General features: G+C 43.3%; 2 protein-coding genes across 10 annotated transcripts; both read right to left on the bottom strand.

Moving 5' to 3' along the window:
* Positions 1–28,785: 28,785 nt before the first annotated feature.
* Aplf (aprataxin and PNKP like factor) lies at positions 28,786–82,008 on the bottom strand. Of its 6 annotated transcripts, XM_059258118.1 has the most exons (11): positions 81,863–82,008; positions 81,680–81,751; positions 77,318–77,389; positions 67,563–67,735; positions 62,752–62,911; positions 62,321–62,450; positions 57,196–57,380; positions 48,802–49,154; positions 44,418–44,543; positions 39,896–39,942; positions 28,786–29,255 (listed from the first exon to the last, which is right to left on the bottom strand). In XM_059258118.1, the coding sequence occupies exons 4-11, from the start codon at positions 67,679–67,681 to the stop codon at positions 29,023–29,025; spliced, it is 1,353 nt and encodes a 450-aa protein (XP_059114101.1). In that variant the 5' UTR covers positions 67,682–67,735; positions 77,318–77,389; positions 81,680–81,751; positions 81,863–82,008; the 3' UTR covers positions 28,786–29,022. The 6 variants fall into 6 exon arrangements, with proteins under 6 accessions (XP_059114101.1, XP_059114096.1, XP_059114097.1 ...); XM_059258113.1 differs by having other exon boundaries at positions 81,680–82,008; XM_059258114.1 differs by having other exon boundaries at positions 62,752–62,893; positions 81,680–82,008.
* Positions 82,009–92,907: 10,899 nt separating this feature from the next.
* On the bottom strand, positions 92,908–141,447 carry Cfap92 (cilia and flagella associated protein 92 (putative)). Of its 4 annotated transcripts, none has more exons than XM_059258108.1 (16): positions 141,341–141,447; positions 140,479–140,768; positions 137,893–138,080; positions 137,009–137,213; positions 131,650–131,793; positions 130,537–130,609; positions 129,354–129,475; positions 125,624–125,776; positions 119,257–119,441; positions 115,409–116,313; positions 112,089–112,283; positions 106,929–107,226; positions 99,747–99,911; positions 98,695–98,901; positions 98,446–98,602; positions 92,908–94,868 (listed from the first exon to the last, which is right to left on the bottom strand). In XM_059258108.1, the coding sequence occupies exons 2-16, from the start codon at positions 140,744–140,746 to the stop codon at positions 94,639–94,641; spliced, it is 3,495 nt and encodes a 1,164-aa protein (XP_059114091.1). In that variant the 5' UTR covers positions 140,747–140,768; positions 141,341–141,447; the 3' UTR covers positions 92,908–94,638. The 4 variants fall into 4 exon arrangements, with proteins under 4 accessions (XP_059114091.1, XP_059114093.1, XP_059114092.1 ...); XM_059258110.1 differs by having other exon boundaries at positions 131,650–131,790; XM_059258109.1 differs by having other exon boundaries at positions 141,357–141,440.
* Positions 141,448–144,179: the final 2,732 nt, after the last annotated feature.

The raw sequence follows: 144,179 nt of genomic DNA, 5'->3' as shown, positions 1-144,179 counted from the left end.
AGTTTGGCAGCAGCCTTGTTACTACGGAAACAAGGTGTGGTCTTTAAGAGGTGTAGCCTGCTTATAAGAAGTTAGGTTCCTGGGGTTGTGCTTGGGGTAGATTTGGGATCCCATGCCTCTTCTCTCGCTTTGTTTCCTAGCTGTCATGAACGAGCAGCTTTGCTTGACCGAGAGCTGCCCCATGATCCTCTGCCCTCACCACAGGCCCAACACAGAAGAGCCGGCTGGGCTCTGGTTGAAACCTGAGACATAGTGAGCCATGGCAAACGTTTCTTTTTCAAGTCAATCAGTGACAGTGACAGAAAGCTGACTGATGTAGGGTGTTGTTGCTGGATGGGTGCAGAATCTTAATCTCACAAAATGAGTTCTGAAGGTGAGTGGCGGTAAATGGGGATGAGCAGTGAGGATTGCTGAACATCACTGACTGGTTAACTTAAACTGGTTCTAACGGTAAATGTGTGTGCTCCCACAATTTGAGTTTTTGAAGACATGGTCTCTCCTTGTATCCCTGGTGGTCCTGGAACTCAATATGTAGGCCAGGCTGACATCAAACTCAGAGATCTGCCTGCCCACCCCCTCAAGTGCTGAGATTAAAGATGTGTGTCACCAGACCTGGGCCTTTCTCTCTCTCTCTCTCTCTCTCTCTCTCTCTCTCTCTCTCTCTCTCTCTCTCCTATTTCCACATTTTAAAATCTTCATTTATTTATTTTATTTTTGTGTGTGTGTACATGAATATATATATTTTAGCATCTGTAAGCAGATGCCTACAGAGGCCAGAAGAGGATTTATGGGTGATTATGAACCACTGATGTGGGTGCTGGGAATTGAACCCAGGTCCACTGCAAAAGCAGCCAGTGCTCTTAACTGCCAGATTATCTCTCCAGTCCCAAATGATTCTCTCATTTTTGTTGTATTTTTTTTGTTGTGTGTGTGTGTGTGTGTGTGTGTGAGAGAGAGAGAGAGAGAGACAGAGACAGAGAGAAAGACAGAGACAGAGAGACAGAGACAGAGAGACAGGGAAACAGGGAGAGACAGAGACAGAGACAGAGACAGAGACAGAGACAGACTATGTAATCTTGCCTTAATGTCTGGCCTGAAACACCATATGTAGATCAGGCAGGTTTCAAACTCAGAGATTCCTCCTGCCTCTGCCTCCTGAGTGCTAGGATTAAAGGTGTGTGCCACCATGTCCTGCAATTTTTCCATACTTTTAAAACAGGGAGTGGAGGGAATGAATGAATTACTGATGTTTCTGTGACATCATATCTTGAAAACATCTCTGTGTGAAATCATTTGGTCACATAGCCTCACAAACACTGTATCATTCCACATGTGTGAGGAAGAGTGGAGGATCAGGAAGCATGATGGTGGAGAAGAGAGAATGATGATATTGTTGAGTGGGTTTAGACTTTCTGTTTGATAGGATGAAGGGTCCTGGAGATGAACAGTGACGGTGGTCGAACATTGTCAACTTATTTAACAACCCCCGCCCCCCACATCCAGTGCTGGCCAATGATTGGCCTCTCCTGTCTGCCCAGCCTGCTCTGTTTGTCTCCATCAGCTACCTCTTCTCTCCGCTGTCCCTGGCTCCAGGGCCCGGTCTGAGCTCCTCCTGTCTGGCAAATGTACTAAATCAGCTCCTTTTGTGCTTTCATCAGATTTGCGCTCAGCACAGCCTCGTCCAGAGCTGGCTCAGAGCTCATCCTGCCTCCTGTTCCAATTCTCTCTCCAGAACTCGAGCCAGAGAGGCTTGAGTGCCTCCCTAAGCCCACTCAGCAGGTTCTTTGGACTGCCCCCTCTTCGCTCCCTGAGCCTTGCTGGAGGGGGTGTGAAAGGAGATGCAGATGGACAGAAGCCCTGACATGCAAAGAATGGAAATGCTGTCATTAATCTCACTCCTTTACTCTCGTCCCAAACAAATTCTTCAAGGGACTCTTGGAAGGTGGAGAAACTATTCCTACATTTATTTGGAAAAATAAACAGAAAATAACAAGCAAAAAAAATTTTTAAAGAAGTGCCACAGAAAGAAAATTGTCTTGTTAATATCAGAATGTTATGGATGTTTAAGCAGCAGTGGGGTGACCATGATTTGAACACAGGGGCTCAGCACATACCTGTGTGTGAAGGCTGAAGTCCCACTACAGTCAACTTGGTGGGATACCTTTTTGCGTGGAACAGTGGAGGGGAAAGGAGAACGGCAGGGACGGAGTCCTCACACGGACTCTGCCTCTAACTCCAGTCCTCCTCGTTCAGCCCCGTGGTTAAAGAAGGACAGAGGATGCTGTTTGGGGGCCTCTAGTGCAGCATGGGGAAGAAAGTTCTCCCCTGGGAGAGATCTGCAGCCCGTGGCAGGACAGTGAGGGTCCTCACTCCTAAAGCTGTAAGACAGGACCTTCCCTCTGATGCTTAACATCTTGGGGGAATAGCATAGACAGCACCCCAAACATTTTTAGGAAGATGTGTGGACAGGTGGAGTGGACAGAAGCTAAGAGAAGTCTCTTAGCTTCAGTCTCAGATTCGAGAGGTTAATTGTCTGCACTAGTTAGCTGGAGGTAGCTGTGTCCCGGCGGGCTGGGGACATGACAGAGCTGGAGGCAGCTGCTGGGGACATGACAGAGCTGGAGGCAGCTGAGAACACCTCAGATCTGCAGCTGTGGCATCTGCACCTAGAAGGCAGCACTCCGAGGTGAGGTTTGGTGACCCACATTTACTGCCTTTATGTAGACAGGTCACACTTACACTTCCTCCTGAGAAGAAAAAGTGAAAGAAGTACTCATAAAGGATAATAAAATGACGGGAAAAACAGTATCTTTCCTAGGGCTATCATAAGGAAGTGTCACAAACAACAGAGATTTAATCTCTTAGTTCTGCAGGCTGAAGTCCCAAAGCAAGTCAGGGGTCTCAGTCACGCTCCCGGAGACCGGAGACGGAGCCCTCTCTGGCTTTCCTGTGGTGGCCGTTTCCTCGGTAACCTGTGGCTTGCTGTTGTCACCTGGCCTCCCAGCACCTGTTCTCTGGGTTGACAACGGTCCCGCTGGATCAAGACTCCTCTCCACCTCACTATCAGATCCCAAAGAAACCCAGGACAATGGCTGTGGTGACTATTAGCATAGCAACTCGGACAATGGCTCCCAGGCGCACCCAGAACCTGTGGCTCCTCTCAGTTCTTCTCACTCGCCCCCTCCCCTAAACCTCTCCAGCCTGTGGGCTCTGCTTCCCTTTCCCCAGCTTCCGATTCCTATATAACCCTGCCATTTTGGATGTACACCCTCTTGGCCCTGTCTCTTCAGACCCCTCTCTCTTGGTTTTCGTTCTCCCTGTCCCTCTCTCCCTCTCTCCCTTTTCCTCTCCCTCTCCCTCTCCCTCTCCTCTCTCTCTCCCTCTCTCCCTCTCTCCCTCTCTCCCTCTCTCCCTCTCTCCCTCTTCCTCTCCCTCTCCCTCTCTCCCTCTCTCCCTCTCTCCCTCTCTCCCTCTCTCCCTCTCCTCTCTCTCTCTCTCTCTCTCTCTGCCTCTCTCTTTGTTTCTCTCTCTCTGTCTCTGTCTCTCTCCTCTTCCTCCTCTCATGGCCCAGTTCAATCAACTGGCCGTGTCCAGTCCCCTACTTTCTCTCCCTGCTCTGGACTCTTCCAGATGCCTCTGGCAGCACTCTCCCTCATATCTGCAATAAAATCTTTCTCCTCAACCGTATCTTGGAACAGTCAGATTCTCATTTCATTCACTGATCATCTAGGCAAATGCTTGAGTTCTCAAGCTTCTGTTCACAAGTCCTGGCTTGGGATTTCAACAGATCCTCTGGGAGAGAACAACACAATTGAATGAAAAAATAAACAAAAAGGAAAGGAAAAGGAAAACAAGATTGCTCCTAGATATGGCGGAGGGGAAAGTTTATTGTAGACATGTGGGAGAGCATAGTCAGAGGCAGGGACGTCTGGGAGAGTCCAGAGTGGACATGTCCAGACTGAGCTGTACCGTGTGGAGAGGGGAGAGAGGGAAACCAGGTGCGCATCCAGGGGCCCAAAGGTACAAAGGCAGTGGGAACCAAAATGTCTGGATTATACAGGGAAGGGGTAGGGGAAGGAGTGTGCAATCCAGGAGGGCTCAGTAACAGGTAGGGACTGAGGGGTGATGGGAGAGCCTGTGGCCAGGTCCACTTCTATATAGGCATCTCTACCACTTGTCCAGTGTTTGAAACCTAACAGCAACTGTAGCAAGGGATACACATGGAAAGCGACTCCGCAGCTGTTGGATGCTGTATAGGACAGTGGCCGGATGGCAGAGTGAGTAAACGGAGTGGGGGTAGCGGCTACGGGGCCTTTGTGGTACAGGCCATGCCCCATTTCCAGATGGTAGCCACTGAGAGGAGGTCTTTGGCTTGTAACAGTTTATCCAGTTGTGCCCTTATGAAGGTGCACTTTTCTGAACATCCAGTGTATCTCAGTACAAAGGATATGATGCTGTAAAGCAGTGATTGACATGGGAAGCAGTCATGGTACAATACTAAATGGAAAACCTCAGGCTATAAAAGCACATTGCAATTTGTTTCTTCTGGGGAGAGGCTTACACACAGCCTACACCCACAGCAGGAGGTATCTGGGGGGCAGAGGCAAGCTGCCCACACTCAGGTCAAAGGAGAGAAACTACGGATGTTTTCCTTTCTGTTTTCTCCATCCTATGGTGTTTTAATGAACTCTTGTTCTTGTGCGGTAGCTTAAATTTCATAAATGAGTAAAGTAATAAAAAGACAATGGAGGAGAAAATGGCATTCCACTTCAGAGTGGCAAAGTATTTATTAAGCAATAACAACAAAGAGGTAATATCCCAAAGGAAAAATGGATAGATTTTTCCCCATTAAAATGTAAACACTTGCCGGGCAGTATGACACATGCCTTTAATTCCAGCACTCAGAGGCAGAGGCAGGTGGATTTCTGTGAGTTGGAGGCCAGTCTGGTCTACAAAGCAAGTTCCAGGACAGCCAGAGCTGTTACACAGAAAAACTCTGTCTCAAAAAAGCCAATCAATCAATCAATCAATAAACAGATAGATAGATGGATAAATAAATAAATAAATAAATAAATAAATAAATAAATAAATAAATAAATAAATAAATAAATTTTAAACACATGAAAAATATAGCAAACAAAGGGGCAAGATCCTTAGACTATGTAATGGTATTACATTTTAATAAAGGAAATACCAGCACCATAGAAGAAAAATAGGCAAATATCCCAAATAGGCAATTGGAAAAAAACCCAAATGTTTAATAATTAAAAAAATGCTTATCCTCATTGGTAACCAAAATTGTACCATTAAAAACAGCAAGAAGCCAGGCATGGTGGTGCCCATTTGTAATCCCGGGACTCTGAGACAGGAGGATTGCCACTAGTCTGAGACTAGCCTGAGTGACAGAATGAGTTCCAGGTCAGCCGAGGACACAGGGAAACTGCCTAAAAAATTATTAAAAAACCAAAACTGCCAATAAACATAAGCTACTTTTGTTTACAGCAGTTCTCAATGTGGAGGTCACAACCCCTTGGAGTGCCAGATATCCTTCATATCAGTTATTTATGTTATGATTCATAGCTTTAGCAAAATTACAGTTATGAAGTAGCATCAAAATAATTTAATGGTTGGGGGGGCACCACAGCATGAGGAACTGCATTAAAGGGTCACAGCATTGGGAAGGTTGAGAACCACTGGTCTAGATCATACAAGAACATGGACTAAAAATGAAAACTGAATTAGTAGTGTAACTGAAGAATCAGACGATCTAATCTGGAGGCATCTTAAACTTTCTCAGATTCTTCAGTCTGTGCTGAACGCTGCCCAGCCTGCTTTGCGACGCATCCAGGCTGCTCAGTGCGGCCCACACAGCCTTTCCCATCTCCTGGTTCTTGGTCTGTCTGACTTTTGTTGCAGCTGCTGCCAGTAGTAAACCAGCCAGAGGCATCAGGCCAGAAAGATGACATCATTCAAAGAGCTGGGGCGTGCCAGAGGTCCTTGAGGACCAACACAGATCTAGAGAAACGCACCAGGGAAGATGAACTGGAAGGACACTCAGGGGGATTCTTTTTTTTTTTTTTTTTTTCATGGAAAATAGTATTTTTTTTTTATTTTGCAATACAATTCAGTTCTACATATCAGGCATGGATTCCCTTGTTCTCCCCCCTCCCGCCCCCCTCACCTTCCCCCAGCCTACCCCCCATTCCCACCTCCTCCAGGGCAAAGCCTCCCCCGAGGACTGTGATCAACCTGGTAGACTCAGTCCAGGCAGGTCCAGTCTCCTCCTCCTAGGCCGAGCCAAGTGACCCTGCATAGGCCCCAGGTTTCAAACAGCCAACTCATGCAATGAGCACAGGACCTGGTCCCACTGCCTGGGTGCCTCCCAAACAGGTCAAGCCAATCAACTGTCTCACCCATTCAGAGGGCCTGATCCAGTTGGGGGCTCCTCAGCCATTGGTTCATAGTTCATGTGTTTCCATTCATTTGGCTATTTGTCCCTGTGCTTTATCCAACCTTGGTCTCAACAATTCTCGCACATATAAACCCTCCCATCACCAGAGTAGGTCAGTTTGGGCTGTCTCTCGACCATTGCCAGCAGTCTCTTGTGGGGGTATCTTTGTGGATTTCTGTGGGCCTCTCTAGCACTTTGCTTCTTCCTATTCTCATGTGGTCTTCATTTACCATGGTCTCCTATTCCTTGTTCTCCCTCTCTGTTGTTGATCCAGCTGGGATCTCCCGCTCCCCCAAGCTCTCTTTCCCTCGACCCTTGCCCTTCATTACCCCCACTCATGTCGGGGCTGTTCATGTAGATCTCTTCCATTTCTCCGTCACTGGGCGATCCCCGTGTCTTTCTTGGGGTCCTGTTTTCCAGGTAGCCTCCCTGGTGATGTGAGTAGCAGTCCAGTCATCCTTGTTCCACATCTAGTATCCTCCTATGAGTGAGTACATACCATGTTTGTCTTTCTGAGTCTGGGTTACCTCATTCAGGATGATTTTTTCTAGATCCTTCCATTTGCCTGCAAACCTCATGATGTCATTGTTTTTCTCTGCTGAGTAGTATTCCATTGTGTATATGTACCACATTTTGTTTATCCATTCTTCAGTTGAAGGGCATCTAGGTTGTTTCCATGTTCTGGCTATTACAAACAATGCTGATATGAACATAGCTGAACAAGTGCTCTTGTGGTATGATTGAGCATTTCTTGGGTATATGCCTAAGAGTGGTATAGCTGGATCTTGGGGGAGATTCATTCCCAATTTTCTAAGAAAGTGCCATATTGATTTTCAAAGTGGTTGTACAAGCTTGCATTCCCACCAGCAGTGGAAGAGAGTTCCCCTAGTTCCACATCCTCTCCAGCATAAGGTGTCTTCAGTGTTTTTGATCTTAGCCATTCTGACAGGCGTAAGGTGGTATCTCAGAGTTGCTTTGATTTGCATTTCCCTGATGGTTAGGGATGTTGAGCAATTCCTTAAATGTCTTTCAGCCATTTGAGTTTCCTCTGTTGAGAATTCTATGTTTAGTTCTATAGCCCATTTCTTAATTGGACTGTTGGGCATTTTGATGTCCAATTTCTTGAGTTCCTTATATATTCTGGATATCAGTCCTCTGTCAGATGTGGGGTTGGTGAAGACCTTTTCCCATTCTGTAGGCTGTCGCTTTGTCTTGTTGACTGTATCCTTTGCTTTACAAAAGCTTCATCAGGGGGATTCTTAAGGTGTGTAATTAATCTTCTGCATAGCTACCAAATGAGTTACAAAACTGGCTTAGATGTATATAATTTTCAAATTGCATGAATGAGTGTGTGTGTGTGTGTGTGTGTGTGTGCACAAGCGTATGTGTGTTGGTAGGACAAGTAGAGATATAAATGGGAAAGCCCCAGAAACACATTTTTAAAAACTTCTTAATGTTTTTTTTTCTAGTTCAAGGATAAGACAACATAGAAATAATTTTATCAATGACCAAAAGCCAAGGAAGTGCAAGAGATTTGACCCAATAAAACCCCATTCAATGTTAATTAGCAAGTAATTACAGCATAGTGGGAAAATGGAATGGCTAGAAATATCAACATGAAAGGACTAAATCTGTCTACAAAGCAGGTGAAAAATAAAAGCCCTGTTCATTAAAAAAAATGTTTGAAAAGAACCAAAGTTGCTAAAACGTCACATTGCAGAGTGACATGCCTGACTCGACCTTGTCACCAGTGTGCTTCCTGTGGATGACATCACTTGTCCATGCTCAACGTGGGTCCAGAGCTTCTGCTTACAGAGATGCACCTGCCTCTGCTTCCCAAGTACTGGGATTAAAGGTGTGCACCACCACACCTGGCAATTAATTAATTTAATTTTTTTTATGTCTACGGGTGTTTAGCCTTTGTAATTGTACATGTCTAAGGACATCAGACAAGAGCATGGGGTCACCTGGAACATGGTTGAAAGTCACAGTGTGGGTGCTAGAAACTGAACCCCAGTCCTCTACAAGAGTAGCAAGTGCTCTTAATCATTGGTCCATTTCTCCAGTCCTTGCTAGGCTTACTGAGTGTGTGGCTCAGGAGAAGCTGTACAACTCCCTTGGTATAAACCACATCCTCACAAACGCCAGCCACCTTTACCTTCTACCTGTGCTTAAAGTTGACCCACAGTTTCCACATTTCCCATCCTACTTTGCTTCCCAAAATTTCCACTGGCAATCATTCAAGTTCATTTGCAGCTACGAGAGTTTGGGCAGATTTCTCATTCTTTTCAAAAACTTACTGGGTGTGGCAGCCTGCCCTGTTGGCAAGCTTCAAGTACTTTCGACATCATCATGTGAGCTGTTTGTCCAGTCTTGATCTGTTCTGCAGCTTCAGGATTTGGGGATTAGGGAAGAGTAGTCATTGTGCTTCAAGTGCCTGGTGCTGTAGCCATCCTGGGGTCTGTGAATGGTGCTGTAGCCATCCTGGGGTCTGTGGATGGTGCTGTACCTATCCTGGAGTCTGTGGATGGTGCTGTACCTATCCTGGAGTCTGTGGATGGTGCTGTGGCCATCCTGGTGTCTGTGGATGGTGCTGTACCTATCCTGGTGTCTGTGGATGGTGCTGTAGCCATCCTGGTGTCTGTGGATGGTGCTGTAGTCATCCTGGCGTCTGTGGATGGTGCTGTCAGTGCTGGGGACCCTGCCCTGCAGGCCGCAGGAGGCCGTTACCTCCAATCATTTACTCTGCACATGCTGTAGTTGCCTCCTCTTTGGATCAGCATCAAGTAGCCAAACAAATCATTACTGTCAGAGCGGAGGTGGAGACCTGGGCTGCCTTCACAGCCACCTCCTGGCTAGATGTCTCAGCAACTGGAGGACCCCCTCCAGGATCTCTGCTCCCCAAGAAAGCTCATTCCTTCCATCACCACGGATGCTATTTAGACTGACTGCGGAGCTGACATGGAGGAGTGTCATGGATGGGGTACCGTCCATCTCAGTCACCAAGTCTGGCTTTCCAGATTTCTGTCAGTTCTAGGTCAGCCTGAATTTCCTGCACATCTTTTGGAGGCACTGTTGACCTTCTTCCTGTGCCCTGGAAGAGATGCTGCAAGCCTTGGCCATTTGCATCATTGCTTTCTAAAGTATGTGGGTCATTTTTTATTTAATTTTTTATACGATATATTTTGATCATATTCTTTCCCTTCCCTCAGCTCCTCTCAGATCTTCTCCACCTCCCTACCCATCTAACTTCATGTTTTTCTCTCTCTAAAATAATCCCAAAACAAAAACACACATTTTAATAAAGGAAATACTAGCATCATAAAAGAAAAATATCCCAAATAGGCAACCGGGAAAAACCCCAAATGTTAAATAATAAAATGATTATCCTCACCGGTAACCAAAACTGTGCCATTAAAACAGCAATAAATGTGATCAACCACATGAACAGACTGAAAGACAGAAACTACATAACCATATATATGAGCAGAAGTATAAAAGGCCTTTTACAAAATCCATGATAAAAAGTCCTTCATGATAAAAAGTCCTGGAGAGACTAGGGATATAAGGAACATACCTCAATATAATAAAGGTAATGTACAGCAAACCCACAGCCAACATCAGACTAAACAGACAGAAACTTGAATGAAGCAATTACTCTAAAACCAGGAACAAGACAAGGATGTCCACTCTCTTCATACCTATTCAATATGTAGGTCCTTCTTGATTGCCTGTGTTCTGGTTCTGGCTGCTTTAGGGCCTCTAGATAGGCTACATTTTTTTTCTTTTCTAATTTTTCCTGACTATTTCCTCTTGTCGTTCGTCTCTTCATTAATGAAAAGTTGCACTCAGTCTACCTATGCCCGACACGACAATGGTCTAGCTCCTCCATTCTTACCAGCACTCCCTCTGGCTCTTTACAAGACTGAACATCTTTGAAGCTCACAGTCACCCCAAAACCATTCATCTCAACTCAGTGTATCAACAAGTGCTTTCAAATGAGATGGAGAGTGCTCTTTGGCTCATGTCCTCTCTGGGTGATAGTGTGACTCTAGATTACGTTTAGAGTTGGTGACAGGAAATAAGCCACGCACACTAATTATAAAATTCTTAGGAAATAAGCCACGCACACTAATTATAAAATTCTTAGGATCTGCTTTTGATTTGCATGTGCCTGATGTGGTAAAGAAGCAGGAAATAAACTGGAAATAGATCTGGCTTTGGCTCTCCCACTAAATATTCACATGGCCTTGAAAATGTTATTTCATCTTTCTGGGTCTCAGTTTTCCCCCTCACTCAAAGAAATGAGTGTGAGCCTCTATGTGCCAGTGGCTGTATTAACCTCAGGTAAGGAACATGGCCCAACCTCTGTTGGCAGAGAAAAGAAAAAAAAAGTCGGGGAAGAAAAAAGGAACAAAGGCTAAAAAACATAGAAAAGGAAAGGAAGGGAGATTGGAAGAAACCAGTGAATACATTTTCATACATTTTAAAATAGAGCGGTGGTGGTGGTGGTGGGGGGGTGTCCCTCAAATGCTTCCTTGAGTCACAACGGCCCCTGCCAGGTGCTGCACGGCCAGACTTCATTGACTGTTCTGGTCCTCTTGTATAGTGCGCTGCCCTTGCTCTTTTGGCCCTGACCCCTGGTCTTCCCTTTCCTCCTGGATCATGTCAACCCCACGCCCCACTCAGAAGTCTTGGTACTTGTTGCCCACTGTGCTTGGGACGACCCCGTGTCCCCAGATGTCCTGGCTTTCATTTCATCCATACTTTTGCTCAAGTGTCTCCTCATAAAGAACATCTCTGTCTAAACAGCTCTCTGCCTCTGGATTCCTATCTTTATTTCTCTGCCTTCTCCTTTCTGAGCATTTATTTTCTCCTGAAATAATGTCTTTTCCTCCATTTGTTCTCAATGTTGTGAATGTAAATTCCATGGCAAAGATGTGTCTACAGCCACGGCTGCTAAGGCCAAGCCTGAAAGGAGGTCAGGTGAGTTTTCGGACCTAAGCTGCTGGCTACAGGGTTTGGAGACTCAACCCAAAGCAGTTTTGTGACTGTATACCGCCTCTGCTCTGCTAGGACTTGGTGTAGGAAGAGGTCTTGGGCAGAATATGAATCTTGATCCACATTCCTGTGCCTCCTTCTACTAGCTAAACTTCCAGTGCAGGAAGAGAACTTCGAGTCTGCCACAGGAAGCTGAGAATATAGGTTGGTGCATATTGAAGTCTTTGAAATTGTCCAGAGAAACCAAAGAATTAGAAACAAAATTCTGCTTTCCCGACACTAGAGAGCAAAACCTTCTAGAACCAGGAATTGCATACTCTACCTGGAAGGTCACATACAAGTAGGTGAATCTGTAAGGAACAGGTGCAGACAGACTCAGGGGACAGCTTACCCCTTCAGGTCTTCCTTCAGAGATGGAAAAGAGCTCAGTGTGAGCCTCTGCACTGGCTTCCTGGCCAGCCAGCCAGCAGTGGCCTTCAAGATGCTTCAAGCCGCTGAGAGAAGCTGATGATCTTCCATCAGAGTAGTAAGACATCTCCAAGCACATGAAGCTAGAAGACACAAAAATGCCACAAAAGCATTAGCATGTGTGCCACCAACAGGACTTATTTTAAAAGGGTTTCACCCAAAGTGCCATGACATGGGACCTTTTGGTGGTGGAGGGATTCAAGAAGTGAATCTCAGATCCTTTGGGCAGGTGCCCTATGGGATGAGGTACAGCTCTAACCATGACTTTAAATTACATTGAATAGCCAGTCTTCTAGACTAAACTGCTCTAATTCTCCAATTTTGTTTTGTTGTTGTTGTTGTTGTTGTTGTTTTTTGAGACAGGGTTTCTCTGTGTAGTTTTGGTGCCTGTCCTGGATCTTGCTCTGTAGACCAGGCTGGCCTTGAACTCACAGAGATCCGCCTGCCTCTGCCTCCCGAGTGCTGGGATTAAAGGCGTGCACCACCATAGCCCAGCTAATTCTCCATCTTTTGATGTGGGCAATCAACTGAAGCAGTAATTATTGATGTGTTGGCTCCATTTATAAAACAAATTTTTCTTAGAAGCATTTTATGTTGGTATTAGAATGTATATTTGTATTGTATTAGAATTAAATGATTCTAATGGAATGTCATTCAAACTGATTCCAACAAAGAGTTAACTTGGTTTTGGTCACTCTGTCATAGTAAAGCTTCTGGAAGTTGATTTTAACAAAGCAAAGCTTTTGGTATTATTGTAACTGTTATTAAAACGTAAGTAATAAGTTCAAAACTCAAGACAGTTACTTGCTTCATGGTTTCTATTATTAGTCAGATCTTAGGAATTTTTATGACTTTGAAAAGTATTTTTCAACTAATGTACCTTATAATTATATTAAAAGGTTAAGTGTCTCTAAATTTTGGCTTCACTTTGAACATAAACAATTTAAAATTTTCAGTTAATGCACTCAAAGCCTGTAAAAGATTACTTAAATTTTGTAGCTTTAAAATAATTGCAAGTTATTAAAAACAAAGGCCCTAAACAGAAACATTTATTTACCTATTGGAAAAAACTAAAGAAATGAAAAAAAAAAAAAAACAAACAAAACAGTTTTAACTCTAAAGGTACTTTGGAATATCTCTACTGTGAAAAGAATCTTTTTCTAAAATGTTGCAGAACAAACATCATACAACAAGTTTCCATTTTCACCATTTTTAAAAACACCATTTGGTGATGTGAGCCACTTTTGTGTTGTTTGGTAACTGACCTCCAGACTTTCTCCTCATGCAAAAGCGAAACTCTATAGTCGTTGTTAACCAATTTCCACTCCATGCATAGCCTCTGGCAACCACCATCTATTTCTCCATCTCTGTGAATTCGATTTCTACAGCCCCTTTGTGGAATTCTACACATATCTTTTTGTGAGTAGATTGTTTTGCTTAGCACAATGATGTAGCCTGTGTCCAAGCTTCCCTTTTGTTCACATTGAACAAGACTCCCTTGAATGCATGCACCCCACTGCCTTTCCAACCATCTGTTGATAGACATGCAGGTTGCCTCTATTTTTTGGTGATTTGAATAACGCTTTCTGTGAACATGAATTTGAGGTGCGCCTTTCAGTTATTCTGGCTGTGTACCAAAGCGGTGTTGTGAATCAAAGAGAAATCCTACGTTTAGTTCAGCCCAGTGGCTACACCATTTAGCTCCCATTGATGACAAAGGTTCCAGTTTTTCCACATCTTTCCCAACACTTATCAGTGTCTGTTTTGTTTTGTTTTTAATCTAACCTCCCCTCATATCATATCTTCAAAAATGCCATTGGAATTTTGATAGGGTTCCTTGTTGAATCTGTAGATCCTTTTGCAAGTCCTGACATCTGCGTAGTATTAGATCTTCCCCTGTCTTTTCATGAACTTTTGTTCTCTTTAATTTCATTCAGCATGTTTTACAGCTTTCATTACATATGCCACTTGCTTATGTATAAAAAAGTATTTTACTATTTTGGATACTATATTAAGTTGAATTATTTTCTTAGTTCCCTTCTCAGATTATTCTATCTTGATGAAGAGAAAATGAATTTTGTGTGTTTGTTTTATATCTTGCTACTCTGCTGAATTTGTTTATGGGTTAAAACAGGATGTGTGAATATGTCCCTATATTCATGTGAGTACATGTGTGTATATGTATGATTTTTGATGTTTTTACGTATGCTTTCAACAAATAGAATTGATGCTTCCTTTTTAAATTTTCTGCCTTTTCTCTATATTTTCTTGTCTGATTCCTCTGTCTGGAACTTTCAGTTGAACCCAAGTAATAAAAACAGGGCCTCTTGTCACAGTCCTCGTCTTTGACCATGACGTTAGCTGTCTGTTTTTCATATGGATTCTATATTATGTTCATGTGATTTCTTTGTGTTTTTCCTTTCATGATTTCTTTTTCATAAAAAGGCATAGACTTTTGTCAATTTTTTTTTCTGTCTGCATCTACATTGAGGACACTGAGATAAATGTTTTCTTGTTGTGTTGTCTGGCTTTGGTATCAAGAGGAGTTTACAAATGGGAGAACAGTGAGTCCAGGGCTTTTCTTAGAGTGGTGTCTTCGTGACTGGCTCCACCCACTTGTCAGTTTTATGTCTAGTCACAGTCTCAGTAGATTGTGTTTCTAGAAATTAACACATTCCTTTCTGGGTAGCCACTTTACATGAGCTTGTAACCCTTGGAAGTCCCCTAAAATCAGTTGCAGTGCCCCGTTTTCCTTTTGCTTTTAGTTACTTGGGTCTTCTCTAGTCCTCATAATCCAACTAATGTTTGAATGATTTTGTTGATACTTACAAAGAACAAAGTCTTGCCTTGTTAGCTCCACTGCTTTTCTGTTTTCACTTTGTCTTGTTCTAATCTTGATTATTTCCTGTTTCAGCTTTGGGTCCATCTTTTTCTGTCCTATACAATGTCAACTTCAGCATTTTACTTAATATCTTCCCTTTAGTGTATTAACATGCTGTAAGTTTCCTTCTTGCTGATGATTTTATCCCATGGCATGCGCTTCCTTCTCATCTTCTTAAGATAGTTTCTGATTTCCCTTGTAATTTCTTCTCTAGTCTCCTGGCTGTTTAAACGTACACTGCTTCATTTCCAATTCATGTTATCTTTCCAGTTTCTCGATGCTAGTAATGCCTAGTTTCAGTCCATCCTGACTGGGTATGACTTCAATCTTCTAAATTTGCTGAGAGTTGTTTGTGGCCCAACATATGTTCTGTTTGGGAGAACATTCCATGTGCACCTGAGGATAATGTGCATTTTACTCCTGTTGGGTGGATGCTCTTTAGATGTTTGTTAGCTATAACTGAACTTTGGTGTTGTTCATTTTCCCAGCTTGCTCATTGAGCGTCTATGAGGTTACTTATTGACTATGAAAGAGGAGGAATGAAAGTTTCCTTCCATTTTTGTACATCAGGCTAATTCTCCCTTAGATTTCACCAGCATTTGTTTTATACATTTAGAAAATCTGATGTAAGATACATATATGTTCATAATTATTTTATCTCCATGGTAAATTAATCTTTTAAGCATTTTATACTATCTGTGCTTGTCTTTTATAAGTCTTTAACTTAAAGTGTATTTTGTGTGGTACTTATATATATGCTTTTGATTTTTGTGGGATGTTTTTTCCTACCTACTCACTTTTGCTGTGTTGAAGCTCACACCTAGGCCCTGTCACAGGCTAGGCAAGTGTTCTGCCACTAAGCAATCTAGTCACTTTAATGTCCTTAGGTATAAAGTGAGTTTTGATGAGGGACTCCTTTTCTTGTTTTTATTAGTTCTTTGCAAGTTCCATATAGTGTATTTTAATCATATTCACTCCTCCCTCCCCATTTTTCCCAGCTCCCTTTCTCCTTCCCTACCCACCCAAATTTGTGTCTTTTTTTCCCTTAATCCATCAGCACAGTTTGTGCTAGGCATATATTCTTGGATGTGTGGCTTTTGCTGTACTATGAACTGCCAATGAGGTGACACACCCTTAAAGAAAACGTCTCCATCCTTTGCTCTCTGCAGCTATCCATCGCCAATCACTCCTTATCTGGGGTTGGGACTTTGCACTCACCTCCACTCTCCATGTAGAATTTTGTCAGTCTTGAGCTTGTGTGGGTCTTGTGTGCACTGTCTCAATCACTATGACTTCCTATGTACAACTGCCATGCTTTGGCTCTTACTATCTCTGTTCCGGGGCAGGAGCAGTGATACAGATGTCCCATTTAGGATTCAACATTCCACAGTCTATTATTCTCTGTGCCTTGACCAGTACTATGTCTCCGTGTTAATTGTTAACTACAATTAACTGCGAAAAAGAAGGTTCTCTAGTGAGGGTTGAAATATGCACTAATCTATGGGTATAATGATGTCACTAAGTGTCTGTTTAATATTATTCCTATGAAGCTGAATAGTAGTAGCAGTTTCTCCCCTAGGGCCTATGACCAGTCTATCTAAGGTTATTGGCTCTGATAATGGTGCCAGGTGTGGGTTTCATCTTGTGGAGCAGGCCTTAAATCCAATCAGAAAGTGGTTGGTTACTCCCAGGATGATCATGCCACTGGTGCACCGGTGAATATGTATTGCCAGGAAGGTCATTTTCAAAGCTCACAGGTTTTATACTTGGGTAAGATCGATGATCGCGTCATTCCTCCAGTAGTATGTGTAGCACCTTCTAACACTATGAAACCTAACCAGCAGGGATGAGGCTTCCAGGTCAGTACCAGCCTGATTTCTCCATGTTCTGCAACCCAAGCATTGTGCTGACTTCAGCAATACAGTCTTACTGTTGAGTTCTGGGTGGTGAGCAGTGGCATTAGCAATAGTCTTTAATATTTGGGTGTCTATGGACTTCACTTGCCAACAACTCCACAAGAGGTAACCCATTCCAGGCACTGGACTTTTTCTTTGATGTTCTACGGTGTCTAGTAGAGGCACTGTCACCTCATTATAGGGTAATTACATCTAAACTCTTTTTATATGTGGATGTCTTTTAGGAAGATTCTACAACAGTAGGTTTTTGTGTGACTTTTTCTGAAGTGTCTTTTATCCAAATAATATTATGAAATGTTATTAATCCCTTCCTGTGTTCCTCCTCTACCCTGCCTTCCCACCTCCCTCCACATTTAACACTTCCTGCTCCACTATTTCCTGTTAACCCTTCCTATCATTTCATTCTAACTCCCTTCTTCAAAATCCACCCAAACCTCTTCATTAATCTCCTGATCTTTATGGGTATTCCAAAGGGAATATACATATCTGAAGACTCAAAGCTAATCCCCACCAATGAGAGAAAGCATGTGATGTTCATTGTCTGGGTTGTCTCACTCCGAATGACTGTTTCCACCATGATCCACTTACCTGCAAACTGCATAATTTCATTTTTCTTAACAGCTGAATAATACTCTGTTGTGTAAATGTAGCACATTTCCATTACCCATTATCAGCTGATGGACATCCAGGCTGTTTCCATTCTAGGTACTGTAAATAGAGAGGGACACTTACTCACGATGGTCAGAGTGCAAACTGGTTCAGTCACTATGGAGACCAGTGTAGAGGCTCTTCAAAAAGCTAGAAACAAATCTACCACGTGATCCAGCTATAGCACCCTTGGGCATACACCCAAAGGACTCTATACCTCACTAAAGAGACACCTGTGCATCCACATTAATAGAGGACTTTAATCTTACTTATGTTTGATGTAATTGTAGATAGGGAAAATCATTGTTGCCTTTTGTTTTATTTTGTTTTCTTTATGTCTTGCAGTTTTTTGGTCCCTCCAAGAAGAATATTTGATGGAGTTTCTATTTATAATCACATCCAGTGCTGAAATTGGATGAGACTGAGTAGATCTATGATTTTTAAGGCATTTACAGTCCTTTGCTGAACATATATTTGATGAGTCTATTGTATAAAAATAGATGATAGAAAGATATTCTGAGTGGAGGCACAAGATCGTGGCTCTAAAAATATTTGGCTTGACATAGCTCCCTATCAATACACAACCAAACGTATTTGGGGACAGCTCTGTTTGGCAAAGTTTACTCTAAGTTCACTGGATGCTTCAGCATCTATGGCAGATATTTTGTCCACTAACAGCTTTGTGTTCTTCAGAGAAAAGTAAAATGATTTCAGGTTGATTTCCCATACAAGGCAACCATGAAGATGTAAACATAAGGCTATGTTTTTAAACATGTATTCTTCAGTAGAACACTGTGTCACCACATAAAAAACAGACATGGCTAAGAAAATGACTAAAGCACAAGAATCTGCACAAAGAATAAGTATTATACTAATGTTGAAACTCAGAATATGCAGTTTCGTAAATTGTGCGTATCTATATACTTAAGCTTTAATTTTTTATTTTGAAGAAAACACTTTGGCTACAATAATTTTACAGATTGTTAACAGAATATAATTTATTTGTTGGTTATTAAATACATATTTTCAAAGTTATTTGCTTCTACAGCATTAGGCTCACTGCACATAAGTCACATGCACACCTGCACTCTGAACACGGGCTCTTGAACCTCATGACTGCTTTTCCTGGGCTCTGTTCCCAGAGGAGGCTGCCACCCACAGACCGAGCTCACCATTGTCAGGAGAGGACTGAAGGGATGTCACAATACATGACAACCAGATAGAGAAAATGCCCCCAGCCAGTTTGGGAATAGCCAAACTAATCCTGATGTGGAAAGGAAATTTTCTCCCAGGCAATTTTCTATGAAGATTTTTAGAAAATATGTCAGAATGTGAAAGACCACACAGTAAGTGAAAGAAGGGTCATATAGATGCCTTTGTATCTACAAGTAAAAAGCTGAAGAATGGGTGTGTTCACCACAGCAGGTACCAAGCGTATGCTGGACACATGGTAGGTCCTCTGTCCTTGTCCTTGCAACAATTGATGCAAAGTGGCCTGGAGTCCACACCTCAGAGGGGATGGAGATCAGCTGCTGCACTACCCAATCTTCCCAGGAGAGGGCGTGGAGAGCACATATGGAAGCAGAAACACACACACACACACACACACACACACACAAAAAAAAAAAACAAAACAAAACAAAAAACCAAAGGTAAAGAATTTGTTCAACTCAACCAGCACAAAGAAAACTGTAACCAACTGGAGTGTTTCAAATAAATGGGCTTGGGAATCATTTGGGGGCAGTGGTTAGCTAGAGGCCTCCCTAACCAGAGACCAGCATCCCTGGCTCGGACCACGCCCCCCATCCCGGAACTCTGGAGTAGGATATAGATGGCACAGCTAATCAGATCACCCTACTACCAAGAGTGATGTACACATTATTCTCTCCACATTAAACACTCCATTTATGTCTGGCACTCAAAAATTTGTTTCTTGGTAAAGGTCAAGAAAAGCAAACAGTGCTTGAATTTGATTGAATTAGCTGTCCATCACTCACTGCCAGGAACAGAGGCAGGAAGACATTTGATGCAGGAAATCAGCTACAATTAGCATAATGGGGTCTCTATGTCTCTAATTTGAATTTCTCCTTTCAAAATACTTCATTTATAGCTGAAGAAATGATTGCCAAGTGGGCACCCATCTTGCCATTCTGTGGCAGCTTGCTCTTCTCGGGAGCAAATCTAGCAAACAAGATGCCAGTTCTGGATGACGGTGATTTCAGTGGGACCTTACAGCAAAGTCAAAGGACAAGATGAAAACCAGACCTCACAAACTTCATAAGTTTAGGCGCGCCATGCCGGCTGCTATGGAACACGTGAGGGAGCGGTCATGGTCACATGACTCCCTCCTTAGACTGTCACTGCTGCTATTTTTTCCCTTGTAACTGGCGCGTTCATTTCACACTAGTCTAACTTGTCTACTGTAAAGCAGGAATAGGCTCCACAAAGGGGAGTTACCCGCATGGGTCGATGGCAGCAGTAGCTGTGCGTGGTTCGCACGCTGTTTGTGCCATTTCTCTGTTTTCTCTGATTTTACTGAAATGAAGTCACTAGATTATTATAAAATGTCAATGTTCTTTCTTTAACTATTATGTTATAGTTTCCTTAGTAGTCTGTTGTATGATTCTGTAACAAATAGTCTTCTGTATTTTTCACAGTTTTTAGTTTATTCGTGTGTGCGTGCGTGTGTGTGCGCGTGTGTGTGCACGTGTGTGTGCGCGCGTGCGTGCGTGCGTGTGTGTGTGTGTGTGTGTGTGTGTGTGTGTGTGTCTGTGTGTATGTGTGTGTGTGTGCGCGCACGTGCGTGTGCGCGCTCATGTACATGCCATATGCAGCAGTCAGAGGACAACTTTCAGGAGTTGGTTCTCTTTCCACCATGTGGGGTTTAAGAATCAAACTCACGCTGTCAACTTGGCGGCATGTTTCTTTACCTGTTGAGCCGTGTCACCGACCCTCTTAGGTCGTTTTTGAAGATGCTTCATACAGGAGGTCATTAGAGGGACAGCCTGTGGCGCTGCTTCAGTCGAGGCGAAGCTGAGTGACGATGTCCTTACCGCTCTTGCCCGACACATCTTCGGTCACCACAATGAAACAGAAATACCTTCTGAGGCTACATCTGACTGAAAGCTACTGAGTTATAGAGGAAAGTCCAGGAATATGAGCCAGCCTTTAATAAATTTAATAAATCACTTACAGCATGATCAATCACATTTTCAACCGCTTTTAATATTTTCCCAGATACAGTGATAAATATAGAGAAGAAATTGACTTTTCCATACTAGCTTGAATTACATAAACATGATAAAACTTTGAAAGCAAAAACTAAGAGCTTTGAAACTTAGAAATGAAATAGCCAAGCACACACCTAACATCTACGAAGGACTGAGGTCTACTACTGTTCTCTTCCACGCCACAGGCGTACTTGAAAACACATTCCACCACCACGCATGCACGTTATTCAGTATCTCCCCTTGGAGTTGGTTTTTAACACCGAGTAATTTGGGCGTCACAGGTAGTTATGATGGAAATGTTTACAGTGTTCCCTGTGTTGCAGATAATCTATCCCTTAGCTAAAAGGGACCTAGGTTTTGTTGGCTATGAATAGGCTCTACACAGCACTGGGCTAAGCATTGTGTGAGAACAAAGACAGCCCTCACCATCAGGAAAACTAGACCATTGGTTACACAGGGAGTGTAAGCAACTATCAGTTCCCTTTGGGTCAGGCCCCTCAACTGGAACTCCTCAAAGGTCAGCAAATGCCCTCACTAATCCTTACTCTTCCTTCTTGATGTTAAAGAGTCACATTCCACACTCACGTATGATAATCAATGGCATGCCTCAAAACGAGAACCCAGCTGACTAGCACTCTGCAAATTTCTACCTTTGCACCCACTTCTAACTATCCCGCAGAACGATAATTCCCTGGGAAAGGCTACAGTTAGACACAGCAATCTGCTGGGGACATTTCAGGAAAGGAGTGACCTCTAGGCAGCCCCCAGCACCCTTTCCTTTCTCATTTCTGCCACTTATCCCTACCTTTCCTAGACCAGGAACAGACTCCCACTCTCAGCAGTCCAGGCTCACTGAGAAAAGATAAACACGATATCCTGGTAGCCACTGGGTTTTGGTTGCTAACAGGGCCACAAGGAGGCAGTCAGTGTGACACCAGACCTGACTCCTACAAGTGACAGGAATCCTTCTACAACAGCACTGTTTTACTCTGAACTGTCCCCCCAAAATTACCTGCCCCCTTAGTTATTCTGTAAGTGGTTACAATGAAACATCTTATTAAAACAACTTAGGAAGAAAGGATTTATTTTGGCTCCAGTTTTTAGGGTCAAGTCCATCCCAGCAGAGGAGCTGTGTCCATCCCAGCAGAGGACTCGTATCCATCCCAGCAGAGGAGTCATGTCCATCCCAGCATAGAAGTCACGGTGCAGGAGCCCGAGGCAGTTAGGTCACAGTGATTCACAGCCAGGGAGCAGAGAGCTGTAAATGTGCTTAGCTAGCTTTCTTTTTGTGCAGAGCAGATCTCCTGCCGAGGGAATGGTACCTCTCTTGTTCAGGGCAGGTCTTCCCACTTTAACCGCCCTTATCAAGATAATACCTTCAGAGTACGCTCAGAGGTCTGTCTCCTAGAGATTCTAGAGCCTGCCAAGTGGTCCATCAATGCTGACCATCCCAGGTTCATCCCTTGTCAACTTGATACCCCAAATTATCACTCTGAAGTCATAACTATTCACCCCTCTAAGAGGGAAGAATGGGCACAGCAAGGAATGGTGGTCACACCGAGTCAAGACTGAAACGCGGCAGGGAAAACAACAAATCCTGCAGCCCTGATGTAGCCGTAGGCGAGGGCTCAGGAAGCTGGGACTCCACTTGGTTTGGCTATGCACACATCCCTCCTCTAACAACCTAAACCCTCAGCTGCACATACTATGTGGACACAGCTTCTCTTATAGTGTGACCCATGTCCCCACTTAGGTCAGGCCGCAAACAATAACCTGGACCTTTGAGTAGTCTCAGATCTGACAGCATTTTCTGATTTGTGTTACTGCTTTTTTTTTTTTTCCTGGTTTTGGCCTCTGCCTCCCCAGTGCTGGGGTTAAAGGCACCACCACCGGACACTGCTTCTTTTTTGGATGGTTTTCTTGTGACTTTGTGCTCTGTGTGCTTTTATTTCAAGTTTTGAATATGGGGCCAAGAACCTGGAAACAGCTAGTCCAGACACCGACCACTGATAACAGCTCTATAGCTAACATCTGGGGTTTATATTGGAGTCGACCAAGATCCTGAGTCGCCTCACCAGCTCTGCTGCCTGTAGCACACACAGCATTTCTGTTGAGATGGCTCCACTGTGTGCGTGCAGCTTTCCTTGGTGAATAGCCTGGGTTCCGGCATTTCCAGCATCCTGGGCTGTCCACTACAACTTAAGCTCCACAGCTTTGTGTAGTGACCTCTCAGAGCCTCGTTGAAGGGACTCTGACCCTGCCACACATAGCCTGGCCTCAGCCACTCTCTGAAATCATGGAGCAAGACTTCATGAGGCCCTGACTTTGCATCTTTTGTGCCTGAAGACAAAGGAGGATTTAGTAGTAAATTAAGAATAGAGAGTTTAATTGAATAGCACAATGAAGAATGCACACTAGCGCCACTTAGATGATTCTGAGTTCTAACCTCAGCTGGAGATGTGGCCTTGTACCTGAGACCACAGCTGTCTCTATGTCTGTACTGAACCTGAGGAAACACTTGCCTGGACACTCGCTTTTGAGGATTTAAAAGACCTTTCACTGCACTCTCAGTTCAGGCTCTCTCTTTTCAACTAAATTTGCATCCTCACAGCTTAAGCCCCCCCCCCCCTTTGGAAGGGTCTTGCCCTGGGGACGTATTTGCTATTGTCCCATTGCTTAGCAGGATGCTTCTCTTTAATAGTTACAGCCTCTATTCTAACATGATCCGTGGCTTCAACTTTTAACTTTTTGCACTCTTTCCTCCTCAACATACTGTATTTTTTAAAAATATGTATTTCTCTTCCCTACTTTTTGCTTTTTTCCCCCTGTAGACTTGGAAAAGTACATTGAGAAGTAGCCATGCCACAGCCTTCAATGTTACTCAAGTTCTCAGGGTATGGGCAGAATGAAGCAAGATCCTTGCCCAAAATGTCACACAAAATGGCCCCTGATAGACTGGTTCCCCCTGAAGCCTCATGATCCTGGCTTCTGCATTTTTCTCTGTCTTCTGGTTTTCCAAACCCCTTCAGAATGACCCATTAAGTTCTGCCTAAAGCATTAAAGAACTATTCTAATCCAACGTTGGAAACACTTCCATATTTTCCCCACGAAGCAGTTCCAAAGGCATAAGAACCACATGGTCAGGTTAACCACAGCACTGTCCCCAGTTCTCAGCAGCAACACTCACTTGGCGACTTAAATCTGTCCAAAGCAGCTTTTGGAAGGAAAAGTTGGCTTCCGTTCACACTTCCACGGTGGGGCATGTCAAAGTTCTCTAAACTGAAACACTCCACCCTGGAGGTAATGTCACAGAAGACTCTAAAAATTCTAAAAGGAGACTTTTAAGACTTGGAAAGTGAACAAATCTGGTCTAAGGAAATTCTGGAATCTTCCCTGATTCAGAGGCCCCTCCTCCTCCAAGGTTATATAAGCAGTAAGAACTGCTGAAGAGACTCTTGGGCCAGTTGAGCTGCCTGCAGGTTGTGCTGTGTGCTCTGGGGTTCCAGCTTTCGTGGGCTGTCACCCATGCTGAGGTGTGCTTCTGAGGAGGCAGCTGCCTTTGTGTCGTCCAGATCCTGTAAGAAACCCCTCACCCACACTACGGTAAGCAACCCCAATAAACTCATGGTTCCAGGTTGGACTTCACTGGTGTCGCTACTTTGGTCCAGTGTGGATTCCCTATCGGGGGAGATGTTTGCTCACATTGCCCCAGGAACAGCATCGCACAGCACAGGGCTCAGTCTGTTAGGACAGAGAAGTCATGGCAGCAGGAAGCTGAGGTACTGAGCTATACTGCATCTTCAGTCAAGAAGCAGAAAGCGTCTGGGGTTTAGCGCGATTTTCCTTCTTCTGTTCTAGAACACTAGCCTAGGTGATGGTGCTGCCCACATTTAGGGGGAGTCTTCCTTCTTACCTCAGTTACTCTGATTAAGATAACCCTCACAGGCGTGCCTAGAGGCTGACCTCCTCGGTAATTCTAGATCCTGCCAAGTGGACCAAAAATATTATCCATCACATCCCGTTCTATTCTCCTCCCTATTCTATGCATCTTCCAAACTGAACGTCATAAGGCCTCGTTCCATGCTGGGTGCTGGAATGCTGTCACCCTGTATTTGATGGTTAACTGCAGCACATTTCTGTGCTGCCATCGCAGAGGACAGAGAAGGCTGGTTTTGTTTTTGTTTTTTAATGTATCTCTTCTTTTTAAAAAGTAATTTTTTTGGTTTTTTGAGACAAGGTTTCTCTGTGTAGCCCTGGCTGTACTAGAACTCACTCTGTAGACTAGGCTGGCCTGGAACTCACAGATATATGCCTGGCTCTGCCTCCTGAGTGCTGGGATTAAAGGCGTGCGCCACTGCCACCCTGCTAAAAGAAATAAATTCTCACATACGTGCCCTACATACTAACTACTCCTGTAGCCATTCCTCTCCACTGCTTGGAACTCCATTTTACCCTCCCTTTGAGTTATCTACTCGGAGAAACTCCAGCCTCAGTGCTGGAATCTGGCCCTGGGCCTAAGAGATTAGTTACTGCATTTTTACGTACAGCCTGGTTGAACAGCAGCAGTTCCCAGGCTGGCAGGAGACAGCGACTCACTCTGCACAGACATGAGTTTCGGTGGGTTTGGAACAAGCCCAGAGCTGACTTGTGCGGAGCCAAGTTCATACAACAGAAGGGAAGCCGCCGGTAGGAGAAGTGATGGGACAGCGGGGTTCACGGTCCTGTCTCCAGCCTGTGTCGCTGCAGGACGTCCCATTTCTGTCTATTTGGAAGTATCAAGGACATCCCTCGGGAAAGGCTCAGCCGGCCATGAAGTGTACCTCGTGCAGCCTTTGCTCTGCTTTCCTCCTTCAGAGTCAAACTTTCCTTTTCTTACAATATGTGCTTCATCTAAACCTCCTCTCCAACAGCTGCTGCTCCCCGCCGTACATAAATCTGTAACAAGCTAAGCACCTTGGCGCAGCACACGGCACACAGGGCTCTGAAGATCCTTGGTAAGGAACTTTTCCTTACCAAGTCCCTGTATGCTTTTGGAATTCAGGGGGAATATTGACCAAGTGCCTGCACGATCATATAAATTCTTAGACATTGTCTCAGTAAATAGCCAGACCATGGCGTAGAGTTAGTCAGATCCCCCATGTCAACTTTACCTCAGCAACAAACATGTACCCTGGCTAGGCTAGGGAATCCAGATTGCTAATTGCCAGAAGCTGTTTTATACAGAATGGAAAACAGCTAAGCCATGAGAGTGCCATCTCTTCCAGGTGGCATGGTTAATATTTAGACATAGTGATCAGCACCATCTTGAGATGTCAGCCACTATTTAAAAACAAGTACTGAATCTCTAAAGACTGTCAGGCAGGATCTGTGGCTCCTAATTAGACCTACCATGCAACTAAATATCTAAGTATCTAAATATCTAAGTATCTCCTGTCCATTAGCACTTATCTCTCAACACAGTTGAAAGAGGTAAATTTCTCCAACAGGTAATCAAGGATGCTTGATATATGTTTTGCTTAATCTCAGTTTTGGAACAAATAACTTGTCTTTTAAAGCCAAAGAGATGAGTTCCAAAGATAACCTTTCATTAAACTGGTATTAGTACAATTAGAGACTATTCTCTACTCCCTGCCTAAACACTGGGGTGAGGCTGTGGTGTGGGGTCAGAACCAGTCCAAGTTCTTCAATTTTGCATTTATCCAGCTTGCATCCTCCCAGCCATACTCGACAGATGAGCAACCTTCCATGTTTACTAATGACCTAGCGACATCAACACTGCGGCACAGTCCATGTCCCCAGACATCCAGGAGAAACCAGATCTTTCAGTGTCATTGTGGGGATGGATCACCACAGAATATCAGCAAATCTCCAGAAGGAGCAGTGCCTTCTGGGTAAAGATGCATAACTCAGTATGCTCACCCTTTCACCTCATTTCTCTCCACCCCCAGATCCCAACAATTCCCCACCCCACATTGCCTTACAAGGCTATGCTGAAAGTTCCTGGAATTTGGGGAATATGAGGAAAGTCCAGGCATCAGATGTGGGCCAGGGCATTCACTGTTTAACCTTTAACAAAAAATATGCCTGGAATCCATAAAATCTCCTAAAATTCTAGCAGTTAAACAGTTTTTGTTTTATGGTTTAGCAGAACCCCACAGGCAATGGCTGAGGGTTAGGGTTAGGGTTACTACTTAGCAAAACAGTTTGTTGATAGAAACGTCTCTGGGGTACCAGAAATAACAGTTCTCAGGGCCCCTGAGGGCTTCATGATTGCACGCTGTCTTTTTCACTCCCAGAATCAAATGTAATGCCTAGAAACATATATTTGTGGCACAAATGTTATTTTAAACCCATCTTAGATATTATTCAGGCAAAATACTAGTATGTACGCTGAATTTGACAGTCCACCTCTAGGACCCTCCCTATGGCCATCCTGATTTGGAGGATAGTACTACAGCAGTTATGTATGCACCCTATCATTTTTTGTTTATATGTAAATACATATGCACACAGTTGCTTTGCATATATTATGCTGGGCTCATTATTCACCTTAGAGCCATGAATTAGCACTATCATTTTTATACATAACTTATCCCCATTGAAGGATGTTTTAGGTCACTTCCTTTTTTTATTTCTTCAAGTTTTTGTTTGTTTTTTGAGACAGGATTTCTCTTTGTAACAGTCCTGGCTGTCCTGGAACTTGCTTTGTAGACCAGGCTGGCCTCGAACTCACACAGATCCGCCTGCCTCTGCCTCCCAAGTGCTAGGATTAAAGGCGTGCGCCACCACTGCCCGACAGTCGCTTCCTTTTGTACTATTTCATTGCTTGCGTGTTTTCCTTTCCTCTTTTAAAAAAAATTGTATTTATTTATATTTTATGCATGAGTGCTCTGCATGTATACTTGCACACCAGAAGAGGGATCAGATCTCATTACAGATGGCTGTAAGCCACCATGTGGTTGCTGGGAATTGAACCCAGGACCTGGAAGAGCAGCCAGTGCTCTTAATCGCTGAGTCATCTCTCCAGCCCCCCTTTCTTCTTAGTACAGATGGAGCCATATGTCTTGGTGTATTCATCTTTATAGTGAGGCTCAAATGTGTCTGTAGGGCAGTTTCCTAAAATGGGAAGAGCTGAGTCAAATATTTTGATATTAATAGCTATGGTTAAATTGACTTCTAGAAAGACCTGGCCAATTAGCACTTCTCACTGAAAATTGTAAGTGCATATATCTAAAAGGTTGGTGATCAAGAACTGTTTCTCTCATGTCTGCCCTTGGTGCTACTGGATCCCTTTGTTCCTCCTCCCTGTGTGGCCACACTGAATAAATCTCTTCCTGTTTTTTGTTGTAATTCTGTAATTGGCATAAGGGGACAGGTGCCGAAGCATGGCTTGTTGATGCTGCTGGAATCCAGGCTTCATCTAAAAACTCGTTACATGATGGAGTGCATGGATCCATTACCGGCACTGAAGTCCCTCCAATATGCAGCCTAGATCCTGCCAGGTCCGGGATCTCACTGCAGTGCTGGGTACTGGCCAGTCATCAGGACTTTCTATGCTCACAATGGGATCAGCTTCTAAGTTTTTCAGAGCTGTCTTCAGATGACTTAAAGAATCGTGAGGCCCCACATTCTCCCACATCTTAAGATTTCTAACAGGAAAGCTATTTTATGAATTAAGGTTTGGTAGACTTTACGTGCAAAGCTAGGGATTCAGTGAGCTAGGAGCTGACCTCTGAATACTTCCTAGGCCTCGATCTATTAAGATTTTAAAATATCTCAATAAGTAAATTTTAATAATTGTATTTTTCTAAAAGTCATTTTCATGTAGATCCACAAATTGAAGAAAAATTATACATACCCCTTTACAAAATGTCCATATTTTGCAGTGGTAACCCTTTCTACCTCTAATTCCTTTCTCTTGTGAAGAGTCGTCAACTTTATTGATCATTTCAAAGACTATTTTTTTGTTTTATTAATCAAGTCTATTGCTTTTTTTAGTCCTTCATCTTAAGATCTTCAGTCTGTCCTGTTTTTCCTGGTTTTATATGGATACTTCTGTCTGGTTTGGGGGTAAAACACCTAGTTTGTTTATTTTTCACATTTAAAACAAAATATTCACCAAGCATATATTTGTGTATCACACAATGTTGTAATTATTTCTAACTTCCAATTTCCATCTGATATTTTTCCCACAAAGATGATTTTATTCAGATTAAAATATCACATTTGTTAGTGTGGTGATTAATGTTACCAATTTAAGCAAATCTAGAATTCCCTTCTCCTTCCCTCCCTTCCATCTCCGGGCAGGGGACCCTGCCACATATAAGTGGAGAAAGTAAGATGAGCACTAACAAGCATCCATCACTTTCTGCCTCTTCAGTCACTGAGGATACAATGAGATCAGTTCCTGCTGCCTCAACTTCTCCACTATGAAGGATTGTGTGGATGTGAGCCAAAGCAAACCTTCATCTTCTTAAGTTCTTTTGTCCTTAGTATCTGATCACAGCAGCAGCAGATGAAGCTAAGATAGTTGGGTGTATTTTTCTTGTCCTCCAGGTGTTGGTTTCTGCAGGCCTTCCTCACAGACTCCACAGATCTGATTCTCCCCCACGTCTGAGTTCTCTGGCCATCGCTGGTAGTGTGAGAGGCTGAGCTCACACCTAACAGAGTTTAAAATGCAAGGTTAATACAGGATGCTGACGGAAGCCTTGAGTCTATAGTTTGATTTCAAAGAGTATTTGCTACTATACCTATCTTCATCTATCATGAAATGAATGTCTCCCAGGCTAACCCTAAGCTTTGGTATCATTTTCCTTTGAGATGTCTGGTCCTCACTGTGCGGGCTGGGCTGCTCACTGGTGACCCACAGAAGAGGCTCACACTGGCTGCCCTCCCACTTCAACAGCATCTTATCCTTGATGCCAGACTACACTGTGACGGTCTATTTGTTTGGCACCAGTACTGCTGTTCATCTGAGAAATTCTGACCCAGCAGGTCTGTGATGCAGCCCAGCACTTATCTTTTAAAAGATTTTCAGAAGGAATTGTATAATCAAGTTGAAAATCAGTTTCAATAAATGTAAATTAAGATATATACATAATAACAATTAAAGAAATAGAAGCCATGAATATGAGAGTGGGGGGGGCAATACAAAGAGTTACTGGGAGGGGAGAGAGAAAATCATTATATTAGGTGTTTTTCTGTTGCTGTGATAAAAACACCATGACTGTCTTAGTTAGGGTTTCTCTTCCTGTGAAGAGACACCATGACCACAGCAATTCTTATAAAGGAAAGCATTTAATTAGGACTGGCTTACAGTTTGAGGTTTAGTCCAATATCATCATGGAGAAAAGCATGGTGGCACACAGGCAGACATGGTGCAGGAGAAGGAGCTGAGAGTTCTACATCATGATCCACAGGTGGCAGAAGGAGACTGCCCCCTAGGCCTAGCTTGAGCATATGAGATCCCAAAGCCTGCCTCCACAGTGACATACTTTCTTCAACAAGGCCATACCTAATAGTGCCACTCCCTATGGACCAAGTATTCAAATACATGAGCCTATGGAGGCCATTCCTATTCAAACCGCCACAATGACCAAGGCCACTTATGGACAGAAGGGTTTATTTGGACTTATAGTCTAGAGGGATAAGAGTCCATCACCATGGGTAGAGAGCATGGGAGCAGGCAGGGCACTGAAGCAGCAGCTGAGAACTCACATCTATATCCACAGACAGGAGGCAGAAAGTACTCAGGGGATGACAGGAGGCTTTTGAAGCCTCAAAGCCCATCCCCAGGAACATATATCCTCCAACAAGACCACACCTTCTAATCCTTCCCAAACAGTTCCACCAACTAGGGACCAAGTGTAGCAGGAATCTTAAAAGTTCTTATTAATAAAAACAAACCTGGAGCCAGGTATTGGGGTGAATGCTGGAAGATCAGAGAAACAGAACAAGGCACAGCTTCCTCACCTCCACAGTTCCTCAGCTGATCCCGTTTCCTCAGACTGGAAGCCTCTGAATCCTCATCCAGAATGGATCTCAGCTGAACTGTGCTGCTCAAAGCCTAAAAGCTTAACCAGCCAAAAGCTTCTAGTTCCTGGTCCTCATGCCTTATATACCTTTCTGCTATCTGCCATCACTCCCTGGGATTAAAGGCCTGTGTTACCATGCCTGGCTGTTTCCAATGTGGCCTTGAACTCACAGAGATCCAGAGGGATTTCTGCCTCTGGAATGCTAGGATTAAAGGCATGTGCTACCACTGCCTATCCTCTATGTTTAATATTGTGGCTGTTCTATTCTCTGACCCCAGATAAGTTTATTAGGGTGCACAATATTTTGGGGAACACAATACCACCACAACCAAGTATTCAAACATATAAGTGGCCGGCGGTGGTGGCTCACACCTTTAATCCCAGCACTTGGGAGGCAGAGGCAGGCGGATCTTTGTGAGTTTGAGGCTAGCCTGAGTTACAGAGTAAGTTCCAAGACAGGCTCCAAAGCTACACAGAGGAACCCTGTCTCAAAAACAAACAAACACAAAAAACATATGAGGCTATGGGGGCCATTCTCATTCAAATGATCACAATTATGTAATTCTATTTTAATTTTAAAAGTTAAAATAATTACATTTAAATACTAACTACTGACAAATATTCACTCCTTGACAATCACATCTTTTAAAGTCTTCCTCTCCACCAGTCCCTGTGTTCTCATTATCATAATGCAACAAGACAAATGCCCTCTGCTTTCATTACCTCTGAGCTTCTCCAGTACTGGAATCAGTGCCATGTTTTTTCTCCACCACTGTACTCTAGAAACCCTGCAATCCTGCTTCTGTCCACATCGCACTCCTCTTTCTGACACGGCCCCGAATGTCTCAATAACTACAAGTCCACTCCACAAATAGCACACCACACACCATTATCTTCTGCATTCTACTCTTAAACACTAGCAGCAGTGGAGGAAATAGACAAAAACCTCTGTCCTGATGGAGCTTACATCCTAAAGGAGAAAAGAAAACCTAAATTACACACTGTGGAAAGAAATCATGTTACAGAAAAACTGAGTGTGAGGAGGGGATCAGGAGTGTCAGGTGGTGGATGCAGAGATACTGATACTGGGTGGCTCATGAGGGCATTAGGCATTTAGACTAATTCCTGAGAAAGTGAACAAGTATCCCAAGAAGCTTGTGCACACATCAAAAACAGCACCACTGTGTTCTCGCTGTACTGCTAGTGTAAGGCAAAGACAAGGTCTAGAACACAACTTAGCACTAATGAAGTAAGATAACATTTATTACGTAATTACATTAGGACGGCAAATGTTAACGTCAACTACCACAATTATTATCACTTCTTTCTCGTGTTTAGAGGCGGAACTGCACAGGTTGGGAGGACTAGCAGGAAGACCCCCTCCCCCATGAGACTCCTAACCAACAAGGAGAACACCATAAGGAAGGGCTGGATGCAGCTTGTGGGTGTGTCGTTCCCCTTCACTGTGCAAACTGAACTCTGCAGATTAATGGAAAGAAAGGTAGCATCCATTTGTTCTTAGCTTTGCATTACCATTCTATGCTCATAGTCGGTATGTTTCTGTTACAATGAATACTTGCAATCACTACCATCTTTAGAAAAAGCTCTTGTATAAAGAAAGCCATCTGGAACTAAGTGACAATGTATTAAATAATCAAGTATCCCCCATATTCTTGTCTCCAGCTTCCCAAGGTCCTAGAAAACCCTCCACCTCTCAAAAGATCAACTAAACACATTTGCTACAAAAATTAAACCTAAGTGAGACACACACAGGAAATAACTCTTACTATGATCAAGGCTGGGACACAGTTTAAATTCACTGAACACTGCATTGGACAGCATTTGTTCTAAACTGATGTTTAGGATAATCTTTTTTTCTTTCTTTTCTTTTGGTTTTTCAAGACAAGGTTTTTCTATGTAATAGCCCTAGCTGTCCCAAAACTCCCTCTGAAGACAAGGCTGGCCTTGAACTCAGAGATCCACCTGCCTTTGCCTCCTCAGTGCTGTGATTAAAGGCATGTACCACCATGGCCTGGCTAAGACAATTACTTTTTAAAAACAAGTTTTTAAGCTGGGTGTGATGATGCACGCGGAGGCAGAGGCAGGACCATCTCTGTGAGTTCAAGGCCAACCTGGTCTACATAATGAGTTCCAGGACAGCCAGGGTTACATAGAAAGATTGTCTCAAAATAGACAGACAGACAGGCAGGCAGGCAGGCAGCCAGCCAGCCAGCCAGATAGATAAGCAAGCAATGTTGCTTTTGAGCTGGGGATGCGGCTCAGCTGGTAGGGTATTTGCATAGGACCCAGGATTCAACTCCCAGCACTGCATAAATCAGGTGTGATGGTACATGTCTATAAACCCATGGTACGGAGACAAAAATAATGCTATATCCAAGGCCCTCAAGAGTAAAGAGATAACAGAAGGTGTGAGTGTTAATCTTGGTTGGTCAACTTGATTGGATCTAGGATTAGTTAAGCCATGTGTCTCTGGGCAGGTCTGTGAAGGTATCTCCCAGGATCTCCCCCCGGGGCCCCCCCCCCCAACCCTCAGGCAGCTGCCACCCAAAGGTACAGATCTAAGGCTATGGGGAAAGTAATGCGGCTTCTGTCACCCACCTTCACTCCCTGTTGTAGCATGTCAACCCACTTCTGCCTCTGCTGCAGCCATCCTTTATCAACACTCTGATCTCCATTCTTTGGCCTTCTAAAGTGCAACAAGGATCAGCAGCTCTCTGGAATCCTCTAGGCTACCAGCGCCGGGATGGGACTGCTGAGGACTTCAGCCAGCCTCGTGTACTGGGCAGCTTCTGGTCCTCTGCCTCTCCAGGGCAAAGGCAGCCATGTGGACTACCCAGCCCTCACCATGTCAGCCAATCTTATAAATCCCCCTACAGCATATTCCTATCAGTTGTGCTCTTCTAGAGAACCTAACGCAGAAGGGAAAAACACGTTTGCAAATAAATCAAAGTAACTAGTAAGAGTACAGAGAAATATTTATTTTGTCCTTCTTTAGTTTAAGCAAAATTTAACATTGTACAATTACATGGAGAGACTTACATATACTATGAAACCATACTCAACACCTTCTGTTCTTCTAAGACGCGCACTTTATTTCCTCTTAAAGCATGACACCGTGTTTCCAGCTCGCTGCTTCATGATTGATGCAGATTCCGCTTAGCTCTGTGTGCAGACTCCGCTCACAGTGAAAACTGAGCTCCTAGAAACTCTAAACTGCCTAAAATGAAGAGCTACTGAGAACTTGGTTCAAGGGCAGGAGTGAGGAGATGTACCTCACTTGGAGCAGGGGCTTCTTAGAGGCCAGAACCCTAACCATGGCAGGGAACTTTCCCCTCTCAGCCAAGCTAAGGAGACTCACTGAGAAAAAACTATGGCTAGAAGCTTTTCCGCAGCCTAAATGTAAAGCTACACAATGCAAGTGAAGTAATCAAGAAGGGGCATGATGTGAAAACAGCCGAAGTTGTGGGGTGTGCAGAAAGCATTTCCCTGCAAGGTGAACATCGCTTCCCTATGGGATAACAAGATCATTTCCATCATCGGTTGGTTCATAATTTCCCCAGGATCCAAAGGACAAAAGCATGAATGAATCACAAAGCCACGGATCCAAAGGACAAAAGCATGAATGAATCACAAAGCCACGGATCCAAAGGACAAAAGCATGAATGAAATCACAAGCCACATCTAATGAATTAGAAAAACACCAGACACTGCATGACTGTCATTTTGTTCAAGTCGAGCTTTAGGGGGGGGGGGGGAACGACTCCAAACAGCAGTGGAGGGAGGGCTATGCCTCCCACAGTTCTGCAGTTGCCTGGATAAGCTTGCATAGTACACTACAAAGGTCAAAGGTGTGTACAACCTATGGCTTTTATTGGCAGTATGTAAAGTATGTAAAAAATAGCAGTCCCTGCCTAACCTCGTGACCTGCTTCCACTGACAGGTGAAATAAATAGGCACAAACAGGCAATCACGTAAAGTCCACCTACTTCACTGATGGCTGGTGTTTCAAGTTTCAAGTGCAGAGAACTATTAAAAGAAGTAATGATTACTGAAGCGCCTACTCAGTTTCTGGATGTTTCCCATAAAGAAAAAGCAAATCTGAGTTTTATATTATTGTAGAAAAGTTACTTTTTCCTCTTCATAAACCTTTTTGCTTCTTTCAAAAGCTCTTCCACATCTTCCTTCTCCTCATCATCCTCTCCTGGTTGCCAGTCTGAATCCTCATCTGTCGGCTCATATCCTTCTTCCTCGTCCTCGTCGTCAGCAAAGCTGTCATTCGGGTCCTTCTCACTGGGCTGCCCAACATCATCACTATCTTCATCTAGAGCCACTCTGACTGAAAAGCAGAACATTGCAAACAACACATCAATCACTACTCAAGCTGGGATGAGGGATGTCTGTCATAAAATGTCTCCCTGCAGCAAGAATTAATTACTATATAGCCTACTACTTTAAGTTTTAGAACAGGTATTGAAGTGATTATTTGTTTCTTATTATTCTAACTCTCCACACTGCGAGATTCTGTGACTAGCCTGGCCTGTGAGAGTCAAAGCAACGGTCCCTAGTGAGACCATGCTGTCCAGACCTTCACCCCAGCTACGCTATGCCTTGCTGATAGGAATACTCTCCCATCGCCACTAAATCGGCCAAAGGTCAAGTGGTGGCACCATGTACCACTTGTGAGTAGATGTTTGGAAACTAAGAACCAACCAGGAAGCCTTTTCTCTGGAAACCTCGGTGACAGAGGGCAGTCCCCAAGCAGCAGGAGCTTAGGAAAGTCCTGTCAGGCCTGGATTCTCTCCAGACTATCCTAAGTCCCGTCTGCCTTTCCTCTGATCTTGGACCCCAAACTGCTGTAGGGGAAGGTTTCCTGACAGACTCCCCAACTTTGTGCTTACTCTTTCAGACTCTGAATGATCTCTTAAAGTAGGGACTAATTCTCTGATGAACTTTACTTCATCTAATGGAATTAAATATTTTTTTAAATCTATAAAGTAATTAAAGTATTTCAAAGATCCTCCGTAACTCTATAATCATTTTAAAGCCAAAATAGGAATCTTCACTATCTCTACAAATCAGTGGAACAATGTGAACTGTGAAAATGGACTGGCAGCTTGACTACCTGAAGATAGAAAGGAGAAATAAGCTGCCGTTTATTTTTACCAACTGATAGAAAACACTTCACTACCGTGATGGTGAAACACCTTTTAGAAAAAGCAATAAACTACAAGTTTGACTTCCCATTGTTCACCAGACCGTACTAGGATGCAGCCATGTCGGCCTCTAAGCCTGCAGGGAAATGTTGGCCTTCTGTAACTCTCTAATTACTCTAATTCTGCAGAGGAAGCCATAAGAATAACACAACATAGTAAGAACTGTAGGAATGGCAGAACAGTTCTGGGGCTGGGGACACAGCTCAGTGGCAGAGCTCCTGCCTGGCACAAACCACTGGGTGAGTTCCAAGGAGAACCACTCCAATGCTGCTACACATGCTTCATAGCAGATTGACAGCTCAATTCTTCAGGTTTTATCTTCCTCCTTCTTTCCCATGAATATTATTTCCTCTAGAAAAGGAAAATTTACTATATGCTATGATAATTTTTTTTTGTTTTTTGTTTTTTGAGACAGGGTTTCTCTGTGCAGTTTTGCACCTTTCCTGGAACTCACTTAGTAGCCCAGGCTGGCCTCGAACTCACAGAGATCCGCCTGGCTCTGCCTCCCGAGTGCTGGGATTAAAGGCGTGCGCCACCACCGCCTGGCCGATGATAATATTTTTAATAATGTTTCATTTTATAACCAAAGACTAGTTCTTTTTTTCTTTTTTTCTTTCTCTTCTTTTGGTTTCTCAAGACAGGGTCTCTCAACAGCCCTGGCTGTCCTGAAACTCACTTTGTAGACCAGGCTGGCCTCAAACTCAAAGAGGTGGGCCTGTCTCTGCCTCCTGAGTGCTGGGATTAAAGGCGTACATCACTACTGCCTGGATTAGTTTGTCTTTCTAACGTACCAAGACGGCAGTAGGTTTTCACACTTGTAAAGTCCTGTTGCGCTTTACCACACCACCACACCAGCTCTCTGACAGCCCACACTCCTTCATCCTCTCAGCCCTTGCATCTAAGCAGCAGCTTGAATCGCAGGTGAGCCCTGTTGCTCTTCTTGAATCACTTTCTTTCTAGATCTTTGGGTTCTGTTTCTTGGGGGAACGAGGGGACATATCAGTGTGTGCACACAACTACAGAAGTTCAGAAACTTTACAGCAGCTCTCAGTAATCACTCTGAGTTCTTGAAACAGCATCAGTTGCCTAGAAGGATGCATACCACATAGTGAGGGGCTTGAAAGAACAACTCCAAAAGTCAGATGTGAATGTTGGCGATAACTGCTTTGACATGCCATCAAAAGGTAGGGCAGCAGCAATATGACAAAATTTTCCTGGCACTGATTTCTCGTGCATTCACTATCTTGTGCCAAACCTCTAGCACTCTGAAAATATGTGGAAAGCTAGTAAGAAATCATGTTAGCTAGACACAGAAGAAACGTGGCCAACGGCAACAGAACAATACACAAGCAATGCAACCCCTTAGCCGCAACATGTAGAAAAACTCTGGACCCGGTGTTTCAGGAGGGTTACAACTGAGAAACTAAATCCCAGAGTCTAAGTGGTTGCTTTAATGCTGATACTATGCTATACTGTATTATCTTATGTGGTCAGGAGTGTCCACCTCAAATGCAATATGTTTAATTTTTTAAAAAGAAACAAAAATGGACCTAGTTCTTTCTCCTTACTTCTACTATGTGGAATGTCATCTCCATTCTCCTGATCACCTGCACTACCGTCCAAGGCCATGGCTGTTTCCTTTCCCTCATGCTGGCCTTCATTCCATGGCACATCAGTTGGCAAGTCCTATTGATTCTTTCAAGACCTCTTAGCTTTGTGGTACTTCTCATATCCCTGTGACCTTCCTCACACAGAAGACACATGACACATGAAAAAATGAGTGTGTGAAGAAATACATATATGAGCTTAGGAGCTGGGTAATGATAAACGTTAAACATTTGGGAGATGAGAAAAACAACTGTCAGAATTCTGTCTTAGATATCTCTGAATTAGGAACTCTTGAGACCCTAGCCTTTAACTTAACATTGAAAGTATTCAGGCTCACAAGTTTCAGAGGAGGAAAAGGTGTTCTGATTACATCAGCACACAGAGATTCCCAAGAGTTCAGAATTGCTCCCTTCTTACAGCTGTCCTAAGATCTCCAGGGGAGCTTGAAGCCAGTACACACACACACACACACACACACACACACACACACACACACACACACACACACATACACACACACACACACACGTCCTATGATAAAGTCTGATTTGTCACTGGGCACAGTAAGAGACTAATAGCAACAATAATGAAATGGAATAAATAAAACAACAGTAGTTAAAGCTTATGAGTTACTTATTTCGGGACTTTTCTATTTGCTGTCTTCAGACAAATACTGACTGCAAGTAACTGAAACAGTGGGCAGCAATACCCGGTTAAACAGCGGTCTAAATGTGCATGCTTCTGGGTTGCTAATAAGAAAAAGTAGCTGTCCAATACAAAAAAATTTCTTCAAACATTCACTGTTGAATGTTGTAATTATATTAATCTCAAAAAATATTTTAAGTTCATAGTTCTAAAGTATATTCTTCATTTAGAAAACACTTCCACAAAATCCCAACAAACTTTTCAAAGATTATTCAGACATTTTAAACTATGCTATATGATGCATATTGACAGCTTTTAGGTAAATAGTTCCTATTTCGATAAAGATATACAAATGTCTTTTTTTTAAAGATTTTATTTATTATGTATACAGTATCTCATTATAGATGGTTGTGAGCCACCATGTGGTTGCTGGGAATTGAACTCAGGACCTCTGAAAGACCAGCCAGTGCTCTCAACCTTTGAGCCATCTCTCCAGGCCCACAAATGTCTTTATATGGGACAATATATTGGCATAATCTGCCAATAAAATAGTTAAATAAATATCATTGCTGGAAAATCATTAAATCCAACCCAGTAAAGAGATTCTGTCATGCAATAGCCCCAGAGCCTGCTAGCCAAGACAAAGGGATCCATTTATGTCTAGAGTACTAACACACTTGAGTGGTCAACAAAGAGGTTCTCGGTGGGTTTCTCTCATTGCAAGTTATCTTCATGGTTTGGACACAAGCTGGTTTACACACGTAGATACACAGTCCTGACAGCATTTGCTTTACTCTCCCTCCTCATGGGCACAGACACTATCTGCTGACGTAGTCCTTCCGTTATATACACAACCGAAAGAAACTGAGGTTTATTGAAAGGAAAATTCTTTTTTTTTCTAGGAAAATTCTTAAAGAGCTCAAAACCAGGTAAAACAATGGTCAACTGGACAGCTACAAGTTTACACTCTAACAGGATGACCACAGTCCCAGTGGTACTGGAGAAGGTTCATGCTCTGGTTCAGAATAATAACCAGCTACTGTGATTGGCTCAAAGGGAAGATTTGGTCTAGGCTAGTTGAAGGAGGGAAATTCAGCCTTTCTTCTAAGAATCATGAATCAGAAGTTGTTTATTCTTTCCTCAGATGTCAGCACTGATTCTACTGTCCCACTTAATAAGGGTGTAAAAATTCCTCTAGTTGAGCGGAAGTACCTGGAGAAGGAACAGTGCATACGACAGAATGATGAAAGGAGATGAGGAACATGCTGACAGTCATCACCAGCCAACACAATAAGCACTGTGCAAGACCAGGCCAGCCCTTGGGCTTTTCTGTTACAGAAGTCAACACACTTTCATCACTGCTCACACCAGTTTCTATTTTGTTCTCACATACTCAAAAACAAAAGATGCCTAAAAGACACAGGAACATCATATACTGCTGGGCTATGACTGGGAAAAGCATTTGCTATATATAAACTTATAAGTTTCTCCTTTATTTGGACAGGAAATTGTTATGCTGCCCAAGCTGGCCTCAGACTTGAGGCAATCCTCCCGTCTCAGCCTCCCAAGTGTTGGGATTCCAGGTTATGAGCTATCATACTCAGCTTCTGAAAGTTCATTTAAAAAAAATCAACTAAAAACTCATTAAAAATAACCTAGGAGAAATAATTCAAATCAGCAACAATAGTTCACAAAAGCAACAATATTTTCTAAATAACTGGTTTAATGGGAGAATTACTCACAGGTTTCTTTTGAGTTTACCGAAGTACAGTTACTTACCTGGAAGTGCACTATGTCTGTATTCCATCTTGTGCTGGGGGTTCTTCCTGAAAAAGAAAAGGAGGCAAAAATAGAACAGGGTTCCCCAAATACTGAAAAGTGCTAGGACGGTAAAGTGCATGCTCAGTAACCCAGAAATAACGTTAGGGCCAAGCAGCACCTTATAAAAGGATCTGTCCCCTGCCCCTGCCCCTCGTTCCTGCCTTCCCACCCCTTCTCTGCCTCCATCATCATCTTCATCACCGCCTGACGACCAGGCACGTGCCGCTCTGCCCAGCAGTGTTCCCCTTCTCGATGCGGTAGTTACTGAGTGTGCATCCCCTGCCAGGCTTAGTACTTCTGAACTCGAGAAACGACAGCAGAGAGAAGGCAGACAACCTAATGAACTGGATTTAAGAGCTTCATAATAATCAGATGACTAAATCTTCCACTTATAAATTACAGCACCAATGTAAAAATGTTCTTTTTGATCAGCTAAAACCTGTGCACTTTGTTAAAATGTTCCACAATAAAATTTTATCTTTAAAGGACTATGATTTTCCTCTTCCGTGCCTCTGAAACTACTAGATAAAACAAATAACTTCTAATTATATGGAACCATCTCATATAAACAGTGGTTTCCTGGTTCTCAGCATTACTTAATATTTCATATCTGCTCCAAGTATTTTCCTTATTCCAGGCAACTGGAAGTCATTATAAAAACATAACTTCAAGTTAAGTAATAAGATTTAGAAAAATACAATGTCATTGCATGTAAATTGTAATAAGTTTTATTTGATTTTAGTTAATTTAGTTAAATTATAGCTAACTTGACTAGCATATCGAACAACACAAATTTCAAACGAACAAACAAATACGGTAGAGCGCCCTGCTCACTCAAGAGCAATTTAAAATTGATTTTTTTAAAAACTCCCTCCTGCCAGGTGGTGGTGGCACACACCTTTAATCCTAGCATGAATCCCAGCACTCGGGAGGCAAGCCAGGTGGATCTCTGTGAGTTCGAGGCCAGCCTGGTCCAGAGAGTGACACCAAAGCTACACAGAGAAACCCTGTCTCGAAACAACCCCCCCCCCCAAAAAAAAACCCTCCCTCCATAAAACATCTTCTACTGACCCTTGGGAAAAGTGACAGTTCTATCGATGGGAATGTCACTATTGAAAGGAGGGTGGGGATTAACACGAGGAACACTGATCAGAATCCCGGCCCAAGCACCCTCTCACAGGCTAAGTGTCAGTGTCCCCGTCTGAGGAAGGGCTAACAACAGAGCCACACTCGGTGGAGACTGCAGCTTCGTGGGTGGAGAGGCACTGTGAGCAACAGTTCCAGATCAGCCAGACTCCTTCCCAGGCCAGCCCCGGGCCAGGTGTCTGTGGTAGTCCTTGATGCAATATCTCTTTTTCACAACTTCTCCTGTGGGTGAGCATTCAACAGTGCAAGGGGGCAACTGTACAGCTAATTAGAGTCATAACTCAACAGGCTCGGGGGCTGGAAACGAGTCTACCTAAGACTGTGGGGTAATTAACCTAAACCTGACCTTCTGCTGGAACGGAAACTTTGAGCTTGAGAAAAACGAACAAGACAACTGACATGCGCCCCCAGAGCTGCAAACAGCAAAGCTTCGGCACCTTCCCTACTGAACACGCTGGAGCAGGTGACTGACTCGTAAACTCAGTTCTTGTCAGTGCTGAGCATCAGGGAAGAAGGAACAGAAAAAAGGCATGGACACCAAAGATCTTCCTCCATCTAGGAAAAAGATTACTGGGCAGCTCAGGAGTTTTGTTAGTTTTTATTTTAAAAATTCCAAACCTACAAAAATGAAAGAATAGGCTATTGACAAATGTTCCTTCATCTCCTCTCCCCTCCCTTCCCTTCCCCTTCTGTCCACTCCCTCCCTCCTTCCCTCCCTCCCTCCCTCTTTTCTTCACAGGCTCTGGGAATCAAACCCAGGGACTTGAGCATGCCAGACAAGTGCTCTAACCACTGAACTATAACCCCAGCTGGTAAGTATTATTTTCTACATGGATCACTTATTATTTTATCATTATCTGGGGTCATTTGAAACTTGAAGTGTTTTTTTTTTTTTTTTTCCTTTTTCCTGTGAACATGTTTGTTTCAGGTACCAAGGGGTCTTCCCCCCCTTAATAATAGTTGAGCAAGATCACTGAAAAGTCAAATATGGTCTTAGTTGTTTATTACTTGAGTGTCTTTCAAAGTTTGGTTTAGAAATGCCAAGTACCTAAACGCTGGGATTTAAAAACAAGTGAAGGAACTGAACCAAAAGCTTAGGCTGGCTGATGTGGCTGGCTGGATGGCTAAGGGTGAAGCGGACTGTAACTTTCAAAGGGAAGATGAAGATGCAGTGTCCTAAGATGGGGTGCAGTGGCCAGCACTGCGGCTCCACAATCACTCCTGCATCTGGTCCCTTCCCTCCATCTTCCCTTCCCTGGGTGTCTCTACTCGATGGCTCAATGGAAAACACTTCCATTTCATCTCCGACCTGGCTATCTTCACAGGGCTCTCTGCAGTTATAATTCGAACTCCTTCCCTGGTAGCTTGACCAGTGCCACAGGTCAACACCCAGTGGTTTGGCACTGACTTTTCTAGAGGGTTCCTGAACAGGACAGCACCCATGACTACAAAAGCCACAGATTCAAACAGGAACGTTCCAATGCCCGCCGCGCCCCCCCCCCCCCATCACTGGGACATGATCCACGACCCAGAAGACAGCTTCCCCAGCACCTGCACTGCTACATGGGCTCCAAGATCCACATCTGGTTAAATAAAATCCACTCAGCATTGAGTTCACTGTGACCCAAAGATAACATCATGCTGATGAGTGGGGGCCCACAGAGGCTCCCTAGTAAGGCCTTACTCCAGGTCAGAGAGTCTGAGCTTTCTTTGCCCAGCAGGGCTGCATAATGGGATGATTTGGCCAAGGGTGTGGTTACCAGGTGTTTTGAAGGTCTACACTTGTTGGTACTTGATACTTTGACCTTGAAAGGGGGAAGCTCCTCCCCTTGCTGATGTATAAAAAGCCCATCATGATTAAACTCGGGGCAGCTGGGTATTGACCCAGAGCCCTCCCGAAGCTATCCTGTGTCTCTGTCTTTCTCTTCATCTAGGCCTTTATTTCTATCTAATACTTCTTCATTCCTCACTCCTTCCTGCAAGAACCCTTCAACAGGTTGGAGCCGGCCTCTGACAACTGAAGAAATGAGAAAGGCTGCTCACTCTCAACTCTTACTCATTATAACGTATGAAATCTCAGAGCAATAAGGCAAAGAAATAAAAGGGATACAAACAAGGGAGGAAGAAGTCAAACTAGCCCCTTTGTTAGTGATATGGTCCTCTCTTTAAGAGACCCTACTACACCCCCACCAGAAGACTTACAGTGGAAAGTTCCAGCAAAGTAGCAGGGTATAAAATCAACATCAAAAGAGCAGCTTTCTACACACCAAAAGTGAACAAGCAGGAAAAGAAGTTGGGAAAATAACCCAGTCACAGCAGCTGTGAAAAGTACCTAAACCACCAATGTGGAAGAGACAGACAGCTCTCACTTAACCATTTTATGACTTTTCCAGTGAGGAAAAGTTTTTAAGACAAAAAATGCTAGCAGGATTAAAGAAAAAAGACAAACATACAAGTTAAGAGATTTAAAAATACTGAAGAATTTTTGTTACTGAGTTCAGTACTCAGTAACAAAAACAGAATAAAATCAGTGAGAACGTAGAAAATCTGAGTAACACCATAACACATGATCAAATCAACAGAGAAACCAGCTTGGAGCATTTGCAGAATAGAAACTTAAGTACCCTTGGTATGTTCAATAAAAACAGGCCATGTGCAACAACTTACAGTGGCCACTAGATTCAGTCAGTAATATGTACTCAAAGTTAGCTAAAAAAACAAAATGGCTGTCTGCATTAAAGCTCTTTAGGTTTGGGATTACTTTCTTTTGTAATCTGGTTAAATTTAAGTCTACTCACACATTAAACAAGTTTTCAAAATACCAAGAATCCTTTCTGTCAATGTAATATGCTTGCTGCTTGGTTGGGGAGACATTCTGGTAAAGAAAGATTGTGGTATGGAGAGGTCTACTCTGCCTGACAGAGGGGAGGGCGACAGTGTGGACATGCAGAGGGGAGGTTCTCATGCTCTTCAGCTGCCACTGAGTTCCGGGCATTGACAAGAGGGGTGGATTAGTGGGAGCTGAGGAATTAGACAGAAATAGAGATAACATCCCCAATAGACTTACATATCACATCTCAGAGTCTTCATAGAGTATGTATTGGGATGTCTTATAAATTAAGCTGATTGTATTTTAGACAGAAATACAGAAAAACTTCAGGTACTTGGAAGATTGATAACAATTTAGAATTATCTGAAAGAAAATCTGTGTTCCCCATAAATTTAATGAAAACTATGCTACAGGCTTAAGATGGAGAGCTGCTCCAGTCACCCGATTTCACATGGCGAGGAAGCATTTAGGGAGGAGTGCAGCCACATGGCTCAGTTCCCTTACCTGTAACAAGATGCCCCATAGGGACATTCAGGCCTGTCGCCAGTTACACCTTCATCTGTGACTTGTACATCTCCATAATCACTATCACCAGGGTGGCTGAAATGTTGAAAATGGAGAGGATTCTTCCTGTGAGAGTGATAAACATTCCATCAGAAGAAGAAAAAATAACAGGAAGTTACGGGTTTACAGTGGCTACAGAGTGAGACTAAGAATACCCGATTATTCCAGAAGGGAACCAAACACCTGTGTTGATGATATAAAGACTGAGGACATCCCCATGCCATGTTGTTGACCAACCTGACAGAGTTGTTGGAAAATGGTCCAGGAATAAAGCTGTGTGAACAGAATTCTGGGTGCTTGTGAGAGAACTCCAAGGAAACAAGACAAGAATCTTGTGACTTCAGTTTTGTCAAAACACAGAATTGTTCTTGGAATGTATTTTCATGCTCCTTCCAGGTATAGCAGATAGGAGTATGTTTACTTCAAATTACTCATTATTGCTTGCTGCTGTTATTTCAATTAAATGTTTAAACTATCCTTTATATGCCTATGTGGGAAAACATGTTCCCACGTGTGGCTTGTCCTTGTATAGCTTGAACTCATGAGAACTTTACTCATGTAACCTTTCTTAACCCTCAGAATATAAACTGTCTGCGACTCTGAATAAAGTTGGCTATTGCATGAGACTATAATCCACCTCATTTATTGGCTCTATTCTCCTATGTCCCACTGCCTCTAGAGCAGTGACATCTAATCATCAAAAGACTCCCAGATAAACAATCAATTTCTAGTGTGATATGACAAGTCATGTGTACAAAAACACAATTTGTAAACATTATATGGTTTATGTAGGTATACAACAAATATAAGCATCCATAGCCTTTGTAAATTTCTATATCCTAATGCTAAGATAAAAACATTACCAACATTCTAGATAGACCCATGTTTTCTTTCTAATCTTTAAACTCATTTGACTACACAAAGTATACTATCATGTCTTTTAAAAGCAGTTTTCAAACTCTTTGGTTCAGGCTTCTTTTCTACTCTTAAATTATTATTAGAGTTTGACAGCCATCTCTTTATGTGGTGGGTTTACCCTGGCAGAAATTTAAAGTGAAAAATCAGAAAAATACGTTTGTTTATTTATTTACAGTAACTGTAATATACCTTTTCACATATTACAAATAACATACTTTAATAGCTTTTTAAAAAATAATCTTTGCATTTATTTGTGTGTGTGTGTGTGTGTGTGTGTGTGTGTGTGTGTGTGTGTGTTTAAGCCATGGCACACATGTGGAGGTCAGAGAACAACTTGTGGGAGTTCATTCTCTCCTTGGACTACGTGTGTTTTAGGGATCCAACTCAGGTCATCAGGTTTGGTGGCAAGTGCCTCTTCCCATTGTCTTCATTAGATTTCTATTGCTGTGATAAAACACCATAACCAAAAGCAACTTGGGGAAAAAGGGTTTGTTTCCACTCACAACTGTTAGGTTACACTCCATCACTGAGGGAAGTCAGGACAGGAACCTGGAGGCAGAATCTGGATTGAAGGCCACAGAGGAATGCTGCTTACTGGTTTGCTCAGTCTGCTTCCTTTTACCACTCAAGACCTACCTAACACTGCCCACAATGTGCTGGGCCATCCCACATTAATTAATCAGGAAAATGTCCCACAGGCTTGCCTACAGTCCAACCTCATGGAGGCACTTTATTTTTTCCGACTGAGGTTCTCAGATGACTCTTGCTTGTGTCAAGTTGACAATATAGTAGTAGTAGTAGTAGTAGTAGTAGTGATCATCATCATCATCATCATCTATCCAGCACAGCCACTGAGCCACCTCACTGACCCTTATGTAACTTCATAGCTCCAATATAAAATTCATGGAGATATAATGCATGCTTAAGAAAAGGTATCTGGCTTTTCCTCCTTGCTTCTACATTTGATCAGTAACAACAGCAATGCTTTGTGGTCTCTAGGGAACTCTACTGCATGCTTGTGAGAATCACATTCTAAATATCTTACCATTAGCAGGAAAATGGATGGAAATGAAAATCATCATGTTAAGTGGAGAGAGAGAGAGAGAGAGAGAGAGAGAGAGAGAGAGAGAGAGAGAGAGAGATCGAGATCTTAAAGCAGAAGGGAAATAAAGATGGTAAGTTAATAGATGTAAGATGAAAGTGGAAAAGAGATTATTTAGGAAGGAAAGGGAATCAGCAAGTTTGGGGAAGTGGATAAAAGGAGCATGGAGAGCCAGACATGGTGACACATGTTTTTAATTCCAGCACTCGGGAGTCATAGGTAGGAGGATCTCTATGAGTTCAAGGCCAGCCTGGTCTACGTAGCAAGTTCCAAGACAACGAGAACTATACTATATATAGGGAGTCCCTGTCTCAAAAAACAAAAAAAGAACATAGAGGACATCAGAGGAGGATAAATTAAATTATAATAACAAATATGTGAAAATATTATAATAAAACCCATTACTTTGTATATTAACTTTTAAAAATTAAAACACAAAACAAAGAGGAATGCAAACTTAGAAACTATAGAGACTTGGGATATTATCCATTTGAGAGAAGGGAGAGGTTCAGGAGGCTGAAGAAAAGCTAGACTTTTGTAATGAGTTTATAGACATGTATGTGTGTAAGATATGTGGGTTTATCTCAAATTCAACATGCTATTCTTCCCCTTTCTTTACAAATATAAACATTTCAATAAAATTACTTCTTCCCCTTTGTTACAAATACAAATTTTTTGATTTAAACATTTTTCAGACATCCTTTATTTCAAAATTAATAAAGTTAGTTACTGTCTAAAGCTAAGAGTGATTAAAACTAACATGTTATTATAAAGTATAAGTGAATGAATTATTATTTGATAAAACATTTACTCCTTTTTTTTAAAGATTTATTTATTTACTTATTTATTTATTTATTTATTATGTATACAGTATTCTATCTGCACATATCCCTGCAGGCCAGAAGAGGGTACCAGGTCTCATTACAGATGGTTATGAGCCACCATGTGGTTGCTGGGAATTTAACTCAGGACCTTTGGAAGAGCAAGCAGTGCTCTTAACTTCTGAGCCATCTCTCTAGCCCACATTTACTCCTTTTAACAAAAGGAAATGACAGTGTTGAATATTGCTATTCATTGAATTGTGTCCCCTCAAAACTTCTATGTTGGAAGCACTAATCTCCAATATACCTAGGAGAGAGATAATTAAGGTTAAGTGAGGTCATAACGCTGGGGCCCTGACACAAAATGATTGGTGTCTTCCTCGGTGAGGAAGAGACACCAGGGAAATGACATACAGAGAAAAGGCACCGAGAAAACAACCACCTTCAGGGCAAGAAGAGAAGCCAGTCTGTGGTGTTTTGTTATGGCTGCATTTCTAATGTCCAGAATTGAGAGAAGGGAAATTCTGTTACCAAAGCAAGCCAGTTTGTGGTGTTTTGTTATGGCTGCATTTCTAATGTCCAGAATTGAGAGAAGGGAAATTCTGTTACTAAAGCAAGCCAGTCTGTGGTGTTTTGTTATGGCTGCCCTCACCAACTAACGTAGACACAAAACAGGGTCTTTCCAAATCCAAAGTAATAGATAGCTTTTGTTTTGCTGTAGATTTTTACATTGTGTTCTAGGCTTAAGGACATTCCACAGACAATATCATATATAAATTTAAAACTCAGGACTGTTGAAACTGAAAAATATAGCTACTTTAATGCTAAAATAACAATGTATTTTAAAGAGCAATAATAAGAGTGTGAAATGCACAGAATGTGTGGTGTACATTCTCTGTGCACATGGCATGAGGATGCACTTCACAGATACAGCTTGACAAGTGGGATGGCTAACAGTGGAAACAGACCGATAAACACAGGCTGTTATAAAACCAAGATTATAATTTAAATGGATGAAATATGAATTCATAAAAATTTCATTTTCTAATTTTCAAAGTAGAAAATTTTCTATTTTATAGAAAAATGTGAATATACATATAATACAATGCCTAAACACAATCTAAAATTATCTTAGTAGACAGGTATAATAACTTTCTGAAAGTATCTCTTTAAAATTAAGACATTAAATAAGCAGGTATTTAAGTCTGTGTGATTCAGTTTTTAAGTCTGGATTCCCCAGTACTCAGGTACTTGCATTAGTCAGCATGTCTACACATAAAACATTTAATTCCCCATTGCATCTTAAAAGCTTCTGGCAGGATTTACCAGAATGCACAGTGGGAAAGTGCAGCCCAGTAGAAATGCGGTAAAGCACCTAACCTTAGGGCAATGGTTTATTAGGCTCTTAACACAACAGCACAGGACTGCAAGGCAGCAGGTAGTGAAGCACTGGGCTGAAACGCCACCTGTGGGTCCATCTTACCTGTAGCAGTCAGCCCCATACATGCAGGACGCCCTCTGGACCTTGCTTCCTTCTGAACAGCCTAGAACTGAATCAGCCACTGTGTGCGAAGCATCGGGACTAGAGGGAGCAGAGCGGGATTCAGGACAGAACCCTTGCGATGTCTCGGGAGGTGACTTCCTTTGGACGCTTGAATGACTCTCAGGACGGCTCACTGTCTCCCCCTCTTCATCTGTTGTTGCTTGGCTGACGGTTTTATGTCTAGAGACCTCACCAAGCTCCTCTATTGGAACTGCGTTGTTCGGTTCACTCATCTTCACAGTATCTGTATCTGGATCACCTAATGTGATTGAAGACAATGATTCTGGAACTTCCTGTAAAAGAAATCCAGAAAAGGCATCATTTTAAAAAAGCAAACAACAAAAAAAGAAATATATAAATTAAAGTTTAAGAGGACAAAAATACAAGTTTCATGATATGAAAAGCTTAAAACTTCAAACTTCTTATTTTGAAGCTACTAAAGATACCATTTTCTGTTTTTAGTTTAGAAACTTTTAACAATTTGTAGACTTCACAATATCAATTTGTAGCTATAATGATAATCTATTTCATTGTTACATAATCTAACTCAAAAAGCTCTTAAATGTCACTGTCCAACAACACTGTCCTTGTAATTTCTTAAAAATGACTGCAATACTTAGTTAGTTCTCTCCAAATAAAGGTAGTTTTCATATGGCAGAATGACCTACTAGTTCATGTCTACACATAAATCTGCATGAGGGTATGCTATCACCAACGGAGAAAGCAAGCACCTTTCCTTTGAGAGTTCTGATTAAGTAAATGTCAGGTTAGCCAATTAAGCCCCAGAGAGCTGACTACTGCCATCTTGTTAAATGGATAAAATACACAGCTGCCCTCTGATACTGATCTTTTGTACCCTAGACTACTGCCACTCTAACCTCTCATCAAAGGGGCTTCTTTTCACAGAAAACTACAACTGGTCAGAGTGCAGAGAACAAGTGACTGTGGAGAGTCCTATCTTAAATGGGAGATCTACAACACAGTCCCTGCACCAAGGTGCAGGAACACGGTACCAAGGAGATATTCTAATCACCCCGGTATGCGTTTTTAATTTGTACTGGCCACCAGCATAAAAAGTAAGCCTCATCTCAAAAACCTCCTTTCTGTGGAGCAGAAATATTGCTCATTTAAACACAAGTGTTCTTGTTAACCAAGTCACAGATATGAGGAGCACACACCAGAAACACATCAATGTTCACCTCCATTTCTAAGGGCTCAGGGCCTGGCAGCTACCATCTGGTGAAAGCTGATTTTAGTACGAATAGATAGCTGATAATTCAAATTTCCTAACATATTATTCACATGACTTCTTTTGGACTAATTATTTAAATGTTTCAATATTTTTAAAAGAAACTGTAACTCTGAAACAGTATTCACACTGGCTAAACACGTTCTCCACAGGATGTGGGTCTATCATGGCTCTGCACAGCAGCAGATAACCTAGGAAAAGCAGGTGTTTGGCTATCTCCTATGACTTACACTTGGGTGGTGGCATTTAGGCTACATCCCTCTACACCATACACTCTACTTCCAACCTTCTCTGCCACACCCCAGTCCCATCCCCTTCCATTCAGGACCAATTGGCACAGGCCAACAGCTGGAATTCAGGGACAGGAAGTGAGAAGTCCTGACTACCGCCCACTTGACAGCTCCCCCATTTCCTTCACTCCTGTTCGGTGGTGGGTAAGTCAGTGAGTCTGGTAGTGAAACGAAGAGCCCAAACTTGTTAGATTATTATTCCTGTGGCATTTTTAGACTCTACAAGGCATTTTCCATGCTTAGGAAGGAAGGCTGTGATTCCTCAGAGGCACCACACTTCCCTAGGCCTTAAGAGTTCCTGGCCTTTCAGGTATCTGTGTACAAAGCCTGGAGGGGAAAGGGCAGACGATTCTCACGCCTTTCAACAAGCACCACAGGAAAGGGGTGATTCACACTTCCAAACAGGGGATCCTGACAGTACTGTTGTTCCAGCATCCAGCCACAGCAGATGTTTGAAGGGAAACAATCCCACTCAACTTCTTAGTCAGTTTCTTTCAGAACAAAGAGACATTGGAAAGTGATTAAAAAAAAAATTAAAATACATCTTTTCTATAATATATTGGAGAGCTGTTGACCTAACAGTGGCATGGCTAAGGGCTGCTTTTTTTGTTTGTTTGTTTGTTTGTTTTTTTGAGACAGGGTTTCTCTGTATAGCTTTGCGCCTCTCCTGGAACTCACTTGGTAGCCCAGGCTGGCCTCGAACTCACAGAGATCCGCCTGGCTCTGCCTCCCGAGTGCTGGGATTAAAGGCGTGCGCCACCACCGCCCGACCCAGGGCTGCTTTTAAAAGGAGTGTTGTGTTTGTTTGTTGGTTTCTGTATTTGTTGGGGGTGGTGCATGCATGCCCACATACGCACATGCAGAGGCCAGAGCAAGGTGCCAGATGCCTTTTCTCTTAGTCTTCACACTAGTGGCTCAAAACAGGAGCTCCTGAGCCCGAAGTCTGCCTTTCAGGCTAGGCCGGGCGGCCAGAGAACCCTCCAGATCTGCCTGTCTCTTCCCTCCAGTATTGGGGTCACAGGCACGTGAAGCTCTGCCTGGCTTTTCACGTGGGGACTGGAGATGTGGACTTCGGTTCTCATGCTTCCAGAGTAAATGTTCTTACCCACGGAGGCATCTCCCTGGCCCTCTAAGGATATTTTTAACTAAAGAACAGTATTATTCTATGATGGCATTTAATGTTTTAAGTAATCTCTCACACCACCCCCCATCAAAGATTTTGTAGCAGATGACGACTATTCCAGAGATCCACCATCAGTCAAAATGCAGAGAACAAGTGACAGAGGGGTGCCCAAACCAACTCCTATACGGAAGCCTCAGGGGAAGTCATGGAGGAGGGGGCGGAAAGCTTTTGAGAGCCAGAGGACCACAACACCTGCTGTAAGACAATGTCTTCTAGACATGACAGGGAGGCTGTACAGGGAAGGGGTGGAAATGATGTAAATACTTACTCAAGTATGAAACTCTCAAAAACTTTAAATTAAAAACAATTCTCATAGCCAAGCACAGTAGCACATTCCTGTCATCACAGTACTTGGGAGGTTGTAGCTGAAGGATCAAGTTATAAGCCAAGTTAAGTTACTTAGCAAAACCATGTCGGAAATAAATATAACATCTTTATGTGTGTGTGTGTGTGTGTGTGTGTGTGTGTGTGTGTGTGTGTATGTATTTGCCTGTATAAATCCAGATGAAGATTTTATAATGCTACAAAAGTCAATGCAACAATGAGACTGAAGGATGAGGCAAATGAAGTTTTCATTTTTAATAAACATGCTTCTAAAATCACAGGTATCAATATGTAAATTAGGGGGTTTCAAATAAGACAGACAGCTGGGCATGGTAGCACACCCCTTTAGCACTTGGGAGGCAGAGGCAGGCAAATCTCCTTGAATTCGAGGCCAGCCTGGTCTACACAGTAAGCTACAGGACAGCCAGGGTTATGTAGAGAGACCTGAGACAGCCCCCGACCCAAAAAAAACCAAATAAGAGACACAAAAGTTGGAAATCGTAATGCTCTTATGGAACTCCATGCAATATTAATATATAGTAGCCTTGGCATTCAAGAATTTAACATTCTTGGTTTCAATTATTTATAAATGATCCCAAAATCCATTACACGCAGTAATTTTTAAGTTTGCTGATACATAAATTTGAACTGTGCCAATTCCAAAGCTCATGAGCGACCTGGTGGGGTTGGATAAGGGAACAGGAAAAATGGAAGGTGAATCACCTACGGCAAGTAGGAGAATGAGAGCTTCAGTTTTACTAAGCATCCCCTGCTATTTGGTGGACTTGTGAAGGATTAAACATGGGAGGCTAGAGAGTTCTGATAACAGAAAGATCTCCTACAAAGTAAAAAAAGATGTGTTTGAGACTGGAGATCATGGGGCTAGTGGTCCTCTGAGGAAGAGCAGAATGCACTCTTAAGACTATTAAAATAGCTTATCAACTTGTCTAGTAAGCACTTCCCTGCCCCTCAGCCATCTGAAGTTTTAATGTATTTTAAGGGATAGGATAAAGAACTACCCTCTAACATAAATCCAGCAGGGTGGTTTGTTGTTTCCAAGATGCTCTTGGCAGGAATGCCTGTGCTGATAAGTTGCCTAAAAGTCCTGTATCAATTCCATTAACATTCCTGGAGAATAATGGAAAAATCCCAGCCTCATACTCAACCTCTGGCTGACAGTTCAAGCACTAGCTAAATACTGCTTCCTAGGAAGTCTATCCCCCGAAACTGAAAACACAACAACTGAAATTCCACCTGTGTGTTCTCTACCATCATTTCTCCCAATACCTTCACTATCCGTCCTTCCCAGGTGGAAACTTGGAACCTGCCTTTTACTCCCTCTCCTTCCCCAGACCCAGTGTTCAGACACTCAGCACTGAAGTTTTGCATCCTAGATGCTTTTCCAGTCCGATGGCTCACCATCCTTAAGTGGCTAAAGTCTCTGCACTTCTTAGTCGTGTCAATATGACCATCATTTCCCTCCCTTATCTCAGAGATCTTACTTTGTCGCTTCCAATCTCTCTCTAGAGAGCTAAAGGACCTCAATACTCAATACATTTCCAGTGCCTCCTCCTGTGCAGGTCCCCACTGCTGCTTCAATTTTAAATGAATGCCTGCCTTGCACCCAAATTTCCAAGGACAACAGTTGACTGACTGTCCCTTATTCAAAATGCTTAGGATTTCTGAGATTTTGGAGTCTAGAGTATTTGTAAAGATTTATGGTTGAGCATCAATATCTGAAATTATCCAAAATCCCAAGTGAGTTTAGAATCTTATCAGTATGCAAAAAGTTTCAGATTTTGAGGTATTTTATTTTTCACTTTTGGATTAGGGGTTCTCAAGATGTATTTGTTCTCCCTTGCTTTAGTACTTGTTCTGTCATCTACCTGGAACCTTGTAACTTTCCATGACCAAAAAGTGCAGTATAAATGACCAGTTCTAGTCACTGAAAGATCTGGGCCTTAAAGATCTGGTAGCTTTTAATTTTACCGTCTTAGAATCCTGCTGTTGGGTAAAGGGATTTAGTCTCAACTATCTAATGATAAGTGGAGGGAGGGAGGCCCGGTCAGCTTCCAGATATCCCATCAATCCTTGTAGAGGCATCACTCATGAGAGCAAAGTCGTTTAGCCTGAACCCACCACCACTAATACCAAAAATGTATCATAAAGAGGTGTCCAACTGAGCCCAACCAACTCATACAATTTGTAATAAATAATAAGTCATGTTGTGCTAAGTGATTAAGTGTTGGGCTTACTTTGATTACAGCAAGAGATAACTAATAATTTTATGATAGGATTTTGCAGAAGTTTTTTTGGCTGTGCTTCCTTCAGCTGCCTATGACAGTTCTAATTAGATTATGTAAAAGAAATACTATTGTCTTAATCTCTGTGCTACTGCAACAAAATATCACAGCCTAGGTCATTTATCAATGACAAAATGTATTTTCTCAGTTCTGAGTTTTGGGGAGGCCATGGTAAGTTGCCGGCATCTGATGTGGGATTTCCTACTCTGTCTTCATGGGGCAGAAGGGAAGAGAGGACAAACGTGTTCTGACATGACAGAGGCACAGCAGGATGTGCACTCGTGTCCTCTTGTGACACAAGGGCAAAAAGAGTCCACCAGCTCCTGTGGACTTCCTAGCAACTTGAGTCTACTCCTGAGTGAGTATGGAGCCAGTACTGAGCAAGCACCACTAACACTACTGCACAGGGAGAGTAAGCTTCAGTATAGGTTTTTAGAGGAGACAAAGCATCCAAAACACAGCAGAGATCTTTACATTGATTAATTCCAGAGCCCTCACTTTGGCCATAAGCTGGACAGACATACAACCTGTAAGGACTGCAGAAGACCTGTGAGGACTGACAAAATCCTGGACTTTAAAAGAACAATTAACTTCATGAAGAGAAGAGTGCTCATCACAAACTCACTCATAGTCTAATGTGCACAATAGGAAAACCCACTGTACACAAAAGCATCTACTTCGGCCATCAGCGCTTCCTAGCAGTGTGGCCTTGGGCTTCAGTCTCCTCCAGGTGCTGAAGGATGGATGGCGCATCAACAGTTTTCCTTGAGGGCATGTTCAAATCGCAGGAGTACACATAGGGCACTACTTAGACACAGGCCATAGACTAAATGAGTCAGAGCTCAGGAAAGGGGCAAGAAGGGATTTCTGCCCCTTCTCTCCACTTCCTTTTCCAGTCTTTCTTAAGAAAATGTCTACTCTAGAGTCCTGGACAATTGCTCTGAGGTCTTGTAAGGCATCTCCACACATCCGACTAGATGGACCAGCCAAGCTTTTGTTTTCTCTCATGGTGAGCTTGTCTCCCTGTTCTTCACTGTGCTATCCCATTGACTGGCTGCTCTCTGGGGATAAGATAAGACCGAGACAGAAACTGGGCAGACATGGAGGAGGAGCTTGGCCAGTCTGGCTTGGGTCTTCAGCGTCAGCCATGTTCTCCGGCTCAAATTCACTAGAGCCCGGCAGAGAGGTTGTGAGGGTTTGGGCCTCCTTTCTACTCAACAAAGAGAGGTAACACTCCCTCAGGACCCTCACAGGAAGAACACTTAGCCAAGTGGAGCTTGCAGTCCACCTGTATCTATTACACCCCCTTGATGGCATCAAAACCTCACAAACACCTTGACTAACTGGGATCTCCTCACTGCTTCTCTCCTACCTATTAGCTAAGAAGATATTTCTTAAAGTCTTTCTTATAATTATGAAACTTAGTCAGGATAAAGTATATTAAAACACATATATTAGGTTCTCTTTGGAACTAAATAATTTCTTGTAAAATAGGCAAAGTGAATTGATATGCTCACTGTTCAAAATATATGAAGGCTAAAAGTTTATATAAGACAAATTGCATTTTAATAATATTTAAAGGCAAATATATATGAGCCAGAATTCATCTTGTTTTGATTTATTACTTGACGCCATTAGTAAGCAAAGACACTGAGTCTTAGAGACTGGATCCACTTCTCTCGCTGGGACAGGTGCTAAGGGAGTCTGGTCTCTCCCTAGGGGAAGAGGTGGACGTGAAGGTATATTCTACCAGGACAGGACCAGCCTGGCCTCCTGAGACTAAGAGACCCACAGAGCTCAGCCAGTGGCCTACCCAGCCCTGAAACTGTCACCTTAAGCTACCACTGTCAAAGGAAGAAAAATGCCTGGACTTCCTGTTCTGGGGCCACCTCTATTGTTTCCTGCTACAATGCCTCAGTATGCACAAATCTTGTGCAAGCTCAGACTACACAGAATCTGGCTAGAGGGAGAAGGTGAGCATAATCTCCCCACTAACTGAGGAGCTCTTGGCATTTATAACTGCTGGGAGAGGGGTCAATTTTCTTCAAGGATGTGCCCCCTGGTAGATCAGCCACATATCCAGGCAGGCCTCACTCCTAAGACTAGTTGTGCAACATAAACTGGACTTGATGGGACTTGGGGGAGAAGAAAACTCAGGTAAGTAGGTAGGAGTAGAAGGATGGAAAGGGTGATTATGGGAGGAGCTGAGGAAACACATTATACAAAATTCCCAAAGAATAAATACAATTATTGATTTTTTTTAAGTCTGGCTTATGTTAATGAAATGTGCTACAATTTCCAAGTTTTTGTTTGTTTGTTTGTTTTTTTAAAAACTTCATGTAATAAACAGGCCTTATTTCTTTTTAAATATCCAACATCAAGGAATGTCAATTGGGTCAAACCATTCTAGAGGATTGGGACAAACTGAAGAGGAATGAAAGGTCTGCAATCACTCGAAGGCACAGCAGAGTGATCCTGTGGCTCTGTAAAGAATGATACATCATTTGTTCTCCTCACCATACTTACTCAGTGGTGACATTAAGTCCACACACAACAGCAACCAGGCGACCAGAACAAAGGCCAAACTAAGACCAGAGCCAAGAGGTCTCCACCTTTCTCTACTCTGAAATATTAGTCCACAATGCAAACTCTCCCTCTAGATTCAAAATTAGTTTCAATAAAGCTCTTCCAGACCGGCACCCACATGGCAGCTCACAACTGTCTGTAACTCCAGTTCCAGGGGATCTGCACCCTCTTAAAAAAAAAAAAAATACATAAGCGCGCGTGTGCGCGTGCGCGGGGGGGGGGGGGAGGGGGGGAGCTAGTTTTTATCTATATAAACACAAAAAAGGGGGTAGCTTAGTTTTTTTGATAAATTTAGCACATGATTCATTTCTATCACTTGGTCTTATCCAAAGGGCTAAAAGGACGAAATTCCTGTCTCAAATATCAGATAAAGAAAATAAACAACATATTTTTAATCACCTTGGATGAAACAACTGGTCCTTCTTGATCAGAACTTTTACATTTTTTCCCAGGATCCTGTTCTGCTGATATACTTTCTGAATTTCCTAGTGAAATTAATCGCTTTCTTCCATGCCATGTTCTGTTTACTGGAGTTTTATCTTTGCAGGTTCCTTCTTTTCCACTCCTCTGGATGACATCCTTATCTAACGTACACACAAGCACACACATACAAAGAACAAGAAGAAAATTACTTCCTGTATCTTCAAAGGTCAATACTCTATATGACTAAAAAGGATAAACTAGCAAGTGACTCACAGGCTGTGAGATGGCTCAGTGGGAAAGATAATTTGCTGTGCAAGCTTAAGGATCTGAGTGTGCATATTCAGCACCAACACAAGAAAAGAAAAGAAAAAAAAGTGGGGGTAGAGCTTGGTGGGCCTGTAACCCCAGTACTTTGTTGGAGGGAGCAGGGAGACAAAGACAAAGAACACTTGGGGTTGATGCCAGCCAGTGGAGCCAAACCCAGCGAGCTCCAGATTCAGTGAGAGACCCCGTCTTTAGGGACTATGGCCCAGAATGATAGAGCTGGACACCTGCAAATCCAAATGACATTTACAGTAATGTCCACTGGGAAATATTTATTTGCAATCTCAAACAGCATTAGGCAGCACAGTGGCTAAGAACGCCAACCCAGAGCGCACCAAGCTCAGACACAATGGATCCACTTTAACTGTTTTACTGTAACTCAGAGCTTTGTTTGCAACTGCAAAGTGGAAATCACAGAGTCACCAGAAGTAAATGAAGTAAGAGAGAACCTGACACATTAGTTACAATTTTTTAAATTATAGAAACAATTTTCTCTGAGAAAAGCTGACAGAGTAACCCAGATTTCAGATATATGTAAAAACTCCAAAAACCTAGGAACAAGAATGTCCTCTATAGACTTTGTAAATAAAGAAATCTCAGTAACAATGTATACTATATGCTATATATTATCCATATATTATCTACATATTATCCATATATTATAGTTGGTGAACCTAAGTCAGAATCCCATCTTGTCAACAAATTCATAATCATCTAATCAGAAAAGATGAAATAGCCTTTGTACCATAAGAGGAAAAAGCTCATGGCTAATTGTGTCTTCTATACTGCAGGGAGAGCTTCTTGAGGGCAAAGACTTTATGTGCCTTGCTTACTATTTCCCCCTTCGGGGAAGGCCTTCAGGACCTTAAAATGTACCTCTTATAAAACTAGTGCTCAATATTTTTGACTAAGTAAATTAGGAATATAACCAAAATTTGTCTAGGATGTAAGTATGTATACACTGTGTAGTCACTGTCGTTCTAAGACAGATTAGTAACCTTTTTTAAGAAAAAGACAGACTATAAAGCTCTGTAGAGGGCTATAGGGTGTCTACTACAGCTACTCAACTCTGCCTTCATAACAAAGAGTAGCCATTAGATATGGACAGATGAGCATAGCTGTACTCCAATACAGGTTTACTCCAAAATGGGCAGTGGCCAGATCTGGCCTATGGGCATCAGTCTCTTAGCCTTATTCTGAAGGACACCCAAAGGGCCTAAAGCAGTTTTAGGGAATAAATACTGATGGAACACTGGCTGTAGGGAGCAGAGGAAGCCCTGAGTGAACGAATATGTGTTGTTGACACGGGCACAGCCATGCTGAGAACTGCAATGTCTCAGCCCCATGGGAGTGGCAAGGCCTTCCACGAGAGTCTCAGTGTGGATGTTGACCATGTTTGAAGAAAACATCCATCACAGCTTTCTCCCCTGGATATTTATAGCCTGAAGATCACTCCTACAGAGACTGTTCTTACTGAGATTAATTAAGTCTGCCTCGTTGTTTAGGTATATGTAATGAACCTGCCTCCTGTTGAGCTGTATGCAATAAACCTGCCTCTTTGCTCTGTCTAACTACATACATACATATATATATATATATATATATATATATATATTCAACTACACATATACCTATACACACACACACACACACACACACACACACACACACACACACTAGGCATGCTGAACTTCTAGGTTGCTGCAGTTTTTCCATCAGAGAGCCTAGTCTACTCAATCCCAGATTTTTGTGTTTCTGTGTGTCCATGTGTTTATAGTTTCCTCATTTATCCTCACCATCCCAATCAGGTCCATCCCTGAGGCTGTGCAACATTCAACAACTGTCTATATTATCAATAGAACTACCCATTGCACCACAATAGGAGTAATATACAGCAGTCACCTTTTATCCCACCATTTTCCCTTGTTTCACTTACTGTCAATCATGTTGTAGTCCTTATATTCAAGCAACCATAATTTTATTTAAAATGTCTCCAAAGCACAGGGATAGTGACACTGGCAAATTTGCTACAAATGGAATGTTTGTAACATCTCAAAACCATTCGTGTGTGTGTGTGTGTGTGTGTGTGTGTGTGTGTGTGTGTGAGAGAGAGAGAGAGAGAGAGAGAGAGAGAGAGAGAGAGAGAGGTGATATATAGAGAAGATAGCTAACAGCAAGCCACAATGCTGACACCTTGATCTTGGATTTCTGGCCTCCAGAACTGTGAGAAAGTAAATGTCACTTAGGTCACCTAGGCTACAGTACTCTATTATAGTGGGCAGCACAAGGATAAACTCTCTCAGGAAACAGAGAAGAGTAACACTTCTCAATGCATTTTACCAGGCCAGCAATTACATTAAAACCCCTAAAATACTTCACACTAAAATAAGATTATTGCTCAACACCACTTAAAACAATCATTTTTAAATCCTTAACAAGGGCCGGGTGGTGGTGGCGCATGCCTTTAATTCTAGCACTCGGGAGGCAGAGCCAGGCGGATCTCTGTGAGTTCGAGGCCAGCCTGGGCTACCAAGTGAGTTTCAGAAAAGGCACAAAGCTACACAGAGAAACCCTGTCTTGAAAAACCAAAAAAAAAAAAAAAAAAAAAAAAAGAAAAAAAAATCCTTAACAAATAAAAGGGACATGAAAATCTGCTGAGGTAGAATTTGTTCAGCAAATGAGGCCCTAAGTTCATTTCCCAGAATCCAAAGACAACCAAAAGAGCCCAAGAGTCAAAGGGTTTATCAAGAATGCAAGGCTGATTTGATATTCAAAATTCTACAAGTACAGGCAAGGCATTTGATATCAAATCCTACTGATGTATAGGAGAGGCATTTGACATCAAATCCTACTGATGTACAGAAAAGGCACTTAACTTTTAACATTTGTTAAAACAAAAACTTTGAGAAAAAATCATAGACAGAAGAGAATTAGGATAAAACCAAACACGACCAGCAAAAAAAAAAAAAAAAGAAAAAAAGAAAAAAAGAAAAAAAAGTCAGTGAAATGATTCCCAGTGATATTCTGCTATACTCCTAGACTGGAACCTAGCATAACTGTCATCAGAGAGGCTTCATCCAGCAACTGATGGGAGCAGATGCAGAGACACACAGCCAAACATTAGGTGGAACTCAGGGAACCCTGAGGAAAAGAGGGAGGAAGGATTGTAGAAGCCAGAGGGATCAAGGACATCACAAGAACACCCACAGAATCAACTAACCTTGGCTCATAGGAGCTCACAGAGACTGAAATGACAATCAGGGAACCTGTATGGGGCTGACCTAGGCCCTCTGCATATATGTTATGGTTATATAGCTTGGTCTTCTCATCGGACTCCTACATTGGAGTGGAAACTGTCTCTGACTCTTTTGCCTAATGTTGAGACCCTTTTCCTCCTATACATTATCTCATCCAGCCTTAAGATGAGGAAAAGTGCCTAATCTTATCGCAACTTGATATACCATGTTTGGTTGATATCTCTGGGAGGCCTGCCCTTTTCTGAAAGGAAACAGGACTGGAACTGGGGTAGAAGGAAAGTCAGAGGGAGGGTCTGGGAGGAGAGGAGGGAAGAGGAACTTCAATAGGGATGTACTATATGGGAAAAAAATAGATAGATAGATAGATAGATAGATAGATAGATAGATAGATAGACAAATAAATAAATAGATGAATAAGAAACAATAGATGTCCAGCAGAAAGACATAAATCACTGAGGTGACATAAGCTCATGACATAAACTGGGCCAGGACAAGAGTCATGTGTTTTTGAATCTCGTAGCACACACACTGTGTGCCTGGTTACTTTATTTGATTATTTTTAAATATTTTGGTTGTGGTGTCCTTTCATCTCAGATATGACATGTGGTGGTATTGTGTTCCCCGAAATATTGTGCACCCTAATAAACTTATCTGGGGTCAGAGACAGAACAGCCACAATATTAAACATAGAGGATAGGCAGTTGTAGCACACGCCTTTAATCCCAGCACTTGGGAGGCAGAGCTAGGCAGAAATCCATGTGTTCAAGGATACAGCCAAGCATGGTGACTCACCCCTTTAATCTCAGAAAGCGAGCCTTTAATCCCAGGGAGTGATGGTAGAAGGCAGAAAGATATATACAGCGTGAGGACCAGGAACTAGAAGCATTTGGCCTGGTTAAGCATTTGGCCTGGTTAAGTATTCAGGCTTTTGAGCAGCAGTTCAGCTGAGACCCATTCTGGATGAGGACTCAGAGGCCTCCAGTCTGAGGAAACAAGACCAGCTGAGGATCCAGCGAGGTGAGGTAGCTGTGGCTTGTTCTGGTTCTCTGATCTTCCAGTTCACCCCAATACCTGGCTCAGGTTTGATTTTATTAATAAGAATTTTAAGAGTCCTGCTACAATGACACCAACGTGCTCACCTGAGAATATATATTAACAGTGCATCTAACAATAAAAGAGGAATATCACATGCTCAACAAGATATCAATAGATAGAATGCTGTCTGACAAGTACCATAAAGTAATAGTTTATGTTCTGAATTATATTCCATGCACATCTAAAAGTAAATCTTAGGTTAATGGGCATAGCAGCGCAACTGTAACCTCAGCACTCAGGAGACTGAGGCAGGGGCATAACAAGTTTAAGAACATGTCTCAAAATAAATAAATAGACAGAACATAATTTAAAGTCCCAGGCTAACCCATACTGTGTGTGACCACCACTCGATACCTATTTGCTCAGAAAACCTTTAAATTGTCTTTAATGTTTCCTTAAAAACATCAGCAAAGACAAAAACCTACCTCCACCCGTAACAGGTGCTGAAAGGTTTTGATCACTTAAATTTTCTAACATCCAAGCTGGGAGGATTCTTTTCCTCTGGGCAGGGTGTGGCTGGTGCCCACTGCCATCTCCACGTGTACCTGAAGAGGACTAAAAGAACATCCATAAACTAATTCCTAAAGGTGACATGCACCCTTAGTGAAGTTGTAAAATGATTTACTTTGAGGAAAATTACCGTTAGCAGAGCTACCCACAACTGTAGACCCAGTCAGTTCAATTCTTGACAAGAAATTCATTATCTATTGGTTTGTGTCAGCCTAGTGTGACACTCTCTACAGACTTAGAAACAACAGAAGCAGGTCAGTGCCACAGGCGTTATAACACGCATGACGTCCGTTGTCTATTTGGGAAGCATAGAGCACGTTAGGAAGGTGCCTCTGCGGTTTCTCACCGGAGTCTCGATGGCAGCACACTCGGTTAGCTCAGGGCTTCCTTGCGGCCGGGAAGCACCGGCTGTCTCATCGGGCAGCTTAATCACAGGGGACTTGTGCATTTCACTCAACACATCATCTTCATCAAGTATTTGACTGTTCCTGGAAAATACAACAGAACTCTGTTTTCTGTCATTTGGTGGCAACCTTGAGGCTGCTCAGTTCTACGCTTCTGAGGACTTCTCACTGGGGTACTGAGCTCCTTCAGTCAAACTTTAAAAAACTAAAAACAGTTTATACTACAGTAAAATGTTTTATCTCCAGCCACATATATTATCACAGCATATATTAGTCTTAAAAGTCATGGGCTGGGGCCAGAGAGATGGATCAGTGGTTAAGAGCACTTGCTGTGGACTTAGGTTTAGGTCCCAGTATCCATATGACAGCTCACAACCATCTGTTACTCCAGGTCCAATGCCCTCTTTTGGCCTCTGTGGCCAGAGGCACATATATGGTGCACTTACACACATACATCCAGGCAAACACTCATACACATAAAATGAAAACAAATACACCTTTAAAACTGAAGATAAGAGATTTCAGAAATGTGTAGCTGAAGAGTCTGATTTGTAGTTTTGAAATGTCGTTTAGTAGCGATAAAATAAGGAATGATCTCTTTCAAAGGCAGACTTGAATTTCAATGGCAGGAATCATAATAAATGGCAGGAACTATATTCCAAGATTATTCCATATTTGCTTACTACTCAAAAGCTAATGGACATTTGACTTGTTTCTCAACTTTGACTATTACAAATGATGTTACTGTGGGATTCCAAGTATAAGTTTTTGTGTGAACACATGTTTTCAATTTGGGGGCATAAACCTAGGAGGGGGAGTGCCAGGACACACAGCTGTTTATATATATATTTGGTTTTTCAAGACAGAGCTTCTCTGTGTAGCTTTGCGCCTTTCCTGGAACTCACTCTGTAGACCAGGTTGGCCTGGAACTCAACAGAGATCCACCTGCTTCTGCCTCCTGAGTGCTGGAATTAAAGGTGTGTGCCACCACCGCCTAAAAACTTATCAGAATATGGACATTCCAAGGAGAATGTATTGTTTCACAACACCACATCATATATGAAAGTTCTGGTTTCTCCATATGCTAACATCAACATTTACTAATGTCTTTGGTTATAGCTGCCTAGTAGCTTAGTGAGCATTTTTTTCAAATTGTTAAAACTTTCTCATTATAGATTTGACTTAAGTTTCCCAATGACTAATGATGCTATCTTTTCATTTTATTGTTAGGAAATATTTATTCTCATCAGTTGCACATGTTAAAACTGGGTTGGCCTTGTATTTTTGAGTTATAACTGCTTATATATTCTAGATGTAAATACGTTATAGATATATGATTTACAAAGTTTTGTCATTCACTTGTCCTTTTTGTTTCTTGACTGTGCTCTTATAAGCACACATATTTTCAAATGGGATAAAATCCAGTTTATCTAATGCTCCTGTCTTCGCTGTTGCTTTGATGTTAGACTTGTGAAGCCATACCTGAAGCAGGGTGGTAAAGATTCATACCTATGCTCTCTCTCTTTATATTTAGGTCTCTGATCCATTTTGATTGTTATATGATATAAGGTAAAAGTCTACCTTCATTTTTTTCATGTGGCTATCAGCTGTTCCAGTACTGTCTGGACAACTGACTTCACCCTGTTTAATTGGTGCTCCTGTCAGAAGTAAAGACTGTAAATGTAAGTCTGGACCCTCAACTCCCTGAGCTATGTCTGTTTTTATGCCAAGACCACACTATCTTGATAACTGTGTTTTGCAGCTGGTTTTGAAATTGGGAAATGTTGAGTTCTTCAGTAGCATTCTTATATTTAAGATTGTTTGGGCAATTAAGTTTCCTTAAGAGTTCAAAATATATTCTAAGCTATGTTCAAATATGTTACTTATTTTTATATCTTTAATATAAAATATGCTACTAATAAAAATGAGCTGATTTAAAAACAATTACAAATGAAATTTTTTCCTTTCATTTTTCTTTTATTAAAAATAGATTTTTTCATACAATATAGTCTGATTATGGTTCTCCTCCCCTAACCACTTCCCAAGATCTTCCAAGCTCCTCTCCCATCCAAATCCATACCCTTTCTGTAATTACAAATCAATTTCAAAGTTATTTGTTCCCACATTATAATGAGATTTTCATCAACATTTTATTGCTTTGTTCCGAATTAGTGCTTGAAACTAGCAGCTGTTTACATGGAATCTGAGTGTTAAGAACTTTAATAGTTTAGAAAAAATAAGTTAGCATGACAAAAATTCACTGTACTTTCCTTAAAACTATCTTTAAGAAAATCTCCCCAGGGAATAAAATTATGTTACTTCCTTATCAACAATGAAGTTTAGCTATGAAAACAAAATCCTGCTCCCTCACAGTATCACTCAATCTGATATCCAAGGAGCCAACATACACTCTGTACCCCAATACTGGGGATGCATCAGGAATGCAAAATTAACCCTGCTCCCATGTGAAGTGTGAATTATTTAATTATTTAAATACAAAACCAGGTATATTTTTTTTCTCATTTGGATTTCTCTATGGCTTCTCAAAAGAAAAGTGTGAGCTTTGGTATTTCTAGCAGAATAATTTCAGACATAAGTAAAAACAAGAGTCAAAAATGAAAACTTATAGGTGATGTGTAGCCACATGCTCCTAAAAAGTAGGCTGTGAATGATACTATAAAATCTTAACAGGCTGTAAGAAGTATGTAAACAAATGCAAAATGAGAACTAACCAGGGGTTTTGTTTTCTTTTTTTAACTGCTATTTTGTTATTTGGGTTCAAAACTTAAATATCCTATCAGTTGGAAGAAAAAAATTACCAGGGTAAAAGACTTCTAACAACTGCAACAAAGTACTACACAGAGAGGATCCTTTTTAGTCTTGTTTAAACTCTATAAGAGTTAAACGTGTAGCAATAAGACAGCATACCCTGTCTCCCTACCTACAAATATGAATACTATGTATACTACCCCAACGAGAGTACTTTGTCGAATTTGCTCCAATTAAAAACAATCAAAGCCCTCTCTGTACACAACCTCAAATTTGTTCCTCTCCCCTCCATTCCATCCCCAAAAGCTTGAGTATGATGTCTTTATGACTTCATTATATGAATGCATCCATCATTTGATAGAAATAGCATACACTTTATATACTTTAAATTTTTTCCTTCAATATCATACTACTGAGTTTTAATGAGGATCTCTCTCTCTCCCTCTCTCTCTCCCTCTCTCTCTCTCTCTCTCTCTCTCTCTCTCTCTCTCTCTCTCTCTCTCTCCTTCCACCTCCCTCCCTCTTTCTTTCCATTCTATGACTACTCCAGGTTGACTTCACCATCCTCCAGGTATTTTTGCAGTGAGTGCTAAGGCAGGTATTCTGGTACAGTAGTGGGTATTCTGTAAGAGCATCATTCTGGAAATAGCTTGCTCAAGTCTAGAACCTGGACCTGTTATATAACCCTAGGCAAGTCTCAAACCTTCTCTGTCTTTCTTGAACTGCAACAGAGATATTAGTAGTGTGAATCCCTCACACTCACTGTTATGAAGATTTCAGTGTTCAAATACATGAAGCTTATTGCCATACTTAACAGTGGCTACTCTCAGGAGTTGTGTTTGGCAGTTGCTTTTACTTCCTTTCCCTTTGTCCACTATTCTACATTCTATACAAACACCTAGATGACTACCTGCTAAAGAACCTTTCTTTAAAACCCAGACCATCTGACAACATCAGATAACACCAGAAAACATACATCCCTCCTTATCCTGTGTCTGGAACATCACTTAACACAGAGCATGTGAACTGCCGGGTGGGTAACCTACAGAAAAGTAATATGCTTATCTAAAGGTATTAGCCCTAGGAATTGCTAGTTTCCAGTTAGAAAGAAAAAAAAAAAGACAAAGAAAAAGCCCATGGCTAATGGTAAAGATGCTGCCTTAAGACCTTGTCCAGCAAATGGTCTTCCCATCACTGCCTATGCACCTCCTCTCTATCTCTATATAAGCCCTTCCCTGTACTTAGGTCCCCAGGATGGTTTCTGGGGAGAAGAAAGCTCCTTCCACTTTTTAGGGTGACGGCTCTTGCGTGCACTCTTGTCTACCACGTACTGGCTTTTCAATGTGAGCAGATGAACACAGGACTGACAACAACAATCTTAAATTTTGATGTGGTAGACAAAGCAAAATTGAGGTAGTTCTAAAGTGCATGAGAACCTCAATGATATCAAGAAATGTCTAACATATACGTCAATATTAGTTCTATATAACTAATCTAATCAGGTCTACAGGTCTAGTGTTTGAACTCTGTCATTTAGAGCCAGAAAAAAGCCCAGCCATTGCCTGGCAACTGGCTCAGAAACTAGTTTGCGAATTTTAACTTTATACCAGATTCTGTGCATTCATCCTACTACCTCATTTCTTCAGTCCCCCTACTCTGTACTTTATGATATTATTATAAGATAAGGCAGTGATATAAGTCAGAATACCTGAAAATTTTTAATAAAGGTAAAAATTCAAGGAAACATGTAGTTAGTTTTGTTTGGTGGAAACATTAGGAATAAAAAGGTAAAGGATAGCACACATTGGAGCATACCATGAAGCATCCATTTCCAAAGCCAAATGTTTTCCAGAAACACAAATTATGTGGCTACTGCAGCCAAATATGACTCAAACCTAGAACGATTTTCACTGAAGCATTTGTGGGGGTAGGGGACTCAGACACAAATGCCATTACTCACTCTAAGTTCACCAGGCAAGCTTACCTTAAAGTACACTCCATTTCCACCTCAGCTTGTGGAGAGAAAACACGGAAAGAGTACTTGTTGAGTAACAAGGAAAAGCTATCCCCAGGATTCAACCAGCACCACACGTGTGTCTTCATTGGCAAGAGCTGGCTCTCCTCAGAGGACTGATGGAAACATGGATTTGTATGGATCTATTCAATAAAAGAATACAGTGGTACAGCAGGATTGAGAAACTACAACTAATATGAAATGATCCAGAATTTTGGTATCAAAACAATTAAGTATAAAATTACACTTGAAAGTTTAGTAAGCCTGGCACCTAGTAACATAATCATTCATACATGAAAAAGGGTTCTACCTTCCGTTCCTGAAGGAATCCAAGATAACAAGCAAAATCAGCAATTGATGTGTTAAATAAGCTACTCAATGGATAAGAAAGATGAAAAAATAATTCTCAGTATGAGAAGGGTCTCCAATGTTTTTCCAAAATGCACTCGTCCTCTGGCAAAAGCACTTCTTTGCTATTATTTATTTTCTCCTAATAATTTCTGATACAATTTAAAAATGAAAAACCATGAGGCAGGATATGGTGATCAAATATCTCATGCATTACTGCCTTCTTTCTAGCTGTCTTGAAGAATAATTTTACTTTTAAATAACTCCTTCCATGAATATCATTTAGATTGAAATCACAAGTAATTAACATATATCAAAGACAAAACTATTAGTGCATTAATTATTTTAGATTATATTTTTCCACTGACTGCCTCCATATTAGCAGAGATAATTAGTTTCCTCAAAAGGAATTTTTAAAATACCTACTGAAAGGCACTTCAAAATTTGCAAATATGAGCTGGTCAGCAGTCTTAGCAGGTAAGGGTGCCTGCCTGCCACCACACTTGAGGACATAACTCAATCCCCAGGAACCAAATGGAGAAAGGAGAGAACCAACTTCAGCAAGTTGTTCTCTGCTCTCTACACACATGCCTCCACCAAACACAAAATGTAATAAAAAAAAATCTTAAATGCAATCAAGGTAAAACTGGCTATTTCTGTAAGTCAAATAGGCAATTTTTTATTTTACTATTAGGTTTTGAAATAAAGAAGCCTTACTGCATGATAACATAATCTACCGTAATGCAAACAAATCAATAGATTCTGAACAACTCTCCCTGTGACCTCTTCCTCTACTACATTATGCTAAATTACTTTTTCCTAGAGAAATCAACCATTTCCCTAGCATACCAACTTAATCACTCAGCTTTTTTTTTTTTTTTTTTTTTTTTTTTTGGTTTTTCAAGACAGGGTTTCTCTGTGTAGCTTTGCGCCTTTTCCTGGAACTCACTTGGTAGCCCAGGCTGGCCTCGAACTCAGAGATCCGCCTGGCTCTGCCTCCCAAGTGCTGGGATTAAAGGCGTGCGCCACCACCGCCCGGCTCACTCAGCATTTTTTATTGATCAGCCATTTATGTGTGTGTGTGTGTGTGTGTGTGTGTGTGTGTGTGTGTGTGTGTGTGTGTATTTGTACATATACATATGACTGTCTGAGATGGAGACTATCATTATTTATGCAATAACATATCCCAAGGAATTAGGAAAGCTTGGTTTAAAACATCATATCCTCAGGCAGTTATTAAATCTACTCACAAAAAAATTAATGAATTAGTGAATTAATGGTCCTTGGTAATCTTTTTCTTAAGTTATTTAGACAGTGGACTCCAGAGTAAACGTGATACTCCAAGGACGTATACTGATCAATCCTTAAGTTAAGCCTAAATACATATTATTTACTGTTAACATATATATGAAATTATATACAATCAAAGTTTCTAACAAAATTTTTTATTGATTCTTTGGGAATTTTACATCATGCACCCCAATCCCACTTATTTCCCAGTTCTTTCATATCTGCCCTCTGCCCTTGTAACCTTCCCACCAAAAGAAAATAAAAATAAAATAAAATAAAATAAAAAACATCTCACCAACCCCTCTGGGCACAACCTGCTCCTCTGAGGACAGCCTTCTCTCACTCCCTCCCATCACAGCTGTCACGTCTCCAGTTCCACTGGACATGTACCATTCTTTCTGTCTTTCCCCTCCCCATCACATATGCATTAGTCGTAGTGGCACTGGAAGCTGCAATGTGTCATGCAGTATACCTTTTCGCCCAAACAGCTTTACTTGCAAATGTTCATTGTAATGAGTCATTGGTCTGGTTCAAGGCCTCTGGCTTCTGCTACGTCGTCAATACTGGACCCTTGCTGGAAGCCACAGAAATATGAAGTAGGAATTCAGCTGACTATGGCAAAAGCTAATACCTGGAAGAAGCCAAGGGCCTTCCAGGGGATAAAGCCAGGGCTTAAGGAGACTTGGTGATATTGGCTTTTGAGTATTAGCTGTTTCCTGCTATGAATTTCTCATGTGCTATTGTAGCTTTTCCATTCCTAGAACAGTGTGTTTGATCATCCATTGGGCACAATTAAAGTATTTGGACACATCTCCCAACTGTGCTAAAGCAGCAACACAGCCACACCCCCAGTTTTAGGCCTTTCTGTAACTTTCGTCATTAGCAACATCCAGCCAGGACCTTCTCTGGACGAAAGTATCTTATCTGAGATACTCCCCAGACTTTCTAAGAACAGATGTAAGCATCCAGACTATCTGTTTGAGAAGGCCTGGCAGATGTGCTAATTAAGCTTATTAACCTTCCCCTTTCCAAAGTCTTGTCTCTAGTTTTAGATCTACCTTTAACAATTAACTTAGAACTAAAGGGTTTCTACTTACAGGTATATCAAGCTGTGACACAGGTTACCTAGCTACATTTTCCCCACCCTGCTAGAAAACAGCAGCAGCCGAGACAGCTTGGACAGTAAGAGGCCAAAGGAAAAAAGAAGGCAGTTTTATTTTCACCCATGATTTAGTGACTTATAGATCCTTAACATTTTAACTAACTACTTCTAAGAACATAGTTTGAGCACATAAAATCCCCTTTGCTTAGATATTAACGGAATTTAGCCCTTAGTTGATTAATTTCCCCATTAGTCACTTCCCTTTTGGGTTGCAGATGATGGCTGGCAGCTACTGTTCTTTTGTGTGGATCTTATTGCCCCTCCTTTTGATCCTGAGGGAATTCAAGTCTGGTGACCTTGCCTTAGCCAGAACATTGCTATTGCACAGGTATATAACTGTAACCTCAGAGACTTGAGGAGAACTAGGTTGGAGGACTAGAAGAGAGAACTAGAAGAATGAGATGGAAGATGAGGAAGAGCCAGGTAGGGAAGAACAAAATGAGGAAGAACTAGATGAGAAAGAAGAAGATGGGAAAGGAGCTAAGAAGGGAAAGAACTAGATGGATGAGAACCTAGATGGAGTGGAACAAGATGAAGGAATTAAGATAGCACTTAGAGGGAACGTAAGAAAAATGTAGAGAGAAATCAGGCAAGAAAGGAGCTAAATAAGAGAACAGAATAGGGTCGGGCGGTGGTGGCGCACGCCTTTAATCCCAGTACTCGAGAGGCAGAGCCAGGCGGATCTCTGTGAGTTCGAGGCCAGCCTGGGCTACCAAGTGAGTTCCAGGAAAGGCGCAAAGCTACACAGAGAAACTCTGTCTCGAAAAAAAAAAAAAGAGAGAGAACAGAATAGAAGCTGTGTAGAGAGAGAACTGGCTTAGAAGAATAAAGTGAATGGACAGTGGCACAGATGTCATAGGAGTAACCAACCACTTTTTAAAATTGGACTTAAGGCCCAATCCATGAGATGAACCCCATACCTGACACTGCTAAAGTAGACAAGAACCTAAGACTAAACAGATCATGGGCCTAGGTGAAAACCTACCACTATTATTCTGCTAAAGCAGTGGTTCTCAACTTGTGGGTTGTGACCCCTTTGGGGGTTGCCTAAGAGATATCCTACATACCAGATATTTAAATTATGATTCATAACAGTAGCAAAATTACAGTTATAAAGTAGCAACAAAATAATTTTATGACTGGGGGTCACCACAACATGAGGAACTATATTAAAGAGTTGCAGCATTAGGAAGGTTGAGTATCATCGTGCTAAAGAAACATAACAATAAAATGACTCCTAATGACATATTGCTATAGCCATAGAGTGGAGCATCACTCAACCCTCATTGGAGAAACTTCTTTGAAGTAGACAGAAATTAACAAAGAGATCCACAGCTGGACAATATGGAAAAAGTGGGAGACTTTGGACACTCAGCCCTAAATGGATGTCTCTATCAACCCCCTACCCTCATGGCTTTATGCAGAAGAGGAGTGGAAAAGATTCTAAGAGCCACAGGCATCTCCTGCCCCTGAATCTAAGGTTGTTCATAATCTAAAATTTTATTCAACTAAATCACTAAAACTCCTTAAGGTAAATCAGCAGTTTTAACACAAAAAAAAATTTTTAAAGAAAAACTCAATAGTTAAAAATTATGAATCATAAATAATAAAATAGAGAAAAATTACTCCATAGAGTTAAAAGATCTGATTCTAATTCCCATTCAAAAAGTTGCTAACTATATAAGATCATGCCTTTTCTAGAACCTTGACACTGTAAGTTGTTAAATACAATAACATATTTCCAAAAGCAATACCAAGAAAAGAGTAAAAATATATTTTCCAGATTAACATTCCTCCAATCTCAGAAACAAACTATAAAATAAAGAATGCTTCTGAGAAAAATATTGAAAGGTATTATCAAGAACAGTCACTGACCATTCAGGTTGTATATAATCAGGACACAACAGCTATTGATTTTTCAAAAGGTACCAACAGCCCTACCTTTAAAATGGTTAACTGACAAACCTGTCTGGGTGGAAAGATGGCCTTTGACATCAGAAAAATTATAGGTATAAGAACAGCTGGTACAGATGAAGCTAAATGCTCCACATATTGAAGAATCGATCAGTCCTTGAAATTCTCATATATATATATATATATATATATATATATATATATATGTATGTATGTATGTCATTAAAAAGAAATATGGAAAATGGAGAATGGTAACAGATTTGATAGCTATTAACAAGGTGATCCAGCCAATGGGTTCTTTATAATCTGGAATTCCCTTGTCTTCTTTATTACCTAAATTAGGTCTATTATAGTGACTGATTTCAATAACTGCTTCTTTTTACTATACCTTTACAAGAACAGGATAGAGAAAAATTTGCCTACACAGTGCCTACTTATAATAATTCTCAGCCTGTTAAAAGATATCAGTGAAAAATTCGACCACAAGAGATGTTAAACAGCCCCACCTTGTGTCAATATTTTGTACAACAGACTTTAGAAATAATTAAAAACAATTTCCTCAACCTATAATTTAACATTATATGGATGATATCTTATTGGCTGATTCAGATACATATACTTTAGGAAAAGTGTTTGATGAAGTAAAGAGAACTTTGCCTTGTTGGGGATAACAAATTGCTTCTGAAGAAATACAAAGAGGGGATTCTATTAATTACTTAGGATATAAGATAGGTTTACAGAAAATTCAACCACAGAAAGTACAAATCAGGAGAGAATAATTATGAACTCTTAATGATTTTCAAAAATTGCTGGAAGATATTAACTGGCTACAGCCCACAATTGGATAAATAACTCAAAAACTAAGTAACTTATTTCAAACCTTACAAGATGATAAAGGACCTAAACAGTCCAAGAAAACTATCAACTAAGAATGAGAAAGAATTGGCTTTGGTAGAAAAGAAATTACAGGATGCACATGTGGGTTGTTTGGATCCAGAGCTTGATTGTATTCTGATTATTTTACCTTCTATGCATTCTCCCACAGGAATTCTTATGCAGAGAGAAGATAATATATTAGAATGGATATTTTTAGTACACAGAGTAAAAAATTAAAGACCTATGTAGAAAGGGTTTCAGAATTGATTCTGAGAGGAAAATTGAGACTCCATCAATTAACAGGATTATACCAGATAGAATTGTGGTACCTTTTTACTAATGCTCAAATTTCCTCATTATGAAGACTGGCAAAGAGTTTAAAGTAATTTGGGGGGAAAGATTAGCAACAAATATCCCAAAAGCAAGAAACTTCAGTTTGTAAAGAGAACTAATTGGATTCTTCCTTACATTGTATGAGGAACACCAATTTCTGGAGCCCTTACATTTAATACTAATGCAAATAAATCAGGAAAGGTAGGTTATAAGTCAGGAAAAATAAGTAAAGTGGCTCAATGCCCTTATGATTCTGTTCAAATGTCAGAACTATATACTATTCTCATGGTATTATTAGACTTTTCCAGAACCTCTTAACATAGCTACTGACTCAATATGTAAAAAGAATTGTTTTACATATTGAAACCACTGAATTTATTCCAGATGATTCACAATTAACTTTGTTATTTGCAAACTACAACAAGTAATTGGAAATAGAAATGATTCCTTGTATATAACAAATATCATCTCCTATAGGGGTCTACCAGGCCCTCCAGCACAAGTAATGATTAAATTGATCAGCTACTGGTAGGAAATGTGCTAGAAGTCTCAGAATTTCGTAAGAAAAACCATGTTAATAGCAAAGGTTTGAAGAAATATTTTTCTATCACTTGGCAATAAGCCAAGGAAATTATAAGAAAATGTCCTAGTTGTTCTTTGTGTAACCAGACTCCATTACCAAACCCAAAAGGTACTCAAAGAAATGAAATTTGGCAAATGGATGTGGTTCATTTTGCAGAGTTTGGAAAATTAAAGTATGTATACTATACCACAGATACATATTCAGGGTTTCAATGGGCAACTGCTTTGAGTTCTGAAAAGGCTGATTCTATAGTTACACCTCAGAAAAGAAACTTATAAAAGAGATGTAAAATTTATAAGGTTGAGAGACATAAAAGTTTAAGTTGTTTATCTAAGAAAATGTTTCAAGGTCTAAAAAGGTATTTTTAGGATGATAATACAAGTTATGATAGAAAGTGGTTTAGGTATAAAACTTTGGACTCATCAAGATAGGATAGATAATAATTTCTCCAAATTTGCCAAATATGAATGGATTGGAAATTGTAAATGTAATTCTTATCTGATAATTGTTTTTATAGTATATAGTTTTACTATGTTAAAGTTAAAACCTTCCTTTTTTATTTAGACAAAAAGAGGGAAATTTAGGTGAAGCATTTACCTAAATTGTTCTATTATTAATAAAAACTCAGGAATCAGATATTGGGGTACAAACCTGATAGATCAAGAAAGCAGCCACAGAACCTCTAGCTGACCCTCTCCACCTTCCCAAATCAAAAGGGCCATGAATCTCTTCAAGCTTCTCCCTGTCTCTTCCTGTGCCTCTCTATCTGGGCCCTCAAAAATCTCTATGGCTAATTCCAGTCAGCTAATTGTGGACTCTGCCTCTTGATTCAAGGTTTAACCTTATTAACAGTCTCAGAGTGTCACAGTGCAATCAAATATCCCATAACATACATATGTTGTAAAAATCATATTGGTTTATTTCTCTGCACATGATATTATCAGTAGGATTTGAATATTAACAATACAATCTAGAAAAGTCTAAGAGTTAATTTAAAAAAAAAGAAATCTAATCAAGACAACTCAAAGGATCTACCAATCCAAAACTAAAGTATAGTGTGTATTCCTCCTGTCATGTCCCTGGATTACAGGATAATGGATCAAAACCTTGCAGAATGTTGAGTGTTGTCACATAGCTTTCACTTGGGACCAGATATGTCATCATCCACCCTTCCTTTTCTGAATGAAGTAAGTCTAAACAACATTCTGCAGAAACAGGAACCAAAATACCCCTGACTCCATCCCTAAAGGTGCTTCAGTAACAACAAACTTCTTTATTTCATTAGTTCATTAGAAGGGTATTAGAAACTGGGCACTGAAAAACAAGTACTTTTATAAAAACCCGCAATATACCCACTTCCAGAAATTCCATATTATACTTCTCATCACAACACTGACTCATGCATTCAATTGTACTAAGAACCTGATCCAGTTTGGCATTACAGTAAATACCAGAGACACAAAGTTAGTCCAACTCCCCATAGTCAGTGAGCTTAAGTGATCTCAACTAAGGAAAATAAGAAAGTGAAGATCCAGAGATGCACTACTGCTGAGCTCCAGGGGTGCTGACTATGACACTGACACATTGTCAAGGCACTCAGCACAACATGAGAACAGCATACAAAGTTTTAAAATGTTATTTATTCAGGGTTGAGATAGGGTAAATTCAGTTCTACTTAAAAGTTTCCCCAGTACTTAATTTAAAAGGCTATCACTGCAACAACAGTTCAAGTAATGACTTATACAATAGACAGTAATACAGAAATCACAGGGCTAGGGTATAGCTCAGAAGTAGAGCACAAGCAAGGATGGGGGTAAAAATATAAATTGGCTTAAATGTCATAAATCAGTGGATTTAGTTCCATAATATTTATTTCACCACAAATAAAATACTCCAAAGTGAATCCTCATACACACAACCCATTCTCATATACAAAGGAATTTGCAACTGAAAGAGAATAGTTACATAATCGTCTCGGGATCACCCCTGCAAAACACTGATGCTCAGGCTATAGAGCAAAGGATTAAAAGTCCAGCCTACAGAAAATGCTTTAAGTGAAAATTATCTACAAAACAATGAAATAGAATACATTCTACAATTTACGAATATTCACTTCTATACAAAGAACCATAGAAAAGTGTTGATAAAAATCCTCTAACACTGAAGTGAATTTACTTACTACCTCATCTGTTCCCATAAAACCACACATTACATAGTTACAGGCATTCTTTGGTTTGGGGGTGAGGAACACTGCATGTGTCCCTTGGAGGCAGGAGGAGGATCTCAGGTATCCTATCACTTTCTTCTCTATTCTCTTGAGACAGAGTCTCTCACTGAACCTAGAACTCACCATTATTTAGCTAGGCCAGCTGGCCAGCAAGCTGCAGGTACACTGTCTCAGCTCCCTTTACCACTATGGTTACAGACACACATGCTTAGTTAGGGTTTCTACTGCTGTGAGGAGACATGCCATTCAGATATCTCTAGCTTCTCTCTGTCTGAGAGGAAGTGTAAGCTTGGAGTTTCCTCCACTATCTATCAGCTGACGGTTTGCTTCATCTTTTATTTTAGTGTCCTCATCTATGACAAGTGATCTTGCAGTGAACCCTTATAAAGGAAAGCATTTAATTGGGGTTGGCTTACAGGTTCAGAGGGTTAGTCCATTATCATCATGGCAGGGAGCATGATGGTGTGCAGGCAGACATGGTGCTTGAGAAAGAGTTGCTACATGTTGATATGTAGGCAACAGAAAGTAGACTGAGACACTGGATAGTATCTTGAGCATATATGAGAGCTCAAAGCCTGCTTCTACAGTAACAAGGGCACATCTCCTAATAATGCCACTCCCTTTAGGGGACTTTTTCTTTCAAACTACCACACATAGCTTTTCACATGTGCACTAGGGATGAGGGCTCAGGTTCTCACAGAGGAAGTATTCTTCCTTACCCATGTTAAAGGTATTTTGGGGAATTACTTGGCTAATCTAGTAATGAACAAAATTACAATTTACACACAGCAATCATTTTCCATTAAATCTAACCATTCAAATTCAGCTCTGTACTATGAGAAATACAGTTTACTATTTAGAAATTTACCTTGCAAGTATGAGACAAGTTCTGATATAAATTCCCTATTTCCAAACCTTAGAATAAACAGGTATCTCTAATCAGATGGTAGAAGGGCAAGAGGCAAAGGGTTAAAATGAATCAATATACTCACTGGTTTGATTCGAAGCTGACTACCCACCACCTCTAGAATGGCATGTCTTCTGGATACTCTTTTGTCTGTTATCTACAAGGGGAAAACATGTCAAATTTAGCTACCTCCTTAAAAGATAAACAAAACCCTTGGCAACAGCTATGAAATTAGTAGCTAGACATTAAATATATTATTAACTACATGTCAAACAACTGCCCTCATTTAACAGATAACAGAACAATGAAGAGAAGAGGGGACTTACCAAAGTCATGAAAGAGTAAATGACTACCTGGGATCTATATATCCCCAAACATCCTAATTCCTACAATGAAACCTAGAGAGGATTCCTTCCCGTAAAATCTACCAAGTAAGAAAATATTCAGGATGTACTGGTTAGGGAACATTTCAAATATAAAAATTCAGCTTGTCCTAAACGTTAAGTGGTAAATGTGAAGGGTGTGACCACAAGGTTAGATAGACGCAGATCCTACAACCTCATTCGTATTCTGGGACCGCGTGTGGCAGTTTAAAAAAAAAAAAGAAGAAGGCAGTGGCATGAGGGAAACAGCCCAAGTCAAACATTACGGTGAAGGAAAGATCAACATCTATGTCTTCAATATAATTACTTCCTGCTTTGAGTCAGCAATGGTCAATTTACACTCACAACTATTTACCCACACCAAAGTTCAAAACTGCTTCTGTTTTAAATGCTGAAATAATCATCCTTCCCACCTCACTGTAAACATAATAGTTGAGAATAACTTTTTTATCCCTGGCTGATACATGATAAAAACATCTTAAGCAACAACTATATGACATTATGACGATATGACCAGTCTAATGATTAGTTTACTTACTATCAAACACATGAAGTCTAGCATTATATACAGCAGGACCAACATTATCTCTCAAAGCATGCTATAGCAATGTATAGATAAAATTAAAACCCATTAAGGCTGCAAAAACATTGAAACTGTCACCAATCAGTGTTCATTTTTCAAAATCATGTAGCACTTCCACAATTAATGACTCTAAACGTACAGGGCCACAATAACGTGAGGACCACAAAAAGTAATTAGTTCAAAAAACCAGTTAATTTAAAACATAATAATTTCTAGGAAAAATATCTTCAAAGCCTCATTTAAAATATGGCTATTTCAAAGAAGTAAGTATCCTAACTTAAAAAAAAAAAAATCAAAGTTTAGAGACTCCGTCATTGTTTTGTGACGTGTCCCTGAGTGGGCAGAATCAGCCACAGTTACTAATGACTCACCTTATTGTTCAATAAGCTACATGCTGAGCTACATACTGGGACTTACCATAAAGCTACTGCAGCTATTATTCACTTTACAAATCCGGATACTGAAAGCCCAGAGGATTGAGATAACTTAGGTAGTCACTCACAGACTACGTAGTGTTCAAAATCCTTACTCTTACTAATAAAAACAAATGATACAGAAAACATTTACATATGACTATACCTAAATAAAACCATTCAGAAGCAATAACAGAAATACAAATTACTCTGCGGCTCAGAGTACGAAGTTCCTATTTTTATTTTGAGTATCGAGATCTCATTGTTACTTCACCACAAATAGATTCTCTGTCAGAGGAATGTTGTGATAAAACCACAATATACAAAGAAGGTTCCTCTAATAGTCTACCTTAGTTTTCTTTCCTTTTTATACTATCCAATCCCAATCTTTTAACAGACTTTAACACTAGGAAGAAAAGGATATTTTGAATAATACAAAAGTATAGTGTGACCTCTAGTGGGTACTCGGTTTATTTCATCACAAACATCTCTTGACCAAAAAAAAAAAAAAAAGTGTTTTTGTTGGGTACAGGGCTGCATGTCCATAACCCCAGCTCTTGGGAGTGAGGAAGTAAAACTGCAAGTTCAAGAGCAGCTTGGGCTATGTAGTGAGAGGGACCCTGTCTTTAAAAACAAATACATTTGAAATAATCTAAATTCTAACATACCAACACATCCTCCAAGAAGACAAAGAGAGCAAGAGCTAGAACAAACCATATCAGTGACTAAAGTACAACCAGGGAACAGAGATTACAAAACACTTCAGCTAGGGGCTGGAGAGATGGCTCAGTGGTTAAGAGCACTGACTGCTCTTCTAGAGGTCCTGAGTTCAATTCCCAGCATCCACATGGTGGCTCACAACCATCTGTAATGAGATCCGGTGCCCTCTTCTGGTGTGCAGACATACATATGGACAGAACACTTTATACATAATAAATAAATCAAAAGAAATGCTTTTTTTAAAAAAAAAAAGAACAAAACACTGCAGCTAACATGCTCGAGAAAGACAGAAACAGCAATCTGACAGTCTATGTGGGAGCAGGAAAGGCATGTGGTAACGGGAAAGAAGGGAGGAAGAAAACAGAAAAGCGGGTCAGTGAGAATACAGAAAACAGCACTTAGGTGGGAGATGACGGCAGTCCATCTTTCCAGAAGAAAAGGAATCCAAAAAAGATGCTTAAAGAGGAAAGTCTAACTTCTGACCAGATAAACTGGCTGCTGAGTCTCTAGCCTTTGCTATTGCTAAAAACCGGCCATCAGGAAGGCTCATCTCTTATTAGCAGGGCTAAGAAACCATGGCAGAATCTATAACCCTGTTTTTGTAAAACAGAGGCCCAAATCCATAGTAGTCTGCACTGGCGGCAGGATTTCTTGCCCCTCTGAAGCAAGCTACAGCAGGTTAGTCTCCGACATCTGACTACCAAAGGAAGTAGTACATGCTGCACTGCGGGTTTAGCCTCAACCAAAAGAAGCACGTTCCCAGGAAACTCTTCCCAACCTGTGTGCTGCCCAACAAACTAAGGCAAACTACACAGTGTTATGTAAAGATGTACACAATCACCGTGGGGAAGAGGTAGGCAGCATGTGAACTTCCGCTTCGTCCATACTGTGCCATGCATACCTGTTTCTTCTCTCACACACACCCCTAGAGCCAGCATACAAAGGGCAACCTCAAGCACCACTTTTCCTATTCCCAAAACAGCCTTAAAGCTACGACTGACAGTTCCACACGGACGCTGGAAACTAGCCAGCTGACTACACTCTTATACCCTGGTATGAGCTGACCCAGGTCTGCTCCACTAACCCAAGACAAAACACCTACAGGGTGGGGACCCTGTATGCCTCACTCATCTTTGTGTGCCTACAGTGCTATAGTCAGCGAACGGTGTGCACAAAGTGGACACTATAGGAGATATGGCACTGGGGGCCAGGGGGGAATGATGGTTACAGATATAATTAGGGAAATAGATATAAACATAGCCAACCAAAAAGATCATAAACTTACTTAAAACACTGAGGATTTTTTTTGTGATGTGATTTTTAAGGTTTTATTTTTTATTATATATGTCAAGATACGCATGTGTGTGGAGTGCCAGGAGAGGCAGAATTACAGGTGGTTGTGAACGGCCCAACACAGGTGCTGGGAACTGAACTCAGTCCTCTGCAAGAAGCCACAGGTTCTTAACAGCTAACCCTTCTCTCCAGCCCCTTTTGATATTCTTACTCGACTGCCAGGATCTCTAGAGTGGCCTTTGTAAATGGTATGTCTTGTGGCAATGCCAAATGGTGGGATACTACCGAATACAATTTCATAGTGTAATCTGCAAATGTTCTGGTTCCTAATCTTCCCAAAGAGGAGAAAGAATATATAGCTTAGTGGCCATTTGTATATGTATCATCTTTTAATGACCAGTTTATAGCTCAACTTTCTCATCTGAACGAGGCTAATAAAAAGCACCTGACTTTAAAGTTTTGAAAGGATTAAATTAGACCATCTCTTTAGACCAATGACTGGCTCACTACCCAGACTACTTAAGGGTTAATTACTGATATTACTGAAAGGACTACTACTATTATGGTAAGATCCACCAGCCCTGCAGACGAGGCCAGGGGATAAAAGAAATTAGCCTAGGGGAGTTGACTGGGTTAAGCAACCTTTTCTGTTAACGGGCCACACAGTACCGTAAATATTGTAAGTTTTGCTGGTCAATACGCAATACATTAACCCTTAGAGTAACTAAACTACTAGCCCTTAAAAGCTAATAGGGTTTTTGTTTATTTGGGTCTGTTTACAATTTACATCTTATAGCCGAACTTAGTTAGCTCAACCTGGATTTGACCCTAGTTTGTCAGCTGGAGAGGATGATAATGATGTTAACACATTCAGTACTTTTTACAGATACCAAAAAGAAATGTCTGTGCGTTGACTAACGTTGAAAACGTACTGCCCTCAAACTAAAATCTTGACAAGCGGAGCCAAGCCGTGGCGTTCCCCAGGACAGGAGACAGCGCCTCAGCCCGGGAGCACACTCCGGCTGCCCGAGCCCGGGAGCACCTCCCACACTTACTCCCAGCAGAGGCCCGCGGCCTATCACCGTCTGCCCCGGCCCCACGGGCACCCGGGGACCGCCATCCAGAGGCTGCAGAAAGAAGTCCAAAGACATGGAGATGAGAGCAGGTTTCTTCGCCAGGAGACGCCTCGCAGCTACCACCATGAGACACACGGGGCATGTCCCGGAGGGGTGTGAGACCTGAGCCTCCTTTACTAGTGAGCGAGCCTCCTCCCTTTCCGGAATCACCACGCCACGCAAGCCAGTGACTCAAGCAGGGTCTCCCCGTCAGCTCAACGCCAAACGACTACTTAAAAGCTGGAGCTCACACAGCACTTCCTTCCACAGAACTCGTGGAACGCTGGGACTTGTAGTCCTTGACCCCTCCCTTCCGCTCCTTTCTGGAGGGCAGGCCTCATAGAAAAACTACCAATCCCAGAAGGCAATATGCGCATCTCTGCGCCTGTGCAGATTCGAGTTGCGGGGGTGGGCGGAACCCGCTACAGTAGTCCTGTTGTCAAGGTTCGTGGAGAGTTTTTACCTGAGGGTTTAAACAGCCACAGCGCTGGCCTGGTGGCCCTGTGACCTCCCTTCAGGAGGACGTTCTTTTCCTTTCTGTAAGGAGGAGGCTTGGGCTAGAATAAGGCCTCAGTGGCAGGAGTGTCTTCTCTACCCCAAAGAGGATGCCTGGACTTAGATTTTTAGGGTTCAGCCTCAGGAGGGTTTTTTTCTTTGCTGTGCAGGAGTCCCATGCTCAGTCAGGGACCTGCCGCCAGTGGGCCTTCTCTTCTTTACGGCAGAAGCCTGGCTTAGGCGCTTGGCCCGCGGAGCCGGAGAATCTTCCTTCTCTATAGAGGAGGCCTGTTCTCTCGCTGGGAATCTGTAGAGGCACCAAAAAGAAATAGGGGAGACCTGTGGGAAGCGAATATACCGGGGGTGGGGTGTGGGGGGAGTGGGGGAGGATGTTTCCTATGGAGAAGCCATGTGCTAAGCTCAGGGCTCCCAGCTAGAGGGGACTTTCTTTTTGGAGGAAGCCTGGCCCAGAGTTTGGCATTGCCCTGTTCCGATCTTTTCCTTTCTTGTGGCTGAGTCCAGACTCGGCAAGGCTTTCCCTTCCGTATTCCGGCCTGCACTACAGGCAGGACTCTGCAACAGAGTTGGAATCGGAATGCCTAATGCATCCCTAAGGCAACAAGATCTTCTCTTCCCCAAGAGGCCGCCTCATAACCAGCCTGGTAGGGATGAAGATATTCTAAAGAGACACTGTGTCCTATCAGAACAATGGGTCCTAAGAGACTGGAATTTCCCCCAGTAAGCTCATGCTGTGTGAAAAAAAAAAGCCTAAAGCCTGGCCTAGCCAGAGGAGAGAGTTTTCCCCCAAAGAAGATTTCACACAGCCCCATCAACTTGTCAGAACACGGTGCTGGAGCAAGGGCAGCACCCCCAGTAACAGGCAGGGCCACACCCTAGCTCAGATATTCATGACTCCAGCCCTCTATTTAAACCTTGTTTAGGAGGCTGAAGATGGACTTGAGGGTCACTGGAGCTCTTTGTCCCTCCTCCTAATCAAAATTCCAATGAAATTTTTTCACAGAACTAAGAAAAACAATTTAAACATTAATACGGAGACACAAAAGACCCACAAATGTCCAAAGCAATCCTAAAGGAAAAAAAGAAATGGTGGTGTTATCACAATATCTGATTTCAAATTATGCAGCAGAGCTATAGTAATGAGAGCAGTGTGGTATTGGCACAAAAGGTACACACATAGCGTGGTGGGGGTGGAATAGAGGATCCAGCCGTAATCCTACACATCTAGAGCAAACCTGATCTTTGGTCTCTAAATCAAATGGTGCCTGGAAATCTAATTTACCTACACATAAAAGAGTGACACTAGATCTTTATCTCCCACTTGCACAAAAAAAAATCACCATCTGATTGGCCCCTGGGCATGTCTGTGGGACATTTTCTTGATTAATGATTGATTGGCAAGGCCAACCTCACTGATTTGGTGCCACCCCTGGCCGGGTGGTCATGGGTTGTAGAAGAAAATGGGCTGCATCAGGTGTGATGGAATTTCCCGGCACTTGGGAGGCAGAAGCAGGTGGATCTTTGTGAGTTTGGAGCCACTCTGCTCTATATAATGAATTCCAGGACAGCCAGAGCCGCATAGTGAGACCCTGTCTCAGAATCAACTGGAAAAAGAATGGAAGAAAGGCTTCGCACACAAGCCAGTGAGTGGTTCTCCACGCTCTCCGCTCCAGTTCCTGCCTCCAGCTTCCCGCCTCGAGTTCTTGCCCTGACGTGCCTTCATGATTGTGAGGTGTGAGGTATCCACCAGAGAAGACCACTCAGGCATGGGTTCAAGCCAATAGAAAGTCTTTTAGCCAGCCGGTGACTACATTGGTGTTCGGGACCCAAGTGCAGTCCCAAGCCTTTCTCGGGTGATTTTTTTTAAGCACAAAATCACACCCTGGGTTGACAGACCTCAGTTAGCCTGAATCAGAACTATGGAAGCCCCAAAACCAAGTTTACCATTTAAGGACTTTCCCAGACCTATGGACATGGATGGGTTAGGTCTTTGTTCTTGCATTGGCAGGTGGTGCTGCCTATGTCCTGGGTTCCAAGGCCTGAATGGCACTTCCATCACGGCATCAGTTGTACTAAGGTCTAGGGGCCTGTTACATCACAGCATGTTACAACGGCAAGCTGACGTAAACCCTTTCCCGCCCAAGTTTCATTTGGTTATGGTGTTTTATCACAGCAATAGAAGCCTAGACCAGAACAGGAACTGGCACTAGGTTTGTGGGATATTGCAGTAACAGACCTGACTATGTTGTTTTTGAGACTTTGGGCTTTCGGGCTGAAAAGGAACTGAATGCTTAGAGCTTACTGGGCTGTTCTGTGGGAGCCTGGGAGATAATGCTGAGAGCAGTGAAGCTGATGGAGGCCTGGTTTGTTTGGCTTCAGAGGAACCAAAGACTATCATGGCAGTTTATGTGATATTATGTGTCAGGAATCTGTAGTTTATGGTCAGCTGGAGCTAAAACTCAGCTGTGATGAACAGGAGACCAGCAGCACTAAAGGGATGCCCTTGCTCTGCTGGGACAGTCTACACCGGTTAGCCGGAGCTGAGATATTAGTCGTAAGAAGAGACCAGCATCACTGAGGTGAAATCTGGAAGTATTTCCTCAGGGTCAGCACACAGAAACTGTGGTCTGGAGGGGACCAAGGCTGCTCCTCATGCTGGCAGCCGAACTAGGTAATGTGGTACCTGTCTTGAAGGCATTAAGGTGTCATGGAGAGTAGCTGAGGCTTGGGCCCAGGAGAGACCACTGGTGAAAAGTTAGGGTTGGGGTTACACACACACACACACACACACACACACACACACACACACACACACAGTACCAATTTCCACAAGAGTACTGCAAATTGTCACTCTTCTTACTTACTCCCGAAAGATTCATAATCCTAATACCAATGGTTCCATTAAGACTCTGAAGTTAGGGTTGTAGAGATGGCTCAGGGGTTAAGAGCACTGGCTGGTCTTCCAGAGGCCCTGAGTTCAATTCCCAACAACCGATGGTGGCTCACAACCATCTATAATGGGATTTGCTGCCCTCTTCTGGTATGCAGGCAGAATACTGTATACATAATAAATAACAAATCTTTAGAAAAAATAAAAGACTCTGAAGTTAACTAGAATGACAGTTAATACTCCTTACCCCTTGGTATCAGCTGATGCAAGTCTGTCCACCAGTCCAAGAGAAAGAACATTCTTACACTGTGAGCTATGCTACATATCATATTTATCTTTGTATACCACAGAGCTAGCATCTGTAAAACATTGTATGTAAGTGGACACTACACAGGAGATGTTGAATGGGGATGGGACAATCACAGATGTACTTTGGAAGAAATAAATACACTGTATAATAAAATCTGAAAATCTTCAAACTTCTTTTTACATATAATTTATTTAATCTTATTTTATGTGCATTGGTGTTTTGCCTGCATGTAAGCCTATGTGAGTGTGTTGGATACCTTGAACTAGAGTTACAGGCAGTTGTGAGCCACCATGTGGGTGCTAGGAATTGAACCTGGGTCCTCTGGAAGAAAAGTCAGAATTCTTAACCACTGAGCCATTTCTCCAGCCCAATCTTCAAACTTCTAATCTTCCCCAAGAGAGTAGAGAATATATACTTTAACAGCTGCAGATATATGGGCTATATGGGGTAGTGGTGGTGGTATTGATTTGAGACAGTGTCTATGTAGTCCTGGCTTTCCTGGAACTCACTATGTAGACCAGGCTGGCCTCAAATTCACAGAGATCTGCCTGCCTCTGCCTCCTGAGTGCTAGGATTAAAGGTGTGCACCACCATGCCCAGCATTTTTATTTTTTAATAGCCAGTTTGTGGTCCAGTCGTTTTCATCTGATTTATAACATTTATAACATGGAAGGACACTGATGCCATGGGATACACTTAGCCTGTCCAAAACCTTTTTGAGTCTTTTTATCCAAACCCAACATGGAGCCCATCTTTGTCAAGTTATATAAGTGGCAGACAATTTGGGTGAGTCAGGATATGAAAATCTACCAGTTACCCAGGAGGCCCAAGAATACCTAGGGTAGTTTTACAGGAACAAGTTGTAAAATTTTTCAAAATGACTTTGTTAGGTATCATACAGCTGAGCCTGCCCCATGCACCTTGTGTGGATGGTCCCAACCCCCCCTTCAGGTTCACTTTGTGTGGATGGTCCCCACCCCCATTCCTTTAGATTCACTTTGCATAGATTGGTTACTCATCCCCTTCAGGTTCACCTTGTGTGGACTGGTCCTCAACCCCATTTCTTTAGATTTACCTGTTTGTTTTTAGATGCCTTTCTAAATCTGTAAAACTCTCTGGGGTTAGCTTGATGTAATCTAGCTAATGAAACCTTCCTATAGACCTTTAAAAAGCAGGGCCCTTGGTCACCATCCCATTACAAAAAGCAGTACCACAAAGAGAACGTTGAGAAAGAACTCTGAAGGCCCACTCTTGTCTGTTTCAAGTAAATGCAAATTGGTCTTGGGATCTAGCATCCAAGAGAATATTTAAAAAAAAAAAATGTATTAGCAAGGTGGAGGACAGCATGGAAAGACCCTAATCCTGACCCAGTTGTTCAGTCAACACAACAATGTTGAACACATAAGTGGGAGAAACTATTTAGCTTCATAACCCACTGTCATTCTCTAGGGGCCATCTGGCCTTTGCACTGGTTATACTGGGCTTTTGAAATGGTATGGAATCTAAAAAAACAAAGAGGCACACTTAAAGAGGAAGGGACATGAATCTATACAAGGTGCCTCCAGAAAAGATTGTCACATAACACTAACTCTAACCCTAGCCATAAGCATTGAGCCTATCACCATCCAGTTCCATTGAGACCACTTACCTGTGTATTCCATGTGAGCTGAAGCTGCAGAGTCCAGTGAACACAACTGTGAAGGTCACCAGTGTACAAGGCCATCACTGCAAGATGGCTGTGACAGTCTTCTGACGTGAAGAAATGAAAACCCTTACCTTTTCTGATTCCTCAGCACTTTATGCAATTGTCACAGCTGAAGGTGGTCTTAATGTTTGATACTCCCCACCTTACTGGGGATAGGAAACTTTCAGGTTCCCATTTCTGCCACCCACAAATGACTGCCCTCACAGTTTGCAACATCAGGTGAAACTCCCCAGTGGTGGTATGCAGGAAGTATCTTAGTGATGCATCCACTCCTAGGATGTTCTCCCTGAAATGATAAGTGGCGCTGGTTACTGGCGCTGGTTACCTCGTGGAAAGGTCACAGTCACGACAGAACCCAGTATCAGTTTCAGAGCTTTATTAGGAGGAAGAAGAGTAGGGGGAAACAAAAGAACCAGGCCTGGGAAGGAGCATGTGCAGAGAGAGGGAAAGATGGTGGTGGTGGTGGTAGGGAAACAGAACACAGAGAGAGGGGGTGGGGTCTGTGTCCGGCTTTTTAAGAGTTCCCGGTGAACATGCACAGGTGGGCTTACGGAGCTACACCATGCATGTGCTGATTGCAGGACCACACCATGCACATAGTCGCCAGCGTACACTGATGACATAAGATGCCAGACCCTTTGCTTAACTCCTGAACTGCATATGTGCAGTCATGCAGCTGGAGCGCAGCAGAATCCTAACACTCCCAAAGTAGAGAAACATACACCCTATACTGTTTGGTGGGATAACTGATCACTCCTAGGATCTGCTGAAAGCTAATCGTTTGGGGGATTTTACGCTTGGCATGTTAAAATTTGAAGAATCATTCTTAGTTTATGGGCCCACATCAAACCACATTTAATTGTGTCCTAGTTTGCCAACCTTACCAGGTTGAAAAGGAGATAACATAGCCAGGGCATGTAAAGAAGTGTGAATTAACCAAAGGTGATGGAAAATGTGTTGTCTCAAACTTGAAAATCCTGACAGGCAGGACTGGCTTGTCAGGGAGTCAGGAAGGCTGTAAGCATGGGTCAGCACACATTTCTAGTAGTGGCCTTGCAGCCAGTTACCACCTCCTGGGTGTCAGGCACAGTGGGGTCCCACACAGGTGCTGCTACTTGAATCGCACATGACAAAAGGACTGAGCATCATGGCCAGGAGATGCACCACCGCTGCCACCTGCAGATTCCCAGGGCAGGTCCATGCAAGGGCAAACAAGCACCAAGTCTCTTCTTTGGTCACCTCTGTCCAGGCTTTTGCCACAGATTGCACAGATTCCATTCCAGCCAGCACTTACACTGGAACATCCCTCTTCAGTCTGAAGCCATCTCCCACCCTGTACCTTCCCAGCACCAACCCAATGCAAAGAGCTCTGAACCTTTGTAGTCCACAGAACTCATGTGCAAGTGAAAAAAAAACAAAAAACAAAAAACAAAAAACAAAAAACAAAAAACACTACCAATCCCAGAATGCATGTGTGCTCACTGAGCTTGTTCAAATTACAGCCTGGCTGCCAGCAAGAGCTTCAGAACTTGAAGGACTGAAGAAAGAAGTCTTGGCTCTGAGCTGCATGATGACTACACCCTGAAGCTGGAGGGTTTTCATTTCCTCACATCAGAGGACTGCCACAAGCCATCCTGCAGTGATAGCCTTGCACACTGGTGACCTTCACAGTTGTGTGGCCTGGATGGAACTGGATGGGGATAGGGTCAGTGTTTATGGCTAGGGTTAGAGTTAGGGTTATGTGACAACCTTTTCTGGAGGCACCTTGTATAGGTTCATGTCCCATCCTCTTTAAGTGTTCCTCTATGTTTCCTAAAAATGCAAAACACTCAGAGGTTGGCAATATGTCTTCTATTCTCTTGAAGTACTCATGGATGGGATAATTGTCCACTCTTAGGACAAACTTGGTCCTTGGTCTTAGTTAGGATTCTATTTCTGTGAAGAGACATCATGACCACAGCAACTATCATAAAGAAAAACATTTAATTGGGGCTGGCTTACAGTTCAGAGGTTTAGTCCATTGTCATCATGACAGGAAGCATGGTGGCATGCAGGCAGACATGGTGCTGGAGAAGGAGCCAAGAGTTCTACATCTGGATTGGCAGGCAGCAGGGAGAGAGAATGAGCCACTGGCCTGCCTTGAGCATCTGGAACCTCAAAGCACACCCCTTCTGACACAGTTCCCCCAACAAGGCCTCACCTCCAATAATGCCACTCCCTATGAGTCCATGGGGGCCATTTTCATTCAAACCACCACAGTCCTTCTTACTTACACTGTTTTATTCCTATATTCACCCACTGGTGTACATTGTCCCTGGTGCTTTTAGGGGTTAGCTATGAATTAGGGTACCCTCAGCTCCAGTTTACACCAAAGTTATAAGAGAACAAAAATATAATGTATTTCTCACACTGATAGTATAACAGTGAGTCTGTATCAGGCCTCTGATAACTATGTATAAGCCCTAACTCACAGGCAAACTTGGCCACCCTATCAGAGGAGCAATCGGTTGGTTCCTACCCCGGAACAGCTCCTTCCTCCATAGCAGTGGGTGCATTGGTGATTATGTGAACCTTCCTGTCCTTTGAGTTCTTCGATCATTTAGTGAACTGCTGGCCAGTCATTAAAGCCTTATAAAGACTCATTAACCTGGTAAGTTTTCCCCATGAACTCCAGCTCAACACAAATCTTACTATGTTTGTTCTCAAGTAACTCAGAATTCATTGTCTGTTATCCCATTCTCTCATTTCTACCTATTGGTTTAGTCCATTAACAAGAAATCAAGTTACACACCCATTAGATAATCCAGGGCTCCCAAAGACTCCCCTGCACTGTAAAGACCACCTCCCACCAAAAACATCTATAAAGCCATTGTGGTGACTTTGTAATGAGGTCCTGGATGAATCTACTTCTCTTATAAGTGTACTATGAGGACAGTTCTATCCAGTCTGGAGAGCTAGGAAAATGGTTAAGAATGAGGTTTAGGTGGGAGTTTATAGGGTTTGGGGTTTAGAGTTAGAGCTAGAGGGTTGGGACAGGGATAAGGCTTGCATTTGATGTAAAAGGGTTAGGGTAAGACAGGGTTAGAAGATTAAGGCTTTAAGGTTAGGGTGATGGGCTAATGTTAGGATTAGGGTTAGGATTTAGGGCTTAAGAATTAGAGTTAACCTGGACAGTGGTGATGCACACCTTTAATCCCAACACTCAGGAAGCAGAGGCAGGTTCAAGGCCAGCCTGGTCTACAGAGCGAATTCCAGGACAGCCGGCACTAAACAGAGAAACCTTGTGTGGGTGGAGGGATGATTTAGAGTTACAGGGTTAGGGTTAGAGGTTTAAGAGTTAGGGAGTTAGGGTTATGGTTAGGATTTGGGCAGTTATGGTTAGTTAGGGTGTCAAAGAAGTAGTGTTGTGGTTTGAAAGAAAATGACTCCCAAAAGGAGTGGCACCATTAGGAGGTGTGGCTTTGTTGGAGTAGGAATGGCCCTGTTGGAAAAAGTGTATCACTGGAGGTGGGCTTTGATAACTCATATTTGCTCAAGCCACACCCAGTGGTTCAGACCACTTCCTGTTGCCTTTGGATCAAGATGTAGAATTCTCATCTATTTCTTCAGCAATATGGTGATATATTGTGTACCCTAATAAAATTTTTCTGAAGATCAGAGGACAGAACAAGCCACTAGAATAAATGTAGATGCTGGGCAGTTGTGGCACACACCTTTAATCCTAGCACTTGGGAGGCAGAGATCTGTCTGGATCTCTGTGAGTTCAAAGCCACCCTGGACTACATGAGATTGACTCAGTCTAGGAGAGAAACAGAGCCAGGCAGACCTCTGCCTCCCAAGTGCTAGGATTAAAGGTGTGTGCCACCACTCCTTGGCATCTATGTTTAATCTAATGGCTTGTTCTGTCCTCTGATCATCAGGCAAATTTTATTAGAGTACACAAAAAATCACCACACCAGCACCATATCTTCCTGCATTCCACCTTACTCTCAGTGGCTATGCTCCCCACCATGATGATAATGGACTAAACCTCGGAAACTGTAAGCCACCACCTCAGTTAAATGTTTGCCTTTATAAGAGTTGCCATGGTCATGGTGTCTCTTCACAGTGATAGAAACCCTAAGACAAGTAGGGTTAGAATTAGCTATACCACACATACACAAAAACAAAAACAAAAAACAAGGAATTGGCTCTAGATGCTATTACTGTGGTATACAAAGATGAATGCGGCATACATCCTCATATTGTAAGAATGTCCATGAAGTGGTGGGACAGACTTGTTAGCTAATACCAAGGAGTAAGGAGTATTGACTGTCAATCTAACTAACTTCTCAAGTCTTGATGGACTTGACAGTTGGATGCAGTACAGTAGTTTTGTGGAAATTGGTTCTACAGGGAGGTGTGTGTGTGTGTGTGTGTGTGTGTGTGTGTGTGTGTGTGTGTATACTTATGCAACTCCAACACTAATCTTAACCCTAACCCTTCACTAACACTCTCCTGAGCCAAACTTCAGCTTCTCTGCATGACCCCTTTACTCCTGGGGTCTCCACTGCAGCTGAGGCTACACTTTCCCTGGTGGCATCATCTGGCCATTCACAGTACCAAGTCTCAGCTGCTACTATGACCCCTCCATGACTTCTAAACCAGTACTACCTGGGTAATTCTTACACATCACCAACATCAGCTAACAGCTTGAGAGGCAGCCTTGGTCCCTCTGGACTACAGCTTCTGTGTGCTGACCCTGAGGAAATACTCCCAGAAGACTTCACCTCAGTGATGCTGGTTTCTTCTTATTCACTGCTAATATCTCAGCTCCAGCTAACCAGTATAGATTGTCCCAGCAAAGTAAAGGCTTCTCTTTAGTGCTGCTGGTCTCTTGTCAATCACATCTGATTTTTAGCTCCAACTGACTGTAAACTACAGGTTCTTAATACATAATATCACATAAACTACCACGATAGTCTTTGCTTCCCTGTGAAACTTAACAAGCCAGACCTCCATCATCTGCACTGCTCTCAGAAATATCTTCCAGTTCTCACAGAACAACCCAGTATGATCTAAGCATCCAACACTTTTTCCAGTCCAAAGTTCTAAAGTCCTGCACAGTTCTCCCCCAAAATTAACATTGTTAGGCTATCACGGCAGCATCCCACAAACCTGGCACCAATTTCTGTTCTTTTGGTATGATGAAACACCATGGCCAAAATTAACTTGGGCAGGAAAGGGTTTACCTCAGCTTGCATTTGTAGTCCATACAAAGGGAAGTCAGGACAAGAACTCCAGATAGGAACATGAAGGCAGGAACTGATGCAGAAGCTATGAAAGAATGCTGCTTTCTGGCTTATTCTTCATAGCTTGCAAGCCTGCTTCTTCATACAGCCAATGACCATTGCCCACAGTGACACCACTCAAAGTGGGTGGGGCCCTCTCACATAAATCATTAATCAAAAAAAAAATGCCCTCACAGACTTGCCTATGAGCCAGTCTGATGGACGCATTTTCGCCATTGAAATTCCCTCTTCCTAGATGATCCTAACTTTAAGTTGACAAAAAAAAAAAATCTAACTAGGGCACTAACCCTAACCCCTAATCCCTCTTTCTTACCCCTGACCCTGTCCATAATTCAGACCTTAGCCCTTAACCTTAACACTTGCCCTAACCCTAACTGGCATTTTGGTAACCCAGACTGCACACAATGGTTAGCACGAGGTCAAAATGGAGTTAGGAAACTTTTCTGGGCTTGTCAGTCTGTCCTTCTTGTGGACTGGCTCATTTATTAGAACAGGGTAAGAACAGGGACACAAAAAGTGAATGAGGCAGTTAGGAAAAGAACCAGACTGTAGAAGGGCTTGAATGACACAGGACTTTTGGAAACCATAGGAGGTTTTGTGCATGAAAATGACTTGGTTTAGGGCACTCCTATTGGGAGCAGGGACTAGAAACAGGATGGGCTGATTCATGGAGTTGTCATGGAGTATGCAGCAGTCAGACTCTTCAACAGGGAGAAGGTTGAGCTGCACAGCTACTATAGAATGACAGACGTCCTCATGCTCTTGATTTGTCCCAAGGCTGTTTCCCCAGTGGAAGGCCTCATCGGCTGCTTTTTGTCCCAGATATGCCTCATGTATTCCATATGGCTGGTTGTTCCCTGATAGGCCGAGAGAACCATGCTATACACAAGCAACCCACATGCGCAGCCACAGGAAAGACAGAGCTCCATGCTGCCAGGCCTTAAGTCACAGCACTGTGGACATCCTGCAGTGAGCTTAAAGGAGGCAAAGTGACCACAGAAACCACTGCCTGGAGGCTTTGGGACTTGCTCGGCTGAATTACAGACCTGGGAGTAGAGGCAGTCTTGTTTGTATACTTCAGTCTTGGGGTGAGTAGGCACAGCACATGTGCCTCCCACATTTGGATTCCCTTCTGGTATTTCTACTCCAGAGGGATATAACCAGCCCCCAGGCTTTTCTAGGGTCAGTGGGAGAGCATTTCAATGTGCTACTCCATCTCTGCCCTGTCTACCTGGGGCCACCAGCTGTGTCAAGTGAGTCAAGTAGGGTGTGCTGGGAGAGGTACTAAGTAACTGTTTTTTGCCCTGTAAGGACAATGCGGGCAAGCTGGAACTGAAGGTGTATTAATTTTGCCAAACTGTTGAGAAGGTGATATTCCAGTTTGGAAGATAAGTAGGGCTTGCCTGCCTGCCTGGGACACACCACCCACAGCACCTACAAACCAACAGCCATGGGGTTATTTTGTGCCTAGTGTCCACCTTTGCAGCCATGTCTAGAATAGAAACTTTGATCACCGTGAGCTGGGGCTGTTGGCCTATGTACCTGCATGGGAGCCCTGCAAGTTGAGGCTTCTATAGACTTCTCCTGGGCACCTTCCTGGTAGAGGAAAGCTCCCTATAATAAAGAGGAGTCACCCCAAGGGCTGGATGCAGGGGGCTGCTCTATGGGGCTCTTGTTGCTGAAGGTGGCATTGAGCTCGCTGAGTGTTGGCCTTAAATTATAGACAATTTCTGGGTCTTGGTCTTGCTTTGACAACTGCCACATAAAGAAGGGGGAACACAAGGCAACTGACACCAGACTCCCATAACACCAAGAGAAAGGAGCCATTGGTCCCAAGTTGCTGAAGAGCAAAGGGCGACTGAAAGAGCAAAGGAGTAGTTCTAGAAGGGCCGTGGGCAGTAGCAGGTGTCCACTCTGAGCATTTGCTCCAGATCACTGTGTTGAAGTGGGTGACCAACATTCTTATCCACCTATAAGGCATGAAGACCATGCTATCACATGCCAGCTGCTCCATCCACTCTGGGCTCTGGAATCATGCTCACTAGGTGAGCTCCACGTGCCCCCATATTTAAAAATAAATAAAACAAAAACAAAAACAGGCCAGACACACTGAACAGCCTGCTCTTGGAACCAGAGTGCATTTGCAACAGGGTCGGGATGACTGGGCTAAGCCCCTGCATCATCCAAATGTCAATGAAGCCAGCGGCTGGGAAAGGAGGAACTTCGGTGATGTGGTCCCACTGAAGATTCACCAGAAGTAGGATCTACATGAGACGAGGTCCCTAGTATCAGTTGCTGGTCATTGAGAGACAGTAAGTCTTCATGCACAGAGAGACTGTCCTGGGAACTAGGTACATTTGTTGTGACTTGACTCTGTCTGTGCCGTTCAGAAGACTGGATGCTTGCCTTCTTTCTCCTACCTGAGAGAAGACAGGTGGGTGAGTGATGGGCCCGTGAATCATCCTAACCCATTGCTTGCCTGTGTGTTCCTCACCCTGCCCAGGAAGCAATGCAATCTCTAGCACCTACTGTGTAGCTGGCTCTTTACATATCAACCCAGAGTAGCCAGCAGGCATCCAACCTCACAGAGAAGGAAATGTCTCACAGATGTTAAACAACTTGTTCCTCGAGACAAATGAAGCTGTGTCAGGGTATTGTGTGCCTTTGGAGGTCATGGTCAGAGCTCTCAATGGTCATCCTTTCTGATCTCAGCTCTGCTGTTGCTGTTGGGCAGTGTACCCAGATGGAAGACTGCGTCCAGAATCTCTTTACTGTGTACCAGCTGGACAAGCGTAAGTGAGGTGGAGGGTAGAGGGCTCAAGTCTAGGCACTGTTTGTGGAGGCTGTTTCAGACCTGCTCCCAGAGCTTGTTGCCAGGGGAACAGTTGTGCTCACAACAGCAGGGCCAAGCAGCTCAAGTTCATCTCTATAGACCAGTGCTTCTCAACCTTCCTAATGCCTCAACCTTTTCACAGTTCGTGTTGTGGTGACCCACCCCCCAATTATAAAATTATTTTGTTGCTACTTCATTAACTGTAATTTTGCTACTGTTATGAACCGTAAATATCTGTGTTTTCCAATGGTTTGGGGGGGGGGGGTTGTGCCCCAAATGTTGAGAACTACTGCTATAGATGGAAGCCTCTTCTGTAGGCCCAGGTGAAGTCTACCCAGGGGAAGTCATTAAGGTAGAAGATGGGCCTTTTATCATCTTCATTAACCCCTGGACTCCAGGTAATACGAGCCTGCTGCTTTCTGCAGAAGGTCCAGGTCTTGTCCAGGGGGAGTATGGGACTTTTGTGACCACAGCTCTATCTGAAATGTTCTTCCTCTTCCATAGCCCCAGCCGTATTTTGTAACATGTATCCAGGGTCTGCCTGACCTAATGGCCTGCATTGCTCAGCTCTATTGTCAGTAATAATGGGGAGGGTACCAGGCCTGACTGAGAAGAGACACACACAATTTACTGCCACGCTGGAATCCAGATAAGGTACAACATGGCCTGTAGGACTCTGACATGCCACAGATGATAACAAAATAGTTCTCCCTCCAGGATCCAATTACTCATTGGGGTTTTCCCCTTCTTCTTTCATAAGATCTTGGGGTTTTGAGGAGAGTTCACTTGGAGGCAGCTTCCTGGGATGAGTCCGGAGACTGTTGAAAACACCTTCCTTCAGTCCATGTGTATGATTACAGTACAGAAAGATCACCCCTGCTTCTTTCCTTGCAGAAAAAAGTGTCCTAGACAGTCCTTTAGACAAGAGAACGTGAGGAAGGATGGTGTCCCCGTACCCTGTTCCGGGGCATGGCAGCACTGGCCTCTTCACAAAACAGAGAACTCAGCCAGGCACTGGCCAATGTCTATAATCCCAGCACTTGAGATGTAGAGGCATGAGAAGCAGATGTACAAAGTCAGCCTCAGTTGTATAGCAAGTTCAAGTCCAGCCTAGGCTACCTGAAACCCTGACTAAAAAAAAAATAAAATGGAAAACTTGGAGCCGGTCAGTAGACTGTCTACAACTATCCTGCTGTCATTTCTAAGGCTCACAGGGAATTGAGGTGGGGGCAGCCATTTCTACTAGATTACAAAAATCAGAAATAACTGTGAAGCTATGTGCATAATACTCATTGAAATAAAAAAACTAAATGCACTTACAACATATGTCAGAACCACTAATCAACAAAAGAATATAAAAGATCGAACTTTGTGTCCCTTTAGACTTTATGTTCTAGACCTGCAACTCCTCTGAACCAGCTTTTCATACATGACCCTGAGAACCCCTCTGTTGATCACTTCTAGGCCCCTTTGTTCTCACTATGTGAGATGAGGTCCTAGAATCAAGGGGTGGTACCCTCCCTACAGCCCCAATGCTCACAACAGCAGCTCTTGTCTGTGGTGCTTCCCAGTCATGGGAAAATGGCGCCACCTTGGACTGTGGCCATGTGTACCTATTCTCACATAAGGCTTTTCATTTCTCCTCAAGGATTGGCCTCCCTGGTTGCAGAAGACAAGATGTATCTAGGTGTCACTGGCATGATCTTCTTCAGGCTCTTCTCTAATGCTATTCAGGTCACTCAGGGTCCTGGCATACTTTGTCTGCCAGATTTCAAGCTTCTGCCTGGTTTCAGGGCTCTAGGGAGTAAAGGAGATGAGACTCTATTTCTCTACTTAGCTTGGAATCTTGAAACAGACATATCGGAGGTTGGCACTGTGAGAGCTTGGCTGGCCTGAGCATCCTGCCAGGGCTGTGACTTGGAAAATAACTTCCCAACGATCAGTTAGTTGGCTAGAAATTAATGAAGGGGGAACTTTGTACATGTGGAAAGTACATACCTTTATAGTACCAGGGATAAGAAGCTACCTGGAAAAATACTCTCCCTGAGGGAAGCTTGGGAAGAGACCCCTGTGGGATATGTGGGCTTGTATGGGCTATTGCACCAGGCTGTCTACTCATTCATCTGGATTTCAGAGGCCTAGCCATTAGTATGGTCCTCCTCTGTAGATTCAAGTTTTTCTTGAGCTTGATGGGAGTGCATAAGCCCTAACCTGAACCTCTTGTCTTCGAAGGCAAACAGGCCAGGGAAGTTCATCTGGACAGGCCAGCAGTGGAGTCCAGGGGTGAGCCTCACATTCTGGGCTGCATAGCTCACTCCCCTGGAGCCTTGTCTATAGCACCACTGACTGTGAACCTGAGGCAACCACACACAGGTTCTCTCCAGTCTCAGAAGGGCAAGGGCTTGCCTGGGAGTGCAGGAGCAGCATCTCCACTTGTGGAGAAAGCAGCAATCGGCCAAGTTGTCAGCACTTCCTGTTTTGTGGGACTGCTCCCATGCAGCCAGCTGCCCTCAGCCAGGGGGCAAGAACCTCTTGTTTATTGAATCTAGCTTTCTGTGAATTTTTTCTGCCAAACCTCACTGCTAGATAAATAATTTGTGTGCTCTTCCTAAACAAAGTTTCTGCTTCTTTTAACCAACAAACACACGTTAATCTTCATAAACAGATTGTGAAGGGAAAGAAAAGAGGACTTGGGGAGACTGGTTAAGCAAGACCTATGCCTCTGATACTACTCATCTCCCCCAGGTAATTCGAGCAGCATCTACAGCTAAAACGGAGTTAGAAGTTCCCTATGAGGTCCCAGGTCTCTGCCCTGAGACTGCCAATGGTGGTCCAGAGGCCAGTCCTAGGTAACATTACTGAAGCTCCAAAAGCCCCTAATTACCTTCCAATCACCCATTTTATAGCCAAGAAACCAGGCCCAGAGCAAAGAGACTTGTCCAAAAGCATGCAACCAGCACCCACCCGCAGACCCAGAGCCCAGATATCCTGAGTTCCAGCCCTACATCTAACTCTTTCTACCAGACCCATCCTGAACCCTGCTTTCCTAACCCAGAAAGTATGACTGAATGCAAAACCAGCAGATGGTGCTAAAAATGCCAAGAGGGCCAGAGCTCCCTCTGCAGCAGTACCAGGAGGTTCGACTCAGAGAGGTACTATCTTACCAGCTGCAGGCTTTGGAGCTGGAAGAGGGGCCACCTGAAGGTAAAGTGGTGGCTTCTTATACAGATCAAAGTCCTGGTGTCGCTGGCTCCAGCTCCACCTATCCCGATCCAACACAGGCTTCAGCACGTTAGCAAACAGTGCACTTTCCTGCCATTCCTAAATAATAAGGGGAGCCTGTGAGTGGGGTGGGAAGCCATCCCTAAGAACCCCACCTCTCCCCACATGAGGCCCTGCTTCTCCATGAAGACCTCATTTGTCTCTTTGATTGATGAAAGTCTCAGATCCTGCTGGCAGCTTCCAGTGGCGCTCTGAAGACCCCACACTTGGAACCCACCAGGTGTGAGCCAGGCCTGGCGGGACTTCTTCTGGGCTTTCTTCTCTTCTTCCTTTGGGTCCTGAGGATCCACCATAGCTGAGAGGTAGTTCTGTGAATATGTGAATCGCTTCATTGGCTCCTAGAAGTGAGGAGACAAACATCTGCTAAGAACAGTATTGGATAAGGCTGGGTAGCCATCAAGCTTCCAAGCAGGTATCAGAAACATCTGGGGACATAATGACACAGGGTCTTGACACTATAATGCACTCACATTAACTAAACTCTAAGGCAGCCCTATGAGGGTCACATCATTGTCTCTGTCCTTGGACAGAGAAATCCATTTTCTATGTGTAATGAGTGCTAAAAGCCTAAACCAAGGATTTTCTTATGGCTAACAGTTATCTCCATAGAAACACAGAAGAACAGCTTCTGCACTGTTTTCAATCATATGTATCTGAACATGTGCTGAGCACCTCTGGCTCTCTAGAGCATGGTGAACTCACACTCTTCTCCCATCACCTGATCCTTTGTCCTCTGTTCCTAGATGATTGATGTCAACCAAAGCCCCTGATTACCTTTGGTCAGAGAAAGAAAAGCTCATATGTATGGTGGTTTGAGTGGCCCCCATAGACTCATGTATTTGAATACTTAGTCATCAGGGAGTGGAACTGTTTGAGAAGAAATAGGAGGTGTGGCCTTGTTGGAGGAGGTGTGCCACTGGGAGGTGGACTTGGAGGTTTCAAAAGCCCATACCAGGCTCAATGTCTCTTTCTCTCTGCCTGTTGCTGCCTGTGGGTCAGGATGTAAAGCTCTCAGTTACTGCTCTAACACCATGCCTATCTCTTCCTTCCATGATGATCATGGACTAACTCTCACCCCCAATTAAATGCTTTGTTTTATAAGAGTTGCCTTGATCACAGTATCTCTTCACAGCAATACAACGGTCACCAAGAGAACGTGTTAGTCAGCTTCCTTGTCACTCACTTTGGCCATCTCTTTAAACATCTCCTTCTTAGCAAGCTCTGTGGAATTCAGGCTCTGGATACTGTAGTTGTGGACACCTTTGTTCTCAGGAATAGCAATTCTAATTGTCTTCACCGTTGACTTTGGAGGCTTTTTGGTGAACTGGTAGGCTTCTGTGATATTTTTCTGAAGAGAGAGATGGCAACTGTTACCCATACCAGGTCCTTCCTTGTGTGCAGTAGATGTTCTCTGGCACAGAGCCATGGTGCCGAAACTGATTAAAAATTCTCGAGCACCAATGGAGTTTATAATCACACAGCCATGACAAAAGGCCATCTAATCCAACATGTCAGGACCCAAAGTGGAATTCAGAGGAGTAAAATCTTGAGACTTCCCAAGGATGCTAACTACATCACATACTGAGCCACTATTCTTCCATCCACCTAGTAGTAAAGAATAAAAATGTACAGTTCAAATGGTCAGAAGTGTGAGACACTTTCATGGTGTGGATAGGGGACTATGTCCTCAGGCAGCAGGGATGGACATCATCAGCCATGGCTGACTTTCAGTGCTATGATACATGAGGTATGGCAGGGGCCAGGGGGTCCTCCAGCAGGCCTGGTAAGGAAGTGAGGACTGTTCCCTCCTCAGAAAGGCTGCTGAAGAAATAAGATGACTTTATTTGTGGGCTTCCTAGGGAATTAAAAGCAAAGTAACTTGAACATGGTGTACACACCTGTGAAGTCAGCACTTGAATGGCCAAGGCAGGAGGATCATGAGTTTGAGACCAGCCTCAGCTGCATAAAGAGACCCTATCTAAAACAAAAATAAAACAAGGTCTGGGTGTGTAGCTCAGTGGTAGAGTCATTGCCTAGTCTGTGCAAGGCCCTGGGTTCAATCACCAGGAACTGAAGCATGATCCTAATTAGTCTTGTCAATAAAAACAGGAGTCAGATATCAGGGTAAAAGCAGAGAGATCAGAGAAGCAGGGCAGCAGCCACTAGAGACTTCTTACCTCTAAAAATTCTCTGACCAAAAAGGGCCAAGATCCTGTCTCTGCCTCCTTTATCCCTTCCTCTCTCTGCCCAGCCTCATCACTTCCTGTCTCCTGTCTGTACAGACCTACCTCCACCTTCTGATCTCCAGGCAAGCTTTATTTGTCAGAACACAAACAAAATATCACACAAGAAACTCCAAGAGAAAAAATGAAAAAGAGACAGAAAGAAACAGATGAGATTGGCTGAGCAATGGAAATAAAAGATAAAACAGAGAATAACGTGGTTGGGACCTGAGAGGGACAATGAAGAAAAGGCACCAGCCCACATTGTCACTTTGCCCTTTATTTGCCTACCGAATTTGCAAAAACAACTATCTTCTGCTTAAAAAAAAATTAAGGTCCAGATGATTACCTAAATATAAACTGATGGTTTGGCTAGAGTCCCGAGGAGGATCACAAAGCTATCAGAAGGTTTGCAACTGTTTTACACACACACACACACACACACACACACACACACACACACACACACACGGAAAGCAACCATTTCTGTGTTCCTCAATTTCCTGTTCCTTTCGGCCCTGAGCTGGAGGGTCACGGCCCTGGCAGGCAGATCCTCCTGTACTATTTCCATTACATTAAAGTCAAAGCTCTGGCCCAAAGAGCCACTTGGTGAAAGAAATCAAGCCGTGGTCACCAGGTGGTCTGGGTATCTGGTATTCTCTGAGACCTGAGAAGGAATCTGACTCACAGTCAAAGTAGCCTGAGAAACACATGAGGTAAGAGAAGAAGACACACACTGAACATCTAGAGGTGAAAATTGGGAGGCAACACACAAAAAAAAAATCTTAAAAGAAGCAAGTAAAGATATGAAAATATATGAAACAGAAACAAACATAAAGAAAAGTACTGAGTATAAAAATATTTGAAATAAAAATTGAGTGCATGAAATACATTACAGGAGTAATAATGCTTCCGAATGGATGTACTGGGAAATCAGCTTGTGATGTACTTCCTGCAAGCATCCCTGAATACAAGAAATACATGAAAAAATTGGAGTAGAGAGTGAGGAGACAGAAGCAGCCACACTGAAACAGCAGGGTTTCCAACTGAGGGGAGAAGTAACACATCTTGAGGAAATAATGAACATCAGAAAGACCATAGAGATCCCACACCATTCTTAGTGAAAGTAAAGAAAACAAAGACGTCTTATAGCCACTTCCTCAGAACTGAAGCATCCCCCAGTGAAGGAGACTCAAGAAAGTTACTAGATTCAAAAGACCTGGCCCTAACTACGTAAGCAGTGATAATTGTAGAGAGAAAAGGCTGGTGTTGTGGTTTGAATAGAAATGGCCCCCATAGACTCAGGGAGTGGCACATTATGAGGTATGGCCTTGTTGGAATAGGTGTGGCCTTGCTGGAGGAAGTGTGTCTCAGTTTACTTCCTGATGCGTGCAGATCAAGATATGGAACACTCAGCTCCTTCTCTAGCACAATGTCTGCCTGCACACTGCTATGTTTCCCACGAAGAGGATAACGGACTGAGCCTCTGAAACTGTAAGCCAGTCCCACTTAAATGTTTTCCTTATAAGAGTTGCTGTGGTCATGGTGTCTCTTCACAGCAATAGAAGCCCTAACTAAGAGAGCTGGTTGGCCAAGTGGCCCAAAAGCAGTGCAGGGAGCTGCAGGAAGGCAACTTTCTGTGAGTCCTCACTCATGCTTGGGTGATCTCTCATTAACGCAGCCATCACCCATGCCCTGTAAGTAACACCAGCAAACCCATTGGTCCATCACGTTATACTTATAGAATCGTTTCTTTGACCTGCCATTGGTGCCTTATCCACATTAATAAATGTTTATGGTTTCCCTTGGAAAAGTCGAAGTAAATGTTTTAAACATTCAGAGGGAAACAGTGGGCTACCTGCAAAAGAAGCCATGTCATACTGACATCACATTCCACAGCAGAAGTACTGTGAATAGAATATATCTAAACACTTCAGTCTAGCCAGGGGGTGGTGGCGCGTGCATTTAGGTTCCAGCACTGAGGAGGCAGAGGCAGGCAGATCTCTAAGTTTGAGGGCAGACTGGTCTACAGAGAGAGTTCCGGGGCAGCCAGGGCTACACAGAGAAACCCTGTCTCGAAAAACCAGCGTAAAAAGAAAAAAACAAAAAAACAAACCCTCAGGCTAGAATATCAGATCCAGGTAAAGGGTGCATTCAGTTGTGAGAGCACAAAAATCCAGGGAAATTATCCCCCCAAAATCTAGAGACAAAGGAATTAGTACCTTTTAATATTAAACACACACAAATAAAATAATATCAATAACAGTGGAGCAGAGCTAGCTGCCCATACCTCAGTTCCCTGTGAATCTTAGAAATGACAGCATGAATCTCAGTTTCCACTCTGGTACCTTCTAAACAACTGGTGCAATAAATAACAAATCAAGAAGATAAAAATAGACCTAAATTCATATATACTAAAAAAATTTAAGTCCAAAGAGACACCTAACAAAAAATAAACTCATGATCATAAATGATTTTTGTCAGGACTTCTCTTAGTAACTGACTGAAAAATCAGATTTCAAAGATTGACTGGGAGCATGGCTCAGCAGGAGAGCAATTGCCAAGCATGTATGCTGCCCTGAATTCAGTCTCTAGCACTGAAAAAAACAACAATAATGCCAGGCATGATGGTGCACGCCTTTAATCCCAGCAGTCAGGAGGCGGAGTTAGGTGGATCTCTGAGTTCGAGGCCAGCCTGGTCTACAGAATGAGTTTCAGGACAGCCAAGGCCACCCAGAGAAAACCTGTCTTGAAAAACCAAAAATAAACATAAAAAATAATTAGGTAACTCTGTCTTGAGATGCTTTTATCCACACTTAGATATATCTTGCTCTTTTCTGGGTGCTTACTAATACCCCTACTAAATCTGTGTTAAAAATCCATTTTAATAAACTATGACTCTGCTTTTGAAAAAAAATCACTAGGATTAGGGAACAAATTACCAAGTTGACATATCAGATACATGCACAGCAGTTGACAAGGACACGCGATGTTTTCACAAACATTGGAACATGTCCCAAAGCCAAGAGACTGAGCGGGGAAGCAAGTCTCAACAGTGGAAATGACACAAAATATACTCACTGATATCAATGAAATTCAGGTAGAACCCAATAGCCAGAATGTACAGAGAAACGGAAATTACAAAACTATTTTGAGAGGCTGGAGAGATGGCTCAGAGGTCAAGAGCACTTGTTGCTCCTCCAGAGGACCTGGCTTTGATTCCCAGTACCCACACAACTATCTGTACTCCAGTTCCAGGGGATCCAGTGCCCTCTTCTGGCCTCCTCAGGCACCAGGTCACAGTGCACATACACACATGTAGGCAAAACACACATACACGTGAACTAAAACTAACTTATGTTCAGGGCTGGAAAGATGGCTCATCCATCAGGAGCTCTTGCTGCTCTTCCAGAGCACCTGAGTCTGGTTTTAGTATCCAGCTTCCTGGAACTCCACCATCAAGAGACCCGATGCCCTCTTCTTGCCTCCACAAGCACCCATACCCACACATGGCATTCTCTCTCCCCCCTCCTCTGTGTCTCTGTCTCTGTCTCTGTCTCTGTCTCTCTCTCTCTCTCTCTCTCTCTCTCTCTCTCTCTCTCTCACACACACACACACACACACACACACACAAATAAATAAAATAATAACAATACATTTTGTAAACCAGTAAAGCAGAGCTGGCAAGATAGCTCAATGGATAAAGTAACTTACTGCCAAGCCTAATGCCCTGAGTTGAATCCCTGGAACCCACATGGCGGAAGGAGAAAATCAGCTTCAAAAAGCTGTCCTCTGACTTTGATACAAGTGCTATGCAAAGTGCATTCCCATGCAGGCACGCACACACACACACACACACACACACACACTCACACACACACACACACACACACACACAAATGCACGCATGCACACATGCACAATAGATAGATAGATAGATAGATAGATAGATAGATAGATAGATAGATAGACAGATAGATGCAAAAAAAAATTCATGAAGAGTGCTTGGTGTTCACTTTTTTTAACCAAATTACATAAAGATGATTTCATGATATATCAATCTTCTAAACTTCCACTTAAGTTAAACCCAAATATTATAAAAATACAATCAGAAATCAAAGAAATATATAATATGGAAACCCCAGAAAGCAAATTGCTGGCTTTTTTGAAGAGACTAATAATAGTATAGATGCAACTTCAATGATGATCCCAACCACCATAAACAGACCGGATCCAATGGCAACTTGGTCAGACTGATTTGATAGTACAAATCACTGGGGGTAACTATAGGCTAAGAACACTCATTATCCATGGCGGGAGGAGGGGGGCAGGAGTGGACTTAGATCCCACCCTCATAGAGTAATAAGCCCCAGGTGAGTGTGGTGGCTCAACCTGTAATCTCAACATTCAATAGACAGAGGCAGGAGTATTGCCCAAAAGTTCAAGACCAGCCTGAACTAAACAGTAAGTGTCAAGTCAGCCAGGACTGTATAGAAAGACTCTGTCTCAAAGGAAAAGAAGTTCTAGATCAATTTAAGTTAAAATATGGTGTTTGAATCAGGATCGTGGATGCAGTTCAATGGCAGAGCACTTGCCTATCATATACAAGACCCTAGGACACCCCAACTTCAAAATAAATAAACAAACATCTCAAAGGAGAAAATAGATTATGATCTTGGAGTAGGAAAAGATTTCTGAAATAAAGCAAAAACAATATGAAAAAAAATACTAAATTTAAAGTAGCTTCTGCTAAAGATGCCATTGAAAGGAAGAAAAAGAGCCAAATGTGGTAGTACAGGCCTCTAATCCCAGCATTTGGGAGGCAGAGGCAGGTGACTTTTTATGAGTTAGGAGCCAGCCTGGTCTACATAGTGAGCTCTAGGCCAGCCAGGGCTACATAGTTAACCCTGTCTCAAAAAATAATATTAAATTCAAAATTTAAAAAGTAATGCTACTAGCTAGGCAGTGGTGGCACATGCCTTTAATCCCATCACTCAGAAGGCAGAGGCAGTCAGATCTCTGTGAGTTCAAGGCCAGCCTGGTCTACAGAGTAAGTTACAAGACATCCAAGGCTACACTGAGAAACCGTGTCTTGAACCCCACCCCCTAGAAAAAAATTAATGCTACTGGGTTGTTTTTAAGGATTTCAAAACAAAATGTTGCTTAAATAGGGGCAAAATAATCAAGAAATGTATGAAGAAATATTAGGCTTCATCAATAAATAGTGCAAATTAAAACCTCTTTGAAAAATTGCTAAACATCAGAAATTAAACATCCCAAAGTCCAACTTGTAGCACATAGCATGAATGTACAAAATGGAATGTACAAAATGTACAAGATAAGGATGCCTATATTGACATAATCATTTGGGAAAATAATATATGATATAGGCAATAGAACTAGCATTCAGCAACTCTAATCCTAAGTATTATATCCTAGAAAGCAACGGCATAAACTTAGCAGATCATGTATTGGCATAGAGTTATAATACCTTTAAGTTGCAGAAGATAAGAAATGATACAAATGACCACCAGTGAGTACGATGAGTATCAATACAGCACAGAAGAGGGGAACTTGGGGGCCAGAAGTGGAGCATGGAGGCAGGGGGTGGGGAGGGCTTCACCTAGAGATCATGAGCAGACAGATGCAAGTCATACTTTACATGTTTGTATTTCCAAGACTCTGGGACTGGCTTGGAGTGAGGCACTGCCCTTGGCCATCTAGGCCACTGATCTTCCACCACCTCACCAGCTTCTCCATCTTCTACTGTCTCCTCTCCACGTTTTCCCCTACATGCCAGCTTACTTTCTGTGCTGCTTAGACAACTTATGATACCCATGCCTTTTAAGCGAGATGTTACACCTGTAACAGTTCTCCTAAAACAAACACTACGACTGTGGGAAGTGCCCTGTGCCTAAGCTCACTCCTTCTCATGTTTAAGAAGAACAGCCAAGGTGAGTGGGACTGAACCAAATGCTCTGGCATAATTCAGCCCTGCCTCTCATACTGCTGGCCTGTCCCCCAGTGTCTTGAACCAGAAGAGCAAGCATAGGCCAGAGGCATCTGGTCTGTATCTCTTACTGGGTACCAGAAGCCCCAAGGAATCTGAGAGCCTCAGCATTGAGGGGAGAAAGAAGGTTCACCTGAACAAGGCTATCCCTATAGCCTTGGTTCTTCAGCAGCATGTTGTTCCGCCACTGCAGATACTTCTCCTGGTGGGTCTGGATGTCCCCTGGGAGGGTAGATGCCTGACGTTGGACGTTCTCTTCATTGGGAGTGGGCTGGGGTAATGCGGCCAATGGCTTTCCTTCTGTGAGTTCTTCCTGGGAAACGGGTATCCCAAACTCTTGGCTCAGGTCTTTAACCATGGAGGAGGAAGGCAGCAGGTCTCTCATAATCACTTCCTTGAGTCTGGTGCTGTTGTGGCAGATGTCATGGATCCTGAAATGAAGAACGACCAGCCATTCAGCCTCACCTGCATAATCATCCACATTTCACAGCAGAGATGGGAGTTCGGGTTGGCCAGGGGTGCGGGTCAGAGCTGGCTTAATTAGCTAAGTTGGTCTCCTGACATGTGCACCTTTCTCCTTTCCTCCAAGCCTACTAAATTTAGGGGCTCCCCACTGTATGCACTGAGTGTTTTTCTGTGACTGTGGCTTTATCCATGGTCTTCATCAGTCCCACACCCCACTAGGGAGCCATCCCAATGTGCTAGTTAGCCCTCGCTCTGCAGGTGGATCTCAGGGTCCTTCTGCACCAGAGAGGAAGATGCCCTCACAGCTCACTCCTGCACAGAGCTGAGACCTGAGTAGCAGTACTACCTCTCCAGGCCCAGGACTTCCTGTTGGTAGCAGTGGGCTGTAGCAGGAATCTTAAAAGTTCTTATTAATAAAATCAAACCTGAGGCCAGTTATTGGGGTGAATGCTGGAAGATCAGAGAGACAGAACAAGCCACAGCTAACCTCACCTGGCCAACTTCTCAGCTGATCTTGTTTCCCCAGACTGGAAGACTCTGTGTCCGAATGGCTCTCAGCTGAACTGTGCTGCTCAAAACCTAAAAGCTTAACCAGCCAAATGCTTCTAGTTTCTGGTCCTCATGCCTTATATACCTTTCTGCTTTCTACCACCACTCCCTGGGATTAAAGGCTCGCTTTCTGGGATTAAAGGCATGAGTCACCATGCTTGGCTGTATCCTTGAACAGATGGATTTCTGCCTCTGGAATGCTAGGAGTAAAGGCCTGTGCTACCACTGCCAATCCTCTATGTTTAATATTGTGGCTGTTCTGTCTCTGACCCCAGATAAGTTTATTAGGGTGCACAATATTTTGGGGAACATAATACCACCATAGTGGGCCACACCTATGTTGCCCTGCAGTGGACCTAGGATCCACACTGACACTGTCTGGGAACTTCTGTGTGCTACTCCATGCCCCCACTGTTTCCCAAGTCTGAAATGAGGTCTGTGCCAGAATCTGTGGACCTGTCTCTTACTTAGCCTTTCTGGATCTCAGCTTCCTCAACCATCAGAAACAAAGCAGAGACACAGTCACTGTGGATGCAGCACCGCATTGGTCACTTTTCTTGTTGCTGTTGTCAAATGCTTAATAAGAAGCAACTTAAAAGCAGAGGATTCGGTTTGGCTTTAAGTTTGAGGGGATATAGTCCTTTATAGCTGAGAAGGCATGGATAGTAGGAGTGTAAGGTAGCTGGTCACGCTGCATTCCAGGCAGGACACAGAAGGAAATGAACGTTGGCATAAGCCTTCTCTCTCTCTCTTTTTTTATCCAGTCCACAACCCCAGCCCATGGGGTGGTACCACCCACATTCAGGGCAAGCCTTCCTTGCTCAGTTAATCATTTTGGAAGGACTATCATGAACACACTGAAAGATGTTTCCCTGAGGATTCTAAACACCACTATGATGGAGGAATGTCTTTCTGTACGCTGTGAATATGTGTTGCTCTGACTGGTTGATAAATAAAGCTGTTTGGCCTATGGCAAGGCAGCTTAGAGGCAGGCAGGAAATTCAAAAGGAGGAGACTCCCTCCTGCCATCCAGGGAGCAGCATGTAATGGTACACAGGTAAAGACACGGAACACGTGGCAACATATAGATGAACAGAAATGGGCTGAGTTTAAGTGTAAGAGCTAGTCAGTAGTAAGCCTGAGCTAACGGCCGAGCAGTTTTAATGAATATAAGCCTCTGTGTGTTTACTTAGGTCTGAGCAGTTGCAGACTGGGCAGGACACAGGAAAACTTCAGCTACACCACTACATTGACAATCAAAAGTAACTGTCACAAGTCTAACCCTTGTAAACTTGACTGCTAAACACATCACTTAGAAATTATAACATTCTACTCCTTGATCCTAAAGTCTTATTTTTTATCTCATAATCTAAAATGCATCTAGTTCACCTCTGAAAGTCTCCATAGTGTTTAACAGTCCTAGAATTATTCAAAAGTCCAAAATCCAAAGCCTTTTCTGAGACATTAGGCAATCTCTTAACTGTGAGCTCCTTAAAAATAAAAAACAAGTCACATGAGTCAAATATATAATGACCCAGAATAACATTCCCATCCGGACCAGACCAAAGCAAGTCCAAACCCAGTAGGACAAACATCAAATCCTGAGGCTCCATTTCTAGCATCTGAAACTTAGGACAGAATTATCTGAGCTCCAAGCCCTCTAGCTCGGCCTCCAGCAGCACATTAGAGATCATGGACGGATTCCATCAGAGCTCCAGTCCTCCAGCTCAGCCTCCAGCAGCACTCCAGCACATTAGAGTTCTTGGACAGACTCCACTGTGCACTGATAGTTCTCCTTAGCTGATATCCTGTGGTCTTGACATCTCCAACATCCCAAGATCTCCACCGAAACTCAGCCCTTACTATCACAGCTTCATGCAGTGGCCTTTTAGGATCCCCCTGCAGGAACTCCAACCCTGCCACTATTGTCTGGCCTTGCTGGCCTTCATCAATCTTAGCACAAGCCTCCATGACTCCATTACTCTTGCATCTTTAGTGCCTGCCAATCCAGTTCCATGTGGAAAATGCTGCCAAGTTCTACTGTCAGTTCAAGATGTAGCCAGCTTGGACCACTTGGACCACAATGGCATCGGCCTCTATTTGCTGCCTCTGGTGGGCAACACTACCCTGAATAGCCCTTCAGTGGTGTTCTCAGATTAGGCCTTCTTTCGAACGGCTTTACATTTCCACAAGACGGACCTTCTGCAGGTTGAGTCCAGCCCTTTGGTGCCTTTCCTATTGAGCACAGGGTTTCTCTGTAATGGAGCTAACCTTTAATAGTTACAGATGCTTTCTCAGCCACCCTGCCTGCTGCTTCCTTCCCAGACCAAACAGCACATTTTCATCTTTCTGCCCGACTTGTTGCTCTCTCTCAGTGTTGACCCAAATCAGAACAGAAAGCAGTAACTACCGCACAGCCTGGATGCTATCCTATCCTGGGTTGTCAAACAAAGTAGCCCATCCCTCTTTTTATTCAACCTTACCAGAATACAGCCAGATTCTTGCCTAAGTATAATATGAATGACCTCTAGGACATTAGAGTGCTTGTTTCTGTCTGGAACCTTACCAGCCAGACCTCGAGCATCGACATTTCTCTCAGCTTTCTGGACTTCTAAATTTCTACCAGACTGGCTCATTAATCTGCTTATGGCATTCTATGGTTCTCTGGCCCCCAGCTCCAAGCCCTTCCACGTTCTTCTCTTGAACCAGTTACAAGGACATGTGAACCACGGGTTCGTGTTTATCACAGCAACTCACTTCTTAGTATGGATTTTCTGTGTTAGTTACTTTCCTCATTGCTGTGATCAGCTCCTGACAAGACTTAAGGGAGGAACTGTTCATTTGGCTTACACTTTGAGGGGATACAGTCCACCATGGTGAGGAAACTGGCCACATCATGCCCACAGTCAGGAAGCAGAGAGTAAGAAACGTTGGTACGTTTCTCCTCTCTATCCAGTCTGAGCCCCCAGCCCATGAGGTGGTACAGGCCTCATGTGTCTCCCAAATCAGTTAACCTATCTGGAAAACACCTTAATAGACACACCCAGAGGTGTGTTTCCACAGTGATTCTAAAGTCCATCAAGTTGATAATTAACATCAACCATCATATGGCAAACACCTTTAATCCTAGCACTTGGAAGGCGGAGACAAGTGGATCTCTGTGAGTTCAAGGCCAGCCTGTTCTACAAAGTGAGTTCCAGGATGACAGCCAGGACCACACAGAGAGACCATGTCTCAAAACAATTAACCATCACAAGCATCTAATACAAAAAGTATTTTGTGAACAGTGGTTCCCTCCAATATAGTCCCCAATTATATTGCATCACTTACCAAAATGGACAGTCTAGGCTTTGCAGCTAACACCCAAATACTAGAGCATCACAGACCCTTCCCTGACTGTAGGAAGAAGGTGAAAGCCTTCTCTGCCCTGAATTCTAGTTTCATTGCTCTTCCTCCTGAACTTGTACTCCCTTAACCCCTTTTTCCCCTTCTTCTGCTTCACTAATTCAACAGCACTAGCTGAGGTCAGATCTCCCATGCTTAGGAGAGGCTGTCAGGGTAAGGGCCAGTGGCTCTTCAAGTCAATCTGTACTACCTCCCCTGATGCTCTACTGCTCTCCTGGGCCCCAAGGGATGCACAAGGACTGCCTGCCCAGCACCCCTGCATCACTGGACTGCCCGCCCAGCACCCCTGCATCGCTGGACTGCCCACACAGCACCCCTGCATCACTTGTTCCACATGCCCAGTTCCTTTTGAACTGGGATCTCACCAGGTTCCAGCACCTGTCAGTCAAAGTTGGTCTGCAGAGGGATGGTGAAACCCTCAGGACACCTGGAACAAAAGCAAAGCTGACAGGCAGGGAGGGCGTAGCAAAGGGGACATTTAATGCAAGAGCTGGCTCTTTGGCAACAGGCTTTCTCAGCAATAGAGAGGGAGTGTGGGACGGGGCTCAGGGCAGAAGCAAAGGGAAGCGCTGGGTCAAAGGAAAGGCTCCAGCCGATGTTGCAGTCCATATCCCCAGTTCTCACTGGAAATTATGCTTTGACCAGCTGCTCCCTCCTCAGATTCTTCCAGAATGTTCCCAGGGGAGCAGACAGAGCAGAGTTGCTCAGTCTAGTGGTCAGTCCTCTTCCCGCTAACATGCTTTGATATATCTCAAGAGAATCTGCATCTGTTTCTCCTGGAGCCTGGAAAATTCAGGGCGTTCTTGTCTGCTGTCCCTATGGCCCACCTGGCCTCCAGATAGTGGGATGCCCCTCCTGTCCCATCCACACTCACCTGACCAGTGCCTGAAAAGCCATGCGTGGCACAGCCCCACGAACATAGAGCGCTGGGTACCGCAGGAGCAGCGACACAGGCCTGAACAAATGTACATGGTACAGAATGGTCTCCAGGTCAGCATACAGGCGATTGCGGAAGAGCAACCTGGAGTCATAGAGCACCTTGCATGGTACTTGATTAGAGGTAGTAACCCTAGGAAGAAGGAGGATCAGCATTGCCCATGGGTCCTGGGAACACTTGATGCCTTTGCTCTGACTAACAGGTGTTTTCTCTTATTCTTATTTGTTTAAAAGCAACAAATAGAATGTAATGGTAGTAAACACACTTGGTAGACCCAGCCTGGGACCGTGAGAGCAGTGGTGGCTGAGGCCGGCTGCCCACATTCCTGCTCCTGTGTCTTCTCCCTGATCTTGGTACTCCAGCCGTAGCAACCTGGCAGAGTTCCTAAATACAGACCACCCTGTGAGCGCCCTGGGTGCTGCTCCTACTCCTTGAAACCTGGTGTGATCTGTGCCCAACCTCCTGTCCCCCAGGGACCTCCCCTTGGTCACTATAGCTCCTCCTTTGTGAAGTGTTTGGGTCATTTGCCAAGCTTTCCACATAGATGTTTTTATTGCTGTCATACTGATTCATAGGACTTCCGTTTACAGTTTCTCTTGGCAGCCCAGCATGGCTTCATCATGATCCTTTCCCACATCTCCTTCCTGAGTGCTGGGACCACAGGCCACATGCACACTATGCTCAACATGGGACTTTTTTATGCAGTCAGGATTGTTAACTTTGTTCCATACACTGTAAATATTTTCAGTTTGTTGCTTTTATTTTAAAAAATTTATGTTTCGTTGAACAAAAATTACTCCTTTTAGTGTAGCAAAAAAAGTATCATTCTCTCTATTCTTTGTACCTTATTGAAAAAATTTTTCTCTAGTCTGATGTCATGAGTGTGTTTTCTTAGTTGTCATTTAAATTTTCAAAAGTAGATTTAACAAAAATATGAGCGTGGTGGTTCACATCTGCAACCCCAGAACTCAGAAAGTTGAGGAAGGGAACTCATGCAGACTTGAAAACAGCCTAAGCTACTGAGTTTCAGGACAGCCCGGGTTCAAAGGGAAACTTTTTCTCTCAAAAAAAAAATTTTTTTTAAAGATCAGATCATTATAGTCTAGCTAGCTGTGCTTAATCAATCACAGAAAAAGAGTACTACAGATCCCATCCAGCACACCTGGAAACAAAAGCATACGGCCTGAAAAGGGGGAGAAGTCACCCCTCTTAACATGATAGCCTATGCAGAAAATACCACAGAATGTACCAGAATAAAGATGAACAACTCTTTCATTCAATATGTTGACTTATGAGCTTATGCAAATCAGTTGTGCTTCTGTAAATGATCAAAGAATATTTGGCACCTGAAATTTAGTGTAGAATTTTCAAAATAACAAAAGTATAGGATGAACAAATTCGTGGTTGCTGGGAACTAAGGACAGTTATAGAGGGTACGCTTGATTACTGTAGCAACAGGAGGAAATTCTCTGAGGTGGTAAATAATTCTGTGCCTTGATTATAGTGGCTGCATAACTCACATGTGACAGACTTCGTGTGCAGCATGCTCACACGGCACTGTCAGAAACCTGTGTTAGCTATCCTATCAGAGCAAAGTTTGTAAGGGAGGCAGATGGCCCCTTGGTCATATTTTTTAGTGTCTTGTTAATATATAATTACCTCAAAATGAAAAGTTTAAAACCTACATAGAGGGGTCAGAGAGCTGACTCAGTGGTTAAGAGTGCTTATTGATCTTGCAGAGGGCCTGAGTTTGGGTCTCAGCATCCACATGGTGACTCTTAACCACCTGGAACTCCAGTTCTAAGGGATCCAGCACCCTCTTCTGTCTTCCATGGGCACTGCACACACAGGGTGCACAGACATGCATGCAGGTAAAACACTCATACACATAAAATGAAATAAAATAAATTTAATCAAAATATTAAGTCATTTTTTAAAAAAGCTATATAGTTTTTTTTCTTGTTTGTTTTTGTTTTTGCTTTTCAAGACAGAGTCTCTCTGTGTAGCCTTGGCTGTTCTGGAACTCGATCTGTAGACCAGGCTGGCCTCAAACTCACAGAGATGCACCTGCCTCTGCCTCCCAAGTGCTGGAATTAAAGGCATGCACCACCACTGACCAGCTTAGATTTTCTTTTTAAATAGCTGAGTTTGTTTTTATGAGTGGCTTGAAAGGAACTTACTTTCCTTTTTCTATGGAGAAAAAAAATTGTCCAAACACCATTTATTGAAAAATATCCTTTTCTACTATTTTTCTCCTATAGATACCTGTTTGTGCTTATCTGCTTTTTTTTTCCTTTTTGAAATAGAGTCTTACTCTATTTTATATTACATGTCTTACTGCAGATCATACTACAGTCCACATTTTGATGATCAGTTGAAGGACATTTGATTTCTATTTTTTGACTATTATATACTTACTATACATTCATTTACAGACTTTGATGTGGATATAAGTTTTTGGTTGTCTTAGGTATACATCTAAAGAGAAGCAGAGAAGCCATGTGTTTCTCTGGTGTCTCTCAGCTTGTCAGCACATCAGGACAAGCCCCACAGTGGTAAGGTCACCTCTTGGGTAGACAGAAACAACTTCTGGCCTCTTGATGTTAGTACATGAGGTCTGGGGTCATGAAATCTGCCCTCAATAGGAATTGAGAATCCTATTCCTCAAGCAAGTAAAACCCAGCACACAAGGAACCCTCTCCAAGTGCCATGTTCTAAATCACCCCAATTTTTGTTTCATTTAAAAATGTTTATGCATTGCCAAGTGGTGGTGGCATACACCTTTAATCCCAGCACTTGGGAGACAGAGGCAGGCAGATCTCTGTGAATCTGAGGCCAGCCTGGTCTACAGAGTAAGTTCCAGGACAGCTAGAGCTGTTACACAAAGAAACCCTGTCTTGAAAAAGAAAAATAAAAAAAAAGTTTATGTATTATTGTGTGTACATCATGGCATGGCATATGCATGGAGATCAGAGAACAACTTCATAGAGTTAGTTCTTTCCTTTCGCCCGCATGTGGGTTCTGTGTTTAACTCAGGGCACTAGGATTACACAGAAAATACCTATATCTACTGAGCCAGTCCTAAATTTCCTTACTAGCCCAATCCTAAATTTCCCCTTTCCACTAACACAGCTAGGTCTGCCTGTTGTCGGTATCTAGAGGACACTGAATTTGACCTTGGCTTTGAAACACCTACTCCATTTGCCCTGTATCCAGAATGCCATGGCTTTACTTTAAAGGTTTCAGAATCGGCCTACCTGCTCTGGTAACTGTCCCACAGCCGCCTCAAGCCGTGTTCTGCCAAGCCTTCTAGAATAAAAAGATGGATCTTTCCGTCCAGCAGATGGAAGCCAGTGAGCACATCTAGGTTCTGTCGCTCTTGGATCCTCACACGCACCCTGAAGGCCGACAGGATCTGCTGGATGTCCTGGGCAGGATAACTGTCCAGGTCCAGGGCTTTGGCATTGATCATGGTGATGTCCTGCAGCAGGTCCTGTAGGAGGACCAGCTTCTTGGTGTTGAACACAAAAATGATGCGGCCGAACTGGGCACCCATGAGGTCAAGCTCAGGAGCTGTGAACCAAGCACTCAGGGGCACTGCGATGTCCACTCGGAGCTTGAGTAGAGAGTTGGCCTCCAGGTAGTTGCCCGTGGGTATTGAGCTGTGCTGGAGGACATCTGTGGGGGCCCGGAACCCTACAGACTTTTTGTTCCTCCTATCCTGGTTCCGGCTGGCAGACTTTGGCTCACAGTTATGGATGGGGACAACCACGTTCAAGAACTTATGACCAAGGAGGAGGTCAGCAAAGCTGACCCGGGCAATCCCATAAGGGTCCCATGTCTTGTTCTGGGATTCAAAGGGGTTATTCTCTGTGTCTTTGGGAGAGATGAAAGCTTGGAGATTGAAGTACGAATCCACGGGGTCCTCTCCAAACAGGGCAGGCTTCCGGGAGTAATCCTCTGACTTTCGGTCCCTGTCATGGACTTCAACCACCATAGGGGGCCCTTCCAGGTATTCCCTCAGGTCACTGGGGTGCATGGCCCCAAGGAAGATGACATTGATATCCTGGAAAAATACATGAGTCCCATGGGGCTCCCTCTTGGTCTCATGAACTGGAGTATTGTGGAACTTGTATCTGCAGTACACAGGGGTGCACAGCTTCTACAAGAAAGCAGGGGAACAACAAATTACACTCTACCTGTGTGCACAGCCTCTCCAAGAGAGCAGGGACAGCAGGTCACACTCCTCCAGTGTGCACAGCCTCTCCAAGAGAGCAGGGGAACAACAAGTTACACTCCACCTGTGTGCACAGCCTCTCCAAGAGAGCAGGGACAGCAGGTCACCCTCCACCTGTGTGCAGGTAAATTGGAATTTTCAGCTTGACTCTATCCAAAAACATTTTATAATAAAACAATGAAAAGTGTTCTCCAAGGACTCAGACAAGACCCAGTATCTTATAATATGGCATTCCAAAATGTCTACGACACGATCCAGAATCACATGACACACGAAAAGCCAGGAAAGAGAATATCAGCAGGTGCTAACTCTAAGATGACTCAGAGGTTGGAAATGTGAGGGTCTAAAGTGTGCTGTTGTGACCATATTACAAGAAGTAACAGGGGACTCTATTCAGAGTGTCTGCCAAGGTCACAAGTCTTGGCAGAAAGTACAACGAAGAACCAGCAGACACCAAACAAGAGATTAAAATCTCACTGGATAGTCCTGAAAACAAAATGGAGACAACAAAGGAAAAAGAGGTGAACTTAAAGAGAGAGCATAGACCTACAAAAGACTAACAAGGAAAAGGAAAGAATTCTGTGAGACAATTGCAGTAATGCACTATTTGTACCATCAGAGTCCCAGGAAGAGAGAGCAGAAAGGACATACAAAAGCTATCAAAAGGAGTAATACTTGGAAATTGCTTCACTTTGGAAAAGACGTAATCTCAAGGCTCAAGACACTCAGTTCATCCAATCAGGCTTAACCCCAAAAGCTCACATCCAGACACATCCTCACTGAACTGTTCTGTTTAGTTCTATTTTCAAAAAAGCAGGGGTGGGGGTGGGGGTGGGCAAGAACATCTTAAAAGCAACCAGGAAGTGATGACCTGTCACACCAGGAGAAGAGCAGTCACGGAGGCAAGAAGAGAGGTACAATGCTAAAAGAAGACCTCATCAATCTAGAATACCAAACCAGTGAAGATGCGTGCCAGGGATGAAGTGAAACGGATACTTGTTCACTGAGAAGAAAACTAAGATCCTTTGTTTCTAGCGACCATGCTTTAAAATACGGCTAGTGTAGCTTCCGCTTGTAAGACATTCTAGCAAATGCAAACGAAAGATGAAGGATCAGCCTGCCTTTTCTGGGAACTCAGTGGAGAGTACAAAGCAGTACGAACAAGGGTTAGCCATGTCAGCCGGCACAGAGAGACCTGTGGTTTCAATGCCATCCTTCTGGGAAAAGGGTTTTTTTTTTAACTTAATCCGGCAACTTCTTATATACTTACATTTCAAAAGAAATGTATAATGTATGTGGATTTATCTTTTAGAAAAATGCAATGTATCTATGTGAATACACTCACACTAAGATACATCATGTGTTAGTTAATTTTCCATTGCTGTGACAAACTCATGATGTTTATCGTGAGAAGGGATGATTGGCGATTACAGTTCCAGAGGGAGGGACAGGGGCCCAGCATCGTCATGACAGGGAAGCTTGACATCAGGCAGGCCTGGTGGTTGAAGCAGCACACTGGTAACTCACATTGAAACCACAAACAGGAAGCAAAAAGGGTGAACCGGGAATGGCAATGGAGTCTTCAGACTCTCGAAGCCCACCCCCGTGATGTATTTCTTCCAACAAGCTTCTTCCACATCTCCTAAACCTCCTCGAGTAGACCACCAGCTGAGAACCAAGCATTCAACTTCCTGAGACTGTGGGAGACATTCATTCAAATCACCACACATCATAGCTTCAGAAGGCGAAAAAGAAAAAAAGATCCTGCAGTCTTTGAGGAAATGCCTTCAAAACGCTGAAGCATTGATTTTTAACCAATGAGTCTAAACCCAACTGTGTTGGCTAGATGTTTCTACTTTGGTTAGTTTGGTTTGGTTTCTTTTGGGTTTTATCAATTTGTCACAAACTGGAGTCATCAGAGGAGTTGGAATATCAGTTGAGGACATTTCTCTATCAGATTGGCCTGTAAGCAAGACTGTAGGGCATTTTCTTGATTAATGATTGATGTGTGAGGACCCAACCTAAGCCTACTATGGGTGGTCCTATGTTATACAAGAAAGCAGGCTGAGACATCCTGGTCTACATAGGGTTCCAGGACAGTCAGAGCTACACAGAGAGACCCTGTCTCAAAACATAATAAAAGAAAAGAAAAAAAATAAAGATATCAGGCTGAGCAAGCCATGGAGAGCAAGTCAGTAAGCAGTGTTCCTCTGTGGCCTCTGCTTCAGTTCCTGCCTCTAGATTCCTGTTTGAGCTCCTTCCCAGGTTTCCCTTAATGATGGACTCTAACTTTTAAGATATAATGAACCCTTCCCTCCACAAATTGATTTACTCAGTGTTTTACCATGGCATTAGAAAGCAAACTAAGACACCAAGCCAGTTTCCCAAGTATGAGAATATGGAATATGAAGATATTTTTAGAACGTGAAATAATGTGGTGGTGGGATACATACTAAAGAATGTGTTTCAGCCAAACCAAAGAGCAAATAGAAGAAGAGGAAAACACTCCTAGAAACCATGATCTAGAGAAGAAAGAGGGAACTCCTTGGATATACAGTAGCACTGAGCCTGGAGGGTTTACAACAGCAAGTATACAGCTGGGTCCTGCTGCTGTGACAGGGAAGCCCACACATTTCTGAACAGGCCAGTGATCTCCATTTGTAGCACACTTAGCAGTGAAAAGTCTCAGGTTGGGTGGCTCCAACTCTCAGGAACCTCATCTTTTTATGTCTCTCTACAGAATCCTAAATGGTAAGCCATGGGTGATGTTTCTTGGATTGAGCACCTGAAAGATTAGATGACACACAGTAGCCACCTGAGTGGGATAAGGAGGTGCTCTTAATGAGAAAAGCGGGCATTCATTCTTACCTCCAGGTCATGAATGGATAAAGGCTGGATCGGAAGGCAAGAGGCACACCTGATCTTTATGGTCAAGGGGTTCAAGTCTTGTTTTTGCTCTTCCGTCATGATAGGAACTTCGGTTTTTAAAGTCAAAAAGCAATCTAAAATGTCAGCAGACTTCTCACTGCCACGGCTGATGACCGTTTGCCAGCCTAGAAGAAAACATACACAGCATTAGCCCCCTTAACCCACGGCCAGAAGCAGGTTCTCATCAGAAATGTGACAAGAGCTGATGATAAATTTATAACCACAAGGGGTGCTAGCATCTTTGGTATAGGAAGGTACTCTGCGGCTACCAAAAGAGAAATGCAAATACCAAGGCAGTTACAAAACCTTGGATTTACCATGGCGTCCTGCCTGCAAGGTATGCTAGAGCAATGGCGGTACAAAGCTTGTGGGAGTCACCAACAATATCTGATTTAAGGCCCACTCCATGAGATGGAACCTATACTCAATGCTACTTGGGTGGCTAAGAACCTGAGACTAGATAGCCCAGGGCTAGAATAAAACTAAATACTACTGTTCTGGCACGACTGCTAGAAGACATAACATTCCATTGATCTGGAAGCTCAGGCACCACCCTCACACTCTCACCAAAGCCACTTTGGGCTTCTAATAGCCTGAAGCCTACAGGCTAAGAAAGGAATAACAGTGTTAGGAAGTGTACTGATCCAGATTACCAAAGGGGAAATTGGATTGCTTCTCCACAAAGGAGGTAAGAAAGATTATGCCTGGAGTGCAGGAGATCTTTTAGGGCTACCATGTCCTGGGATTAAAGTCAATGGGTAACTACAACAACCTAATCTAGGCAGAATGAAAGGGGTACAGACCATTTAGGAATGAAGGTATGGGCCACTCATCCAAGAAAGCAACTAAGACCTGCTGAGGTGTTCGCTGAGAATGGAGGAAATACAGAATGGGTAGTAGAGGAAGGTAGTTATAAACACCAACTGGGGTCACATGACCAGTGGCAGAAAAGAGGATTATAATTGGCATGAATGTTTGTTGTATCTTGTTAATAATGTGTCTGTACAAATATTTGTGTTTTCTTTCCTCAATTATTTTTATCATGCAATGTAATATCAATTAAGGTGGTATCAGTGGTTACCATATTTAAGTTTGAGATACTAAAAGAATGTCCCTCAAGGGGCATTGCCACCTTTTCTAAATTTATAATGTGTTTTCAGTTGTACATGGGATAGTTATATCCTGTTAGGCAAAATTATGACCTGGTTAAATATATAATGCATTTGTAGTTATATATCTGATAGTTACTGTTGTGGATATTGCTCTGTATAAATAAACACTGATTGGCCGGTAGCCAGACAGGAAGTATAGGCGGGACTAACAGAGAGGAGAATTGAGAAAACAGGAAGGCAGAGAAGGAGACGGGCTGGAGCCGCCGCCAGGACAAGCAAAATGTAAGGTACCAGTAAGCCACAAGTCATGTGGCAAAGTATAGATTAATAGAAATGAGCTAAATATAAGAGTAAGAGCTAGACAATGATAGGCCTGAGCTAATGGCCAAGCAGTTTAAATAATGTAAGAGTCTGTGTGTTTATTTTATAAGTGGGCTCTGGGACTGGCGGGACTTGGTGGAAGCTGGAGAGAAATTCTCCAGCTACAAATGGCATCCAACGTGGGGCAAGAGTTTCTACCTAAAACCTGAGTAAAAAGATTCTAAAACAGAGCTAAAAACATTTCCTAGTTGTCTCTTTCAAGTTAGCTACAGCGTGCATGTTTGAGCTACTATCTATGGCAGGGTCCTGGTATGCGCGCTCGACCTACAGTATGGCAACAATGAGGCCTCTACAAGTGACACATTAAGCTGCGTGGTGGATTTAGCCTTTGATAGTACAAAACAAAAAGAGGTTTCTGGGCTACATGCTGCTTTGATAGAAACATAGACCCACTATTTCTGAGAGTTGATGGCTCCCAGAGCTGGCAGAAAACGTACCACCGCCATGTGAAAAAGCTAAAGTGGGGAGAGCCAGCAGCCACAGCGCAGTTTCAGTCTTAGTTTCAGTCTTTAAACTACAGTTTAAAGCAACAGGTTCACAATAAAACTAATTCAAATCAAATACTTTACAATGTATATAAAAATATCCTCTTTTTTGGTGGAATGTAGACTTAGGGACTTTATATTAGGAAAACAGTTGAACATTTTAAGTGGTATTTAATGGGCCATACCAGTAGGATCCTAGAAGACAGTGATTGCTGAGACTAATGTAAATGATAACAACTCAACTCAAGAAGTTTTAGAGCAGAAGAATATTAGTAAGTGGCCTAGAGACCATTCTTGTGATACTTTGACAAAGAATGTGGCTGCTTTTTTGCCCTTGTCCTAAAAATCTGCCTGAAGCGAAATTGAAGAGTTTGGGATTGAGGACTTTGGCAGAGGAGATTTCAAGTCAACCTAGTATTTATTGACTGTGTCATTTGCTAGTAGTCACTCCTAATGCAGATATACAATGAAAAGGAGAAAATGGGGCAAGGAGAAGTATAAAATGCACAGTTTGAGGAGAGAAAGAACACCAGAAAATGTAATGGAGCAAAGTCCAGTGCTCAAGGAGATTAAAAAGCTTAAAGAAAGCCGGGCGGTGGTGGCGCACGCCTTTAATCCCAGCACTCGGGAGGCAGAGGCAGGCGGATCTTTGTGAGTTCGAGGCCAGCCTGGTCTCCAAAGCGAGTTCCAGGAAAGGCGCAAAGCTACACAGAGAAACCCTGTCTCGAAAAACAAACAAACAAACAAACAAAAAGCTTAAAGAAAAGCCTAGTGCTATATGGAATAAAGGGAGTGGTGACCACAGAGCAAGACCCCACCCAGTTAAGCTTCCAACTTGTGAAAAAGAATTAAAGGAAGCTTAAGCAGTAAAGAAAACCATGAAGAAATATGATTGTGTGTCAAGTTGACAAGGGGTAGAACAGAACACTGATATAAATGTAACTGAACAAGGGATCCAAGTTCCAGACCCAGCAAGCAGCAGAACTTAGTAGCTTCAGCCACCGGGTCCTGGCTTTAGAGTCAAGAATACCAGGAAGGGTTCATGGACTCTCCCCCGTGACTAAGGAAAAATGCTGAGGACAGGCATGTGCCAGAGGTGTTCCTTCATGGAGGCCCAAAGAGGCTATTGTGTGAATTTGTGAGGGTGAAGCCTGGATTGTACTGAAGACACCAAGACGTTGGAGATGCCAAAGTCGTGGGATACCTGCTGAGGAGAGTTTCAGAGTGGGAGTGGAAGCAGCCCAAGGGAGAGAAGCGTGTTGCAGTCAGCAATGCTGGAAGGAGTTGGAGATGTGAAGAGCACTTTGGCCTGAGTCATGGAGATGCAGAATTTTAAGGTTTCCCTGTTGGTTTTCAGTTTTACTTTGGTCCAGTATTTCCTCACTATGCTCCCTTTTCCTCCCTAGTTGAATGGCAATGTATATTCTGTGCCATTGTATGTTGGAAGTATATGATCTGCTTTTTTATTTTGATTTTACATGAAGTTACAGTTAGATTGCTATGAGTCTCAAAGACTTTGAACTTTGAATTTTAAATGGTGCTGAAACTCTGATAAACTATGTGGACTTTTGAGGTTGGACTGACTGCATTTTTTTTTTTTTGCATTATGATATGACTACAAATCTATGGAGGCCAGGGAGTGGAATGTGGTGGTTTAATAAGAACGGCCACCATAGGTACATATATTTGAATGCTTAGTCACCAGGGAGTGGCACTACTTGAGAAGGACAGAGGTGTGGCCTTGTTGGAGAAAGTATGCCACTGGGGCGGGCTTTGAGGTTTCAAAAGCCCAAGCCAGGACCAGTGGCTCTCTCCTTTCCTCCTGTCTGTGGATTCAAATGTAGAACTCTCAGCTGCTTCTCCAACACCATGTCTGCCTGCATGCTGCCATGCTTCTCGCCATGATGATAATGAACTAAACCTCTGAAACTGTAAGCAAGCCCCCAGTTAAATATTTTCCTTTATATGAGTTGCCTTTATTTATTTAATTTTTAAATAAAGATTCATACTACAGGGGAAAGCCTTTAAGAAGAATCAGAACACTGGACATGGTGGCAACCATCTGTGATCCTAGCACACAGAGAATGAGGCAGGAGATGTTCAAGTTCCAGGGCAGCCTGGGCTACACAGCAAGACTCTTGTTTCCAAAAATCAAGAGCTAGGATGTAGCTCAGTAGCAGGGGTTTTGCCTAGTATATCCAAAGCCATGGAGTCCATCCTCAGAACTAGAAAAACTGGAAAATGCCCACACGTGGAATGTTGAATGCCAACATTCCAAACAAAAGTCTAAGCTCCCTAAGAGTACTGAATTTTTATTATTTTATCTTGGTCATCTAAAGGTAAGGGTATATTTTCTGAATCACTCTGAGTATAGTATCAAGTTCTGATGCACGGGTACCACCCACATAGAGATAACTGGTCCAGTGTGTGGCTCCTACACAGGTAGGTGACTGACTACATACAGCCACTGTTCTAGACCTATGCCATGACTACAGCATCCACTGTCCGTGTTCCTGCTCCATACTGGCCACATTTCAAGTGTTTAGTGGCTGTGTGGCTGGAGGCTAGCAGACGTGGAGCCTGGCCTTCACTTCAGACAGTCCCACTGGACAAGCTGCTGCGGTAGGCAGCTAAATGAAATCAAAATGCTAATGAAGGCAGGCGACATCCGTATAGGTACCTGGAGCTGAGGGGTAGGCACCTCTTTAACTGTGGTCATTCAACAGCTATCTGAAGAGAATGTGACGGGCACCTGTGGCATACCCCCTATTGCCCCTGCCACCCAGGGCACGTGGAGAACCTGCAGCAGTACCTACAAGTGTCCGTAGCACCCTGTTCCCAGTTACGATGACCAAAAATGCTTCTGCCCTTACCAAGTCACCCTCATGAGACCCAATTTCCCAGAGGAAACGCCCTGCTGCTATGTGAAGGAAGGAGAGGTGAGCTCTAAACAGACATCACTGTCACTTGATCCTTGAGACGCTCTTCTGGGGCTGCTGTCACTTAATGGAAGGGAAACTGAGCTTCAGACACGTTAAGCAATGGCCCAAAGACTCTGAACTCTTACCCTGTAGAGTCACAGAACAGCACTGAGGTCAGGCTATGGGGCTAAGCTAAGTTCCAAGTTCAGGCTGCTAACTCACCCCAGCTCTCCACACATGACCCCCTCCTTTAATGTAAGAGTTCACGCCCAAGCTCAGGATCTCCCAAAAATCCCGGAACCAACTTCTATGATGATACAGAAAACCTCAGGCCTAACCTAAAATAGAAGATGTTTACCAAACAAAATTGTATGAGTTTTGGAATGGATAATCTCAGGCTATGATTTCACGTTGAAAGCAGCTGGCCACAAGTCAAGGCCATTCTAATTGACCGCCACCTGCAGTTGCTCTAAAGGGTTGGGGTTCATCTCTGCTCTCCCAATGATCTGTCACCTCCCTACCAGCCACTCAGAGTCCCTCTGTTGGCAAGATCCTGTACTGAGCAGTGTACACACGTTGTCTTCTGTGACGCTTTGACTGGACAGGTGTGGGGGTTGGTGCCATCTCAGAACCAAGCCTGAACCTCTACAATAGCCAGTGGAGGGCGCATACTCCTCCTGAGAGTGAAAAGCCAGAAAATGGTTTGGGAAAGGTTTGAAATTATTTTCTCTAAATAGAAAAGAAAAAAATTTCCCCCATATTACTCTTTAAAAAAATAATTTAATCTAAAATGTATCCTGAGATTGCATCAAAATATATGAATATAATAAATGTCTGTTTATTGGTTGTCAGAAGGTGGGAGCATAATTTATAAAATGTGGAAAATCTTACAAGTCAAAACAATCCAATTTTTGCTCCACTACTGACCTGTATGTGCTGGGTAGGTTACTTGGCATGATTTTTTCTCACTAGAAAACCATGGTGACAATGAGAAACCCCTGCCCCCAACACCATCCTAAGCCCATCACGTGGATGGACAGAAGCTTCTCATGAGAAGTAAATGTCACGAATGGTCCATAAAAACCGCATCCTTCTGTTCCCTTTACCTCAGTGAGGCCCGGTGGGAAAGCGGTCACTAAAGAGCGGCGCCTTCTTCACCACACAAAACCATGACAGTTATTCTCACGGGTTTCCTTGAACTTTGGAGTCAAACACTCACATTGAACTCCTGACTACACTGGTAAGCTGTGTGACATTGCAGGGTAGCTAAGCTCCCTGGGCCTGTGTTTCTTTCTCTGTATAGTTGAGAGATTCCTGAGGTGACAGTGAGGAAGAAATAAGGGACAGAGCAAGATCTCAGTCACCCCAAGTGTCTCACAGGTGAGCATTCTAAGCACGTGTTAGCTACCAGCAAGGAGAGGCATGACGGAGAGCTGGATGGAAAAGACACTCGGCTTCCAGGCAGTGGCTGTTGGCAGCTTCGGGTCTGCCTCCTCCTCTGTCTGATACTTCTTCACTTTCTTTGGACTTTTCTTCTTCGCCTCTGAGTCTTTCCCTTTTACTTTAGAACCAAATGAAACAAATGTTAGGAAGGGATTTGCCATGCTTCGATATGTACATTCACATATGATATAGAGATCAGGAAGGTTCTGGAAGCTTCTAGAAATCAGGGTTATCTTTTGTACTGCTGTCTCTTCCTCACAACCAGAGGGATAGCTAAGCTTAGGTGACAAGCCATCATCAGCTATTGGCAGGTATGGAGTGAGGGTGTCCCCAGCCCCTCTGAGACGAAGGTCACCATGGTGATGACACTGTACTGTGCTCCAACTGCTTAAGTCATTGAGTCCCAGAACAGCGCTGAGGTCGGGCTATGGGGCTGAGCTAAGTTCCAAGCCCAGTTCCACCTTCCCATGGGAGCAGGGAGGGGGGCTCTAGATACCTCATCTGTCTAAGGACAGCAGTGTGTTGGGAAGAGAACAGGAGCAAAGAGAACAGAGCTCAGCCGGGCCTGGTGGTGCATGCCTTTAACCCTGGCACCCAGGAGGCAGAGGCAGGGGGATTCACAGAGGTGAGTTTAAAGCCATCCCGTTGTACATACAGAGTTCCAGACCAGCCAGGGCTACATAATGAGACCTTGCCTTCACATGCATGTATGCACCCCCCCCCAAAAAAAAATAAATAAAAAATAAAAACAGAAAAAAGGAAAAAGTGCTCAGCTCAAGTTGAACTCAGCCAACAGCACAAGCTGTCATGTTAGCTTGGGGAGCATGACAGCCAGCGGAAAAGTCTAGAGAGTCCAGGCTCAGGTATGCACATGGGAGAGTCGATTGGAGCCAGAAGGGGCATTTCAAAACAGCAGGAAAGCAGGGACTTCCAGCAAGTTGCAGAGACTGGCCATTTTAAGCAGCTGAAATGGCAGGGCTATCTCATAGCATCTCTGAAATGAACTCCAGAATAAACTTCAGAATCATCGAACAGCCTCTTGAGCCTACACTGGCATCACCCACGGAAGAGTTTCTCAGGTGTGTAGCATAGTATAAACCAGAAAGAGGCAGTGAAATACCTTCGACACAATGCAGGACACCACAAGTGAAGTAAAAGGATGTCATAAACCCTGTCTGGGAAGGTCATCTACCACTGACATCCATAACTAGCAGACGGTGTGAGGTAGGTCATGTAAAGTCGGGACTGTGCAAGCCTCTACGATACTGCACAGCCACACTGGAAGCCAAGGGTATAGAGCCAATGTGGCTGAGCATTGGAAGGGGGGAAGGGGAAACCTTCAACATGGATCGCTGGGGTCAGTGGAGCCCCACCTAGACAAGAAACATCCAAAGCAGGCACAGACAACTGTCTTATCCCCAAGTCTCCCAAGCAATGAGAACACAGTGGTCACTGCAATGGTGTCAGGGCCAGCAAGCCACTTGGGAAATTCAAGTGTCCTTTGACAGAATGGGGTGATGGACAGTGGTATATTTATCTGACAGGGTGCTCTACAAAAGTAGGAATAAAGGTAGTGTCCTTACATATGTGGATATGAGTAAGCCTCAGAAATGAAGCTAAGCACAAAGAGCAAACTGAAGGTATTGGAAAGCTTTGAGCAATTCCCACTCTTCACAGGGATAAAACACTGTTATTCGAATGTGTGAGAGTGAGTGGGTTGGAGGAAGGAAACAAGAAAGGTATGGCCCTCAAAAAGCAGGATGCCGTGAGCACTTATACTGTATTTGTGATCTTTTGTTCCTTAAAAAAGGGAAAAGAGGGGATAGGGAGATGGCTCTATGGGTAAAGGACTTGTCCCACAAGCATGAGGACCTGAGTTCGAATCTCCAGAACTCACATAAAGTCAGACACAGTAGTACAGAGCTGTGGTTCCAGTGCTCTCAGGGAGAGATGGGACAGGAGGGTCCCCAGAAGCCAGCTATCCTGGTGTATGTAGCCACAAAGAAAAAAGAGACCCTGTCTCAAACAAAGTGGAAGGCAAGGATGGACTTCCAGGGTCAACCTTCTGACCTTGAAATGTGTACTGTGGCATTCATGGAACCACATGTGTGTGCATGAGCTTGCACACACACACACACACACACACACACACACACACACACCACATAAATATACACATGTAGAAAAAGCAAGAAATGGTGAAATATTGTAAAATATTAAATCCTAAATTGTGGCACATAGTTGTTATATTTTCTGTGGATTTTTTTTCTGTCTTCATTCAAAATAAAAGGAATGGTTGGAAAACCCTCACTAAGCTGAAAACACATTTTCTAGAAAAGAGAGCATTCTGGAGGACTTGAGAGGTACTCAAATGTGAATGTGGGGACCACACCTCGAGACTCCAGCACCCAAACAAGATCTGGATGATTGGCAGGGGAGGAAACAGCTGTAGCAGCTACGCAGGACTAAGGTGAAGCAACCCATCCAGGAAAGCCTCAACTCCCACTGGACACCCATCTGATTACCAAAGATACAGTGAGAGAGTCCAGGCTAAGAATGAGCAGGTAGATTGAGTGGCGTCTTGGGTTTCTGTTGCTGCGATAAAATACCATGACGAAAAGCAGCTTATGGAGGAGAGCATTTGTTTGGCTGACAGGTCACAGGCCATCATCAGGGGAAACCAAATTGAGAACTTAAACTGGCAGGAACCTGGGGGCAGGAGTTGAAGCAGAGGCCATGGAGGAGTGCTGCTTACCGGCTTGTTCTCCTGGCTAGCTCTGCATGCTTTTTTATACAATGCAGGACCACCAGCCCAGGCATGGCACTGCCCGCAGTAGGCTAGGCCCTTGCACATCAATAATCATTAATCAAGAAAATGTCATATAGGCTTGCCTACAGCAAGCTGATGAAGGCATGTTCCCAGTTGAGGTTCCTCCTCCCAGATGACTCTAACTTGTGTCAAGTTGGAAAAACAAAAACAAAAACAAAAAGCCTCAACCAGGAGAAATGGCTTCTGAGGACTCTTGTTGCTCTGCAGGCCAAGATTTCATGCTTTGTATGAGACAGCCCATGACATAAGATGCTATACCCTTCATCTCTCCAAGAAGCAAACCATCCCTTGTCTATCATGAAGAGTTTTTCCGTAACCCCAACAACTCGGAACCTACCCCAAACACAGCACTACCGTGCAGTGTTCCAACTGTTCATCAGGAAGTTTGCTTTAGAGAGCAGACATTTTCATGTCTACCTTTGCATAACCATGGAATCATGGACCAGGTAGAGTGGAAAGAAACAAAATTTTGTGGGTGAGTAGACGGACAGACAGATGGGCAGATGGACAGACAGGTAGATGGATGGATGGATGGATGGATGGATGGATGGATGGATGGATGGATGGATGGATGGATGGATGGATAAATGGATGGATGGGTGGGTGGGTGGATAGATGGATGGATGGGTGGATGGGTGGATGGGTGGGTGGGTGGACGGATGGACGGATAGACAGATGGACGGATGGACAGATGGATGGATGGATTGATTGACTGATGGGAAAGTGAAAGTATATATAATACAGTATAGTATCTAACATTTTGTTAGATGCTGAACAATTTTATTCAAATACCTTAAATTTAAATATTTCACAACTTTTCAAGTCTAATTAGGTTATAAAATATCAAAATCCCATCATAACTTACTTTGAGACTTTTGTTTTTCTATCATGTTTGTTAAGCTGCTCAATGAGGCTTTCTCGATAATTTCATTGATCTCCATCATGGTTGTTCCAGCCAAAGAAACAGGTGTTTTTGCCGGGGTCCGTCTAGAAAATCCTCACAGAGACAGGATAGTGAAGAGAAGGCATACAGGTGCCATGTCTTGAATATGCTCACTGGTCCTTACTTACTTCTTAAAAGTATATGTGTATGAACAGTCTAGGGATTTTGTCAAATGTGGATTATGCCTCAGGAACCTGGGGCAACCTGGGACTCATTAAGTCTACCGAATTCTCTAGTAACCATGACCCAGGGGGCCATGCTTGCATGACCAAGGTTCAAACCAACTAGAAAATGTGAAGAAAAGTAATATATTCTCTAAGTAGCTAAAACTATGAAACATCTAGGAACTCTCAAGAATTATCCATAACATCTACAGGAGGTAAATATTAGCTCCATGAAAGTCTATAAAGAGGGTGCATGTTAAGTAAAAGGATATGCCATGATCATGGGCGGGATAATGTCAAATAAAGGTCAATTTTCTCAATTTAATATGACAATTCAATGAAAAACAATATTTAAAAGTCAAAATTGTTAGCTAGACATGATTGCATGTACCTTCAGACCCACACTCAAGAGGTTTAGGCAGGAGACTGGCTTGAGCTTGAGAGTATGAGCCTAACCTGAGCAGTGGAGAGACTGTCGCCAAAGAAGACCGAGCCAAGGAAGTTACCACTGCCTACTGCATGTGGTCCCAGCTCTCTTCATAGCACCCCAGACCCACAGCTCTACTTCCAGTCTCCACTCTACTTCTCCAGAACCAGCTTGGCTATCTGAGGACCCAGGATGGTGACTTTCTGGAAGCCCTAGCTGAGGCTCCACAGACTGAGGCTGCAGTCTAGAATCCTGGCTGCCCCCAAATGCCAGCTTTCTGACTTAGTGAAACTCAGTGGAGGCCCTCGCTGCCTTTTTCAGAGACTTGGGGTCAGTCTCGGAGAAGCATTCCTGCAAAGAGCACACCAGCTCCCTTTCCTTCCCTGGTCTTTCCCTTTCCCTAGGTTGCCTCAGTTCCACCTTAACCAAAACCAGCAAAAGGATGTATAACGACTCAGAGCTGGGCTGGTGAGGAGGGGCCTTACTCCAACACCAAGTAAGCAGCTCTCCTTACCGAGATACAGAGGGGTCTTCCGTCTTGAGTGATTTCTCACATTCCTCACTGTTCTTAGAAGGACTTTCAGGCTCTGCTTGGTGAGAATCAAACATTAACAAGAGTCTCCAAGCTTCACTCAGTGCTGGTTCCCAGCAAATGATGTCCCTGCTCATGTCAGTGACACGTCTGCTGGCAAAGGCCTAACAGCCTTCAGAAGCAGGATTTCTTAACGAGTGAAGGACACACCAGATGAATTGCAATTATTGGGCAAATGAAGGTGAGTGGAACCCTACCCACCAAGGAAAAGGAGGAAGGTCTACTCTATGTGAAAGTGTTGCTTCAGTACTGCTTATCAATATATTGTGGAATGCTGAAAGCACTCTGGAGAGTCTCACGTTCCCAACTATAGAAAAGGGTTAGCCAAATTACAGTCTTTTTGGATAAAATACTACATAATACTACATAGCCACCACAAACCAAGTTTATAGAAAGTTCTTAAGGACATGGGAGCTGCTTGTGATGATATACAAACCCTCTCAGAAGACAGAAGCGCTGTGTGTATCTTGGATAAACCCACATGCTAAAAACAAAAACAAAATGAGTCCTAGAACAAAAACAGAGAGATTTGATGTAACAAAACAACCAAAATGTCTCATCCACTGCAATTGGCAATGGGATCATAGATTATTTTCCTACTTTTTTAGACTTTTCTATAGTGACTGGATTTTCTTTTAAAATTAGCTTCCAAAGCCCAAAAATGTTTTATTGTTGTGGGGTTTTTTTTGCTTTGTTTTTAAGTCATGAAACAAATATCCATTAAATCAGCAGCACACTGGCTCATAGTTGCAATTCCAATATTTAGGAGGCTAAGACTTCACACTCAAGGCCAGCCTGGCCTACTGGCCCACATAGTAAGTTCTAGGCCAAGTTAGTGAGCCCCTGACTCAAAAAATCAAAAGAGGGAAAGCTAATGGGAGAGAGAAGACAGGACAGGGAAAGGGAGAAGAATCAACCATCAAAATCAAGACTCTCAGGGGCACGGGAGCAATGACTAGATGGGCCATGGGATGCACACTGGCCTGTCTCCTGGCACAGTGCTGAGCTCAGGTGTCCACAGCCATCACTCCTCACCTTGTGGAGACTTCAAGTGTTTTTCTGCCTTTTCTTGGTCACCTGGTGGGTTCTCTTCTTTCAACTCCTCAGTGACAATGCTGGGTTTATGACTGGAAATTGTAGACAACCTTTTCTGACTCAAAACCAAAAGTTTCACTTCTTCTAGAATGAGAAAATGGATCCATCAAAAACACCCAGTCCTCCAACACCTCCCATGGACATACAGCAGAGGACAAGAGGATACTCTATGACACTGCCACCAAATACTTGGAAACTGGGTCACACGTCCGTTAGGGCCAAGTGCTTGTACCTCAGCACCCCCTGAGCACCTGTGTGTGCTATGCCACTGGATCTCCACATTTCACTGCAAGGAAGGAGTTGTCATGTTCCTCATCTATCCATGAGGAAGCTGATACTTAGGTCACTTTTCTATGTCAGAATCCTTAAAACAGAGGTTCTTAACCTGTGGGTCACCACCATATCAACTATCTGGCATATCAGATAAAATTTACATTATGATTCATACCAGAAGCAGAATTACAGTTAAGAAGCAGCAACAATAATTTTATGGTGTATGTAGGGGGTCACCACTGCTGTGGAATAATCCTTCTGTGCATTGTGAATATGTATTACTTCCATTGGTTAATAAAAAGCTGACAGGCTGGTAGCCAGGCAGAAAGTATAGGTAGGACAACAAGACACAGAGGACTCTAGGAGGAGGAAGGGAAGAGTCACAGGGAAGCCAGCCAGCTGTCGAAGAAGCAGGACATATAGAAGATGAGGTAGCAGGCCATGAACCATGTGGCGAAGCATAGGTAAGAAATATGGGTTAATTTAGGTGTAATAGTTAGCTAGTAACAAGCCTGAGCTATTGGTTGAGCATTTATAAGTTAAATTAAAAGCCTCTGTGTCGGTTATTTGGGAGCAGGCAGTCAGGACAGGAAATTCCACCTACACACCACAACATGAGGAACTATCTTAAATGGTCAAAGCATCACAAAAGTTGAGAACCACTGCCTTAGAAGAACCAGGTCCACATGCAGTCCTTGCCCTAGGCAGGGAGCTGCATCCCCAGGCCAGTCTTTCTGTCAGCATAGAGCCTCCCACTCATGACAATATCAAGCACTCCATGAATACATTGTGAATGTGTAAGTGAATAAGGGAGTAAGTGAAGATCATGGAAATGTCAAGAAAAAAGTAAAAAAGAAGAAGCTAAATCTGACTCATTGTTGAAAGGCAGATAAAATTTTTGGAGGAAGCGATAGGAATGAGAGGCCCCCAAGATGTGGCCAGCTGCCAGAAGGAAGCCCTGTCAGGAGTTCAGTGTCATGAGTGAGGGGGTAGGTGCATCAACAACAACAACAACAACAAAAAAAAATGGAACCTGAGCCGGGTGGCGATGGTGTATGCCTTTAATCCCAGCACTCAGGAGGCAGAGCCAGGCAGATCTGTATGAGTTCAAGGCCAGCCTGGTCTACAGAGTGAGATCCAGGACAGGAACCAAAACCAGACGGAGAAAACCCTGTCTCGAAAAATAAAACAAAACAACAACAACAACAACAACAAAAATGGAGCCTGAGGGAGCAAGTCCTAAAAGACCTTCAATGAAACACCAGGATCAGTGGAGAGATACTGGCCCTGGTAGCAGGAGAGAGGAGACAGGGTGGGGAGAAAGATGCTAAGAGAGTGAGAATTGATGCAGACAGCCATAGGGCAGAGTTCTGGAAAACCCTCGTCAAGTAGGAAGCAGATGCTGGGAGAGAAGGGTAAAGAAGAGAGTGTAGCAGAGGCTACCATACCATCTGTGGAGTTCAAGAATAACGTTTTCACCCAGCACTGAACACCCAAGGAACTGAGCGTGAGGAAGCACAAAGGCCAGCTTTACTACAGATGTCCCACTGACCTCTAGCACATGATCTGCCAAACCAATGTCCTTCTGCCATATAGAACAGCCCTCTTAGGGTGTTTCTATACTCCCAAAAAATAAGGTGTCTACTAGGTATTTTTATGTGAAAAAAGACAGATCCACAGGGAGGCTATTAATAATGACCATCTCTGGACAGACACTGTGTGACTTCAGTTTTTCTTCCTTCTTCCTAGACATTTCTAACTGGGTTTTATGTAGTGAGTATCTGCTGTTCCTTTAATGGAAAAAAAAATGTATTTAAAATAAGAGGCAGGGACACCAGGCTTGGGACAGAGCTCAAGGAAAAGCTCTTGCTGTGATGACTCAAAGCACCCTAGGCAGAGGCCATGGGCTCTCCCTGTAGGGTCCAGACCTCGTTCTTCTGGCCCACTGGATTCCAGGGTCCTTTCAACAGGCCAGGCAGAAGCTATTGTCCCAACACCCACTCCAGTGGGACACAGACACAGACCAGAAATTCCACCTTAGGCCAGGCCCTGGAATCCACAAAGGACACCTACAGGTAGCCAGTAGCCCACATCCTGAGGACAAAAATCTTTCCTTTGATCTGAATGACAGAAGTTATATATTGGTCCTACTTTCTTCCATAGAAACTCTATGGATATGAGTTTAGATTTAAATCAGTGGTATTCAGTGAGTGGTGACTCAAATCCACTAAGGACACCTGTTAATACATGAAGGGATTCTTAAGCCTAGGATACTGCTAAACATTCTTTCATCCACAGGAAAGACCCCATGGATCCTCTTTACTTTCTCTGAGCATCAGAGAGAGTCACAGGATTCTCACCTGTGTTCCCCGAAATATTGTGCACCCTAATAAACTTACCTGGGGTCAGAGACAGAACAGCCACAATATTAAACATAGAGGGTAGGCAGTGGTAGCACATGCCTTTAATCCTAGCATTCCAGAGGCAAAAATCCATCTGTTCAAGGTTACAGTCAAGCATGGTGACTCATGCCTTTAATCCCAGAAAGCAAGCCTTTAATCCCAGGGAGTGATGGCAGAAAGAGAAAGATATATGAGGCATGAAGACCAGAAACTAGAAGCATTTGGCTGTTTAAACTTTCAGGCTTTCGAGCAGCAGTTCAGCTGAGATTCATTCTGGATGAGGACTCAGAGGCTTCCAGTCTGAGGAAACAGGATCACCTGAGGAATTGGCCAGGTGAGGTGGCTGTGGCCTGTTCTGTCTCTTTGATCTAAAAGCATTTCACCCCAATACCTGGCTCAGGTTTGATTTTATTAATAAGAACTTTTAAGATTCATGCTACATCACCCAGCATCCACTCCTTTGCAGCACCTCATTCTAGTTTTTAAGTTCTCCGTGGCCAACACACACTCTCCTGTTGCTTGAGTCTTAGGAGTCTACTCTTACCATCCTGCTGTAGCATGCTAGTGGCATGGCCACTATTCAATTCTCTTTTTTTTACAGATGAGAGGGATGTTCAAGAACCTGCCTATAGCTGGGTGATGGTGGTGCATGCCCTTAATTTGAGCACTTGGGGCAGAGGCAAGCAGATCTCTATGAAGTCAAGGCCAGCCAGATCTACAGAATGAGTTTCAGGACAGTCATGGCTACACAGAGAAACCCTGTGTCTTTGTTAGGGTTTCTATTGCTGTGAAGAGACTCTGTGACCACAGCAACTCTCATAAACAAAAACATTTAATTGGGACTGGCTTACAGTTTCAGAAGTTTAGTCCATTATCACCATGTTAGGACATGGTGGAACATGACGGCATACAGGCAGACATGGTGCTGGAGAAGGAGCTAAGAATGGAGAAGGAGCTACATCTTGATCCCGCAGGCAACAGGAAGTGGTCTGAGACACTGGGCATGGCTTGACCATATATGATAACTCAAAGTCTGCCTCCACAGTGACATACTTCTTCCAACAAGACCATACCTACTCCAACAAAGCCACACCTTAATAGTTCCACTCCCTATGAGCTTATGGGGGCAATTACATTCAAACTACCACATCCTATCTCAGAAAAAAAAAAAGAACTTGCCTATACTCAACACTAGGATAAGAAGGAGATGGGACAGGATAGCTACGACATCACAGCATTTGTCTCTCTCTCCATCTCTCCTTGTTGTTTTAGGGAAGTTCAGAGGAATCAGACACTGGTGTAGTCACACAAGTGAAAGTCTATGGTATGCTGCACAGCCCTGTCATCCCAGCACTAGTGAGGCTGGGGCAGAAGGATCAAAAGCTCCAGGCCACCTGGGCAACTTAGTAATATCCTCTCAAAATGAACTTGGGAGAGGGTCACAAAAAAGGTTGGGGTGATAGCTCAGAAGTAGAGCATTTGCCTAGCATGTACAAGACCCCGGATTCCACTCCCAGCCCTACAACAACAAAACTCCTCTGAAATGGGCTACACAGATGTGAGCATGTTGTCCTGAGAGGTAGCATTTGTGTATATGTATACTTGTTTGGAGGGGGGTAAGAATGCGTGCAGAGGCCAGAGGTTGATGTTGAGTACCTTCCTCAATCCCGCTTCACCTTAGTTTTTTGAGACAGTCTCTCACTAAACCTGAAACTAGGCTGGTGGTCACAAGTCCCAGGGACCCTCATCTCTACCTCCCAAAAACTATAGTTGCAGGTGCATGTCACCACACCCATCTTTTCCCCATGAGATTTGGAAGGTCAGATTTGGGTCCTCGTATTTGCATGGCAGACACTTTACCAAGTGAGCCACCATCCCAGCTGGAGGAGGTGGAATTCTTAACAGTCTGTTTCTTTTCCTGGAACTAAAGACGGAACCTGGAAACTCATACATGCAAGACATGCCTGTTACCACTACACTGTGCACACAAGCAAAACTCTTCTTTTGTTTCTTGGTATCCCTATTTAATTGTGAGCAAATTACACTATCAGTCTGGGGAGACAGGCTAGAGATGAGAACTCATCTGAGAACTGCTCCGGAACAAAAGGTCTCCAAAGGTCAGGGAGGCACATAGACACTGCCCAAGGACACAGACACAACGTGACTCCCCAGGTGTGACCTGGGTGGATGGCACACTCCAAGACAGGAAGCCGTGTCTTGTGAGGGCACAAAGGAGCACGCGCTTTTACTCTGATTACAGATTTAAAATCCTCTATCTTAAATGCTCGGGACGTAGAACTCTTTTCAGATTTTGAAGTATTCTCGTATACCAATGAAGTGTCTTAGGGGAAGAAGCCCAACTCGAGAACAGGAGATTCCTTCTTGCTGTGCGAATACTCCTTTCATCGTCCAGAGGAGACACTACGAGGTATTTTGATGAGCCTTTCTTTGACCACAATCTGCTGCCATGTGACTTCAGTTGGGGAATTTTCCACTTGAGCTATTGTGCCAGTACTAAAAAAGTACCGAACTTGATATCATTTCAGACTTTAGATTTCTGGACTAGGTGTGTCCAACACAAGTTGCCAGGAACATTTAAAATACAAGCAAAACACCTGACTTACCAAAAGATTCCGGGTCTTCCGTGTAAACAGGTGTCTTCAGCCGGTGGTATCTGACTTTTTTAGAAACTTTGTCCCTGGTGTCCCAGAGATTCAAAGTGATTTTGTGAAAGTTTATTTTCTTTAATAATTCCTTTGTCATGTTGACATTAAAGGTTTGGCTCCATGACACCCAGATTTTGTCATCTTCTTTCCATGGCTTCACAGTCTGTGGAAATACCATTCAGAGACTGTGAGAAATGAAGGGCTAACCTACAGACCAGGCACTTCCCACAGCCCAGCCCCAGCAGCAACATAGCAGGTATGACACCCTCTGCCTAGCTGGCTTCTGTGGCTGTCTCTCTCCTAGCTCCAAATCCCAGGGAAGTGGGGCCCTGTGCCCTGGACCCTGTCAGGGTCACCAGTTCCTTGAAAACTACAATTTAAGCCAATGCATGCACAGTGTCCCTGGTGATTACTTCCCATCAATGACACAGAGCCAAACCATTGAGGGAGTTTCCGTGTGTGTGCATGTTGGAATAGCCCTTGCACTTGAACATTCACACACACGTGTATATATACACATACTAAGAAAGAACTTTCAGGGCCTACAGTGAATGCTCAGTACTTAAAAAAAATAAAATAAAACAAAAACCTTGTTTGATGAAACATCCAAGAAACTACATCCAAGAAAGCCATCTAAAGAAGAATCTGTATAATTGCATCTGCAGGTCCACTCTGCATCTCACTCAGGAGGTTACCCAGGATCCCACATATCTAGAAAGCTCCACCATTGGGTCTGCTGTGGGTCAGCGAGGCATCTTCTGCATCTTCAGTGTGACATTCCATGCAAACACACACACACACACACACACACACACACACACACACACACACACACAACCCACCTTTATTCCTGACTCCAGAAACACTTTGGCCACTCCAGGAAACACCACGATATCAACTTTTTTGGGTTCTACGTCATCAGGCAGGAAAAAGTACTCAATGTGGTAGAATCGACGAGCCTTTGCAGACCGGTTGTCTGGTTTAGGGGCTTTCTTTTTATCACTAAAATTTGTGACTTTTCCCTTTTGAACTAGAAGACACAAGTTTAGTGAGCCTTGTTCTAACCTTTGGGAAACAAGATCAGGGCCCACAGCTCCATGAAAGCAAAAAACATTGCTGTAGTTTGGGAAAGTCTCCAACAGCCCATGTGCTCCTAGCCAGTGCTGTTACCTGGAAGTAGTAGAAATTCAGTTGGGCTTCATAGGAGGAGACCAGGTGAGTGGGAGTGCATCCCCAGAGGTGATACTGGGATACCAGCATCTAATCCCTTTGTCTGTCTTTGCCTCCCCCCACTCCACCCCCCACCATGGCTGTTTCCTCCCCAGGCACTTCCACCATAATGTCCTGCTTCGTGACAGGCCCCAAACTAATCATGATCCAAGTTGTCACGGTCTGGAACTGTGAGCCAGAAGAACCCTTCGCTTCTTACAAGTTGAGTGTCTCTGGTATTTTTCTGTGACTAACTAACTAACACAAAGAGCGTGTGCTGTGGGGGCTGTGTGCTGCCATGTTGCTTCTCCATCAGACCCAGTTCGGCAGAGGACAGTGTGTAACTAAGCATCATGCATACAAAACTGAAGGGCATGCTCTGAGAGTGGGCACTCCTTAAGATTGTGTGTCAGCCACCCTGTTTGTCTCCTTCCAGTCCCAGCCCTAAGAAGCAGGTCAAAATCTCAGGACAATGTGGAGGCAGCATGAGCAGGGTTCTGATGAACAACAGGATGCTGGGAGCAGCATCTACCCAGGACCCTGCCTCCTAGGTCCTCTTAGCAAAGTCTTGTAGGAGCGAAGATAGCAGACATCCAGACGGAGGAAACAGCTTAGCAAGAACTTCAGCAGTGATGCCGCCCATGTCAAGTAGACAGGCAGATCAGATACAGAAATGAGGCCAGGCTCAGCCAGAGGCGGGAACCCAAGGGGCCACCAGAGTCAGCCAGGAGCTTAAAGGACTCTTTTAGGTTGGGTCTTCCTTTTCCTACCATTAGATGGCGCTTAGGAACCCCACATAAACTTGAGAATGCCTTGTTCAGTTGGTTGGTTTTGAGACGAGATCTCAGCAAGTTTTCCAGGCTGGTCTCAGGTTCTTGGACTAAAGTGACCTTCCTGCCTCCCAAGGACTTTCAGTATGGACCCAGTTTTCCATACACATCAATTCAAATATCATAATTATCTTTAGGATACCAAAGAAAAATTAATGAGAACAAAGATTTTAAATAGCCTATTTCCCTACCTCCTCTATCTCTTTAAGACAAGGTATCATTATGTTGTCTTGGCTGACCTGGAACACACTATGTAGACCAGGCTAACCTCGAACTCATAGAGATCCACTGGCCTCTGCCTCCTGAGTGCTGGGACTAAAGGAGTATGCCATCACTTGAACCCTAAAGTATGAAAACCTTTAAAGCTACCCTTTTTTCCATTTATATTTTGTTTCTGGGTTCTGGGGCTTTGTTTCTCTTTTTGCATTTTTTCAGGTTTTTGTTTGTTTGCTTTTGGTTTTTGTCTTGTTTTGCGGCACCTTTAATATCAGCATTTGGAAGGAAGAGGCAAACGGATGTATGTGAGTTTGAGGCCAAGCCTGATCTACTTATTCAGTTCCAGGCTGGCCAGAGCTCCACAATGAGACTCTGTCTCAAAGAAAGAAAGAAAAATATCAAGCCGTGGTGACCCATGCCTTTAATCCCAGCACTTGGGAGGCAGAGGCAGGCAGATCTCTGTGAGTTCGAGGCCAGCCTGGTCTACTAAGTGAGTTCTAGGACAGCCAGAGCTACACAGAGAAACACTATCTCAAATGGGGAGGGGGCAAATAGAACTTCCATTTTCTGTTACTGGGAGGGCAAAATATTATAACCCTTTCAAGGACAATTTGACAACACCCATTAAACAATTTTAAGTGCATACCTTCAAAACAACAATTCTACCTCTTGGAATTAGGAATACAGAAGTGACCACACATATGCACAAAAATGTATACATAAGAATGTATAGGCTGGGCATAGTGGCCCATGCCTTTAATCCCAGCACTCAAGAGGCAGGTGGATCTCTGTGAGTTTGAGTCTAGCCAGAGCTACATGGTGAGATCCTGTCTCAAATACACACACACACACACACACACACACACACACACACACACACTAACAGAGAGAGAATATGAATATGAATATGAATATGAATATGACCTTCTTCTTGGGGCCCGAGTTTGCTGAGTGAGTCACACAATCACTTTCACGCCTAGCCAATAGCTGGGTCCCCTGAATTTTCTGTTCTTTTTCTGACCTCTGCCTCCGTTGATACCAGCCACTCTACCATGGGAGGGGACTTGGTGGAGAGGAAGGAGGCAAGACATGAGCACTCACTAACTCCCAGAGGAAGCCAAATAGTGTCCTGCCGTGTGCAGAAGTTGAGTAAAGCTGTGCTTCAGCACCTACCCGTTATTGCGGGGAAGGCCAGTGAGATAACGAATCTGCAGGGGACAACCTGGGGCACATCAGAGTTATAGGTGCAGGCAGGCCCTTCTGAGGAATGCAGGCTGCTGAACTGGTCCTCAGAGTCCCACTCCTGGGCTGGGGTCCTGGATTTCAGGTACTCCTCCGTCTCCTCATACTCGCTTGCTGACTGGTAAGCACTAGCCATGGAGGAGGCAGGATCCATGCTTGCTCTCCCCTCTTCCTCCCATTCCCAGGCCCGCAGAGACATCTTGTACAACACCAGAACGGTCCTGGTGGGAGACAGCAAAGACCTCAGGAGTAAATGTGCCCAGTGCAGGAAGGCCCATCCTCCGGGTCCCATCTCTGTCTTGTTTCCAATGTCCCAGGCTTCAGTGGAGGCCTACTTATACAGTGAGTGCTTCGTAGTTAAGGAGAAGCAATGGGTGAAGAAGCCAGAGAGAGGCAGCCGGCAGTGACGAGCAGCGATATTCCTCTGACCTGAGCCCAGCAACTCCTCTCTCAGAAATCAGGAGTTGGTCAATGGGTGCTCTTGGCATCCAGATCTAGGTGACCCGGGAGGCACGGGAAGGTGGGAGACCTGACTCCTCTCAAGAGGCTGAGGCAGAGTCCTGGAGGCGGCCCCAGCACAGAACAGACAGCTGCCCCCTTGCAGAAAGGGGGACTGAGCCGGCACAGTACACACTGGACCCCAGCAAGATGCCCTGAGGCAAGACACAGGGAGCTCTGGCTCAGACATCACTCAGGTTTCAAGCTACGGAACTCTGGCTGCCAGGGAGTCCGCGCCTGGGGGGCCTGGGGCGTCTGAGGTGAAACGGAGGCTGAAGCCAAGCTCAAGGGTTACCTGTGAGTAGGCACACCTGGGGGCTCCTGCACCTGCTGCACAGTGGCAGCCGCTCTGATCGGGGAAGCTGGGCGCAGGCGCTAAAGGTAGCCGATCCCAAAGGGACTTTGTTAGGCCGTTGCCAGGAGACCTCAGCCCACGGCTGGGGGCGGGGCTTCCTTCCCCCAGCTGAGTTCGGCTCCTGCCTGCAGGCTCTGGGAACCTTCTTCGAGGTATTCTGAGGGAGTCAGAGCCTTTCAAGGAGCTCACTTCGCAAGCAGGCAGACATATAAGGAGAGGTTTCTCGCGACACAGCCTCTGCGCAGCCTGGGTGCACCAGACCAGTCCAAAAGGTGAAAGGCCGATTCAGAAAGCGATTGCCTTCACCCATTCGTTTCTTTACCCAGTATTTAAAAAACTCTCCCCGGGAGCTCCGTACCTATTATGCGCCTGACCCTGCTGGGTCCTTTCTATGGCTCCACCCACTCTCGCCTCCCACGCTTAAATAAAGCTAAAGTGATGGTCTGTCTCTACATACTCAGACCCCAAAACTCTCTCGTTAGATTTTCTGCTTCTGGGGCTGATGTCCTGAAAACATCGTGAAAATTCTGTCGTGTTCCCCACCACCAACCCCGAGATAAGGATACAGGCTTGGAAGGGTGAAGTATTCTACCCACTGCAAGTATGTTACAGCACTGGCCTGAGATCTGTAGACTCCTGGCCACCAATGCCCGCACTCCTCTGACAGAGCCCACCCACACCCTGAAACACCCTGGCCAAGCACCTCAACTGCTGGCCCTGACCCGGAAGACCACAACACACCAAGTGGCCTGAGCCAGAGAGGAACAACCCACAGTGGACAGGCTAGATCGAACAGGGATGGACTCCAAGAGGTAGCAAAAGCCAGGCGGATTGGTGAAAGCAAGAGAGCCCGTGCAGAAGAAATGGCGTATACAGGGCCTTGAGGGGTGACGGCTCGTGACAAGTTCACAGAAACTGATGGACAGCAGGATGGCTTTTGGCGCACAGCCCCAAAGGGCAGGCAGCAACTAGCACAGTGGGCAATGGAAGGTGCAGAGGGGTGGGTAGGTTTTCTAGTGAGGGAGTGTTCCCACTTACTAGCCAGTTTAGGAAAGAAAATTGGACACAAGGCTCCACCCACAGACACTGGGTTGCTGAGAAAAGTAGTTTGAAGTTGAACTATGGCCTACTTTGGGTTAAAGAGCAGAACCTCAGCAGAGCTGGAGCTGGAAGCAGGTCCCAAGCCTCCCAGAGCATGCTCTCCTAGGTCACCAGATGAGATGGTACATTCCAGAATACTGCATACTGCATGGAACCCTCAGGTTAAATCAAGATAAAACCTGAACCTCAAGGAAAACTGTAAGGGTCCACACTGAAGGGGGCAGCACGTCCCCTTTAAGAAAGCCTGTTCACCTTGCCCACACCTCCAGCATACAGGAGATTGCACTCTGTGAACCAAGACATGTAGAAAATGCATACGGGGCTGGAAGAACAAAAAGCTACTGAGATACAGCCGCTCCTAAAGACATCATGAAGCTAGACAGCTCAGCACCATCCCTCAGGAGCAGACACAGGATCCTGGTCCCGGGTTCCACCTATCGCCCTGACTCTGACTTCCCACTGAAGGGTCCTTTCATATTTAATTTAAACAGTTACTTTTATTAAGCGATGTCTCCTTAGAGTTCCTATTGCTGCGATGAAACATCATGACCAAAGAGCAAGTTGAGGAGGAAACTATTTGGCTTACACTTCAACATTGTAGTCCATCACTGAAGGAAGCCTGGAAAGGAACTCAGACAGGGCAGGATCCTGGAGACAAGAGCTGATGCAGAGGCCATGGAGAGGTGCTGCTTACTGGCTCGCTCACATGACTCGCTCAGCCTGCTTTCTTATAGAACCCAGGACCACTAGCCCAGGGATGGCACCACCGTCATGGACTGGGCTCTCCCCTATTAATCACTACTTGAGAAAATGCCTTGCAGCTGGATCATATTGAGGCATTTCCTCAACTGAGCCTCCTTCCTCTCTGATGACTCTAGCTTGTGTCAAGTTGACACATAAACCCAGCCAGTCCAGTGCACAAACAAATATAGGCTACTGGTGCAGAGGTCTGGAGGACTCAGATTTCCAAGAACCTATAAGCCCGTATAATGAAAAGCCAATTGGGAAACTCAGCTCTGTATCAGAATTAAGCATCTTTATCCTTTCTTTTCATCTCAAGATACTTGTGAATAGCAACTACTTCCTTAATTAAATAGTGGAGAGCCAGAAGAAAATCAGGAACAAGTCTTACTGAGTGTCAAGATTTTATTGCCCACCACAAAACCTACTTGAAGTCTAGCTTTACTCTTTCATGTCATCAGATATCAGGTCCTGACAAGTGGAGGTGCCTCAGCAGTAAGGCACAGTCAAACTGGGCAGGACCCTCCCAGGAAGTGTGTGTGTGTGTGTGTGTGTGTGTGTGTGTGTGTGTGTGTAAGATATAGATATAGATAAAGATAAAGATAAAGATATAGATATAGATATAGATATAGATATAGATAAAGATATAGATATAGATATAGATATAGATATAGATATAGAGGTGGAGAGGGGAGAGACATGATTGTGTAGTCTGGCAACAGAGTTCAAATTGCCTTTGATTACATTACCTAGGAGAGCAGCCATACTCCACAGGCTCAGGGTGAGAGGCCATAGGTCTAGGCAGAAGGACCAAAGCCTATCCTAAATGCATATCAATGTTACCCAGAATGCATCAAAAATAAGATTGTGCTGGGCTGGCTGGCACAGGCCTTCATCCCATCTACTTAAGAGACTGAGGCAGGGGCTGGAGAGATGG

Source organism: Peromyscus eremicus, chromosome 3, assembly GCF_949786415.1.
Source record: "Peromyscus eremicus chromosome 3, PerEre_H2_v1, whole genome shotgun sequence".
Classification (NCBI taxonomy): domain Eukaryota; kingdom Metazoa; phylum Chordata; class Mammalia; order Rodentia; family Cricetidae; genus Peromyscus; species Peromyscus eremicus.
Note: the sequence above shows the minus strand (reverse complement) of the source record. Positions and strands in the feature narration are given on the sequence as shown.

What these genes read in the sequence shown, in the direction of transcription:
- Aplf (XM_059258113.1), bottom strand. Translation starts at nt 81,826, where the DNA reads ATGGTGGTAGCTGCGAGGCGTCTCCTGGCGAAGAAACCTGCTCTCATC. An exon ending in TATGGGGCTGACTGCTACAG is followed by an intron (nt 44,544 to 48,801) that starts GTAAGATGGACC and finishes TCACTCTCACAG; the next exon opens with GAAGAATCCTCTCCATTTTC. An exon ending in TATGGGGCATCTTGTTACAG is followed by an intron (nt 39,943 to 44,417) that starts GTAAGGGAACTG and finishes TTTCTTTTTCAG; the next exon opens with GAAGAACCCCCAGCACAAGA.
- Cfap92 (XM_059258108.1), bottom strand. Translation starts at nt 140,746, where the DNA reads ATGTCTCTGCGGGCCTGGGAATGGGAGGAAGAGGGGAGAGCAAGCATG. An exon ending in ACACTTGAAGTCTCCACAAG is followed by an intron (nt 130,610 to 131,649) that starts GTGAGGAGTGAT and finishes CTCACCAAGCAG; the next exon opens with AGCCTGAAAGTCCTTCTAAG. An exon ending in AGCTCCAAAGCCTGCAGCTG is followed by an intron (nt 94,869 to 98,445) that starts GTAAGATAGTAC and finishes GTCTTCTCTCAG; the next exon opens with GTAGGAGAAAGAAGGCAAGC.